Here is a 121896-nt window from a genome sequence, read left to right as displayed (position 1 = left end):
AGAAAGGAGGGGGGGATGGTTAATTTCTCCTTGTTTTAAGATCCAAGGGGTTTGGATCTGTATTCACCAGGGAATTGGTGAAGGTCTCTGAAGGCTACCCAGGGAAGGGAATTAGCTTTGGGATGGTGGCAGCAGACCAGATCTAAGCTGGTAGTTAAGCTTTCATGCAGGCCCCACATTTGTACCCTAAAGTTCAAAGTGGGGAAGCAGCCTTGACAGCTGAACAGAAATGTTCCCCGCTGTTAGCCATGCGGTGGGGGGGAGGGGTGAAGTGATCATCCCAGAGAATTGGGTGTGTGGGGGGGAGGAGGGGTTAGTTGAGTTTGTGCTACATGTTAACCCGGGAACCGCAGCCCCTCCTTTTACATTGCAAACCCATTTTAAGTGGCCAACCCAATGGGTGCTTGGTATGGGAAATGAGGGCGCTACTGTTTGAAACCATTCCCACATGTTAAGATGAAGAAAAAAGCCAAAAGACTGGCTTACCATGGCTGCCTGCAAGCCAAAATCTGTTGCCTGGCACTGCGTGAGTGATCTCTCACACCAAACCGGCAGGCCCTCACTATAAGAGGAAAAATGCGACCTTGTAACAAAAGCACATGTGCTGTGTGATGTGAACAGCAAAATTTAATGTGAAAGAGTATACCCATTGTTCTCTAAAATGTGTCTTTTTTAACCACCTCTCCCTTCTCCTCCACCAGCTGCAAATGTTTCTCCTTCACAGAGGAGAGTGAAGATTAGAAGGAGAAAACGGCAGACTCGGGATGACATGTTCACGGAGCTCCAGATGTCCTCTCACGCTGAAAGAGTACAGCAGAATGCGTGGAGGCAGTCAATGTCAGACTACAGAAAAGCATAGTATGAACGAGAGGAGAGGTGGCGGGCTGAATCGCGGGATGAACAGAGCAAGTGGCGGGCTGAAGATGATAGGTGGCGTCAGCTTGCAGACAGAAGGCAAGAGTCAATGCTCTGGCTGCTGGAGCATCAAACTGATATGCTCGAGCGTATGGTTGAGCTGCAGGAAAGGCAGCAGGAGCAGAGACCACCGCTACAGCCCCTGTGTAACCAACAGTCCTCCTCCCCAAGTTCCATAGCCTCCTCTCCCAGATGCCCACGAACACGGCGGGGGGGGGGCCCTCCGGCCACCCAGTCACTCCACCCCAGATGATTGCCCGAGCATCAGAAGGCTGGCCTTCAATAAGAGTTAAAGTGCAGTGTGTCCTTTTCCATCCCTCCTCCCCCACCCATCCCGGGCTACCTTGGCAATTATCCCCCTAGTTGTGTAAGGAATTAATAAAGAATGCATGAATGTGAAGTAACAATGACTTTATTGCCTCTGCAAGCGGTGCTCGAAGGGGGAGGGGAGGGTGGGGTGGTTGGTTTACAGGGAAGTAGAGTGAACCAGGTGGGGTGGGGGGGGACAGAGGGTTCATCAAGGAGAAACAAAACAGAAGTTTCACACCATAGCCTAGTCAGTCACAAAATTCGTTTTCAAAGCTTCTCTGAGCGCACCGCACCCTGCTGTGCTCTTCTAACCGCCCTGGTGTCTGGCTGCGTGTAATCAGCGGCCAGGCGATGTGCCTCAACCTCCCACCCCACCATAAATGTCTCCCCCTTACTCTCACAGATATTGTGGAGCGCACAGCAAGCAGCAATAACAATGGGGATATTCTTTTCGATGAGGTCTGAGTGAGTCAGTAAGCTGTGCCAGCGCGCTTTTAAACGTCCAAATGCACATTCCACCACCATTCAGCACTTGCTCAGCCTGTAGTTGAACAGGTTCTGACTACTGTCCAGGCTGCCTGTGTACGGCTTCATGAGCCGTGGCATTAAGGGGTAGGCTGGATCCCCAAGGATAACTATAGGCATTTCAACATCCCCAACGGTTATTTTCTGGTCCAGGAAGAAAGTCCCTTCCTCCAGCTTTCGAAACAGACCAGAGTGCCTGAAGACGCGAGCATCATGTACCTTTCCCGGCCATCCTACGATGTTGGTGAAACGTCCCTTGTGATCCACCAGGGCTTGCAGTAGCATTGAAAAGTACCCCTTGCGGTTTATGTACTCGGTGGCTTGGTGCTCTGGTGCCAAGATAGGGATATGGGTTCCGTCTATCGCCCCACCACAGTTTGTGAATCCCATTGCAGCAAAGCCATCCACTATGGCCTGCATGTTTCCCAGAGTCACTATCCTTGATATCAGCAGGTCTTTCATTGCCCTGGCAACTTGGATCACAGCAGCCCCCACAGTAGATTTGCCCACTCCAAATTGATTCCTGACTGACCAGTAGCTGTCTGGCGTTGCAAGCTTCCACAGGGCTATCGCCACTCGCTTCTCAACTGTGAGGGCTGCTCTCATCCTGGTATTCTGGCGTTTCAGGGCAGGGGAAAGCAAGACACAAAGTTCCATGAAAGTGCCCTTACGCATGCGAAAGTTTCGCAGCCACTGGGAATCGTCCCACCCCTGCAGCACGATGCGGTCCCACCAGTCTGTGCTTGTTTCCTGGGCCCAGAATCAGCGTTCCATGGCATGAACCTGCCCCAGTAACACCATGATTTGCACATTGCTGGGGCCTGTACTTTGTGAGAGGTCTATGTCCATATCAATGTCCTCATCACTCTTGTCGCCGCGCTGCAATCACCTCCTCGGCTGGTCCTGGTTTTGCTTTGGCATGTCCTGGCTCTGCACATACTCCAGGAGAATGCGCGTGGTGTTCAAAGTGCTCATAATTGCCGTGGTGATCTGAGCGGGCTCCATGATCCCAGTGCTATGGCATCTGGTCTGAAAAAAAGGAGTGAAACTAGTATCTGACAGAGGGAGGGAGGGAGGAGCGAGTGACGACATGGCGTACAGGTACAGGGAATTTAAATCAACAAAGGTGGCTGTGCATCAGGGAGAAACACAAACAACTGTCACACAGAATGGCCCCCCCCCAAAGATTGAACTCAAAACCCTGGGTTTAGCAGGCCATTGATTTCACGGAGGAAGGGGGAAGCAAAGGAATACAGAACAAATCTATTTTTTACATCTTAAGCTGTCAGATGACAGTGCAGCATGACTGATAGCCCTCGGCATCTTCTGGGTGCTTGGCAGAAAATACTGGGCGCTTGGCAGAAAATAGCATACTACGACTGATAGCCAGCATCGTCGAGACTGCCCAGGTGCCCATGATTGACAGCCACTGCAGTACGATGACAACGGATATCAGTCTTAATATACCATCTTCTACCAAAAGGCAAAGGGCTGCTGTTGTGTGCAATGCAGCCCCACGTCTGCCAGCCCCATGTCTGCCAGCACCCAGATCGCCAATGAAGGCTACCATATCATACTGCACCGTCTACTGCCAAAAGGCAATTAGCTGCTGCTGTGTAGCAATGCAGTACCATGTCTGCCGGCACCCAGAGGGCATATGGTGACGGTGAGCTGAGCTGAGCGGGCTCCATGCTTGGCATGGTATGTTGTCTGCACAGGTAACCCAGGTAAAAAGGCGCGAATCGATTGTCTGCCGTTGCTCTGACGGAGGGGGAGGTGCCTGATGACATGTACCCAGAACCCCCCATGACACTGTTTTGCATCATTCAGGCATTGGGATCTCAACCCAGAATTCCAATGGGCGGCAGAGACTGCAGGAACTGTGGGATAGCTACCCACAGTGCAACACTCCGGAAGTTGACGCTAACCTCGGTACTGTGGACACGGTCCGCTGACTTCATGCACTTAGAGCATTTTATGTGGGGACACACACAATCGGCTGTATACAACCGATTTCTATAAAACCGGCTTCTATAAATTCGACCTAATTTCGTAGTGTAGACATACCCCAAGAGGTTACATGGCACTGTTAGTAGTTCTGCAATTTCATATTTGAGTTCCTTCAGAACGCTTGGGTGAATCCCAGCTGGTCCTGGTAACTTATTACTTTATCAATTTGTTCCAAATATGCCTTAGTCAAAGTGATTGGAGTTTAAATTACCTACTCGCCTAAGTCTCTTGAAAATGACAATCTTTCAGACTTCTATAACTGGTAGGTCTCATCCTCAACCTCCTCATTTTTATTCATAGACTGGAAGAGAAAAAAGTTTTTCTGCTTTGTCAACTCCAATTCAATTTCTCACTTTTGAATTAATCAATCCAAATGAAGAAAATAGTCTTTCTGTGCCTGAAGAAGAAGCTACTCTGTCAAAAGCTAGTTTAGCTCTTAAACACTGGTTCCAGGTGCTTAGCTGCTGACTTCCACCAGTTCAGTGGTGTGACTTCTTTTAAATTGAGACCTGAGACAATTAGAGCGGAGGTAGAAAGAAACTATAAAACAGGAGTGAGATACCACCCAGGTGGGGTCGATGGATGATCCTGATGATATACATGATCGTGTCTTCTGTAGTAAGAGGCCAGTTCCCAATGCCTGTGATGATTTGCCAGTCTCTTGCACCCAGTAATACAGCCCCTGGATCCCCCACAGGATCAAGCACTTAATACAGTACATGTTGTGACATGTTTAAAGAGCTTAACCTGAAAAGTTAGAATCATTAGAAAAATATCTTTCTTTATAAAGATCAGCCCTTAAATCAAAGTTGTTGCTAGAGGGTCATGGACTCGGCCTATTTATTTTTTTAAATGTTTGACAAGATAATTTAGGTCTTAACATACTTTGTATTAAACCTGTTTACAATGAAATCTGAATTTATTTTTAAAAGAAAACTATAATTTAAACAAAAATTAAAAAAATCCAATTGAAATTATTTAAAAAATAATCTATTTTTATCCACTCTGTTTAGGAACTCCTATCACTTGGAACTTTTAAAATTAAATGGAACAATTCACTAGAAAATGGCTTCTAGTGAACAGTCCTGTACTTGGGATAACAACTGTGCTCTTTCTTTAGAGAAAATTCTGTAATCTTAGTCAATTTCCTATTGTATCACTATGGACTGAATTACTTCAGAGGTTTAGAATTTCTCTGATTCTCTGCTATGAGTTAATATGTGCAACTTTATTTATATATACTTGCAAGGGGGATTGTATTATTTAATATATTTGAAAAAAAATCTCATCTTGTTTTCTAAAGTTAAGGTCCTTCCAATTCTGCTGTATTTTTCCTCTTCCTGTGTTCTTTGGTCATTTCCCCCCCCCCCCCCCATTTTGCTTTTTTAATGCTCTTCTTCCTCACGCCTAGCCCTATGGCCTACTAGGGATTATTATTTGTATTAGTGTAACACCTTGTTGTGCTAGGCACTGTACAAACACATAGTGGAAGACAATCCATGCCCCAAAGAGACAAGACAGGGTGGGAAAATGGAGGCCCAGACAGGTGAAGTGACATACCTAAGGTCACTGTGAGAGTCTGGAAATAGAATCCTGACATCCTGAGTAATAGGCCTCAGAATCCTGTCTACTAGACCACATTGCCTCCAAATACATAGTTAAGGAGTCAAAGTAACTTCCTTACCTATTAACTCCCTGGGTCCCTTGGAACAAGGATTGCTGAAGAGGCCAAGCCCTCAATTTTTAGGGGACCATGTTTCTCCTCCTGTGACTGCATCTGGTAGAACCAGGGGTGACATGGATAGCATCCAGTCAAGCTGTGATGGAAGAATATGGTGTCTTTGGGGAGAGCTGATACAAGGGGGATAACTGGGTATTTTTGGAGAACCATGCAAAAAAGATGAATCTCTCTCCAATTTATTCGACTGTACTCGGGTATGGTTGCACCTTCCTTTTATACATTTAATTTGACTCTCTTAATCACAGTGGATTGCTATACACCAATTGGAGACAGTTGCATTAAAATAATTAAGTACAAGACAATGAGACAGGACTGGGTTTTAGCCTTATCACTGAATGTCCTCACTTCAGTCACTTTTTCAGTTTCTTAATATTATTGGACTAATAACACACTTTCTGTGCATGGGGAATTGCTTGGCCACTCATTTTCTGTTTAACTTTGTGCAAATCACTTAAAGGCTCTGTCTCAGTTTTCCTCCCCACAGTAAAATGGGAATAATAAATACTCTACCACATAGGATGTTCTGAGGACTAATTAGTTAATGTTTTTACAGCACTTTGAAGATAGTCATAATACCTTTTATTATCCATGATGAGCAGGTATTTAGACAATTTCCCTTATTTAAGAGCTGTGAGTCAGTGTGCATTACAGAACCAGCAAGGATGTGTATATTACAGACTCCATGAAAACAAGGTATTTCAGAGACAAGTAACTTGATCTCATTTATTTGATCAATTTCAAAATAGGAAAAATAAGGTTAGAAGAGTGAAATGTACATGTGACTATGAAGTCAGAAATGTAGACTAGACAAGTAGATTAGGTGAATCTGACATCAGAGAAAGCAGCAATCTGTTAAGAGCTTTCCAAACAAAGAAAGTGATCAGGGATTTGACCATTGTGAGCAATGTAGGTTTCATAACCAGATCAAAAATGTTTGACCCAAATTCTTACTTCAATTACATTGGGTTGATCCTATTAAAGGCAAGGGGGTTGCACTGGTGTGACTGAGGATACATCCCTTTTTTACCACGAGCCTGGCTTGATACTTGAATATAATGAGTGCTTGCATTAATAATGAGTAGAATTGATCACCTTGATCAAGAATACGCCCTTTGTTGTTCACTTGACAGTCCTCCTTCAGTTTTGCCCTCTTAATTTAAGCTGATTGATACCTACTAAACATTTTTGCTCTTTGTCCACAGCTTCTCCTGTGAAGAAATCTTGAAGAAGTTTCCAATTTCCTCTCTGAATAGGATTCACTTTTTAAGTATTCCAATCCTTCAATAAAAATAAGTCTAACCTATATTTCAGCAGGATATAAAAGATCTCTACCATTATTTTCTCAAATATCCATTTTCTCCGTTTCCTTAGGTTGGCAGATCTGGCTTCATTTAGATGCTCACCTTTTTCACATCTCTGCACACAGATGCACTACTAAGCCATTTAATGTAAGTAGAATAAAACCATATCTGAAAAAATTCATCAGGGCTGTGCTCACAGGAGATTGTGCAGCAGCAGGGAAGTACTTGACTTGATGTGAAATCCTGAGATTGACACACAAAATATCAAGATCATGAAAATGCACACACTAAAGGTGATTTATGATAAAAAACATAGGAGTCAGACATTACATGCGTATCAGTTATGGATGGGCAATGGTTAATAAAGCATTAAAAGGGTACAACATTTATATTGAATTTTAAAAATATTTTAAAAGATGTTTAAGGGGATTAGGATATTTCAATAAACTCGGATTATTTTTTACAGTTTGGATAATTAATACAGAATGGAGCTTCAGAAAGATGACTGAGCTAGATTTATAACTATAAAATATTCTTCCAAAATGAGCAGAATCAATGTTGGAGTTATGCCAAAGGCTGACTCCTATAGTTCAAGAAGTGACTTCGGTAACTCTGATTGCAGTGCTCAGACTGAATGAAAATGCTCCCAATGTTCTGGCAACTGAATTAGTCAGGAATCAGAATGGGAGGGTAAAAGAAAGTGATAGTACTCTATTCAAGGTCCACCCTCTATCCCCAAATATATGGATTCTTTGGTTAAATAATCAGATTTGATATTACAACGGTCATCATTAGATTTAATGGTTAATATCCCACTGAGATTATTGGAGGGATTTCATGTCTCCCTGAGCTTTTGGGCCACCTTCATCCCTAATGAAACTCCACTTATTTCTACGGGTTTACACCAGATGGGAATGTGATCCACCGTTAACTATATTTGCCTGCAGACTCCATAAGGTAACATTGCATCAATTCACATTTGGAAAAAAAGTTATTCAGCCACAACATATGGGCTCAGTGCAGATATTACTGGATGAACTATGGCCTGTATTCTGCAGGAGATCAGACTAGATGACTGCAATGGTCCCTGACAGTCTTGAAATGCATGAATCTATGAACCAGAATGGGAAAAAAATTAAACCTTAAAAATGTATAAATAGTTGTAGGGACTGAAATTACTAATGGAATTAAGAGATAATTGGATGAAATTAAGAATGGAAAAATTAAAGATTATCAGAAAAAAAATGAGTTAAATGTAATAGGCTATAGAATAGTTCATGGAAAGTGGTGGAAACACTGCTCTTGCTTGGGATTTTTAGAACTAGGTTGGACCAAGCATTACAAAATGTAAGGAACAATCCTGCACTGGAGATAATGGCCATCAATATTCATAAAAAAATTGTGTAATTTATTAATCTTCAGCCTGTACCATTATGGACTGAATGACTATAAATCAGAGAGGCTGTGTGATTACATCTTGAGAAGCTACTGGAATTAGATCAGTGTAAAGCTGGTGTAATTGAGAGACAAATCAGTCATGTTGTCTCTGTTTAACACCAGTACGATTGTCATGGCTAACCTGTCACTATGAAAGATTCCTCCATTTTACAAATTTGGCCCTGCCTTTTATGTTTTCATTGTGGTTAAGTTTGGTTTACCACAGATACATAGGATTACATTGTTTAAAATACATTTTATTCAAAGGGCAAGTATACTAATATTTGCCTTTTCCCAGAATTTGAATATTCAGTGCCATAATTGTTCTTTTAACTAAAATGATGACTTTTGCATTTAAGGGATTCCCATTGTAAAATGGGGATAACATCTCCCTCCATTACAGGAGTGTTGCAAGGATAAAAATTCATTAGTGTTTGTGCAAAGCAAAGCTGCTACTACTACTGTTAGTAGAGAGAGAGAGCGCGAGCGAGCGCGAGACACACACACACACACTCTCATGACTTTTCCTGTGGTTTGCCATGGCAGACAGCCAGCCTTGCATATAGTTCTAGGCATATTTAGACAAATAGTTTAAAAAGCTTCATGTCGTTTATATTAACATATACCATAGTGATATGCAGCTTTATAAAGTTCTAAGTAGAAAATCAATAACTTTAAAAAAAGAACTCCAAACCCCTTCCCTCACTTCCCTCCTTTACCTTCTATACTGTAGCTATGTAGGTTTAATACATGACTACTGACCAATGATTTTGGGTGCCTTAATATTTGTGTGCCTAACTGGTGACACCTTAAAGGGAGCTGATTTTCAAAAGTGCTGAGTACCTGTCCTCTGAAAAGTCAGGCACCTTTAAGGGGTCTCAAGATGGCCACCAAAAATTGAGCTACCCAAAAGTCACTAGTCATTTTTGAAAAATAGAATCCTTCATATCGTTCTATTTTCTACTTTGAAATTATGGGAGAAAATGTTGATTCCACAGGCCGATAGATAAATACCAGATTACTGATCACGTGTTCTATTTACTGTTGTTTCCCCATTATTGAGCCAAGCAGCTAGTTAAATTGTAGGGCCCTGGAGATGTTCCAATTGGAAATAGATTGAATCTGGAGTGTCTTGTATAAGACAAGAACACCCCCCCCCTCCCCACACACACACACCCAAAACACAAGATTACATTAAAAAAGACAAAAACAAAAAAACCCACACCACAAGGAATGTACAGAGTCCTGCTTCTCTGGACACAGGGGAAACCAAAAACAAAAGGAGTAGTTCCTTACCCAACCAGGATGAGGGCAGTCTAGCCTAGTGGTCAGATTGGACAGCAGGCCTCATGGTCAGAGTCAGAGCCATAGTCAGTCATCAGAAGCCAAAGTCTAACCAGAACCAAAGGTCAAGCCAGAGTCCATAATCTGGAGCCACGGCCAAAAATCAAAATCAGCCATCAAGAACCAGATACCAGAGTCCCATAGGAGCTGGAGCCAAAGGTCAAAACCAGAGATCAGGAACTAGAGCATACAGGATACTAGGCAAAGCTGAGACAGACACAGTGGTAGACCTGAGCATTGAAAAAATAGGGAACTGGGGGGTGCTGCTGGCTTAAGAACCAGCCTGCAGGCCTCTGCAGCCAATCAGGTTGCATGGCTAATCAGGCAGCCTGCTGCAGGCAGTTGTGCTGATGAGGCTGCCTACAGACTAGCTCTGTGGGAGGCCCTGATCCCTGACACAGCCCCAAGCCTTTTCAGCCAATAAACCCCAAAGCTCTCATTTTTCCCAAGGTCACATTGGGCTCACAGGCTACTGCTTGGTTTTCTTGCTTTTTGCCTCTGCAACTCTCTCTCTGTTCTTGTCTCTTCTGTTTCTCTGTGTTATGCCTCCAAACAATACTCAGCAAAAGCCCTCTGCAGTTAGTCCAGAAACCCCTGTGTGTGTTCATATAACCCTTTTGTCTTAGATAGGGGCTTGATATTAATGTATTCTTATAGTTATGTTAATTGAAGGGCGAGTTCACACCCCTCAATCTCAGCAAGGTTTTAATTTGACCTATGAGGAGGTTTCACCCAGCTCATAACAATTTTACATGATTATCTGATTGTTTTAGTCTGGCTAAGAGTACAGTGAAGAACAATTTGATGGCTCACTGCTGCTCTCAAGGATTTCTTGAGCTTTAATTGCCTTTAACATTTACACCTTCACTAAGCAGTTAGTAAAGTAACACTGTGAGTTTTATTCAGAGAAGAAGGGACAGTTGGTTTACTTATGCTTTCTTTGTGTTGTTTTTGAACAGCGGATACTGTTGTTTTACAAAAGTAAGATTAAAAACAGCTATTGGTTATTTAAATTAATATGTGGGGTAATCATTTTCATTTAAACACTGTACAATACATGAAAGCAAAAACCCATAAATAAAGTTTGCTCTTTGCTGGCAACAAAGGCAGTAACTAGTCCAGATACCATAGTCTATGGCAATAAACTAAAAGCCAGCACATTTACTTTTTAACGAGAGTGGACTATATAATTTCCCCCCATAAAACTAAACTCTACATAGAGGGTCACTGAGACTAAAATTATAATTTACACATTACAATACATTGAAAAAAAATTAGAACATTCACTTCATTTCCCTATACAACAGAGGTTCCCAAACTTTTTAGTAAGGCGACCCACCAACTGCATTTTGTCTTCTTTTTTTTGCAATGCACCCAGGGTCCAAATCAGTGGGGATCCAAAATCATAGATCATCATCCTCCCCTGCTGACAGGCACCAACTATGCAGCAGCACCATGTGTCCTGGCACCACAACCCTAATTCCAGCCTGGTGTGGAGGAGAGGCCCTGGGGGGAGGGGGAGGGGGCAGAGGCTGGAGAGCAAGCTTGCCCCGCCCTCTGCGGCGGCTCCTGTCCTGTGAGGCTGGACCTGGCACTGCAGCGCCACTCAGATTTGGCCCAGCCAAATCCATCGTGATGGGGGTGCAGTCAGACAAAATTTGAGTGAGTGGCATTGTGACCTGGTGCACAAAGTCATTGCACCACTCAGATTTCACCCAGCCACTACTCCAACCCCATGCACAAGGTTGCAACACCTAGAGCAGGGAACAAGGCCCAGCCCCATAGGACAGGAACTATCACTGTGGGATGAGTGTGGGTTCACTTTCCAATCTCCCTACCCCCCAAGGCATCTCCTCCTCACCAGGCCAACAACCCCTCTACAGCCTTCCCATGACATTTGGGAAACACTGCTATTAACAATGAATTTACTATCTGAATTCATATGAGACCCAATCTTGCAACACACCCTAACACAGCTGTCTTTAAAAACAAAATCTACATCCCTATTTTTTATACCAACATGAGAGAGGATTTTTCAGTGTACACATACAAAGAAAGAAAAAGCATTCAGTACGCTTCTTGCATGAATTAGTCTCGCCAGAAGACAGATCCTTTTAATAGGCACAGAGAATTCCATAGGGATATGGTGTCTACGGCACTCCTGATGGCAGCTGTTAGTATAGATCTGGGATTGAATCCATTCCTGCACCAGTCTAGAGCCTAGTGAAGGGATGGGTAGCTAAGGTGCAGTCCTTGGCACCTTGGGGTGCTATGGGTCTTGGGCAGCTGGAGAATAGCCAAAGTGCAGCGTTTCACCAGTCATATCCCCAGAATCATGTGGGCTTTGGGTGGGTTTCTGGGAAGAAGGGGTTTTACAGAAAGCCCACTATACCAAAAGGGGTATTTTTGGATAAGGAATGCAACTGATTTGCTGATAAAAATTGGCTGTAGGACAACTGTGATCTGGACCCATTGAAATTAGAGATAAGGGACTGCAAAGTATGGGGTATTATTTCCCTTTATAAGTATCAAAAACTAGACAAAAGAGTTGTTGGGTGGGTTTTTTTGGTATTTACTTTTGTTTCATTCAGAATGATTTCAAGGAACTATCTGGATGATAGAAGAAAAACTCAGCCAAAGTCATCCCTAGTGTAACTCCAGTAGAAGTTGACAGCCACTAGAGCAGAATTTTGCACAGCATTAGCGGTCTTCTGGGCCATATTTTCCAAGTCTTTTTGAATGTTCCTTTAGAAATATAGGGGCAAATTTTCAAAAATACATTGCCTTTCCTGCCAAAGTAATTTACTTCTTCTACCACTGGAATGCAAACACCTCTGGAGTACAATGCAGCAGCTGATTATAAGCACACAGAAATAAATTTTTTATTAAGATGATGTTTAAAAAAAAGTGAACGGTACAGAGTTTAAGCGTAGAAGTTTCTGGTTATCAGGGAATAACGTACAGATTATCAAGAGGTGTGAAGTTTGGGTTAAGATCGGATGGCATAAGGAATACATAATCTGCAATATTCCCGATTGGGGGTAAAAGGTTAACGGGTCAAAGTACAGACATTGAGATATGAGGGTATGTTGTTCATATAATGGCTATGTTCAGGTGTGGAGTTTAATGAGTGGATACAATGATGAGGATGGACTGACGCTCATTTGGTGAGATTTAACGTTCAGTGAGTTTATGGTTCCAGTTCATATGGTCCAATGGACAAAGTCTCTCGGTCCCTTTCTCGTGGTCTTTCGCTCTCAGGGTGTCGGCCAGGGGAGCGTACTTTTCCAGCTTATGAGCTCAAAAGGCTGAGGTCCTGTTCTCAAAGGAGACTGTGACATCGAAGAGGACGATCTTTTTCTGGGCCTCGTTGGTGACAATGACATCAGGTCACAGCTGGCTTGTCAGTACCGGGGATGGCGCATTTCATGTCGACCTCCCGCAGGCGCAGTGCGATGGCTTTCAGCAGGTGGTTCTGGATGGTGCTGTGGCGCAGCTGCCAGGCTCTGGAGTGGGGCTTGCAGCTGCACAGGATGTGGGGCAGAGTCTCGTTGGAGAAGCTGCACTTCCTGCAACGCTTGTCTCGGTTCCCGTGGCGGACGGCTCCGTTGAGCGGGAGGCAGTTGAGCCGCGCATGGTGGATGAACCGCCAGTCGGCTAAATGGGTGAAGCTGCCCCCGGCGAGGAAGTAGTTGCTGGCGTCCCACTTGCTGGTCAACTCAAAGGCTTTACCCTGGTCTGGTTTATGCTTCAGGGTTTCCACATACAGCGAATGGATGGTGGCCTTCAGGGTCCTCTCCTGTGTGCCCCTGGCACTCAGGGAGATGATGTCGTCATTGTCAGACCTGATCTGTGGCACCAGGACTCCCAGCTCCTGGCGCTTCTCGCACCATTCCCAGCAGCAGCCGACACGCTTCTCCAGGCGACGCGTGGCATTGTGAGTGCGGGACCACGGTGAAGCGATGTTGCCCCCGTCTCGTCTGAATTCGCCATCCAGGGAGCCGCTCAGGAAGGTGGCAATGTCTTGGTTGGAGGGGGCTCTGCCGATGTAGACCAGCTCATTGCTGGCTGGGGAAGGAACAGCCACTTCTTCACCATTGATCTTGTTTGCCTTGTTGAGGGGCACCTTCGCCACAGCGGATCCCCTTAGGACGAACGAGATACGGGGGATCAGGAAGGTGTTCAGGGCATTTATCTTCTGCCACGGTGCCAACAGGGAGGCATCGATCTTGGAGGCATCCTGCAAGATCTCTTGAATGGTGTCCTCAGGTGTCTGCCAGACACAGAAACCCGTCAGCGTGCTGAGGTGCTGGTACACCTGCCCCTCTGCCAGAGGGATGACAGGTTTGCCCTTAATCTGGGACCCCCTCGCCTGCACCAAGTCCCTTTTGCTGCCGTCAATGTGGAGAGTTGTGCACTTCTTTGCATTGAAGTGGAGCCCCATCCAGTCGGCAGCTCGACTGGTGGTGTCTAGCATACCTTGGAGGCTCTCTGGGTCGTCCGCAGTCAGGACCAGGTCATCCGTGTAAGCCAGGACACTCACCCTCTCAGCGTGGAGGTTGAAGCCATCTGTACCATTGGAGATCACTCGCAGCAATGGCTCCATGGCGAGGTTAAAGATGATGGGGCTGAGGGGACAGCCCTGCTTTACTCTGCTCCGGATCAGGATCTCGGTGGTATCCCCTTCGACCGAGCGGATGGTGGTGCTGCATCCCTCATACAGCTCTCGGATCATATGAAGGAAGTTCTCTGGCATCCCAAACTCCTGGAGTGTGGCAAAGATGTGGTGGTGGGTCATGGACCCAAAAGCGTTAACCAGGTCGAACCACGCTACCACGCATGGCCTCCGCACCCTTCTGGCTATTTGGATGGTGGTTTGGAGGATGAAGTTGTGTTCGTAGCAGCCCTCGCATGACATGAAGCCTTTCTGGATGGAGCTGATGGCTCCCCCACTCACCGACCACTCCATGATCCTGGCATACAGCTTGTACATTGTGGAGCAGAGGGAGATGGGCCTCCAGTTGCTGGGGTTGTCCCACTCTACTACACAACAACTGAGGGCAGGAATTGGAGCAAAATCCAGTAAACTACAGTGTGAATATAGGGAGGCAGAAAGTAATTAACTGAACTTCAATTTGGTCATGACCATCGAGTCAACAGCTGTGTTTTTTATAATTTTTTTTTCATTATGTGAAATGGTTAGGACTAGAAATGGGCAAATACTGCAAAACAGTATTTGCAAACATATATGCACATCAAATAAGTGAATTTGCCTCAGCAGTATTCATAAGCCCATTTTTTGCTGTTTGCTAACATTTGGATGTGCAAGGTTTTGTTCATACAAATATTCAGGGGAGTCTCATATTCACAAAAGTATGTGTGTTCCCACGGGGAATTATAAAAAAAATTATGTTAATCCAATCATGGAGAAGGAACAATATGAAGTTTCTTGATGACCAACCACACAGCTTGAAATGAGCAGTGAACACCAAATGAATCCTTGCAGAGAACAGTTTACAAACAATGCACAATATAAAATATCTTTGCATAAAGTGTTAGTTGAGCAATTGTAAATATTGAACAAGTTTATTAAAAATATTGCAGATTGTATGTGGTCATTCTGAGCCAAAGAAAGGACTAACTTCCTCAACTAAATTGTTCGCTAATAGTTCTTATAAAATCTTAGGTTTTATGTCTCAGCAGAAAATGTTCTTCCCCAATTCTCCCCCCACCTTCAGTGTTCTGCACTTTATTTTCTGTGTACTACACCTTTAAATGCCCAAGAACTCTGTATGTGTGTAGAGATAGCAGTCATTTTGATGTCAGGATTACTGTAGCATGTGCAGAGGTGACACACCAACACAATGCACTCTCATGTAGACTTTACTTTTGTTCTTTTTTGCTGATATGCTTAATCTAAATATAAAAATAATTGTAGACAGAAAGTATATATTTAGCTTTCTGTGTAGAAACGTAATAAGAAGTGGCTGTTTCAGGAGGTTTAGAGCAGTGTTGGGGAAGAGGTTTAAATTTGTGTGTGTGTACCTGGAGTAGCAATGGATTTGTTTTCCTCTCTTTTCTTCCCTCCTCACATTTGTGTTTGCTCCCCTTCCATTCTGTATTGTTTCTCACCCTCAAGGGACCTGGCGTATTAACTGTAATTATAAAGCAGGCAGTAAACATCAGATTCACTGATAAGTATTCCTGGCCATGACTGTAATATAGTCCAATTAATGGCTTAGAATTTAGGAGTCTCATCATTTAATTAACAATCAGAATTCAGTGAGCAGTGACGGTGATACAACACAATTCACAGGACTTGGAATTTCTGAGTTTTGTCAGTTAACATGAAATAGGGAGGAGAAATCGACTGACCTGATAGCTAGTATGAATTTCAAGAGGGCAGACTCTAATACATAAATTTAAGAATAATATTTTAGAAATAATACCACAATGAATAGACAATTGACTTGATTTTTCTGTCATACACATAGGACTGGTTTCTGTTTCTCCTTCCACAAGCTTTACACTAACTTGGATTTCAGTTTATACCAATGTAAGACCTGATCCTGCATTAGATCTTCTAGCAGGGACCATGCAGTAATGTGGCTCCCATCTGTGATTTTTGTCAGGCAGGGCCAAGCAAAAACAGTTGCATTGTCACAGCACTCCCTGAGGATGCCTCACTTAATGGGATTGGAACCTACTACTCATGGGCTTCATGCTGAATTCAATAGCTGATGTGACATACCCTCTTAATAGTGGGAGAGGCCACAGAACCTAATTCAGACTACTCTTCTTGAAGGAAAACATGACAAATGTGCCAAACTGTATATTTTATATCAATGACAAACCTCCCACTGACTTCAGTGGGGCCAGGAGAGGACCCTTATTTTGGGTCAAGATAGCAGCTATCAAGTTTATTTAATTGACATTAATATAATTATTTGTATTGTGGTAGCATTCAGAGTCCCAAATCAGGGAGCAAGGCTAGGTGCTGTAATAAATTCTGTTTAGTCTCTGTTCCAAAGAGCTTATAATTTTAACATATGATGAGAGACAACAGGTGGATACAAGAAACGGGTAGGGAGGACAAGGCAGGAGTGAAAAGATCGTAAGTATAACAAGGAGCAGCACAGGTTGAACCGATTCTAAGCCCCCAAAACACAAACACATTAGGGGTATGCACAAGCCATGACTTTTGGGACTCAGGTTCAGACTGGTTTGTGAGATGTTTATGGTTACATATTTAAACTTCCTGAGGTCAGATTCCCTTCTCCTTGGAGCCTCCTATAATTCTTTCCCGCAGTAGTCTTCAGTCCCCCCACTCATGCCTCCTGTTATGGGATACAACTTATCTGGCAGCCTTTCAGTTGGGTTCCTGGGCTGCTGTTCATCTTAAAATTTAAAAGCACACAATCCCAGAGCACTTTACATTCCAGGTAAATCCATCCGGCAGAGAGGCCTGTGCTCCATTTCCCATCACTGAAAATTCGCTGCACATAATCTAAACTTCAAGTTTAGGCCACATTTTCAGCAGCCTCTGATTGTGTTCACAAAAAATGCATTTAAGAGTGTAATGTGTAAACATTTTGAAAGCATCCACAGATGCACATACAATTTTATAACTGCAAATACCTTTATAAGTACTTTGGGAGTATGAAAAATGAATCCTGGTTTGAGGCTCTCTGAATTTCAACCCTAGAAATTGTTTCTATAGGTGCACTTTTATGGTGGTCCAGCCTTTCATGGAGTCCTATCTTGTCTTCTCTCCGTTGTATGTATGTTTAAGCATTACAAAAAAAATCATACAAGAAGTTCTCATTGAATGCTACTATGCTCTGCAAACTGCAGTATTACTACATACCTAGTTCTTGGTTAAATGGATTGACAAGATAATTAAGACGTACCAAGGCTTGCTTTATTTTTTTTTAATTCCTATTTTCCTAATAAGCATATGCCTAGAGTTACCGATATGCATCCCTTAATTATTGCAGAATCAAACTTCTCAACTCCAGCGAAGGATCTGTGTTTGTGTCTCTACAGTTAAGGCTCTGCCATTATTCCCATTATAAAGCCCCACTCTTGAAGAGTTCACAACTTCTCTGTTGAAAAAATATCCTATCTGAAATTTTGCACATAAGATGGGCACCTGGGATTTGTTTCAAATAAATCTGTCAAACTCTGGCTATTTATAATATAAGTATTACCATCTGTGGATGCTTATTTTGGGGGTTGATCAGTCCAGAATTCATCCCCTATTTTTTCCTATCCTCAAATATCCTCTTCAAAGATATCATTGACCCAATTAGTTCAGATAAGGAAGGCTGCACTGTAATATTTAACATAGTCAGCATTCAATGACTGTTTAGTTCAGGACAATACTTATATGGGGCATTAGGAACCCCAGGTTACATTTAGTTAGTATGGGAACTGGGAAGGCATACACACATATAGTCAACAAAGTATTTTCCCTCAAGAGTTAGTACTCATAACAAGTAAAGCTAGTTAATATAATCAGAAAGGAAATTAAAAAAGCTCCCTGCCTGTGATTAGATCCATTCCCCTGACCCTGGGGATAGAACACTACCTGACCAAAGACATTCTCCTATGCCTGCCTATCTCCCAAGCAGCCATTTTTATTAGCTCCCGGAACACCCGGAGGATAGCACAGCTGAAGTTTGTCCAGAGAGACCAGGTAATAGCCGTACATAGCTCTAGTTGGCATACCCCTCCCCTCCATCAAGTAGGCTTGTCCTTACAACACATTTCAGTTTTAGTGCGTATGTCATAAGAACCAGATGAAAATACAACCATCGCTATATCCCATAGGAAGGAAGGATGGAGGGATGTGGGGGTAGAGTTTACCCAATGCCAGCTAGTCTTTCATCATCATTAAGGACTATGAAATCAATATGCAAAACTACTTCCTTTGACGTTAAATATATATTTCTATCCTTGGAGTTGGCAAAACCCTTCAACAACAACTTCGGCCGTTAAACTGATAGGGTCCCTTGCAATCCCCTTAACCTGCTCGGACAATCCTGACACGTGCCGAACACAAAAGGGTTAAGCAGAGGGTTTGCCCCTTTGCAATAGTTAAAGACACCCCCCAAACACCTGCTGAGCTGAACTCTCAATCCCCATTTGCAAATCACGCTGGCGATCCCGCTAGAGCAGCCCCCCGTAAGGTGTGGAGCCCAGCCAGGCGCCTGCCACCCAGGGATCCCCACGAAGGCGTTTCTCTGCAGGGGGGCTCGAGTCGGCACGTGGGGGAGGATACGGGGGGCTAAGCTCGGCCGGGTTCACGGGCCCAGGGCAGCGGGAGGGGTCCCTGTATTTAACTAGCCGGGGGGCAGGGAGGGGCCCTGCTGATGCCTGAGCGACGTGGCTGCGGAGCGCCAGGGACATGCCGACGTGGAAGGACGGGGGCTAAGGGGAGAAAGGCGCGTCCGCAGGCGGGTCACCGGGGTACCCCAGCAGGGCGCAGCGGCCCATCGCGCTGGGCGCTGCCCGGCGGGGAAAGGAAGGGGACAGCAGGGGGCACGCGAAGGCGCTCTGTGGGGGAGGAAGGCGACACGGGACGGGAACTGAGAGCCCAGCCCGCTCCCGCCGGGGGAGGACCCTCTGCCCGCCGCCGCCCGCGTGCTCCGCACAGGAAGCGGGCGTGGCGGGAAATGGGGCTTTATGCTCCCGGCCGCTGGACCCCGCCTGAGTGGTGAGTGGCAGGGCCGGGAGCCAATGGGCGCGGACGGGGCGGGCCGGGCCCGGCCGGGAGCGAGGGACCCGGGCTGCGCGCGGACGGCTGGTGGCGGCGCGCGCCCCGCTGCATGGAGACCATGCCCTGCCACAACCGGCCGTTGGGCGCGGCGGCCGGCCCGCGGCAGCAGGAGGACCAGCCGGCGGCCGGGGCAGGGGGCGGCTGTGGTAGCACCCGGCTGATCCGCTTCGCGGAGCCCGGCCCCGACAGCAGCCCCAGCCCGGACAGCGGCAGCAATGGGGTCCCAGCCCCGGAGCCCGGGCCGCAGCCGCTGCAGATCGGAGCCCAGCTCAAGCTGCTGCCCATGAACGACCAGATCCGCGAGCTGCAGACCATCATCAGGGACAAGTGAGAGCAGGGCCCGGCCGGGGCGGCGGGGAGAGCGGTGACCTCGGCGGGGAGAAGGGAATCGGGCTGTGGAAGCGGACGAATCGGGCTGCGGGTGCGAGGGGAGGAGGGACTGGCCTGGGGGGCGGGCAGGCAGGAGGCTGGGAGCAGAAGGAGTCGGCTGGGGGCAGGAGGGATCGGTTTGAGGAGGCCCAGGCTGGAAGTGGGGGATCAAGAGGGATCGGGCTGGGGGGGCCCAGGCAGGAGGTGGGATTGGGCGGGGGGGTGCAGACAGAAGACGGGGAATCAGATGGGGGGAGCAGGAGGGATTGGGCTGGGGGGGCAGGCAGGAGGCTGGGGGGTATGCGTGGGCAACAGTTGTATGGAGAGGGAATCAGACAAGGTTTAAAGTGTCCTAAGTGACAGGACTTGGCTCAGCAAAGTAGGGCTGTGAGGAGGGCCAGTTCTTGTTAACAACTAGGGTGCATCAGGCAGCACCGTAGCTGGTCGCACAAGGGACACCACTATTCAGGCTTCCCACTTTTTTTGAGACCTAGATGCTGCTCAGGCTTTGTGGGCATTTCAAGGGGTGAGTAAGTATCTTGGAAAAAGAACAGGAGTACTTGTGGCACCTTAGAGACTAACAAATTTATTAGAGCATAAGCTTTTGTGGACTACAGCCCACTTCTTCAGATGCATCAAGGTGCCACAAGTACTCCTGTTCTTTTTGCGGATACAGACTAACACGGCTTCTACTCTGAAATAAGTATCTTGGGTTTTATTTTGCTTCTGGATCTTAGACTCTTGCATTTGTCTGCAGTGCCGCTTTGCTAAGCGGAGAGCAGCATGTCAGACTGTGCTGCTGAAGAACTCTCCTCCTGTCTCCAGCTGGCCCTGGGGTAAAACTTGCAGCACTAAGTCTAAGACCCTGGGTCAGCTGACTCGGCCTCATGACACTCAGGCTGTGGGGCTAAATTGTGGTGTAGATGTTGGGGCTCAGGTTAGAGCTGGGGCTCTGAGAGTCTTACTCCACACAGGGTCTTAGAGTCTGGGCTCCACTTCCTGAACCCCAATATGTACACTGCAATTTTATAATAAATAATAATCTATGGAGATATACCTATCTCATAGAACTGGAAGGAACCCTGAAAGGTCATTGAGTCCAGCCCCCTGCCTTCACAAGCAGGACCAAATACTGATTTTGCCCCAGATCCCTAAGTGGCCCCCTCAAGGATTGAACTCACAACCCTGGGTTTAAGCGGGCCAATGCTCAAACCACTGAGCTATCCCTCCCCACAGCCTGGGCCTCACAAGCCCAAGCCAGCTGTGGCCATGCCATGTCTTTTATCGCACTCTAGACATAACCTAAGGATACATCTATACTGCAGTGTAAGTCTAAGGTTCAAACTCAGGCTGAAGCCTAAACTCCCCCTTGTGTCTACACACAAATTGCCTTAACCTAGGTCTTGGACCTAGAGGCCCAGGACCCTATGGGAGTGGAGGGTCCAAACCTTAGTCCAGAAGGGACTCAGGGTTCAAGCCCTGTCACTTTGCAGCATAGACACAGCTTCACTGGACTCATGCTCTGGGAGGCTGCCAAAAGTATCTCACAATTCCATGGGCTTGACTTTGTGTCCTCTGGACAGTTAAGTTTGGTGGACAGTAATGTTTTTCCATACTGAACCACGAACAGAGGGCTAGAGTGGGAGGGTGCTAGGTCCTGGCTATGGGCAGTAACATAATGCTTTGTAGATGCTGGAACCCCAGGTTGGGACCTTGGGTTCAACGATTCCTAACCTGGGGTTACAAATGAGTGTAGACGCTTAAGCCCTAGGTTAACAAATCCACGGTTTGCTAACAAGTTCTACTAACCCTAAGGGTTGGTGCAGTCACATGGGGTTACACTGGTGACAAATTTGAATTGTCTTGCCTTGGTATCTCCATTGCTGCTGTCTAGCATTAGAAATGTTTTCCTGCCCTCTCCGAGGAAACAAACAGTATTATAAATGTATTTAAACAAGCTATCCATGTCCTGACATATGAAGAAATTAGATGCCAACATTGGGTGGGGACATGTGCTTTGAGACCACTCTGGGTCCTGGTTGACTGATGTTATGGAATCCAGTCTGTGAATATGTCCATTGAATTTGGCATCAGATTCCAGTCTCACATGCAGACTGTTTCAGTGGAGAATGATCACAGCATAGACACTAAGGCTTAGTAGTGGTAGGAGGCCTTGACATCATCTTCCCTAGACATGTTAGTGCTTATACAAATACTGTAATATTCTGCAGGAATGGTCCAAAGTCTTGGTACAGGTGGCCAGATGTTGCAGCTGTTTCAGGTAATTTGTGAGCATGGATTACCTCAAGAGCCTTGAGCTGGGCATGAGAAAGGCTGTGAATTGGACAGTTTCCAGTTCACCTACAGCCTGTTCTCTCTGTAACTGTAAATAATTAATCCCAGAAATGCAGAATTCTGGCTGTGAACTCTGTTTCAATACCATTTATGATAAATAAATTAACCCTATGACTTTAAAGCTTCCTGTAATATCTTTGCACTCCTTAGTTTGAATCTTTTGCCACCCACACCTAGGCCTTGGCAGGTTCAGAGCTCATCGGAGCCTTTGAGACACGAGAACGTAAGACTTTGTGTAATAAGCTGCTGCTTCCTTTCTCTAGCGCAGTGCTTCTCACCCTTTTTGATACCAGGGACTGGCTTGCTGCCTTCCTAAACTGCGTCAGGGACCACTGGTTGAGAAACACTGCTCTAGAGAACATCAAGGTGTGACATGAAAATAGTGGTGGTGAAACTCAACTACTCTTTGGATTTTTTTTATATCGTGCACAGAATGAAAAGTCTGTGTGGAGCCATAAATAGAAGCTGGGGAAGGTATGGGGCATCAGCGTGTACCCTGTTGCATTTGTTGGAAATTGGTCACATGGAATACACCCACATGGTCTATTTGTAGTTGCAAGCCAACTGTCTTGATTCTGATGCAGTCTCTTAGGTCCAGGCTTGTTTAAATTTGTGCATGACAAAGATAGAAACTAGTCAAAAACAATGTAAGTGTCCTTTCACCCACTTCATCTGTCTTGTTCCTGGTCTCCTCACTCCTGGAGCTCCAACCAGGTTTTCTCTGGTCTGGAGTCAGACAACACTACTCCTTAAGTAACAGATATATTGCAAGATCCTGCTCATTTCTACACGGAACAGAGTCCCTTTACTTCTCCAGGTCTCCCAACTCAGTACAAGAGGCCGGGACTGGGAACAGAAACATGTTGTTCGTAGTAGTGCAGGACATGACCAGTAAGTCACTAGTTTGGCCAAAGAAGTGACTTTAAAGTAGATCAGTTGCCAGATCATTCCTATTAATATTTTGATTGAGACTAGAAGTTACCTCTCACACATATAGTAAACATGAAATCATGACTGACTGCCCAATTTTTATAGTTCTAGTCTCTCGTCAATTTCCTTCTTTCTTTTTCTTTTTCTTTTTTTTTTAATAGTACCCTAAAAGCAGGCACAGGAAGGAATCCTCACAGGTAGAAAAACCTAGCGTTTGTAAAAAAAACAAAACAAAAAAAACCTTTATACTTTTCGTTAAAACATTGCAAAAGTTAAAAGAGGCTTCCCTTAATTCAGAGTCAATTCTTCTTCTTGTCTCACTGCTAAGACTTGTGCTGTAGCTTTCATAGTGTCTGCCTCCTTGCTGTATTAGGACTTTGCTTCCTGCTTTTGGATGTATATGCTAAAATGCACAGTATGTAGTGAGGAGCTATTTACATACCGAGAATAGAAAGAAGCACTGTGCTTCGGAGCAGGAAGAACCATTGCTCACTGGCTATGCTGTCACATTTATTGTAGACACATCCATTCGTGCCACTGTGCCATTGGATAGGTCAGTAGTTCCATTACAATCCCCACTTCTCTGGCACTTAGCAGATTGCTTTTCAAATTCCTGCTGCTTTGAACCCCCCCATTCATTCCTTTGATCAAGGAGAGCCTCCTTTTTTGTAAGCGTGGCTTGTTTAAAAAAAAAAATCAAGATCTTAAGACACTAAATCAGTGTGAGGTATATGTTGCAGCCTCACCTGTTAAACAGGTATTTAAATAAAGCATATAAGAATACCAAGAAGAGGCTAAAGCAGCACATGACTTGGAGTTCCAGTTAGGTTCTGCTACTGATTTGCAATGACAGAAACGTGTTCTGTAACTGAACAGGAGAAGGAAGCAACACAGCTATGACTAACATTTCCCCACTAAGTAATAGATGTAAACTTACCAGAGCAAGAAAGGGAATAGAGAAAGTCCTTGAGTGCTGGATTTCCCAGAAAGCAGTTGTGAAAGAGGAGAAGAACGGAATGAGGCTGCCTCTGGAACAACTTTAAGGGAGAGAGCTGCCTTTGATAGTTTTCTCAGGGTTATAAAAGTTAGAGAGCAGCAGCATGAAGCAGACAAGACTCTTGCCAGTTTCCTGGGTGTTATTCAGACAGGGTTGGGCAGCAGTGAAATTGTCAACATTCGTGAGATTCTCTTTGTTGCTGACTGGGAAGCAGACTATTGCAGCAGTTGCCACCAGGTACTACCAGAGGCCCTCCCTGGTCTTTTGTATCTGCCTTTGGTTGGGCCATTGACAATAGGCGTTGTGTAAAATTTTCAAGCAATGGTTTAAATCATCCATATCTGTACAATACTTCACCTCTCCAGGACACTGTATGCATTAAGTAACCTTAGCTTCTGTAGTTTAAATTATTTTGAATTAGGGTTTTTCTGTATCTTGTTTCTCTGTGTGCTGAAGAGTAATCGTATCACAGGCACAGAATGCACAGAGCGGTTGCAGTGTACAGGCTGTGGAGGTTCCATAGAGAGCAACTCTGCACATCAGAAACACTCCCTGGCAGCTGTCTCCACTGCAGAGCAGAAAGGGGGCTGTGAGAGTGGGCTGCGGAGAGGGAGGATTAAGTTCTGCCTTCCCAATCCATGGTGTTGTTGTGTCCACTCAAAACTTGTTGGTGAGAAGGGTTTCACCTGTAAAGAGTTTTGAGGCTAGTAAAGGAAAACCGTATAGTTTTTGGAACATAGGGAAATATCCCACTTACTGAACCCAGATGGGTGTCTTTCTTGCTGCAAGTAAAAAAGTGTTCAGCTTTTCCAAGTGTATTCAATAGGTCTTTGGGTTTTGCAAGCCTACAAGCCACTGGCTGATTCTTCCTTTGAGGAGATTTACATATTAGATTCATTGCAAGGCTATGTTATTTTGTTTAGAGGAGGTGGAGACTCATAAATATGGATCACTAAAACATCTACGGAAATGATGACAAGTCTCAGAGCTGCACTTGATCCTGAACATGGCACGATGACAAGGCAGCAGAGCTGTAACTGACACTCCGAGCTTTTCACTAAACATTTACTAGAAAAAACATTACTGGGGGGGGGACCCACTGAGGCTGTTCAAAAAGGCAAGTAGGCTTCCAATGTAACGTGGGCTTTCACCTCTCATTTTGTTACACTTTCACAGGGGGAAGAAGTTGCAGCATTTTTCTTGCCACATTCCATCTGAGAAAGACAGCTGCATTTCAGTGGTGGAGAAAGTTTCCAGGGTGCAATAGTCTTTCATCCAGGAAGATTCAAAAATGCTCACTGCTAAACCACATAGGGGAGAAGGAACAGTTAGGCACAGGGTGACTAGAACTTGCTGTGATGATCTTTTCTGGGAATGGTATAATTCATCTTGTCTGGTCTTTTTAAGCAATTGTGGTGCTGGAAATCCTCTCTTAAGAATGGATGCAGCAGGGATGAGCATGGAGCTTTACAGCTAAGACTAGTTGCCTGCTGCCAAGAGCTTGGTCTACTTGATATGGATATTATAATGAGACATTAATAGACATTGCTGGGAAGGAAGGAAAATTGGCTCACTTAACAGGGTATCCAGATCACATCTGGTTTCAGATCTCTCTCTAGGTAGAAAGTAGTATAAAAAGGAACAGAGAGCACCACAATTGCAAATGTTAGAGGGGAAGTGTGTTTGTTTAGTGCACCAGAAGACAGATGGTCGAGGTACTGAGACAGTGTGAAAAAGCCACAAAGTGGGGAGGGGCAGGATGAGAGAGGAGGGGCTAATATATAGGGCAGTGAGAGGCAATTTGTGGCTCTTATTCAGGAGCAGGGGAGGGTAGTTTCTTAGAGTATGTCTACACTACGAAATTAGGTCGATTTTATAGAAGTCATTTTTAGAAATTGATTTTACAGTCGATTGTGTATGTCCACACTAAGCGCATTAAGTCGGTGGAGTGCGTCCTCACTGCCATGGCTAGCATCGACTTACGGAGCGGTGCACTGTGGGTAGCTATCCCACAGTTCCCGCAGTTTCCGCCGCCCATTGGAATTCTGAGTTAATACCCGATGGGCCAAAAACATTGTCGCTGGTGGTTTTGGGTACAGGTCATCAGTCGCCTCTCCCTCTGTGAAAGCAATGGCAGACAATCATTTTGGCCCTTTTTTCCTGGGTTACCCGTGCAGACGCCATACCACGGTAAGCACGGAGCCCGCTCAGCTCACCATCACCTCTGCTGGTGGGCAAGTCTACTGTGGGGACTGCTGTGATCCAAGTAGCCAATGCAATCATTGACGTTCTGTTATCAAGGGTAGTGACTCTGGGAAATGTGTGGGCCTTTTTAGATTTTAAGTGCATCATATTCCTGTTCTTTGTCGCTGGTGAAGAAGTCTTGCAGCCATACATTCCAGTCCGGTCGGCCTGTAACACTCCATAGCACTTCTGTGGTTGACACATGTAACAGCTCCAGGGCTCTTCCTCTTTTGCCTTGGCCGTGGTACCTTGCCCTACCCAGGCCTCCATGCATTCGATGCAGAAGCACCTGCAACAGCTGGCATTGCTACACAGCAGCAGCTCCTTGCCTTCACAGCATACGGTGCAGTAGGACTGCTAACCATCGGCATCCACCCCTTCCGCTGCAACTCTGCTCTCCTGCTCCCCAGCGACGAGCTCAGGGGATCCATATTAGTCCTCCTGGGTGCTGCTGGCAGCAGACGGTGCAGTAGGACTGGTAACTGTTGTCATCCACCGCTTCCGCTGCAACTCTGCTCTCCAGCGACGAGTTCAGGGGATCCATTCATGAAGCCTGGACAATAGTAAGGAGCAGTTCAACTATAGGCTGAGCAAGTGCAGAATGGTGGTAGAATGTGCCTTTGGACGTTTAAAAGCTCACTGGCGCTGTTGGTCAGACCTCAGCGCAACCAACATTCCCATTGTTATTGCTGCTTGCTGTGTGCTCCATAATATCTGTGAGAGTAAGGGGGAGATGTTTATGGCGGGGTGGGAGGTTGAGGCAAATCACCTGGCATCTGATTTTGAGCAGCCAGACACCAGGGCGATTAGAAGACCACAGCAAGGCGCGCTGCGCATCAGAGAGGCTTTGAAAACCAGTTTCATGACTGACCAGGCTTTGGTGTGACAGTTGTGTCTGTTTCTCCTTGATGCAAACCCGCCCCCTTTGTTGATTTTAATTCCCCGTAAGCCAATCATCCTTCCCCCTTCGAAATAAAGTAACTATTGTTTTGAAACCATGCATTCTTTCTTTATTAATAAAAAATAAAGTGCTAATGGACAAAGTAGCCTGGGTGGGGTGGGGGAGGAGGGAAGGACAAGGCCACATTGCTTATTGTAGCCACGCTAAAAATCAAACTGTTTGAATGACAGCCTTCAGTTGCTTGGGCCATCCTCTGGAGTGGAGTGGCTGGGTGCCCAGACCCTCCCCCCCGTGTTCTTGGGCGTCTTGGTGAGGAGGCTATGGAACATGGGGAGGAGGGTAGGCGGTTATACAGTGGATGCAGCGGGGGTCTGTGCTCTTGTTGGCTTTCCTGCAGCTCCAATAGACACTTCATCATATCCATTTGCTCCCGCGTTAGCCTCAGCATTGCGTCCTGCCTCCGCTCTTTGTGCTCACTTAATTCTTTCCTGGCCTCTGCCACTGAATGCCTCCATGCATTAAGCTGTGCCCTATCAGTGTGGGAGGACTGCATGAGCTCGGAAAACATGTCATCGCGAGTGCGTTTTTTTTCACTTTCTAATCTGCGATAACCTCAGGGACGGAGATGATAGGGGGAGCATAGAAACATTCTACGCTCTACGATTCTGGGGGGACTGCATGGTCACCTGTGCTGCTGAGTTTGCCACGCTGACCAAACAGGAAATGAAATTCAAAAGTTCCCGGGGCTTTTCCTGTGGCTAGTGCATCGGAGTTCAAAGTGCTGTCCAGAGTGGTCACAACAGAGCACTCTGGGATAGCTCCCCATGGCCAATACCGTCAATTTGCATCCGCACTACCCCAAATTCGACCCAGCAAAGTCGATTTTAGTGCTACTCCCCTTGCCTCTTTCTCCCCTCTCTCCAGGAATCAGGGAAGTTAATGCAATCCTGCAGTTGCAATAACTATCAGGATCTGCTGCAAAATATGGTGCGGAAAATCAGGCAAAATCTCAGACACTTTAAAAAACCTCTTACCATTGTGGCCTGGGTGGCACTCCATGGGCTTCCCCTTTTAGGATACTTACAAAACTCTGTGTCCATGGAGTCATGCCATGCTGTGGTGCTCTGGTCAGCGGCATGTGACAAAGTACAGGATGGCCAAGCTTTGGGCCCATTTGGCAAGTGACTGTTCTTGGATAAACCTTGTGTCTGCAAGATGAAGTCTTAATATATGTATTTTAACACCACAAATAGCTGGTGGGTATTTCTCTCCTTTCTGTTCTGTTTAGGTTCTTCTGCCATCACCAGGGTGTTGTCCTGGCATTATTGTCAGTACAGCCCCTGAAGCCTAAGGATGTTAAAATAATTGGCATTATTACTAGTCCTTCTACTGCCTCATACTGGATAAGAAAGCATGTTAGTCCACTGAATTGTCATTACTAACTTAGTCCACTTCGCTCTCTAGAGCTGTCCACGTTCCGTTTGCTTTCTTTATGTAGCTGTCAATGTTAACAGGAGCTGGGAACGTGTACAGGAGACTGGGGGATACAATAGATTCCATCCCACTTCCTAATCTCTACATCCAAGACGTTTTCACAAACTTGCTCAGTTTTGCAACCTTTCCAGTTTAGTTAGAGGTGGTTGCCCACAGTTTAAGTCTAATGGATGTGACTTTTGAATCCTTTAATGGAGTGTGTACTTGTACATTTAAACATTGGTTATGTGGGAGCACACTGCTGTAGTCTCTTGTTTATAGCTCTGTGCTGGTGACACTATAAAAATCATCTCACAAAAGTTCATTCATTCATGGCAGGGATAGATAAGATTTAGTGATCTGGAGGCTAAAACCTGTAGTATTGCAATTTACAATAAAATCAAGTCTAGTGAACCCAAGATCTCTGGTTTCCATAGAAGCAATTTCATTAGCTTAGATCAGTAGTGTGTCTGTATTGTTTAAAATCCAGACTTAACACTAGGCAGGATTTAAGTGTAGGTATTTAAAGGTTATTGTGGCTTTTGTATGTGATCATTTTATTGTATTCTGCTTAGGCTTTTTATTCCCTGCGGTGTTTAGAGTGAATAATATAGAACTGAAGACAGTAAAGCAGCAGGGTACATGCTCCTGACTGCTGTACAAAGCTGGATGACTCAGCAGTGCATAACACATCAGTGAGATGACTTCACTGCTGGGGTGGGGGGGGGGCAGTGGAGGGTGGCATCCCCTGCATGTTCCACTTCTAGCAGGGCAGACATTTAAAATGCACTCGGTGCCTTCATTCTAGTTTTGACAGCAAGCGGAACACGGCTGTATTGCCTCAGTATATTTTCTCTTCTTTGTGATATTGTTGCTTTAATACAAAACAGAATTTTAAAAAATAATCTTCCGTAAATAATGTTTCCATGACATTTCACTGAAATATTATCTGGATTGAACCTTCCCCTGCACATCAATAGGGGTCTAAAAGGGACAGATGCTTAAAATCAAACCTACCACCCTATTTGAAAACTGCTTACTGTTATTAGGTAACAGCCAAATTATCTAACAGATTAGAGGGGAGAGTTCTTCAGTTTGTTTGAATATACACACTGAGGTCATATAGTACTTTTGCCCAGTAGTCGGGAAAAGAAATGTAGGAACTGCCATACTGGATCAGACCAATGGTCCATCTAATCCAGTATCCTGTCAGCGATAGTTACCCATGCCAGATGCTTCAGCAGAAAGTGCAAGAAACTTTGCAGTAGGTATTATGGGATAACCTTCCACCAAGGAAGGTTTGCTCTGAAACCCCTCTCCCGCATTAGTTAGAAGTTGCTTTAGGCTTTCAAGCTGGAGAGCTATACCCCTTCAGAAACTCTTGTTTATGTTTTAAGCTTATAACTAAGATGGATAGTCTTGTTATCCAGATAAGTGACTAATCTGTTTCAAATCCTGCTAAGCTTTTGACCAGAATAATATCCTGTGACAATCAGTTTTGAACTTGCCACTTCACAATTTCCTTGAATGTTCCTTGTTCTTTTATTAGGAACGTGGGAATGATAGTTCCCAATCTACCTTTTTGTACCATTCTTTGTTTTATATAACTTCATCATGGTACTATAAGTTAAACAGTCCCAATCTTTTCCTACTTTATTCCAATGACAATTTTTCAATGCCTCTAATTATTCTCATCACCCATCTCTGAACTCCTCCTGAGTCTGCTCTCCTTTTTGACATTGGGTGACCAGGCCTGAACACAGTTTTCCAGGTGAGGATGTACCACGGGTCTGCCATATTTTCAGTATTATTCTCCTGAGGCTCAGTACTGCTCCCATTTGCTGGCTAGTCTTCTGACTATTGACTTGATTGGAAGCAGGATATCAAGCACAATGTTTGTAAATTCAAGCAGTGAATACATGATAGTTTGGGTGGCCTACTAGGATGGGAGTGGAAGCAAGATCAGATTTTCTCATGGAAAGCTTACAGAACAATCTTAGGTTTTCATATTCTAATTGCGTTGGGCAAAGCACTGCAAAATGTTAGCCTATAGTTAAGAGGCAAGCCTGGCTGTAGCTTTACGTTCCGTGAATATTAGTTACCCACTATCAAGAGATTCCAATTAGTTTTATCCAGTAGAAATTAGTTATGCGGAGAACTCCTGCTATGTATAATGTACTATCCTTGAATTATTTATCAGTGTTACCGAAATAAAAGTTATTCCGCAATTTAATTTAGCACTTTTTTTTACCTTTTTCAGGACAGCCAGTAGAGGGGACTTCGTATTTTCTGCTGATCGTCTGGTAGGTGGAGGATTTCTTCTTCTTCTTGCTGTTCTTTGTGACACTTGTGTTAAACAGGACTTTCATGCTGCAGCAGTCATCCGGTGAGAGCGATGCATTCCTATACAAAGTGAATGCTGTTTGACAGTAACTTCCCTAATGTCTTTCATGCCAGAGGATTTCACAAATACCTTCAGCTACCTGAGGAACGCAGCAGCTGTTTTAACAGCACACGCTACTATGTTAGGACAGAAGTGAAAAGCATGTAGGTAATTGAGAATGCTAGGGAAACATAGGTAAGCAAGATGTGCCTGCTTCAATTTTCCTTTGAGTAACACCCATACTCTTGTTAAAAGTGCCTTGGGATCTTTAATGGCCTGAACATGGGGTCCTACACAATATTACAAATAGATAATAGTAATAATAATCCAAGAGCCTGTACCTCCACCAGTACATATTAACAGGTCAAAGTAACACTACTGGGGAGCCTAGGGTTTTTACTTCAGTCTGCTAACATGTTAAAACTATGATACATGCATACAAATTGGATAATCACATTCAGTAAATCGTAACCTTTCCAATGATATCTTATGTGACCCATCTTGCATAAAGTATATCTTAATTATGCCATATTCATATCATAACCATATTTCTATGAAGAATATGGGGTGTCACAGTCTCCAACAAATGTCATTTGTTTTAAACACACATTTGTGACAGTTAATAAAGCAGATAAGGACAATCATGGAAGGTACACACAGAATGTGAAAGACTTATTTCTAGGTCAGCTAAGTTTCAGTGTTCCTATTTGTCAGGATTCCCAAAATCTTATTATATGAAGAGTCAAGATTTTCAAACAAAGATATTAAAGCCCGGATGTCCAATACTAATAAATTCAAACACTGTTCAACCGAAAGAAAGCCAGACATAAGCCATACTGAACATTAACAGAGCTTGGTTCTCTCAGTCAAGGATGCTTTCTCTACAAGAGCTTCTACCATACTGAGCTCCTTCTGAAAGCACTTTAGTTTTTACCCTGGAGAGTGTTCCCATCATGCTCTACTCTCAAAGGGGTATTCCTCCCAGTGAATTGGCTATCAAATCACTTCAAAAAAGAAGATCGGTCAGAAATATGTTGCTAAAGTTTTGATAGAAGAGAAACAATGGCTATTGCAAGACAGGCAGGAGAAAACCTTAATTAACCCTAACTTACCCCTGTTGCAGTTCCTCGATGTGAAAGTCCCCATCCTGGGCCCTCTCAGATTTTCCTGGAAGTGTTGTGCCAGTCTCCGGGATGTACAGACTACTCCCTCACTGCTGCCACTTTCCAGTCACTGAGCCAAACTCAGGCTCATGCTACTGGAGTCCAGTCTTGCTTTACTAGCACATTTACAGATCTAGAGCTGCTGCTCATGGGATTGCCTCTACCTGCTGGTCATACAACAGGCTTGACAGTTGTTAGAGAGATAGCTGCTCCCTCCTCCTCCTAAGAAAAGGGAAGGAATGGAGAACCCATGCCTAGGATTGTGGAATGTCTTGCTTTGTATATTTTATTGTTTGATTTGTACTTTGGTAGCGCCTAGAGCTCCAGGCAGATTGGGGCTCCATTGTGCTAGGCGCTGTACAAACCTAATAAAAATCCAGTCACTGCCCAAATGACAAAATGTAACAGATGGATGAAATAAACAGAGCGGTGGGATTGGATGTGAGCACAATTTAGCTTTTTGCCTGCCTGGCACTAACTGCTAGCAGTCTCCTGGAGGGTCACAGCAGAAGTGAGTCATAGGGAGAGAGGTGAAGGCTGATAAATTTAGCGGTACAGATTTTTTTCATGCAGCTTATTCCATACGTGATAGGTGGCATGAGAGTGTGTGCAAAGGTGCTATGGGGAGAAGGGGACTAATAGGTGGAAAGGCTGGTAGAGTGAAGGTGGCTGTCACTGATGTGCTAATGCATCTATGAAGGGTGTGTCAGGCAGCTAAATCGTGATGGTGAGGACAAATCTGGTGTTTGTAGAGGAGAAGGGGAAGCTAGTGGAGGCACATGGTTAAAATAATGGCCTAAGAAGATGATCTGAGCATTATAAAGACTTGGATTAGAGCTTTGATTATGAAATATCAAAACATTTCCTTCAAGCTGTCAGGATTAGAAGGTGCCAGTAAAGAGCAAGAAAGAAAACTTCACATTAAAAAAGGGAAAAAGTTGGCAGTGACAGCTTCCTGTTAGCTGGAACTACCAGACTAGAGATTGACACACTGGGCCAAATTCACAGGGGATGCCAGTGGAGGTGCAGGACTCAGTTGGACCCACTTCCTGATATGCAGTTTGGTGGCATTTATATGCCATAGAGAAAAATGAAAATATCCATCTTTCCTGACATTTACTTACGGAATTTTGCTAATTGCTTTTCTTGTCTTCTGGCCCCTGGATGTGTGAATTACACCAACTCTGACCCACTCACTCACTGACTTAACCTGTCCATCACCTCTGAACGTGGCCTACTATAAAACTTTGCTCTAAATAGACGTTCTTGTGGTGTTAAGTTTGATAACACTCATAAACCTTGTCATGCCAATAAAGTTACTGAAATTCAGAATCAAAAGGCCTTTGGCACTGACTGCAATTGAAGAAGTTCCCTTAAACAGACAGCCTGTCTGTACTGGGAACTGGGTTGAGAGGGAAGGATGGAAAAGATTCCTCTAGTGGGGTTTTGCCCTGTTCCTGGAGTGAGAACAGTGGAGATGAACCTTAACTTATCCATTGACTGGAGAAATATATGTGCTCAGTCCTTTGAGAGATTGCCTCACTTCTATCATTATACAGTGACTTTTGCTTAATGGGTTTTCATCTTTGCTTGGCTGTAGGTTTTTTTGAGCATTCTGGGCTTTGAATCGCTGGCTTGCTCTACTTTCTAAATCTTTAATACCTGGAGCTCCTTTCATGGGAAATCATCCCTGGGTCAGATTAATACATTTTAAATAACCTTGCCTGGGGTACAGCTACAGAGCTATCATTGGGGGAGGACTAGGGGTTTTCAGGTCACCTGAGGCTGTGGAATTTACTGGCTCTGTCTCCTGTAGAGATATCCCTGCTAAAACTGGACTGTGTTTGTGAACGTGCAATCTCCTTGCAGAGCATCCCATAATAATGACAACTGACAGGTGTCAAAGGGAGGGGTGATGATATTTCTCTATTGCCTGACTTGCCTTGGGGAACTTGGCTTTGTGGTTACTGTTCTGCGGTTCAGGCTGTTCTGGGCAGCCCACCGGGCAGCTCCTGAATGGAGACAGGGATGTGAAAATAAACTGGCAAGGGGAAAACCTTATTGACAAGTTCATTGTATGTTGGTAAAACTACTAGAATATGGTACCTTACATTGATGGGTAAGAAACCTCTCTAAGCTGATGCTTTCCTTTGGTTCTACAGATCAGACTTGTGGTTGAAGAGGGATTAAATCAGCTACCATATACAGAATGCACAGTGACCACTCCAACAGGTAACTGGGAGTTTACTCCCCAGCTGGTAGGGCTGGCAGTAGAAGCTTCATACTAGATGTAAAGTGAGGCTGACTCAGCTGAACGTTCAGGTCAGAGTGCAAAATTAAGGCCCCTCTTCCTGACATTTAAAAAACCCAAACCTTACTGACTAATACACTTCAGCAAAACACACAGGAGTTATTTAGTAAGAGTTTAAATCAGTCTTGCAAAATCATCATGAAAATGTACCTACCAGTCCCGGTGCCAGATGTGCTCACTTGCCCTTACTGTGATGATGATGACAATAAAACTGATGATGTTTTACTTATCCATTAAGGAGAGTTGGGGGGATTTAGGCAGATTCAAGAGGCCTTGCAAAATTCTCTGTGCCTTGTTGCCTACAACCATGGACCAGTTGGCAGTGATGATAAAGGAGCAGGAAGTTAGTTTCTACATCAGCAGGGAAGCATGTGTGTGTTAACACTAGAGAGAACCCATAGGAATCATTTCGGCTTGTTCCTGTTGAAGCCAAATATGAGGTTACAGGCAAGACAGGTTAAACAGGAACAGTGTAGCATTAGCTAGAACTTGGGAAAGCGGTTCAAAAAGTAATACAGATTAACATTGTCTTATTGGTTTAACAGAAGTGTTGCCTTTCTCCTCTGGAACACTGGGTTCAAATCCAGTCCATGTCAATCAACAATTGACACCACTTGAAGGCTGTTTGTTAAGTGGACTCTGTGAAATGAGTTTGCTGTGTTCCAAACTGCAGCTGGTAGCTCCTTTGCAGAAGAACGCCCAAGGATTTCTGACTGGTTATAGAGCAAACTGTGCTGTAGACCTCTGGAATGTTCCCGTTAGGTGACAGGCCTGGCTTCCTGCAGCTCACTCTGGATGGCACCACATGGACCGATCAGATCTCTGTGTTCCCAACTGTGTTAATGTGACAGACCCAACAGCATTCGGCACCTATATCACTTTAGCTCTCAAACCCTCTTACTAGTTAAAGCAACTGAACAGCAGCTTTTCCAAAACAAAGCATTAAGTATTCTTATACCCAAAAGAACGTAGCGCCCAGAGCCAAGAGTTAATGCAACAGAGCCCTATACACATTTCCCCATACCAGTACCGTAATCTTGCCTTGCCAGCATTTGTGAGTAACCCTCAACTCTGGCTGGGAGAAGCAGACTGTCATGCTTGCAGCTTGCCTCCTCTGTATCTGTCCTCCCTCGCCAGGATGGCAGCTGTTGCTGACCCTCCCTGGGCAGCCTCTGGCCACTCACTCAACCCTTCCTCCTGCCCGAGGCCAGCATCTTTAAGGTTTAGCATCCCTTTTGATCCTAGGCTTAGCCTTGGGAAGAGTAAACCTTGCTTACCCACTTCCTGGCTTCATCCAGGCTATTTCCCAATAAACAGCTTTCCCAGTGTTTCCTCAAGGACATTATTTCAGTTTTTGTTTGCTTCCCTCTTAACAGCTTCTTTTGATTTATCTCCTGGCAGTCGGGCTGGGTAACATCACACAGAGAACCACAGGGGCTTTTGATATTTATAAAAAATAGTACACATAATTCCCTCATTCTCCACAGGTGTAGACTGAACTCTGCACCAGCCTTGGTATTAAGACTAAAGCACAACGTTTGGGCAGGGGAAGCTTGCCCTGCTGTCCAAGCTGTTCTTTGAATAAGTAAAGGGCTTTAGCTTCCAGGGCTGTCAGCTGACCCCATCACACTCATAGTATTTTCCTGATATTCCTTGCACAAATTAAATCACTCGGGTAGTTTCATATTTCTGGTATCTGTCCACCGCACTGGCATGTATCCATTGGCTTCTTCTGAAGTTACCATTCAGCTTTATTTTGTATGGCATCCTTCATAAGAAGTGTGCCCAGAATACGAGTAGTTATACTAAAATCCTACAGCAGGGAAGGCTCTCTTCTAAACCCCATGTTACCAGCCCTTTGCCAACTTACGGTTTTGTTCCTCTGCCCTTCACTTTTTTAGGCCAGTTAGTGTTTGGCACACTATCATACTACTGGTCCATGCAAAGTATGGCATACATCCGTAGTCCTCTTCATACAGTATGGACTTAGAGAGATGTTAGTTCCATTCATGGGAAGATCATTTAAGACTATAACCTAAAGGGGCACCTAATCGGTTAAAAAGGAACAATGACTTCCATTGACCATCAGGTCTGTCTTTCCTCCCACAGGGTACAAGTATGAAGGAGTGAAATTTGAGAAGGGAAACTGTGGAGTCAGCATAATGAGAAGTGGTAGGCCATGATTTCTTAACGTGTCTGTGTTTAAAGCTCTTCTTTAAATCTCTTTACCACTTTGCTTTTAAGAACAGCAACAACCCCTTTTCCTCTGATGAACAAAATTCACCGAAGTCCTCCAACTGCCATTCTTCTCTCTTCATAAGTGTCCTGTTCCAACCAAGCTAACACCCACCACTCTCAAGTAATGTGTTTTATTAACCGCTTAGGAAATAGAACAGTTGCTGGGAATTTTCTGTGGCTGCTAGAGAAGGGGTTCTAGGTCGAGAACATTCAAATGGAGCAATGCCTCCCCCTGCTTCTAGAAACCACCATAGTCGTTGCCATTAATTCTCCCCCCCAAGACAATTCTCCAAATAAACTGTGGCTACTGGTAGAAATTGTGCACATTCTGGGGAATGCTAGTGGATTTTTTTGTCTAACTTCATTAGCAGCTTGATAGCAACAGTTCTTAAAGATCTAACAGCAAGAGGCTAAAATCCACTTGATGCAATGTTTTCTGTCCCCTCTGTAGCATCATGATGTTGCATCAGTATCTGGAGAGTTGCAGATGAGTTTCCTTCTCAGTGCTCAAAGGGGTTTTTCATACTGATTAGGAATGATCAAAATGTTTGTAGGAAGCGTTGCTCTATTTTAGATTTAGATTTGCTATATCCTGGAAAACCAGCCTTGTGTTAGTGCTTGGGACCAATGAGTGATACTGATCAGACTAACTTCATTGTTTAAGCAGAGTGAAAATTTCCAGTTAATAATCTGTGATTTTAGTCATTTGGTTTAATAAGAACCTTACCATAGTTCAATATTGAATATCCCTTTAGTAGTAGTAGTAGCTGCTTGTGCTTTCTTCCTTGATGTGTAACAGGGTTTTTGTTGTTGTTGCTAAACTGAAGGAGAGGCAATGGAACAAGGCTTACGGGATTGCTGCAGATCCATCCGAATAGGAAAAATTCTGATACAGAGCGACGAAGAGACTCAGAGAGCCAAAGTGTACTATGCCAAGTTCCCACCAGACATTTACAGGAGAAAAGTTCTTCTCATGTACCCAATACTGAGTGAGTATCTTAGAGCATTCTTAGGTAGCGTTTAGTATTGTTTGAGTAATGGGTGTGCTGTGTAAAATTCCCTGAATTTCTGTGGCTACTAGTAGGATTTTAGCTTGCCTTGGGCAGTATGGCAGAGAATTTATCAAGTTCTGCTAGAATAAGACTTAGTCAAACTGCATTAGTTCAGACATTATCTTTAAAATGCACATGTTGAGGTGATAGATCTAATGAGGTAAAAATAAATGTGGTGCAAATCGCTTGAGTGTGACCCACTGTGTATGTGGGGTGGGGGAGAACTGGGCTTCACTGTAAATTGCTTTTTTAATATATAAATTTTAGTATGTAAGTGTAGAAAAGATTTAGAACTATTAGAACTAAACACTTTAAAATTTCAATTTAATTAAATACTAGTTAACGCTAAAACATTAAATCAGTTTTATTTAAAAATTAATAATTCTATTTAACAGTTTATATTATTTCAAAATTAAACTAATTAATGCCACCAAAGAGCCTCAGAAGCTGGTAGAGCTTACGTCAGGCTGAAGCAAATTCTCTAATACTTAATTCTGCTCCTTCACGGGAACTCTTGATTGCCATTTTCTGTTTCAGCTGTGATTTCTTGCCTTAGGGACTGATCCTGAGCCAACTGATGTCAATAGACTTTGGGTCAGGCTCTTAATACAGCATTTTAGTGCATAGAAGCGAATAGTGTCATTAAGGGACTAAGCTTCCATAGGTAACAGAGTGAGTGGTCTGTACTGCAGTAGAAAAGGGACATATTCCTTCCATTTACTTACACGCCAGTACTGGTGGCACCCAAATCCCCTCAATGTGAATTCTGCGTATTCTAGTTCCAAATGATTTGTGAAGTTTTGCTGATAAGGACAGTCTTGTTTTTCCCCTCCTCCCAGGCACTGGCAATACTGTCATTGAAGCTGTAAAAGTTCTTCTAGAACATGGCGTCCAACCAAGTGTCATTATCCTACTAAGCCTATTCTCCACCCCTCATGGTAAGTTGAAGGAATGGGGGGAGGAGGTTATTCACACAACACTGAACTGTACACAAGGCTGAGATTTTTAAAGAGTTCCAGTGAGCTGATTTAATGTAGTTGTATTTGGGGACTGAAGTGGGAGAAAAGTCATAAAATCGAGGAAAGGAATGGATAAAATGTAAACAAAAGAAAAGGTGGTTGTGGTAGTTTATAAAATGTGATGTGAAAGACATTGGTTCAGTTTTCCTCTCCACTCTGTTAAAGGTCATGTCGTATGACTCAATAGCGATCCCTTGTGAATAACAGTGGCATTGACGGGTTAAGAAGGGAATTCAGTCCCATCTTATTCTGCTGAGATCTGGGGCTTTGAGAATGACTTTTGGTTTCTGTTTAGTAGGGTGGGAGAATGGAGAAATTCTAATGCCTGTCAGGGCTACTCATGAAATTCAAACAGACATAGCAGAAAAGGAAAGCAGGCCTGCTCTCAGGACTGAGGGCAGAATTGCAGCTCTGAAAAATTCTTGGTAACAGGAATCACATGGTAGCCAATTACACAGAATGTGCCCGTGTCCTGCAGAGCACTGCAAAGCTACCTTTTGTTCATGGACTGTAGTGGGGCTAGCTCTCAACTGGGGATAGCATAGCCATGTATTTCTTGCTGTTGACTTCTCAATCAGTTTTCAAAAATGAAAGCACCAGTTCTGTAAAGTGGGGGGAGGGATCTTTTGTGGTTTCCTGCTACTAAAGATTTAACACTAGCATGCAGTAGACCTAGGTAATTGACAGTAGCCTGTACCTACTTTGTTCATCAGAGTAGGACTATACGCAACCCTTAAAAGCTGTTAAAGACTTTCTGATAGCCAGTCAGCTGCACAAGCCAGGTGTAAATGCAAAAAGTGGATCAAACAGCAGAGGTGAGGTACCTGCAGGGGACCAACCTCTGCTCAACTGCTTATAAAATCCTACAGGCACAGGGCTGAACTACAAAGTGTAATTTCAACTATTTTCTTCTTTCCTCCTTGAAAAGGTGCCAAATCTATCATCCAGGAGTTCCCAGAGATCACAATTTTAACTACAGAAGTTCATCCTGTTGCACCAACACACTTTGGACAGAAGTATTTTGGAACGGACTGAGACACTTAACACAAATTGGTTATGTCAATATGTTGCTGTACGATATTACAGTGGTGTTTTTTCTACATTTTATTATTTGTAGCAGGGCTGGCTGCAGGCATATTTAAAATCTTTTTTGGTCAGAGGGGAAAAATATTTTACCTACCTTCATTTTGTTTGGTTACTTTCTGAAAATTGAATCAGATGCAATAATGAAGCCCATTCAATTATTATAAACTAAAGGCCCTTTAATGTGCTTTTGGAAATTGCTACACACTCAGTGCTTTAACTTATTTATTCTTTCATAACCCTGTTCTGTAGCTCTTTGCAATAGCAAAATAAAATCATGCTGTAAAGCATGCAACATACATTTCATTTTATGTTGGTATAGTTTGCGTTGTGCTGATATAGTCATTACAGCTTATTTTAATAATTCAAAAATCATGAAGGCACTTGGAACTCTGCATAGACGACAGCACCAGAGGTAGATTTCTGGCCCTTGGATGGGGCTCACAGCCATGGATTTCAACTCTTTTTAGGTCACTGTGTTCTCTATGGACTAATTCCACATAGTAAAACATTTTGTAGGTGCCTCATTAAGCTCTGGTACTAAAAAATAAAGAAACCTTCCACCATAATCCACTCACCACTGTAGTGAAAATGCTCAAATGGCTACTGCTGAAGATGGCAACAGTACGGTCTTCAAAAAAATCTCTCTATAAAATATTTAGCAATTGTGCCTTATTAAAACGCCTATGTGTTAAGCTACATACATGTTGTAATTATTAGCCATTTTAAAGATAAGTAAACTGTCAGATGAAGTGATGCCTGGTTTCTAGCCCTGTCTACCAGCCAGTATTCCTAAGCAAGGGGTTTATAGTGGTAGCTATCTTGCATTTTATGTCTAGTAATTAGGTCTAGATGCTTCTTAAACCCATGCTAAAACTCTGAAGCAGTTTATATGTCGTTCTAGCTTTTTGGTGTATAATTTTTACTGTAAAATATTTAAGTCCCTCAGCTTCAAGTTCACAACAAAATAGGGGCTTGTCTTACTGTAATTTCTTGGACTACCTAGCGCGAACAGCTTATTCTGGAAAGAGAAGCAAAAAAAGTTGTTTGTCGCATAAGTGATAGCAACTGGATTGCCTGCTTGTAAAACTTGTACCTCACCTTAATGGTACTTAATAGCCTTCAAAAGATATCCCAACACTTAAATGCTATAGGGTGGTGTACTGGTAAACTTCCTGCCTGTAATAGGGTGGAATGCAAGTTCTCCTCAAAAAGACAAGCTGGTGCAGGTATCCCTTCACCAGGGCAAAGGAGGCAGGAATTGAGCTTGTTACTTGAGATCTTCTCAAACCTCTCCTAGGTGGGATTGGGCTATCACATCCTCCTATCCCCAGACAGCTGTTTCAGGCTTACAAGACCTTTCCTGTGAAATGGTGCTCGGGACTAACTTATGGCCAATAATCAACATCAATGTAAAGATAAAACAATTTTAATGCAGTTCTTTACTGCAGTACAGTATAAACCATGCGATTCTCTAGTAAAAAAACAAATAGTAGAAAACAATGCATAATATACAGTATTCAAACCATAAAAACACCCTGAAAGTGCTACTGAAACTTACTTACACATCAAATATAGAGAATGTTTGTTGGCCAATAAAAATGGTGGTGTGTACAGAAAGTTTTTGTAAAAATCCATTTGACACTAAAAACCAACGCCAGCATCGCTAATAAAAACTCTTGAAACTGCGCAAAAACATTCCCAATGCTGTCAGACTGTTCATAACATTATGGAAAAACATTTGGCCCCCCTGTTAACATAAGGAAGTGAGAGAGAGAAAACCCCATGCAGTTCCAATCTATCACAGTCTTAGCTGAACACTCCAATAATCATTGAATCTCCAAGATGCATTTCAAAAAAGCAAAGAAAACACTCATTAGTATGAACATTGGGCCATATTGCGCCAGCAAGTAAGTTAGGGTGTCTATATAAGGCAGAACTAATTTAAATCAAATGGAAGTCCCGTTTAAAGTTGCTGACATGATATGGCTCACTATGCTAGTTTACCTTAGGGCGAAGGAAAAATTTTCTGCACTGGTTGTTAATATTGAAGGGGACACGTGACAGTAGTTTTTACCCCAAACTTATGGATATTTTCTCCCCAAGCAAAGCTTTACCAAACTAGTTATGAGTAGTTTGGATCAATTGTTTAGTTTGATTCACACCTTCCCTAGCAAACAAAACCCATGCCTGTGCAGCAAAGAGTGAAGCTGACCAGTCAAAATTGATTTTGAAGTAGAGTAAAATATTAAACAGAATAACTAATGAAAAGTGAACTCTAACATGTAGGGAGTTTACATCTCACGGGTAAGTACGAATTTTTAAAACATGGTATTTTTGAAATGCTCCCATTTTAAACTTAGCGAACGGGGATCTCCCTTGACTCAATGATGGCTCAAGTCAGTCCCTAAATGAGGATACACTGAAAACCTTACAAAAGAACTGGCAGAAGTTAAAATAGAAGCTCCCTGCTTAAATGAAGCAGCTTACATTTTTATGGTACTTGGGGCTTGTCTACACACAAGTTATTCTGGAATAGCCATTGCACTTGAAATTCATACACTACCTTATTCTAGAATAACTTGAATAGTTAGCTTCGTCTCCTTCACCCATATAGGAAGGCCCTGTCTGCACCAGAACCAGGATGGTTTGTTGCACAGTTAGGATACCAGATGCCCGTGTCATAACTTTGCACCATTTATAGATGCACCACAAAACAGCTTGAGGGCTCACTGAGCACCAGTGCCCAGGGGAGACAGAAAAACACAGAGACACACACCTGCATGGAAGGAAAGCACATAATCTGTAATAGATACTACACTGCACAGGCTCTGCTGCTTTGCGAGTGGGGGAAAGACACCTCTGTCTGTCCAGGTTTGGTACAGGATTTGGTCACAAGTAAATGCAAAGTTAGTTACAAGTAGCAAAAAAGTTCTGTTTAGTAAAATCACCTTTGCGTTACATGGGCTGTTTGATATTAGCACCCAGTGCAAAAAGAATGCCTCTTCCTAAGCACAACTGGAATAAAAGAGCAAGAATGACCCTTTTGTCCATTTTGTGTATTTTAACATAATCATGCATTTTTCTAATACCAGCTTTACTGCAGATGCTGCTGCAAACCTCAAATCCTGATATAGAATGAATACTTTAAACAACATCTTTGCAGGCATAAAAGATTTTTGGTCTTACTTGAAATATAAACGTAAAACCTAATAATACCATTTTTTAAAATTTCAATGTGTACATTCCAAATCGCAGCCAGAAAATAGTAAAATATGATTTTAAAAAAATATTAAGCATTCAAAAGAAAATATAAAAAATTGGATCTTGCTGCACTGAACAAAAAACCAAATCAGAATGACAAGGAAGATGCAAAGATACCCATCGACAAATAATTGACATCAAACCAAGAAATTACATTGCACAACATTTTTTGAGAGCCCATTCCATCCACTCACTGCTTTAGTAACTAAAGGAAAAAATGCAGCTGGCTGAAAAATAATCAATTGTAAGTCATTTGCATGTGATCAGAAAGAAAAACTCTTCTCACTTTGTATTCTTCTTTAACAGAATAAAATAATGCCTGTAAAAACTAAAACGAACAAACTGATATCATCTTGGTGGACTGTTAATTATCAAAAAAGTGAAACAACAGAGATGAAATAAAAAGAGGAAATGATCAGGAAAAGTACATATCTAATGCCCCGTGTCTGAATTGGTTGCCACCCTCCAAGCTGCTGACAGAACATTAGTTTTAATGAAAAAGCAACTCTGCCATGCAAATACTTTAATTGATGGTTTGCGCAAAAAAACCTCAGTTTGAAATGCTCTGCAGCAGAACACCTGCTGACAACTGAAAAATACCAATAACAAGACATTTTTCAAGTAGATCAGTTTCAAAACATTGTACCACAGACACAAAAAGAGAATGTGTAACTTTGAGTTGACTCAGGCCTAACAGGCAAGGGTCCAGCAATGTTTTGTTAACCTGCTTACAATTATTAATGGTCAGTTCTCTTAACACTTCTGTGAAACAATCAGCCATATGAATGGCAAGTCTGCTGTGCTGGCTTAACAACTGTACTGAAGGCAGTTGTTCCCTGAACGCTTCTTTAAAATCTCAACTCTCCCATCCCCCATGGTTAGATACAAAGGAAGTATTTCCTGACATGTTACATTCATGTTGTGTTACAGACTTTATGCAGCTAGTCCTGTAACTGGTACAAAATTGTGCTTTCAGCCTGTGCCAGAGTACACACCTCCTACACTTAGAATACACTGTAGATTTTGCTGAACCACAGCTCTGGCCATTTCTGGGAAGTAAACATTCATCACACTACCATGCTAATAGAAAGCTTCCTAGTCCTTATTGATTACAGTACACCTACATGCAACAAGTACAGTCTATTAAAAATGTACAGTACTGCTTCCTGTTTAAAGGAATACAAAAACTTATTCTACTCCAAAAACATCTGACACTGATTCAGCAAGAGTCCAAATTTACAAAACAAACTGCAGTGCAGAGATGCTTATAAACACTAATTCCGTGGAGAGCAATTCACTGGCCAAGGAGAGGCCTTGTCACAAGACACCCTATGCAGACATCAATATGATGCCCTACCTGCTTGTTAGAGCAGGGTATCTGGAATGTAAATGGGATAATTGTCAGTGGGATATTTTGGACTGTTATTCATAGGAGACAGGCAGTTTGACGGAATGATTCATATTACACTAAAATCCACCCACAGCATTCTTTGTGCATGTGGTGACGTTCACTGGGGAAAGTGTTTATAGTACTCATGGTCATTTTTTTGGGGGGGAGGGAGAGGAAGAGGAGGATAGGAACAATACATGTTTCTTATCTGATGTGAACACCACGATCAGTATAAAATGGATCTGGGGCAGGGGGCACACGGGAACGTGCTTTGCATGCGGAGGGTTCAATACCCAGGTTTTTAGACTTCAATCTAAATTAATGTGTAGTGTTTCCAAAGAGACGTTAGGTCTCTGGTTTGAATTCGGTCCAGGTTGGTTGTGACTAAAAATTACTCTCTGATGGCTGTTTGGTGAATTACATAAATTGAATGTAGTGATTTCAATCCAGTTCCCACACCCAAAGCACAAAAAGCCACCACAGAGAGCACTAACTGGCAACTTGCCTCTCTCTGTCCATTCAAGCCTTCATTTCTCAAAGCAGACTGCCAGCTATATTAGCCCTAGAGGTGTTCCCTTCAGGGAAAGCTTGTATTGATGTGCCCAGTTTGTGGCTAAACAGTACACTGTGCAGGGCTATCAATCTGGCATCTTTCAGGAGTATTGCATTCACACCATTTAAAAATAAACAGTGGGACCTGCTAGAAGCATTGTGCTCCAAAAGTTTACCAGAGCTTTAACTCCTGTTTTCTGGGATTCAGTTTACAGCTGTGAAGCCTATTCTTTTCCTTGGCAAGAACAGAGACACAACTTAAACATCTTTCTGTGATGCAGCATTAAAAATATGCCCAGCAAATAGCACCAGTGGAAGAGAAAATGCACCCTTAAATTTAAAAGGGTTATCATAACATTAAAAATCACACTTCCGGCTGAATATTTTACCTTTTTTTGTCACCTATAACAATGATTAGAGAAACATTCTGTTTTTTCAGTGCATTTACTTAGTGCTTTTCATAGCATTGTGTGCATAGTGCATTTCCCCTGATGTTTCTGCACAACTTTCCTACAGCAACAGGGAAGGAAGGGAGAAAAAACACTTTAAAAAATAAATAGGAAACTGACTGTAAAACCACAACAAAATCACAGGTACTGTCGAAACTATTTAACTCAATTTTTATGGTGACTAGATTTCAAGCTGACAGAATCCTTTTAAATGGTGAAAAATACTGACTGAAAGTGTTCTACTTCTTAGTATGTCATCATCTGTGACCTTAGGAGTAGGGCTGTAGTCACGCACAATACACCATCAAAGCAGGGAAACTAAAGTAGAAATATTTTATGAGGTGCTAGGCTTCCCCAAAGGACCTGGTTATTCATCTACATGCAGCCTTGAAGAAGGCAGATGCAGAATATCTCTAGGGAAAGAAATAAAGGCACACTGTATCTCTACATTTTGGGGCATAATTATGTTCAATACAGTTTTCTGTACTCAGATTCTTTCTTGGACTGCAGCATCCACAAGTTAGATCTGCAATCACAGAATGATCATTTCTTCTAAAAGCAAACAGGTTTATTTTGTCACTCAGACACTCCTGCTCTGCACTATATTTGTCATGCTTCACTTTGATTGAGCTTCAGCATTTATTTTATTCTCTAAGCACATTTAGTTTTGAGCCTTGTAAAAATTGATGACTGTGAATGTTAGGTACTGATTTTTTCAAAGTGCATTTTGAACCACTAAGAAACTGGTAGTTTCTTTTTGGACAGGAGATAGTTGCCAAGTTACCTTAAAAAGGAGACCTGTAGCCTTTACCTGGCTACAGAATAGCTTTTTAAATTAGAATATGTAAATTAAGCATGGAAATTTCAAAACAGTATTTCAAAATACCTGAACTTACTTCAGACTGTCCCGTTATGAATTGGACACCTGTATAAACACTGATGGCCTGCCATTTTAGTGATAATTGCAACAGGAACTGCAGCTTGATGTGGTCTACCCAAAGAAGGAGGTCAGAACTGCAACCAGTGAGCAAACAGGAGCAGCTTCTATAGCTCCTTCTAGATACTCTCCTGCTATCACTGTACAGCTAGCTTTGGCAAAGAACGAAAGAATTAGATGGCTGTAAACAGAAAAACAAAACAAGAGATCTAAGAACCTACTTAAAAAACACCAGGAGTTCCATGTGGCTCTGGCTACAGCGCTGTTCTTCCTGCCCTGAAGGATACAATCAAGCTTACAGACAATATGCCAGCTTCCTGCTTCAATCCTTATCTTCACATTTTTACACATAGAGCATTTTAAAGAGTTAGTAGTGATTTAGGGGAAGATTTTTAAAGGCACAAACAACAGTTAGATACCTAACTCCCATTGATTTTCAATGGGAGTTAGACACTTAACTGCATTTCTTCCTTTGAAAATCTCACTTTATACACATTTTGCATGAGATTAGGCAATTGCTTTGATTTCACAGCGATCTTTCCTTAATATTTCACCGAAAATAATGTAATGAAAGGAGCAAGCCTTTACAGAAGTTGACTATGGGTGTATTAAAAGCAGTAATGGGCTTAAACTAAAGAAAGGCAGATTTAGATTTGCTAAAAAAAATTTCAAGAGCCACCTGATAACAGAACAGCCACCAAAAGAGGTGTCTGAGGTCCCACCTGTACAATGTACAAATTAATTAGCTAACACATTCCAAAAAGAGATGAGTAGAGAACCTACGCTAAGATATGGACGTGCTCTGCAGTCCCACCTACCCCAGCTTCTAGGAGTTAAATTGGATGTTTGTAAAATATGTTGTTGCTGAAAGCAAGAGTTTGATTACCAGCTCCAGGATTTAAATACAGAGATGAAAGACATCGCTCCCAAAAGCAGTGATTTATATCTGTGACAGAAGGTGGGAGGAGGAGGTGTTATGTACACCAGGTTCTTTCCCCTACAATTTCCAGCTGCTACTACTACCGGTATATCCTCCTCTCATAGAAGCAAGAGAAATCTCAGGGGGAAAAAAGTCTATTTTGTAGACAAGGCCTTTGTCACTGAACATTTATCAAGCAGTTTCTTATCACATCCACACTTGCTGTTTCAGGGACTGTCAACAGGGAAGTAAAGACTGATACTAAATTAAAAGCTGTATCTAAAATGGTATATAATGAGCATAATGACTGATCTTATGACCTATGCTTAAGGACTAATATTAGTATTGTCCCATACATTACTATTAGGAAACAAGCATCTAATTTCCAGCATGGATGATGATGGAGCTGCCAAGCCTGAATCTTACAGGTGGAAAGAGAAAAGTAAGACCTAGACCTAAGAACTGCATAACATCTACAAACCAAACTCCAAATTCCATTACCTAGTATAAAATTCTTGACTGCAAAACTAGTTTAAAAAAATCTGGAACAATGATGTGCAGTCAAAGGAATGCAAAGTAAATGGAAAATTTGACCACAGCTTGGTATTGAAAAATCTTTACAGCACCAGTCAATACATTTAATCGGGCAGAAGTTTGAGCTAATATAATACATCAGCTGCTGTGTCCAGCATTATGGGGCTAAAACCATCTTAGTTGAGGCTGGGCTCCAATCACAGCCGCTGGAGCCATACATTCAATGCAAGTTTCTAATTTACCTGCTTCTAGATCAATGCTTATGGAACTGAAAACAATGATTAAAAACCTTTGTAAAACACGGATCCTGGTGGGAGAGGGAAGAAAAATGTGCTCTGTGTGATAGTTAGATTCCCATACTTTAGGCCTAGGAATTAAATGAAGTCATTATATTGTCTAAAATTCCCTTTAACATTTGAGTACCTGCTACAGGATTGTGCTTGAAGGCCAGTAAACCTCAAAATCCTACTGAGGATGATGCATTTCTAGACAAAAGCATCAGCGGTCTTGGCATATTCTTTAACCTTGCTTCTGCCAGCATGAGCAGGTATTTTATGCACATATACAGTTGCAAATGTATATGCATGTTATCTAAATATACAATGCACATACACACAAAGGGCTCTTCCAATTTAGGCCCTGATTTGGCAAACCTGACTCACATTGAGTAGTATTTACTTAAGAAATTCTGTTGATTGATGTGTAAATTTTACTCACCGTGAGTAAAGGCTGAAGAATCAGGCCCAAGATAAACGGCCTGCCTGGGAATATAAAGGCTTGACGTATTTTGAGATTTAGAGTGCCTGATGTTTGAAGCAATGGAAAGGACTGTGGAAATGCATTTACACCAACACTTTTCACCTATTACAGATAATATATATCTATATATAATTGTATCTATTAAAAGGGAATGATCCAGGCCAGTCTTCCCTAGCCCACTCCCTATGAAACTGCTCCACTCAGATATTAACTTTAAAAGACCCTGAACTTGTAAAGTCCCAAAAGATCTGCCCAGCAGGTATTCTGGACAATCAGTCTAGAATTCCAATCAGATAATATTTCATAATGTTTTCTTATCCTGAAGATCCATTTGCTTCCTGACCTTCAATTCTGAAGTCTGTGCAAAAAGAAGATGCTGGCTCCTGAGAAGGAAGCTGAAATTTAAAGAAACAAGAAAAATAAACTAAGAATTGTTCTGTCAGAGCAGTTCACACCTGCCTGCTTCAGCCTTTATAGTGGGTTCAACATTCTTTATTTTAAATCATACAGACTTCGAGGAAACACTTTGCCTTCTCACTAGCATATTTGATGGGTGGAGAGCAGCAAGTGGCTTTCAAAGTTATCAAGATTCGCAACATTTCCTTCCTGGGTTGGTAGCATTGTCCTCAGAAGAAAGTGGTTGCATATTCAAAAACTATAACAAGTAGTTTATCAAATAGTCTTAGGGCTTGTCTTCACGTACCGCACTACAGCGGTGCAGCTGTAGCGCTTTAGTGAAGACGTTACTACACTGTCACCGTAGCGAATTCACCTCCCCAAGAGGCGGTAGCTATGCTGACGGGAGAAGCTCTCCCCCGACATAGTGCTTGTTACTACACTGTCACCGTAGCGAATTCACCTCCCCAAGAGGCGGTAGCTGTGTTGACGGGAGAAGCTCTCCCCCCGACATAGTGCTGTCTACACTGGGGGTTAGGTTGGTATAACTATGTCGCTCAGCAGCGTGGATTCTTCACACCCCATGAGTGACGTAGTTCTACCAATATAATTCTCTAGTGTAGACCTGGCCTTAAATCGTCTCTTTGAAGCACAGAACTAGGTTGTGGATAGGGTGACCAGACAGCAAGTGTGAAAAATCAGGACGGGGGTGGGGGGGTAATAGGAGCCTATATAAGAAAAAGACCCAAAAATCGGGACTGTCCCTATAAAATTGGGACATCTGGTCACCCTAGTTGTGGATTATGCTGCGTTAGCATAGAGTTTACAATTAACATGTTGAGCAAATTAAGGGTTAAATGCCTTCTGTCAACCCATTGCCCTACCTACAGAACAGAAAGAGAAGTAGATCTCTGGCTCCTAGGTGAGTGCTGCTTCATTGCATGGTTCCTTTGCAGAGACTTGAGGAGGGGACAGCTCATAACTGAGTGGAGCTGTGAGGGCATCCTCCCAATGTCGTGAAGACCAGAATGTGTGGGAGCTAAATTGATGGATCACTGACATTCTGACATGAAGGACCTGACTCCTCTCCTAGCCCGTGCCATCTGCTGTTATACGCAGGCCCCTCCATGATGAGAAAAAGCCAGATGGGAGAGTCACTACTGACTTGAGCATTGTAAGCTACTGTAATTTAGACCTGACTGCATGGAAGAGGAATTTATCATGTAGCATGGCTATTCCCAACTCCTCCCCTATTCCACAGACCCTACCCGCCACTTTTGGAAGTACATGAAACAGATCTTCATTCCTGTGGTCACGCGGGGGAGAGATGTGATTAAATCTTAGGGAATATACTGCCCAGCCACATTCCACCATCAAATACCTCACAGCTCTTTGATCCTTTCCTACAAGTTAAATGCCTTTCAGTGCTCTTCTGGGGTGTGTAAACTGAGGGGGCGTCTCTGGGCTCTCTTAGCTCATACAAATAGGTCAGAGATATGTAAAGTTTATTTTCTAGATCTCTGAACAAGAAGAGAGAATACTGGAGGCAACACTCTATGCACCACGCTGACAGTTCACCACAGTCCTGGGAGGTTAAAAAAATTAAATTCAATTAAAAACCCCTAAACCCCAACCTCTATTACCTTATCTCAGACTTTTCTATTCAAAGCTCTGTACAAACACACCATAATTAATCCTCAGAGTGCCCCTATGAGGCATTATTATCCTATTTCACAGAAGGAGATACAAAGGTTAAATGACAAGGCATCGGAAGAAGTCCCATGTCAGAGCCAGACTGTCTTGAGTCACCTGAAAATAAAGTGCTGACCTGTCTGAGTGAGTTTTGTACCATCAGATTTGCAAACCGCTATGTCTCCATTTCAATGGCAAGAGATGAACCTTCATGGTAACCTATAAAATTGAAAACAAAATGGTTAGAAAGAGATAGAATAGTGTTCCTGTCATCCTTATGCTCCAAATATACCTTTAGCTATTAAATGTTATAGATAATTTTTTAAGCACCATTTTAAACAAAATCAGACATTCATCCCCTGCTGATTTCTAAACTGAGAGTTTATTTATTGGCATTATCAGATTCACACTCCATGCCACAGGCTTTAACAGCCACTTTGACAAGTAAAGATCTTCCAATTTTAATGGCATGTTTCAGGTCTGATTAGTCAGAAAATTATACTGTCTTGCTGCTATTGCTCTGGATGTAATCCAAATACTCCGTCATTATAGCTCTTTAGGTGCTGGTACTTTGATTGGAAGGAAAGAGATGGCTAGAAAATGAGATACTGCAAAGCAATATCAGTTGTGTCTCAAATAAATCCATCCCCTTCTATCACATGTATCTGCATGCATTGGAATTTTATCCCTACAATGAAAAAGAGGTGATTTGCTTTGTTTCAAGGGTTTATGCAAATTAACTGATGATTTTTCAGGACAGGGAGGTTTCTCTTTAGTTAATTCCTCCTGGTCAGAGCACTGCAGTAAGTTCCTCAACTGCAGTCAAGGCAGTTCTCATGCATACAGTATTTCCTAATGAGTAACATTTAAATTGAAATCAGGTGCCTTCAGACAGTGATAATCGGTGTTTATCAGCTTCCAACTACTACACAGAATTTAGTGGAGTCTGCCATAGGCTGGAACTGAATATGTGATCAATTCAGGAAGAACTCTACTCTCATGATTATGCTCCCAAATTTACTGTACTACATATCCAAGTACTACATATGATTAATTATATCTAGAATTCTGACTTGCCCTGAAACATACATTTAAGTCCACCTGTGTGATTAGTTTTTAACATCATATAGTACATAGATATTTAAAAAGTTGTTGTCCACAGCCACAGAATCCAAGCACACACAGCACCAACAAATTCAGGATTTGGATATTAAGTGCATTCAAGATGAATTTTTAGAAAAAAATGGTAAGACTATTTTATAATCTGCCATCACATGTCATTTGGGGGAACTTCCTGACTAGATAGATTAGAGAGAGAAAATGTTTGTGAATAAAGGACAGCATTAATGAAATCAGAAAAATGCCATAACATAAGAATTGAAGTGCATTTGGGAGTGAGTGTTCTTGGTTTCTGGTTGATCAAGAAGCTCAGAATGTTTTTCATTCTAACTGAAATGCTACAATCCTTAGCAAATCTATGTACAAAAAAGTCAGAGCAAAGGTCAACACCTATTTCAAACCGAGAGGGACACAATCTTACAGTGAAGATACAGGCAACTGAGAATATTTGGTTCCATACATCTTCTAGTCCAGATCATGGTGTTCCCCCGTCCTGAATTTCCGTAACACGTATCTTGTCTTCACAAGTCTCCCAGTTTCCCCCAACATTGATTTTAAGAGACTATCCACAGGTGGTTTGCCTTTGCAATTTTTGCTTTTGGCTTTAAGATTATGCTGGGCGTTGGCTTTGGTTATGTTCAGAAAAAAACAATCACAGCACAGGCAATGGATTGTAATGTTGTGGTTAAAAAGAAGAACATTATACAGCAACACCTGATCAAGCATTTTTCTTTCTTTTTTTTAAAATCATCTCTATGGCATGTCACTTCCTCTTCTGCATATGCCTAGAGGAGGGACTCTGATGATGAGAGCAGCTCTTATTTCTTCTGTCATAAAGTGCAGGTGCACGAGCAATCATAGGTGTGTGCTGTAGAAGCTCCAAGAGGAGAGACAGCACTTAAATACATCAGGGGAGGAATCATTCTGCTTTTGGTGTGACTGGCAGTGCCATTTTCTAACATAGCATGATCAAAGTTGCTGGAAGTTCATGTTCTATCAGTTCTAGCTTTGGCACTAGTCAATTAGTGTCCTAAGCAACGAGGGGTAAAGCAAGAACAAAGCCTCACTATCTCTTCTCATCTTTTCCTCACAAACATGTTTTAGTATCATGAGAAGCTATAAACACAGAGAACTTTGCTATCTACACTAACAGGAAGTGGAGCAACAATTCAAGGTCTGGAGAAAACATGCCTCTCAAGGGATGGAACTACTCCAGGACTGAGTGCTGCTTATCCAACAAGGACCTTTCATATCATTCATTACAAGGTAAATCCTCAGAGGGGCAGCCGTGTTAGTCTGAATCTGTAAAAAGCAACAGAGGGTCCTGTGGCACCTTTAAGACTAACAGAAGTATTGGAGCATAAGCTTTCATGGGTGAATGCCCACTTCATCAGACGCAAGTAATGGAAATTTCCAGAGGCAGGTATAAATCAGTATGGAGATAACGAGGTTAGTTCAATCAGGGAGGGTCTAAAAGGTGCCACAGGACCCTCTGTTGCTTTGTAAGGTAAATCCTGACCCTTCTCAGTGGACCAGAGACATCATGGAGTTAATGCAGTTCAGCTGCAGGGAGACTGGATTTGGGCATCCTTGCATGCAGCGGAGCTTTTCTATGAAGTCTCCCTGCAGCACAGTCTACTGGAACTTGGGGAGCGGACAAGACCATCCTGGGCAGTAGGCAGGTATAACCACAACTACAGTACTTCACTGGCCATTCCCTATGCTGCAGTAGTGGCAACAGAAAGACCTAGAGGGAAGATGACGTCCCCACCGGGGGACCTCCATTGTGCTAAACCCAGTTAGTCAGGCTCGCAGCTGGGACAGAGGATTTATTCTTATGGGAGAAGGGTAAATGGCATGTACTACATGCACTTCCTAGTTCTACCAACTGAATTCCAATATTGAGGCACCTGTCCATAAAACAATACTGACTGGGGACACAGAATGTCTTTACCAAAAAATACCTTTGAGTCACAGACCCAAAACAAACTTATCTGGATAAAAACAGAAAGAGCTCCCTACCCACTCCCAAAACGAGTGAGGGGAAAACTAACCTTCCAGTTCTGATGACTGAAGTTTTAATTCCTAGCATGTCTAGCTACACAATATACCCAACTTTGTTTTTTTCATTTTGATCTTTAACTCTGTAATACTCTTAGTTTGGCTTTTGTATTCGGGTCCTATTGGTAGGGCTCTACAAATTCACAACCGTGAAAAACACAACACAGACCGTGAAATTAGACTTCCCCCATGAACTCTAGCTATTGGAGGGGAGGGGAAAGAGCAGGGCTGGGGGCACTCCAGCCAGGGGCTCCTATCTATCATCAGGCTCCAGCTGCTCGTCTGCCGGGCTGGGGAGGGACAGGACGACTTCTTCCCTTGCATGGCTGCTCTTTGGGGGAGATCAGACCCACCTCCAATTACCTCCGCTGGTTGCAGGAAGCTCCATGGCTGCATTGCACCCTCACTGGTTTCAGCTAGGCTCTGAAGGCTGCGCAGCCATGTAGCTTTCTGCAGCTCAGGGAGGTGCCCAGAGGTGGGTCTGATCTCCCCTCCTCCCCAAACAGCAGTTGTTCAGGGAAAGAGGAAGTCCCATCCCACCCCAGTCTGTCCAGGACTGGACGCTGGGAGCCCCTGGTGGGGGCGCTCCCAGCAGTATGGGGGAGATCAGACCCACCTCTACCTTTGGGACCCTCCTCCAGCTGCAGGAAGCACGGTTATAACACCCTGAAATTTCAGATATCAAACATCTGAAAACATGAAACTGACCACTTTTAAAACCCTCTGGCTGTGAAATTAACCAAAATGGCCTTACCTATTGGTGCTGAACAAAACTTCACCAAGTTTCAGAGCAAGATGATTACACACCATTTTCTTCACTGGGAAAGAGCCTAGTACAGGTCACTGATCATTATATGATCACTATAATCATTAGACTGCATCGTAAAGGCTTGAAACTCAGATTTTGAGAGCTGACTTGGCAAAAGCTAATTTCATTCTTATGCATGCTTATGCTCGTATTTAGAGAGCTAAGCAGACTTTTTATTCAGAGACCATAATACTCTGTAAAAAGTAGGGGACTTGGGAACCACTCCTGAAGGGACGGATTGATTTTTTAAAAATTGTCACAAATAGCACACAGAAAAACACCAATGTTATTTTTAAAAGTCCATCAGCAATGCAGCACCGTGTCAGACAGATTAGCTGGACTAAAATATACACGTCTTAGCAGAAGCAGATGTTTTTTCAGCACAGATGTACAAAGGCCACTTGAAATCACTTATCTGAACCAATGTTGAAATGAGCCTCTTCAGCCCTGTTCAAGACATCTTGGAGTGCTAGTGTCTAAAGTGTGCCTTGGACAAGGCTTCATTTATTTACTTTGTAATGACACATCCCCTCCGCAATAAAACTTTAACACAAGCGAACATTAAGCCAGTGGACAGTAAGGCTGCAAGTGCTGTATAGTCAGAAATAAAAAATACTACTACTACTGAGGTCTTATATTGCAATTTTCATCAGTAGATCTCAAAGTGCTTGACAGTCTAACATATTTATCCTCCGAACATCCCTGTGAGATAAGGCAGTTTGATTACTCCCATTTTACAAATGAGGAACAGAGATAAGTGACTTGCCCAAGGTCACACAGGAAGTCTGTGGCAGAGCAGAGAACTGAACCTGGATCCTAGGCTAGTGCCCCAATAACTGGACCATCCTTCCTCTAGCTCCTTTCTGCATTCTGTAAGTACACAAGACAGCACACACTTATAAAAACCTATATAAGCTTTATTTTTTAAACAAAGCTATTGCGTCCACACAGGTCCCCAAGCGTGCACTGTTGAAAATAACAAAAGGGGGCTTCCCAAAAGTGAACTTTAGCATGAACGGTCTTGTTTTAGGCCTGGAAATAGTTAACGTGATACCAAAGCTGAGATCCTAATGAAAGCCTAGTCTCTATAGCACTAAATGTGCATTAGCAAGCTCTTCACCTGTACTTGCTGAATTCACAAGTTATGGTTACACAAGAGTTTATTATGCTTTCACCATTCCTATAGGGAAAAACCATGATCCAATTCTTTTAATAGAAATCTGCTGAGGTTTCATGCCAGGATGGAATCTCTATGCCTTTATTGTTTTCCTTTCTACACATATGGATGTGGTTATCCTTGCTCCATACAGAAAGCACCTGCCTCATGACACCAAGTGACAATATTTTGGAACCCTAAAACTTGGAGGGCATGAAGCTTTACAGGACACAGGGATGTGTTGATGCTTGTCATCATGTCTGAAGGCTGGAGTTTGGGGGTTAATAAGTACATGAGAAAAAAAAATTGTGATTCAATAGGCAGAAGCACTGAATTATTTTGAAACTGATTGTAGAGGTTTCTTAACCAGAGCAAAAGCAAGCAGAGAGTGGACATATTAGCAGGGGCTATTTCACAGGAGCACCATAGCATAAAAAGGGTGTATATGTTTTTAGAGGTCCATCAAGTCTTATTTCCATTAATCCAAATATTAATTTTCAATTCATCTGAAATTGTAACAGTTGTACAAACAAGCCATTTCACTATAATTGCTGTAGGCACAAGTATTTCTTTAACACCAATTATAGCAGCATGGACAGGTTTGTTTAGGTACCACCCACGTTACAGTCTCACTCTGAGGCAAAGCATAATTGGGCATCCTGACTGATTCACAGTGCCAAAATGCAGTTACTGTACATATGAATGTGCACACACACTGACATGTACGCTGGGTAAACGTCTCATTGAGCATGAACAGTTTCATGTCCCAAATAACTGTGGGTGCAAATAGTGAGTGAGTTAATATCTTTTATTGGACCAACTCCTGTTAGTGTGAGACAAGCTTTTGAGCCACACAAAGTTCTGAGTCAATAAAAAAATATTACCTCACCCACCTTGTCGGTCTAATATCCTGGGACCGAAAGGACTACAGCTATATTGCATACATGGTGCAAAGAGTATTTCCACATCTACGTATTTAATTTGTGGGAGCAATCAAATAGCTTGATGAAGAAAAGTCACCATTTCTGCCTGCAACTTGTGGGTGCAAAACTGCAAGTCCAATTATTTGTAGGAGCAGAGCTCCTCCTGCAAAATGAGAGACTCATTTCAAACTTGGGCCTTATGTTTGTTCTATATTCATTAACCAAGTCAGAGCTGTCAGAGACTTAGCCAACGTGCTTTTTCATAAAAACAACTCTCATAGTGGGTTCTCAGTGACTATTTTTGAAACCACCCAACAGTTACTTTAGTTCAAAACACAGTCAATTTCCTTTTGTGTTATCTTACCATGGTTCTCTTCATCTAATCCATCATCTCCCCACTGCTCTTCGTTTGCTAGTAGTGGATTCTGAGCTTCACACAACGTTCTCATAGGGAAGGAATGTCCATCACCCTTGCTGGGAAGACAAAGGCAGAAAAAAGCTACTTCCAACTTGCTTCATTTGAAGGTTGAAATACAACTTTACTCCTTGTTTTAGGTTTGACTCAAGCCCAAAGCAAGTCTTTGAATTTCCAGAGATTACTTTTAAAGGACTACGTTCTGGAAAATACTGGGTTCAGTTTTGGAATCTTGTTTTGACAGAAGCTTATAGACCATGTTTTAAAGTGACTTTCATCTTGAATTCTTGCAAAAGATCAGTGGGATAAAGATTATAGTCTGAATTCATTACTGGTGTAACTCAAATGGAGTTTAGCCCAGTCATTTAAATATAATCAAGATAGATAGCTAATTGTAATCGTTCTAGAGCAGAGGTGAGCAAACTATGGCCCGGAGGCCGCATCCAGACATTTTAATCAGGCTCTTGAGCTCCAGCCGGGGAGTGGGGTCCAGGGTTGGGGTCTTGCCCCACTTCGCACGGATCCCGGAAGCAGCGGCACGTCCCCCTTCCGCCTCCTACGCATAGGGGCAGCCAGGGGGCTCTGCACACTGCTCCAGCAGCTCCCATTGGCCGGCAACCACGGCCAATGGGAGCTGTTGGGGCAGCGCCTGCGGACGGGGCAGCGTGCAGAGCCACCTGGCCGTGCCCCTGCATAGGAGCTGGAGGGAGGACATGCCGCTGCTTCCAGGAGCTGCTTGAGGTAAGCACCGCCCGGAGCCTGCACCCCTGACACCCTTCTGCGCCCTAACCCGCTGCCCCAGCCCCACCCCAGAACCCGCACACCCCCAGCCAAAGCTCTCACTCCCCACCAACCCCCAATTTTGTGAGCATTCATGGCCCACCATACAATTTCCGTACCCAAATGTGGTCCTTGGGCCAAAAAGTTTGCCCACCCCTGATCTAGAGTGAGAGAGACTGACACACACATGTCCACAGAGAAGGTGCAGACCACCTGTACACTATGGAGCTGTGCTCCGTGGCAGTTTCATTCATCCATGTTAACAGGAAGCCTGGGTGGACAAGGCAAAGATGTTTGCTGATGGGTCTATGCCTAATCGTCTTCCAGTCAGCAGTACAGGTGGAAGCGTAGCAATGAGGCTGCAGCAGCTGTTGTTTAGGAGTGACTCCCTAACCACTTCTCATCTACATGCGAAGATACCAGCTCCTCTTGATTCTTGCAGAACTCCGCAATACATAGCTGGTTGACACTCAGGCTGGGACCAGGATTTGGCCCTCAGTTTCATGGTATTAGCCTCTTTTCCACTGTTTTGATCACCACTTACCCGGATACAACAGGTAGTAACCACAGCTTCTTTTCCTCTCCAAACACTTGCTGAAGATTCTTTACGAAGCCCAGATTGAATCCATTTTTATCTGGGCCATTTTGAAACACTGGAGCTGAGAACGCCTCTAGGGACAGATACCATTATAGGGAAAAAAAACGAAAGAAGCAAATGTTAAATAAAATATTTTATGCTGAGGCTGCAACATAAGGTGTCTAAGATTTTTCAAAACCTTGCTTTGTTACACATTAAAGTGATACTGTATCTTCATGAGAATTTACAATGGACAAATCCTGAGATCCCTTTCTCACTCGTAAACTTCATCAAAATCAAAGGAAGCCCATTTAGACTACTAGGAAAATAATACATATTTAATCAATGCAAAGTAAGTTACCGTGTATATGCTATACAGTAGCCATCTTTGAGTACACTAAGCCAGTGGTTCTCAACCACGGGTAAGTGTACCCCCGGGCATACTCAGAGGTCTTCCAGGGGGTACATCAACTCATCTATATATTTGTCTAGTTTTGCAACAGGCTACATAAAAAGCACTAGCGAAATCATTATAAACTAAAATTTCCGTACAGACAGTGACTTGTTTATATGGCTCTATATACTATACACTGAAATGTAAGTAAAATATTTAAAGTTTTAAAGTTACAGGGATGAATGTGGAGATCACAGGCATTTCTTTTTGCATGCCTATACATCTTTACATTATTATTTCTCTTATATTAAAATTGATGGCATGGATTTGGTTTTGCAGATGAAACCCACAGAATAATCATAAAACCAATTAATGATATTTTCATTTAATCCCCCCGAACAAAAATTATAGAATGAAGTTTATTATTTAATGTGTTTAAACATTCTTTCATGAGACGTGCTCTGAATTTCATTGGAAAGACACAAAAATTGGAGAATTTCTAATCCGAAGACTGGAAGCATAAAACGGAAACAAACTCCCTTCTACGAACCATATCTCAAGTATGGAAATTCAGACTGCTTGATGAATTAACACTTATCTATTAAGAGTTAGGGTAGGATATACAGACCCTGTGTTGACAGATAAAAGCGGTTCAGGGAGAAAATGATAAAATAGAGGGCATTAGAAATAGTATTTTTGAAGTTACCTTCTATACTGTTGTGCAGAGACCTAATGCTTCAGGCTAGCACAAAGACCTATAGATGAGATCTAGTGCCCTTTGATAACGAGTTTTAAAGGCAAACCCTATACTAGGTCTGTGCAAGAAAGAGAGATTAATTGTGTGTGTGTAACTTTGCAAAAAAAAGTATCAATTTTGTTTCAAGCCACTTTGTCATTCAAAAATGTCACAAAATGGTAGTATCTGCATTGAAAAACATGATATTTGTGCTCTGATGTGAAACCTGATCTTCATCCAAATGCATTTTCAAATTTTGAAACTTGGAAGATTTTTGGCTCAAAAAGCATGGAATTTCAGAAGTTTTTCACAAAACTGGTCTAATGCCACACAGCCCTACCCTCACTCATCATCAGAAAAGATGGGATGTCTTTTTGCTCAAATCCACTTGCTGTTTTAGGGCCTGCTCCAGCAAACACACATGTAAGTAAATTTACTTACAGGTAGTCCCACTGACTTCAGTGAGTAAAGTAACGCATAAGCATTTGCAGGATTGGGCCCTTCTATTTTAGTCTCCACATCTCCAATTGAGCTTCTGTCAGCTGAAGAGGAAAACCCCCAGCAGTGTGAATTAGAAATCTTTTTATTTAAATGCTTTTTCAAATATTTGCTGGTATACCTAGAGGTGAACAGCACATGCTTTTTTAGAACATTGTTTTATGGTGTACACATGGAATCTTACCCAAAGTAGACCTATTTCTACTGATGAGCCAACAGTGGTAGCCAAAGAGAAACATCAGGCTTAGAAAGAACATGACTGCCACAAAAAGAAGGAAAAGCACATGGAACTTGGAACGTCCATTGGTCAATTCGTCCTAGAAATAAAAGCAAAAAAGGATAAAGGACATGAAAAACACAGAGAAAGAAATCTTGGTGCCTAAAGGAATTATTTACTAAGAATATGTAGGATGTGTGGGGTTTTCAGACTTGCAGAAAAAAAAAAAAATCACCTCTCCCTGTGATGAACAGACAAGACAAAGAAGAAATAAGCTGGCTCTTTCCCTCATCACTTCCAAAGCAGATATACAGTGGGGCTTTGCTATTAATTCTTTGTATGGAACAGGGCCAGTATGTTCACAGTCCCCCATATGGGTATGAGAAGTGTCTCCTATGCCCACAGTGAATTTGGCAGGCAATAACAAGTGCTTTGAAAGCCTGTTCACATTCTGCTGAGTTTTCTTTAATCTTCACATTTTCCTGGATGTGCACTAATACGCTGCCATCTTTTCCAATGGCTACATTCCAATTTAAAAGATCAGAAATTTGAACTCCCTCTCTCAGCTATAACAGCAACAAGCAGGTACATCAAATCCTGATGACAGCTGTCTACAGTTAGTAATAGCCCAGAAAATCTTACAGGTGGCTGAAAATGCTTCATTTCACATTAAACTGTTGGAGCATGAAGACCCCTCTGGCACTTAACTCCTGCAGTTTAGAGACAGACTGTACCTACCCCCTGCAAGTGAGCAAATGTGCAAAAGCCTTCCTCCATCTTACAAGTCCTACATAGCGTAATGGAGGGTTACAATACCTTTGCCCTCCTTAGCACGTGGACTAATTCCCATTAGTGCCCCACAGGGGTGTCTGGGTTGGAGGTATGGTTTACAGCACCATCGGTTATAAAATTGAGGCCAGAGAGATTAAGGGTACATCTACACTGCAATAAAAACACCCACAGCTGGACCCAAAGCCCAGGCTCCAGTCTAAGCCCCAATGTCTACACAAAAATTTGATAGCTTCACAGCCTGAGTCAGCTGACACAGGCCAGCTGTGGGTGTTTTACTGCAGTGTAGACATACTCTAAGTGACTTGGCCAAAGTCACAAAGTGAACCAGCAGGCATAGAAAGCAAGAGAGTCTTGAGGCTCCATCTCCTGGTCCGTCAGCTGACACTGCCTCCATATAAACCAACTGTAATATAAAGTAGTGCTCAGTATTTCAGTCTGACTTTTAAGCCAAAAAAGAGAAACTATAAGGAGACAATGAAGGTCAAAAGCAGTTTCTTTGAATGCCATATCCTAATATGAATGTGTGTAGATCAACGGCACGACAAAGCTCTTTATATTAGTTCTAACTCAGAAAAAAGAAGAGGAGGGCAGGTGTACTGCAGGAACTAAGCTTATGGAGACAAGCGGGCAAGTAACATCATGAAAACTAACATCCAGGTAGGTTTAATTTACTCTTCCTCTCACTTGCTCCCTTAACACACTAGACTTGATCCACAGGAGCAAGGATTCAGAGAAGGTTGGGAAAGTGGGTCTGGGAATTACAGGAAACAAAGTCACAGAAAAGAATATATTCCACTTAATAGTTTCCTGCAATGCTAATGAAAATGTGTATGTGGTGATCACTCAGCCACTTAATACATTTCAAATGTTGGTACCTTGCCAATTTTTACCCAGGAGACAACTATCCCCCCAGGCAATACAAGCACATAAAGAGATGTGATGACATAATTTTTCAGTATTTACCAAATAATAGTTATACTTGGATTTAGGAAGATTCTTCATGTTCTGGTTCAAGATCACCACAACGATGTACTGATTCTGACTTGCTTCATACTTCTATCTCTCTAGTCATAAAGGTAATTCCAGACATGATTGATATTCATTTGTAGTTCTCTTATATCTGATCTCTCTCTCTGCGAGTCTTTACATTCCCCTTACACAATACATAGGACAGTTAAAAAAATGAATATATTTAAACTGCAACTGGCAACAGTGATCCCTGTGCTGTGTTGCTCAAATTAGTTCTGGGACAGCTTGTGTTACCGTTACCTTCGTTCTCCCTCCATCACTTACTCCTTCTTATAGTTTAAACACACTCACTTGTATTTTGTCTAAAATTAGGCTGCAAGTTCTGGGTCCTAAAGACTGGCTGAAAATGTGCCCTTTCATGCACAAATTTGGTAGCATTCGTAGAAGAAATTTAAAATCAGGTTTAGCATTTTTCAGCCAAAACCTTTCTACAACTGGAGCCTATTTTCTCTTCAGTTTGTGCATACACCTCTACCCCGATATAACGCGACCCGATATAACACGAATTTGGATATAACGCGGTAAAGCAGTGCTCCGGGGCTGCGCACTCCGGCGGATCAAAGCAAGTTCGATATAACGCAGTTTCACCTATAATGTGATAAGATTTTTTGGCTCCCGAGGACAGCGTTATATCAGGGTAGAGGTGTATTTGAGTCACAATGCGAGTTAAAGTGACATACAGAATTTAAGACAAAGCCCCTTACTACTGAAATGCAATATATTTTTCTGTGGAATGACAGTAAGAGTAACACAGCAGAGTTTAAAGCCACAATAAGAGTAATAAAATACATAAAAGTAACATGATTTCAAAAACTTACTGTCCAATACTTGATGACATACTTGAAGACTGTTGCAGCAATATACATGCAATACAACAAAGAATACATTAAAAACAGTAGAAAGAATTTGTAGTTAGAAAATCCAACGCAGTTATTCACCCTAGAGAATTAAAGCAAAGTTGAAATCAGGATACTTACAGCACACGTGGTCCAAAGACAAGGAATACGAAAGTGATTTTTAAAAATGTTTCTTCATGTGCTTGATTATATAAAACAATCTGTTTAATAATAGCTCCCCTTAGTGGTAACAATGAAATGTAACTGAGTTCTTGTTTACTTTTGTATTTTACCTGCAAGCCAAAGTCACACCAAGCAAAACACGATAAATGTTTTTGATAACATCGAAAGACCAGACCTCAATCAGTTTGGTCTCATTGCTAGTTTGTCACAGAGATGGGCTTACGCTGCAAAATTCATATCTGGATCTGGATTTCAAATACTCCAAACTCTAAAGGTATTCAGATTTGGGATTTTGATTTGGCTTGTAAGGGTCATTTGGGCCTGATTCACCACTGACATCCACCTCGTGGAGTAATTTACACATGTGCAAAGTGAGTGCAAAATGGTAGTAAATCAGAATTCTCCATTCACATTGGTGGTAGCGTCTTATGCCTCTTTTATACATGGGTAAATCTCTCCACTAGGTGTAAATCAGTGGTGAATCAGACTCACATCTGGACCTGAGTTCAAATTTGGAACCCCCTACACAGATCTACGTCTGTGTTGACTCTGGTTCCTGAAGTCTCCCTTCTAGTAAAGGGTAGAGAGTAGCAGAGCTGGGAAAACTCAATGACAATCATTCAAAAATCTCAACTCAAGTAGTTCTGGGAAATAAGTGTATGGGGGCAAACTCTCCAAGTGTGATCTTAAATTTTTCATGCACTATTCTGCAGACACTATCATATATGCACAAATTACACCATTTCATATGCATACTGCATGCAAATATTATTGGTGGGTGCAACTACTAACTGCTCGCCCAAATGATTATGTACCCAAAATGAAAGGTAGGGTTGAGCCACCTTTACAAATCTGGGTAATAATCTAAGAGTACATTAGTTTATAACAGCTTTTAAAAATCTTGTTTTATTAACTGCAATATTCCTTGTTTGTCCCTCAAAAGAAATCAAATGCTCCAAGCAAGCCTTCCCAGTATGGCCATTTCATACAGTGCCAAACACAGAAAGAGAGACATCCTCCGTGATAAAAGAAAGAGGCATGCGGACACTATACCAACAAAAGGATTTAAACAGCCTTTACTTTCAGAAAGATACAGACCAATATCCTGGACATACCATGGGCAATGATGATCCATTTTTAACACACACCTGCAAAAGGAAAGAAAAAAATACAACAAAGAGGATCCTTATGTTTGGAACTTAAACAGATTCATAAACAAAAACTCCACCAACTGTAGGTCAGCAACAAAGTCTTCAGTTTTGTGGTGTATTTCTACAAAGAGATAGATTTAAGATGGCTGCTATCATTCCATCATTCTTAAGGCAGCCACCATTTTTAAGGTGGACTATTTGTTGTTGTAAGAGCTACCGACATCCTTGGTGCTGTACAAGACAAAAAATGAAGATGGTTCCTGCTCTGGGGTGCTTACAATCTCTGCATTACCAATACATAGCAAAGGCCTGACATATTAAAAAAAGACATCTTTTTTTAGTGCACTGACAGTGGCTAGTGCCTTTCATAAGCTGTCAAACCTTCCATCAGATTCACACCCATGCAGGCACTAGTGTAGGAAACTATAACCACAAAACTTCTTAGGGACACAAAGTGTTTTGGGAGTGCAAATGCTAACACTTCTGTGCATGTAGGTGCTGGCACACATATGTGCACAAGACCCAGCAGAAGCCCTTTTGATTGTTTTGCCCTTACTGTTTGGCTGTTCTTGAACACAGAAAAACATCTGGGTACCTCTGTGTTTATAAGTACATGTTCAAGACATTGTCATTTTTGTTGCTTAGCAGTGGCTCAATTCACTGGTGTCAAAACATTTCAATAACTTACATAGCACAAACAGAACAGTGGTGACAACGGTCAGGCTTGATTAGCTGGCATCTATCACAGAATCGAATAGCTAAAATTAAACACAGAAGTATTAGTGTTAGTAGTTAGTGTTAAATAATGAGCAAGAAGAGAGCACACACTTAACACTCTGTTCATGTTCTCATCCTTTCTCGCATAACTGGCTTCCTATACAACTTGACAGTTGATTCAGGCTGCCAGGCAAAAAACAGATAAACGGTGGTCCTAATACTCGTAGGGGCTGGCTTTGCAGTGAATGTATATCCAGCTCAAAGGTAGTCAAAAGAAACGTAGAAACAGGATGTGTGTGTACATGTACATTTGTGCTGTGGCTTTGAAAAAGCTCCATTTAAACAATGGCCTAGTACAAAAGTTGCTTACTTCAGATCCTAAGATTGCTGACTAAAGAATACACCGGCCTGAATGCTGGAGCAACTCCAACCATAGAACTCCTTTAGGCTTCAACAAGAGTTCCATCTGTTACTCTGGAGGGCATTCTGTGCCAAAAACTTAAAAATTCTGTGCACAATATTTTAAAATTCTACAAATTTTATTTGTCAAATAAATGTGGAGGCTCCAGCATGGCTTTGGTGAGCACAGGCCACTGGCTGCACAGAGGTGGGAGATCACTGTGCAGCTTCCCCCCAGTACACGGACTCAGCAGTGAGGCTGTACCCAACCCTGACATAGCGCAAGGACTGGGCCTGCCCCAGAAACACCCCAGGACCCCGCCCCTGTGCCAAGTGCACCAGGTGTGGTTGGGCAGGCTCAGCCAGGCAGGATCCAAGTGTAGAGGGGCTTAGTGTGAGGGGATCCAGGTGTGGGTTGAGGGGGTTCTGTGTGGGGCAATCTGCGTGTGGGTGGCTCAGTGGGGGATCTGGATGCACAGGAGCTTGTTGGGGGGTTCTGGGTGCAACGTTAATGGGACTCTACAGGTGGGCCCAGATGAAGGTGGTCGGGGCTCAGCGGGGGGGGTGGGGGGGGTGTTTGTCTGGCTGTGAGGGGACAGAGATCGGCAGGGGAGTCTGGGTACGGGTGGTGGTGGTGGGGGGAGCCTCAGTGGTGGAGTTCAGATCCTGGGGGAGTGGAGCGGGGATCCAGGTGCAGCTAGTTGGGGCTCAGTATGGTGGGGATCCGGTTGTGAGTGGCTCGTCAGGGTGGTCCAAGTGCAAAGGGAGTGGGGCTCGTCAGGGATGGGGGGTGTGGGTGTTTCTGTTTGCAGGGGAGGGGTGAGGTTTGGTGTGAGGGTCTGGATATGAGGGGGTCTGGTTGCATGGGGAATGGACGGATGGCAGAGCAGTTCCCTGTACAATGATCCCTCCCTCCGCAGCTGAGAAGCGATGGATGCAGGAAGCACGTTGGGGGTGGAGTTTGCAGAGCTTCCTACAGCTGGGGGGGAAATCTGGGGGAGGGTCTGACACAGCCCTGCAGGGCCGGCTTTAGGCCGATTCCCCCGAATCGGGCCCCGCACCTAAAAAGGGCCCCGCGCCAGCAAGAAGAGCGCCTAACTTAGGCGCCTTTTTAATTTTTTTACTCACCCAGCGGCGGTCCAGGTCTTCAGCGGCACTTCAGCGGCGGGTCCTTCACTCGCTCCGGGTCTTCGGCGGCATGTCCTTCAGTGCTGCGGAAGACCTGGAGCGAGTGAAGGACCTGCCACCGAAGTGCCGCTGAAGACCTGGACCGCCGCCGGGTATTCGAATCGGGCCCCGCACTTCCTAAAGCCGGCCCTGCAGCCCTGGATGCCGTACAGGGGAAGAGGAAGTCCCGCATCCTCCCAGCCCAGCTGGGACTAGTAGCTGAGCCCAGCACAGGGTAGGAGCCACCAGCCGGGTCTTTCCAAGTCCCGCCTCCTGCCCCACTGCGATTTACCTCTCTGCCAGCTGCACTGGGCATCCAAAACATACTGCTGGGGAGGGTCACATGACCGCTCTTGTGGCTTCCCTTTGCTTCCCTGTCAGAAAGTCATTTTTCTGCGGGGAAGCAAAGAAATCTGCAGGGGACAAATTCTGTGCCTACGCAGTGGCACAGAATTCCCCCCAGGAGTAACAATGTGTATTTGGCTGCAGAACTAGGTCCAGGAGGGACAATAACTGTTGACCTCATTATGGGACCACGTCCTGCAGTCTTTACTCAGGCCAAACCCTCTTTGAAATGGGAAAAAAAGGCTACACGATTTGGTTCTACACATAGGTGTACTTTGGCTTCCATCTTTGAGGGGGCAGCTTCAGTCAGGCTAAAGGGGCCACATGGTGGGGCAGGGGAACAAATTCCATGCCTGCCCGAGCTGCAGTTTGGTGGGGGGGAGGGAAGAGATACCCTCTTATCCCCCCCAAGCTATGCCCATGATTCTACGTTAATAAGTATAGCCTGGGAACCCAACTACGGTCTCCAAACTATAAATACAGAAAGGAAGACAACATAAGGCTACTAAGCATCCGGCACTCTATTTGGAAATGGGATAAGTAATCAAGGATTTCTCGTTTTCCCCAATCAGGAGGGCTGGAGGAAGAAGCCAGGAAGGAAATCCTTTTAAACTAATATTATTTCCTCCGCATTAAAGTTCTGAGCACCGAAATCCTTTAGCAGTATGTCTTGGCACGAGGGATTTGCTGTTACTTGCCAGTATAAGCTGGATTGCCAGCAGACAATGCTTAGCAAGATTGAATAGATTTACATCAACAAAGCCCTCTGCTTAGCTGACCTCCATTCCCCGTTCTTGTGTACACTGGCAACTTCCTTGCAATTTCGACAAGAATCTGCCTCTGCACCTCCGGTCTCTCTTCATTTTCATAGCGCTCTTTGTCAGCATAGGACATATGGAACTAGAAGCAGAAATGATGAGAGGACCAGTTATCCATGTGTAGTACAGTAATATTTCAAAGGCAGGCCAGGTTGGAAAAGCCATTATCCTCCTACTACTTCCAAAGCACAAACATTAATCACACTTAGAAGGGCTTTCATTTATGAGATAAACAGAGAGGTATTCACTGTTGGACAGACCAAATGCTGGGGAACTAACTGATTCACTCATAAGAAACACAAACTGAAACTGAGGTCACAGCATAATATATTAGCTTCACTACATGTTGCCTTAGATGTTTTCTCTTCATTAAATAACTACAATAATAATGATGATGATAATAATAATAGTGGCACTTACATTGCACGTTATGAGGCAGATTCTTTTCTCAGTTACATTAGTTCAAATCTGGAGTATTCCACTGACATAAATTTACATCTTGGTAACTAAGCTCAGACTCTGGAGCAGTATTTTTAAAGTGCTGCACAAACATTCATTAACTCAACCTCATAACAGCCTTCTGAGCTTGGTATTTTGCCAAAGGGTATAATGAAGCATAAAGAAGTGAAGTGACTTGAGTACAGTCAGACAGTAAATCAATGTCAGAGCAAAGATTAGAATCCAGGAACTCCTGGCTCCCAGTCCTGTGCTCCAATGAGGCATGCTCTCTGTCTTAAAAATACCCTAAAATTAAGAATATGATTTGTCAAGTAAATGAATCACAGTCTGCATTTTGGTGAAGTGATTCCTCCAAATGCCTCTTCTCCCTCCTTGTTGTGCCCTTGGACAGTGATTTTTCTATTTCTATTATCACCGCAGAAGGACATTTTGCTACTGGGATAAGTGTCTCCTATGTGTATATAGGCAGGGATTGGCAAATTAAACAACAGACCCATGCCTAGGGGCCTGGCTCCCACAGTCATGTGATGTCAGAATTTCGGCTTTCATTTAAAACAAAAAATATGTTTCAAGCCTTCATGGTTGCCAACCTCCACCCCGAAAATATGAACCAAGTGTAATCAATGCAATGACATTTGTCTGAGTCTGCAGACAGCCTCCAACCGAGGGCAGATCAGCCAACACTAGAACCAGGGAGAAAATCACCTGGCCTACACCCACTCCAGGAGGACAACTGATATGCTTCCAAGGGTGCAACACTTTTGCTGCTCAAGAGGCCCTGTCACCACTACCAGTGCACTCTTTGGGGACCTCCAGGCAGGCATGCATAGGGCTCCATATTGTTTTAAACCAGCTCTGTATACAGGAGCCAAATCTCAAGGTCCTTACTCAGGAAAAATTGTCATGGAATTGGTGTGAAGTTAGACTGAGTAAGAATCTCAGGATTGGTTAAATGCTTAGGGATCGAAGACATTAAAATATGTAAATTAATAATAATAAATCCCATTATCCTCGACCATTTAAAATCCTGTTAGCTCCTAAACCACTTGAAAGTAAAGCAACACTATACCTGCTCTAAGCTCCATAGACAGCTTAATTTAAACAATTCTCAGAACGGTTCAACTGCACTCTTTTTTATGGACAGCCACAGACACGTTTCCATCTAGCCAGGAAGCCTCATCAGTTGTCCCTGGCCACAATAGTATAGATGGATTTCTTGAATTCTCCCTTTGTCTCCACTTGCTTCTTTTCATTGTCTTAGGCTTGCAGTGGATGAAAAGTACTTAGGCCCTTACCTTTTTATCTGGCTGCAGCGGAAGAGTAAAAACAGACTTCCAGTATGTCCACACAAAGAGCACAAAGATGACATGGAATACTATGAGGTAGGCCACTAAGAGAAGAAAAGAATAATGAATCATAAGCAGAAGTCACTCTATACTCTTCACCATTCAGGGTGCTTCATTTAAAAAATATTATGTTCCAACCGAATTTTATATCACAGGAAAAATCTAATATCTTATGAACTGTTAACTACAGCTGTCAAAGCTCATTGACAAAGCAAAATGGGAAAACATTTCTTTTCAGCAAGTAGGCAAAACAGGAAATGATCACAGCTGTGGGGCAGGGTTGTAATCCATCCAGATGTCATTATCATATGATAAACAAGGTACCTGGAACAATCTTATTTCAATATACAAACTTCTTTACTTGAAAGAATTTGGGAGGACATGAGACATTGAAATGAGGCATATGAAGAGACTCAGAAGGGCAAAGGGCAGTTCTGCATCAGCTTTGCAAAGCACTTGGATATCTTTTTAAATGCTCAAACACACTACAATATGAACTACTGTTATATCCATGGGCAGCAGGTAGCATAGGCCGGGGAAGGCTGTGCCTACCCAAACAGCCTAGTGTGGCCCTGCCCATGCTCCGCCCCCAAGATCCCTCCTGCCTGCTTCCAGTACCCTTCCTGCTCTTCTGTGGCGGGGCCGGTATGCACAAGACCCGGGGCTGGGGCCACGCTGCACTGCCCGTCTGTCCATCCAGTGCTGGGACCACACGTCTGCCCAGTGCTCCGGGGTTGGGGGCACTCTGGCTGTGCCGCCCACCCACTCAGCGCTGGGATGGAGGGCATGCAGGGGGGACTGTGGGGGAAGTGATGCTCCGGGCTCCGGCGAGCAGAAGTGGAGGTGCAGGGCCTCGGGTAGGGGGGAGGGCCAGGGCTAGCCTCCCTCAATGGCATGTTCACCCACCACCCACAGTTATATCTGCAAATACAAGACAGCCTTATTTATTAGGGTGTCACTTAAATAGATACAATATGTGCTTTTCCCGATCATGTTGAACTCAGAATTAAAATGACCAGCACAGGAAGAGTCAGAAGGCTATAGTCCAAAGCAAATCCTGTTTCCTTACTCAGATTTTATGGAAATTTAACTAGTGTAAAGGCTGAGTACAGACTTGAACATTTGGCCCTTTCAATGTGAATAATAAATTATCCACATTAGGGCAGGTACGTTATTGATAACTTCAGTTTATTTATTTGAAGTGTGCTCATCACACTGCCTCTGGGCACACACACAATTAAAAAAACCTCAAAAAAAAAAAAATCTATTGCAGAACTGGGAATAGAACTCAGGTCCCCCTGATTTCTGGTCTTGTTTCTTACCCACAAGATCATCCTTCTTCAGTTAGCTTTTTTGCACAATTCTATGCAATATGAGATTACACCTTCCTCTGAAGCATCCATGTTGCCCACTATTGTAGACAGAATGCCTGTTTAGATGCATTATTGATCTTTCCAGTGTGTCATTCGCTATATATAGAGAGAACTAGAGTACAGTAATTTAGGAAGTAATGTAGGATTCTCTGTGCATACCAATAATATACATGGTATGTACACATGTGCCGGACTGAAAAAAATTCTGAGAGGTTGAGGTGTCCTAAAAGCTCTTTTCCTTTCTCTGTGAAATAAACAGTAGCTTACTTCACAACCCCTCAAAGGCCTGGTCTACACTGGGGGTGGGGGAGAAATCGATCTAAGATACGCAACTTCAGCTACGAGAACAGGGTAGCTGAAGTCGATGTATCTTAGATCGACTTAGAATTACTTACTTCGCGTCCTTGCGGCGCGGGATTGACGGCCGCGGCTCCGCCGTCAACTTTGCTTCTGCCTCTCGCTGAGCTGGAGTTCAGCGGTCGACGAGAGAGCGATCAGGGATCGATTTATCGTGTCTACACTACACTCGATAAATCGATCCCCGATAGATTGATATCCCAAGATGTACCCCAAGACATTTTCCCTGCTCCTTCCCAGGACTTACTGAGTGACATCAGTAAAGAATTTCTACTCTGGATAGTGCAAAGTAGTTTTAAGCAAGTCACCCTTATTTAAGGAAACTCATCTCAGGAGTAATGGAATTCACACTGGAAATGGCTCCCACTGAGGTAGATCCAAATATTGGACTGATTTCAAATGAAACAGCGTACTGCAGAACAGCAATGCACTGTTTTTGGGGGCACATATTTTTATATAACATAGGCAGAATGAAAAAGACATAACTAAGGGATGCTAGTTATTTGGGAGTGACAAGCCACTAGCTCATTCTGTGGTGTCCCAGCAGGACAGGGCAAACACTCAGTCATTCTTAAACCAGCATTTAAGGAGATAACTTTTGCTGATAGTTTAGTTATGCTGGTTAGGTGGCACAGTGGGGCTTCTCTGGGAAAAAAGAATCAGGGTGAGCAAACTTTTCACCAGGGAACTTACATGCAGTGATTTAAGTTCACTGGCAACCTTTACAAAGAAGATATATTTTGCTGGATCATCATGAACTTATTGCCATATTTTCTACATTTCCTTTGTGACCACTTAAGATATTGGGGCAGTACTTTGCTGCAAAGAGAACCTGCTTGGTGCACTGAAAGAGGAGGCCATCAGAGAGTGAGTTACAGCTCACCAGTTCTCTGCTTTGGAAGCTGTTCTTGTGTGTTCCGGCTGACATGGGTCCTCAAGGGCCAGTCTGCCAGATGAGGATCAGCAAAGCTGCTATGCCTCCCCGTCCCCTGGGATGGGTTGTGTGGGAGCTATGTATGCCAGCTGTACACCTGCTGGGGACTCTCCCATGCTGTGGAAATCTCCAGCAGGGGAGACAGTGCCAGACTGCATCCCCTTTGTACCATTAAAGTAGCACAAAACGGATGGAGCAGGACAGAGAATCTGGCTCAAAGGGCCAAATGGCAAAACTCCCATTAACCCCATCACATGGGGCTGGAATTTAACCCACTGACAGTACGTGCCAATGGTAGCTCTGTCTAATCCTGCCTGCTCCTCCTGCCTGATTTATTCAGTGACCTTGACGTTCTGTTTCTGCTCCCATGAGAATAAACTGTCACATTACTGAACAAATTTGAAGAAGGTGCATGTGAACAAGGAGAGTGCAGTGGTGAACTAGTAATGGGACATAAAACCTTTCACCCCAGGCCACTAGTCATAATTCATATAGAGACTGTAGTCTGAAAGTCATTATCATTCAATGGCTGCCCAGTGGCCTATGGAAAATGAGTTTAGTGGTCTTGGTCAAGAGGTATCTATTTTACAAAACCATGACAAGTGGCATTAATTGAATGCCTCAATACAGCAATGAAGAAAATTAATTGGGTCCACAGAGACTGAAATACTGTTTAGAGATAGTATTTTTACAGAAGAAGTAGGATAATGTGTGTGAAGGTGATTTGGGAGCATGCCCTGTTGCCCGTGTTCTGGGAATAAACAGAGGATTTCCACTTCCAATTGGCACCTTTCACTAGTACAGAGAGAGATTAGAACACTTCTCGTGATACATGCTATATATATCCTGGTAATGTGCAATCAGGAGGGAGGAAATATTGAAAGAGTATGATGGTTTAATGGAATTCTACAAGAAGTTATTGTTTGTGGTCTGCTGGAGTATGGAAATGTTTGCTTTTAAATTTTCTTGTTACTGAACTGAAAGATCCTACTATTTGGAGATTCAGTGCGAATACCCTTTCCCTCGAGAGCTGTTATGTATATAAATATACAAAAAATGATTTTCAATTGCTTTCTTTTAAGTAGATGTTCATGCACCTTTGGAACTATGGCCAAATGCCAAGGTATTTAATAAGATTCACCTACCTTGTTCTACAGGATTGGTTAGAGTCACTGAAAAAGAAAAAACAAGTATATGTTTATGCAGCAGATGAAATTCCCAAAGCAGTCTATAATCTTTTCTAAAACAAAAGAAAAAAGAAAAAAAAATCAATATGCTAGAAGGTCAAAAAGAAATTATTCCCAATTTTGATCATTAAACCATGATCAGACATAACACTACACCTGGGAAAGCATCTCTTTTCATTTATTCACTTGAATGGTCTCCATAATAAAATGTTCAATCATCTTAGTTACACTGTATTTTCCATTCCTACAAAATGTAATTTTTCTTAGGAGTCCCAATGGTATTGATGCCTGCAAGATAATCAGGGCTCCTCTAACAGCCTGTCCAAATAACATCTTCACTTATTTACTGATATGCCTGCTTGGAGCTAGTTTCCAACTGCTTTCATTTCTACATTGGAAGTCTTGTTTATTAATATCCAGGGATGTACAGTTAATTTTGTATCAATGTAAAATTAAAATTGGCTACCTGGCTAGGCCATGACAGTCTATCAGTGGTACTCTGCAATGACACACAGGGTTTTACTTGGACCCATCTAGCTGCAATCTGGATTAACAGGGCACCAAGAGCACTATGGAGCTCACTGCTTGCTTCAGCCTGCAGGGAGGAGGGGGACATTGTCAACAGCTACATTTGCATAGTGAGGAGGCGGGGGAGAGCTGTGAGAGCTTTGTGTTGCTCAGTAGTTATCCCCCCAGGTTGATTTAAGGAGTCGCAAAAGTGGCAAACTGCAATAGGAGATCTGCCCAGTTCTCAGCTGGTGGTTAGTGGCTATGAAGCTGAGCCTTGCTGGTGGATAAAAAGAACAAATTCTCAGGAAATGCACAAGTGTCATTAGCCGCAATACATTTTTGGTAAAGAAACTGAGGTCCAAAAAGATCCTGTCATTTTAGCGGATACTTTTCCCTCTTCCCTCATTTCCAAATTTGTCTGTCTCTCTCCCTCTTTCTGGGGAGGGAACAAGATTAAAAAACCTCTGTTACAGAAATTTGGGTGTTTTTTAACTCTCTTACAAGTATGGCAAATATTTCTAAAACTGGCTGTTGAATAAAAACACAGTTACTCTGTCTGGGAAACTGAAGATATAAAGTTACACAGGTAACTTTACACATATGATCAGACATTTTGATACAGCTTAGTATGTGTAATTACACTTTTGATTTTTTTTTAAAGTTTTAACACCTCTTGGCAAACTCTCAAACAAACAAGCTTTTGGGCGGTGATTTCATTTGCTCCAACAAACTAAACCTAGTGGGATCAAGACAGTATTTAAAAGGGAGACTTCCCCAAGGAAAACACAGGGTTCTACAGGAAGAGATACTGATGAATTAAGAGAAGTTGTTGGTACTATATTGTGGTATTAAGGCGCTCCTACTATTCTTGACTGTCCTGGGGTCATATGATTTAGATGAAGAGTTATAAATGCTTAAGTTAGAATGATAATACACCATCTCTTGTGTCAGTAGCAGGCAACATATGAGTTTAGAAAACACCTTGAAAACTGAGCAGATCTGATCCACATTTATCTAGAAACAATGGCTGGCCCCGCCATGCCATTTTTAGAGTCACTATTCAGCTTCTGGGAAAACATCAATGCTCTGGTCTTTTGGAACTCCCAATGTTTCCAAAACAGCTGCAGTTTCTACTTGGGTAAATAAGACTTAACTACATCAAGTTTCATCTCATCAATTTATCTTATGCTCATGACAGAACATAACTCAGGTCCAGCCCCCTATGCTGAGGGCAGGGCTGACTAAACCTGGACCTTCCCTGACAGGTGTATGTTTAACCTGCTCTTAAAAACCTCCAATGATGGGGATTCTATAATCTCTCTTGGGAGTCTATTCCAGATCTTAACTACCCTTACAGTTAGAAAGTTTTCTAATATCTAATCTAAATCTCCCCTGGTGCAGATTAAGCCAATTACTTCCTATCCTACCTCAAAGCCCTATTTATAACAGCCTTTAACACACAGGAGACTTTTATCAGGTCCCCCGCTCAGTCTTCTTTTCTTAAGACTAAACATGCCCAGTTTTTTTAACCTTTCCTCACAGATCAGGTTTTCTAAATCTTTTATCATTTTTGTTGTTCTTCTCTGGACCCTCTCAGTTTTACAAGATCTTTTCTAAAGCGAATTGGACACAGTATTCTAGCTGAGGCATGAGCAGTGCAGAATAGATCAGGACAATCACCTCTCATTTAACATTCCTGTTAGTACACCTCAGAATGACATTAGCCATTTTTTGCAACTACATCACATTGTTGACTCATATAACCACCAAATCCTTTTCAGCAGTACTTCCATCTAGCCAGTTATTCCCCATTTTGTAGTGTTCTGCACTTGGTTTTATTTTGTCTTGTTGATTCCAGACCACATCTCCGATTTGTCAAGGTCATTTTGAACTCTAATCCGATCTCCCAAAGCACTTGCAATCTCTCCCAGCTTGGTGTCATCCACAAATTTTATAAGCATACTCTCCATTCCATTATCCAAGTAATTAATGAAAATACTGAACAGTACCTGACCCATGATTGACTGCTTCAGGACTCCACTAGAAACACCCTCCCAGTTTGACAGCGAACCACTGATAACTACTCTTTGAATATGGTCTTTCAACCAGTTCACATGGAAAAATACAAATTAGAATAAGAACTGAGATGTATTGCGTATGTTGATGAAGATGGCTTTTGTTAATGCCATGCTATCTGGTACTTTTGAGCTATAGGCTATTTGAAATCAGCTAAGTAATCAGGTTTTTATAGATGAAAAATACAGCAAAATTTATCATTTGTCGATGCACGGTCACTTATTCACATTTGAATATGCAATATCCTCTTCCCTTTTCTTTGGTTCTTTGAAAATCAGCACTACGAGGCCTCGCTAGCATTACACAACTGCTGCCTGGCTCCCTCCTAAGGCTCATTTTGATGCTCACAGTAGGACCCTCCCAGGCAGCGTAAGCCCAAGGGAGTGGACACTTTAACCCTATGGTTTTGCAACAGTTTGTACTTTTCCTTCCTTCTTGACATGGCATAATAGTCACGCCTCCAGCACATTCATTCCCTATCATTCTCATGCTGTGGCAGCATCCACCAGCCAGTCACTGGAACCAACCTCCTCTGAAGCATGGCTTCATATCCAAATCAGGCAGCAACAGCTGCAGTGTTAATAGCATGAGATATTCCCTCTGGAATACAGCACATCACCTCTACACTGTTTCAAATTCACAGTGGTATTATGTTACAGAATCTGTTTTAAAAAAAAGAAAAAGAAAAACTATTATGCCAAGAGTTTGGAAGGGACAACGTAGAGCTCTAAGTATCAGTTTTCAGATATGTGCATTCCCTAGAAAAGCAGATTCAAATCCTAAGAGCATCAATTCAGCCATTCATCCTTCCAATACAGAGAAACTGAGTTTCATACAGTGAGTGAGTCTGTGTCTGGTGAAATTTTAGACACAGAGGTCCTGTCTGCTCTGCATGGGCTTTGAAGAAACCGATGATTTGACCAAGAACACAGGAAACAAACTTCCTCTTCCCTTACTGTCATGCTGTTTGAAACACTTCACCTAGTTTGTGGCTGCAGAACAATCTACAGTTGAAAAGTGCGATATTGGCCCAATTGACTTTAATGGGAGTTGGATTTGATCTTATAAGAACTAAATATTATTATTACTAAACTTATATAGCCCTTCTAGCGAAACACTTCCCAAAATTCCAATGGTACTTTAGGTATATATTTTGTTAACCTCTTTATGTCACTGGGATAACAAACTACTGACCATATCTGCGCAGCTGAGGGTTACAGTTCCTTTAAATTAATTTCTAAAAGGAATAAAGTCGTTCTAATCTCAGTAAAAGGAAAATTTAAAAAAAGTCATGGGGTGGCTTCTCTTGACTACATGTTGAAATGAAACATCAAATGCAGGGCAACTTCCTTGTACCTAGTCCAACTGTAGAAAAACAAAAATAGATCTTACCATGGTTACTGCCCTGGCTACCACCAGTACAGTCCTGAGCACAAGACAAGCAAATGTTTCTGCGGTTTCTCCACTCCCCTCGTTGGTGTTTGATTCAAGAGCCTCCTAGGTTAGGAGGAGACCAGAAAGCAGCTCTTTCCTCATCTCAGAAACATCCCTCCCTCCTCTTTGGTGACCTCTGCTTCCTTTATTTGGCTTTACCCCAATAAAGAGGCACAGCCATCAGTTCTACCTCCAAAGAGCTTAACAAACACAGCTGTCAGCTCTTCTTTCCAGGACTGACAGCTCTACCCATCTCTTTTAGGAGCAGCGTCTTCCTTTCTGCCTAGTGAGGAGGTTTAACCCCTTCTTGGATCACAGGATTAGACACATAAGTGGTGACCCATGAAGGGACTCAGGCTTTGTGATGCCCTTTAGGTGCCTAGAAAAATCACACAAATGCTGCGGAGATCCAGAAAGCCTGCGTTAGGTACTTAAGTTCCTTATACAATGAGTGGGGAGGGATAGGTCCCTTAGACTGCGATCCACAAAGCCAGCATGCTAAGTGGGGAGCCACCTAAGCTAGCCAATGAGAGATGCTGACCAGAGGGGTTTATGTTAAGCCCAGCCCCTCTCACAGAGATAAGCACCTAACTATGGGCTGCAAGGAGGCATCTATCTTTGCTAGTGATCCAGGAACCGAGGGAAGATAGGCATTTGGCCACCAAAGCTGCACGTGGGGCCCAAACCAAATGACAGGGAAACAGAAGGACCAGGAAGACTTCCCATATAACCTGTAGTCTAATGCATAGGGTAATCCTCCAGGCTGTTGGAGACCTCCTGATTCAAGTCCCCCTTCCTACTGAGGGGTAGAAGGGATTTGAGCAGGGGTCTGCCACCTGTCAGGTGAGTGCTCTAATCACTAGGCTATGGAGTCATTTTAACTCTCTCTCTGGTCTAATTACTATTTATTATTCCATTGTTTAATTTAAAGTGGAATGCCTTCAATAGGAGAGATTGAGGAAGACCTACATCAGGATATTCCATAGTCTGGTGGCTAGGGCACTCACCGGATCTATCTCTGGTGCCTAGAGAGAGGCTGCAGTGCACGTGCCCAGAGGCGCTGAGTGAGTTTAGGTACCTATTGGATTAGGTGGCAGCCAAGCAGGAGTTTTAAGGACTGCAGTGGTGCTTAAAAACAGGACTCAGGTGCTTATAAACAGGACATAGGTGCCTAAATACCTTCATGGATTGCACCCAGACATCCTACCACAAAGTGCTATGGAAATGTTAAATACTATTATACGAATTATATTATTTTAAACTTGCTTGCAAACTTACTAATAATCACTTTAGCCCTTAGGTAACATTGTGACAAAACAATTTATTGTAGACTGCACTGATTGTTCTTATGAATTGGTCATTCAAGTAGCAAAAGCCTAGGTTAGATAAAGAGACAAAAGAAATTGGTCTGCATTGTAGAGCATCACTCACTATTTTTTATTTAATTTAAATAGAAACCACCGTTAAATACGGTTCAGGGTCCATTAACATGAAATTTCATTGGAGGTCTGTGTCTCCCCCAACCCCCTCAACATCACCCATCGCCATAGCATCTGAGAATATGAGATTCAGATTCAACTCCACATTCAACAGCCAACAATACCAGTTCAACATTAGCTGAGAAAAGAACTGAGTCATGAATCTGGGGTAGTGGGATGCCCAGTGCACCATAAAAATCCCCCAAATTAATCCCATCCTGGAACTGGCATGCTAATGGGAAACACAAATATATCGGTCATTAGAACAAGTTACTTTCTACATCGAAGGTTACATCTATAGTATGAGCTACAGGGTGTGATTCCCCTGCTCGTTTACTCATACTCCCCTCTGCTACTGCAGTTGTATACACATAGCAAGAGGCAAAAAGTAGAGCCACCTCCCCAACGCTCCTGAAACTCATGATAAATTACATTCCCTGTGGACCCAACTGTGCCAACACAAGACCAGATGAATCATCCTATTAAGACTCAGTAATACTAGTCCTTATCCATAATAACTTCACAAATAATCATGTCTTTGTGAACTACTGCTCTTGCACTGGACACTGCAAACCCAAAGTTAGTCACTGCTACCCACTGTCTTGCGCTTCTGAGATGAGACTCAATGCAAGTTCAGTGGTGACAGATGTTGTGTCCAAAGTGACCACAGATGCTGACCAACTGGTCTATATCTGGATGGGTCTCTTTTCTGTGTAATCTACCCAACAAGAATTTAAAGGGCCCATGTGCAAAGAATGTATTTACGGCCAAACATGCAGCTCACTACAAACACTGCTGCTCTCGCTCTGCATATTAATGCCGATTTTACTACCATCATAGTATTGTCAACTCTCATGGTATCACAAGTCTCAAAATATTTAGGGCTTTTTGTCAAACCCAACCTCTTGGAGTCACACAATCATATAAGAATCTCAGCTTTCATTTCTTTAAAAAAAGATTCTAGCCGTTCATGGTTGCAGGAAAAAGCTTGAGCCTTTACTCAACCCCCAGAAGGCAAATAAAAAGCATCTAAAAATTATTATTTTTACAGTTGCCATTATTTTGGGGGGCCTAAATAGTGATTTTTTTTAAAGCTTACAGTTGGCAATGCTGCTGCTGCCATCATCATGGGAGAGAATATTTGTCTCCCCATCTCCTCCCCAACCTGGAAGGGAATGAATCCCTCCCCACAGCTGGGGCCAAATATTTAGGCCCTTTCCTCTTGCCAGACTCTGTTTAGTCCTCCCTCGCCTTCTGGGAGACCCCACATACACATCCCCTCATATACAGGATGGGGGGGGGGGGAAATTCAGGGGTGTCACCTTCTACCTCACCCCACGTTACTGTCGCTGCTTCACACACGTTTATTCATCCAGTGCCCCCCCAATCCTGTTCCCCAGTCCCCCAAGCAGAGCCTCACTCCCCCACTCACCCAAACTTCAGCTCCCAGGCCGGGCACAGCCCAAGCAGACCCCCCCCAGCCCACCCGGGCACAGCCCCCCCCCCTCACCCAGGACGAGCCCCCCCATTCACCCAGCCCAGCCGGGCAGAGCCTCCCCCCCCACTCACCCAGCCGAGCCTCTTGCCCACCTCCCCACACCCAGCCCAACCCCCCCTCACCCAGGGAGAGCCCCCCCATTCACCCAGCCTAGCCTAGCCTAGCCCAGCCCAGCCGGGCAGAGCTCCCCCTCCCCCACTCACCCAGGCAGAGCTCGCACACGTAGGCGTAGTAGGACCAGAGCACCACCAGGGTGATGATAACGACCGGCACCCAGGCGAGCACCCGCTGGCAGCACCGCAGCCCCCTAGACAGAGCCATCTTCCCCCCAGCCCCATCCGCATCGGCGATCCATAGAGAGGGGCTGGCGCAGGGCGGGGAGGCCGGCGACTCGGAACTCCACTGAGGAGGCCTGGCAAGCCGCGGCTGGCGGAGGTCCGGCGCCGCTGGCCATTGCGCCGCAGCGCCACCTGGCGGGGACTGCGCTGGCCGTGCACTGCAAAGGCCGTTCCCACGGAGCGGGTGGAGCAGGAGCAAGGATTATGTGCAGCGTGACGGGAGCCCTGCTGGTAGTGAGACACAAGGTGGGCGGGACAATATCGTTCGTCTGTTGGACCCAGAGAGAACTGGAGCTTCCTAGAGCCAAGGAAGAGCCAAAGCTTGTCTCTCTCTCACCACCAGCAGTTGGTCCAAGGACCGATATTACCTTGCCCACCTTGTCCCTAACGTGTAGCAATGTCTGCTGCATGGAATACAGCCCCCCAGCAGCTGTGACCAACTGAAGTAACCACAAACCATAAAAGTCCCTTTGTTTAAGTAGCCCAGCTGATTTTGCATTCTGCCTTCCCCTCGTTGAAACACTTTAAGGGTCTCATAACAAATATATTTATTAAGAATATTAACAGCAGCAAGGAAATGCATCATCATCAGGCTCTCTTACAAGAGAAAATCCTATGATTACAACGCAACAGAGGGTCCTGTGGCACCTTTAAGACTAACAGATGTATTGGGAGCATAAGCTTTCCTGGGTAAGAACCTCACTTCTTCAGATGCAAGCCCCCCCTCACCCAGCCGGGTGAGCCTAGCTCAGCCCAGCCCCCCCCCAATTCACCCAGCCTAGCCTAACCCAGCCCAGACCCCCCCACCCAGGGAGAGCCTGCATCTGAAGAAGTGAGGTTCTTACCCACGAAAGCTTATGCTCCCAATACTTCTGTTAGTCTTAAAGGTGCCACAGGACCCTCTGTTGCTTTTTACAGATTCAGACTAACACAGCTACCCCTCTGATACTATGATTACAACGTGTCTAAACGAAGAAATGGAAGAAATACAAGATCAAAGCTCAGGTTAGCCAGTGCCTAGACTACTTTGAACAGCTTTTGGTGAAAGCCTATGAACTAGCAACAACATCCAAAACCACTAATGATTATGAATTTGAACTGCTGTCTACTTGAATGTTAATCTCTCTCCATTTGTAGTGAACAAGTAACAGTTATCAGCACCAAGGTCCATGCACCTTCCATATGTAAAAAACTATCCACACCAGCTACTTGTGGACTTATTTGGTTCCTCACACAGAATTTGTTTTGTATACTGGAAATTCAATAAAATAACAAAAGCAAAATTATAGAATTTTTATAGCACACTGTAGTATAAATTATTCCTTTGAAAAATTTACATCCTCATCCCTGAGCTAGGAGTGTGATTATAGCACAAAACCACTACCTTAATTAGCACTGTTTGGCTCACCTGTTGGCAGTGTTAGCAAAGAGTTGAGTGAGCCAGAGAGACGGAAATCATGTCTCACCCTTGGAAATGGTTCTTGTAGTTCAGACGTGAAACTCAGTGGGAAAGCTTGCAGAGCTACTGCCTCTGTTGTTCCTGTTCTGGTCTCCAGAGCAGGGCTGCCCAGAGCGGAGGGCAAGTGGGGCAATTTGCCCTGGGCCCTGTAGGGGCCCCCATGAGAGTTTTCAGGGCCCCCCACGAGAGTTTTTGGTCTGGTTTTCAGCAGCAGGTCCTTCAGTGCCGCCGAACACACCCAGAGCGAGTGAAGGACCCACTGCTTCTTCCGGTCTGGGTCTTCAGTGGCAATTCGGCAGCGAGGGCTTCTTCCGCTCCGGCTCTTCAGCGGCAATTCAGCGGCGAGGGCTTCTTCCACTCCGGGTCTTCAGCGGCAATTTGGCGGCGAGGGCTTCTTCCACTCTGGGTCTTCGGCGGCAATTCGGCAGCAGGTCCTTCACTCGCTCTGGGACCTGCCGCCGAAGTGTCCCAAAGACCCGGTGCGGAATGACCCCCGTCGCCGAAGACCCCAGGTCCCCTGAATCCTCTGGGCAGCCCTGCTCCAGAGCTGGCACTAACTTCATTTTACAAATAAGATTTAAAAATAAAATGATCAGTGAGAGATTTATCTCACTGAAATACCTTGCAAAATCTTTCATCTCATGAAGTTTTAAGATACATTTAATAATTCATCACACTATGTGAGGCACACCAGGTGCACTGTGTGTTTTTCAACAGCTAGGTATTTACAACAGGAAAGCAAACTCTCCACTAGATAGCACTAACACACTGTCAAGTGAACAGCAGTTTACCATTACAGTGGAGCAGGAGCACCACTATAATTAAGGTTGAAACTAATTTACTTATTAATAGCCAGTTTTTGTAAGTCCTCTACAACTACTGTGTCTCCTGGGGCTCTGGGAGAGAGTTAGTGATTCAGATTTTAGGTCATTTGAGCAAGAGGTTCCCAAGAAATAGCCCCCCTGAAAAAATCATGTGATATCAAAATTTTATGGTTCTTATAACTTTTTTTGCACATACACAAGGGTCAAACTATGGCTCTGGTCCTCCCCAAATTGATACCAGCTACCTAAGATTGATCTCAGCTGTGGTCTGGTACCCACTCCCCTTTTAGGGAACCAATACTTGAAAAATAATTCAAGGTAAAAGTTGGATTTAAATGTAGCTTGAGCCAAGATGACAGGCTAAGAAAGTCATTTGTGCACATGCAGCAGGACTTGGGGTTCTGTGGTAAGACAGTGTTTGTAGGCTGCTTGACATCAGAATAAATGGGTGGTTTAAAATGGCATGCGGTAGCTGTTGAACCTGAGCACCATCCATATACTGCAACTTTGAGTCTGGCTTACCTTTGGCAGTTTTCTGAGAATGCATGTTGTGCATATTAGTTGCTCTCTGTCTGCATTCTTCATGGGTTAATTTGTGCCCTGAGAGCAAAAGTTCCCGTTTAAAAGCTGATATCTCCAAGTGCTCATCCATATGCATGCTCAGATTTTACTTTAGAAATATTGTCACGGAAAAATAGCATTTATTAAATAGAAGATGAAAGACTCTCCTAAGCAGTAACATTAGGTTCATGTCATTGTTTCTTATATGTCTCACCAGTTTCTCGACCAATTGGACTTAGTGTGATGAAAGAAAAATAATTTCAGCATGATCACAGGGTAACAATAGGAACTGCATCCATAATAAAGAGCCCTATTCTAAGGACTAGTATAAAGTCAACATTGATTTATGTGGCACCAGGATACTGCTGTTAGGCAAAACCAGTATCTTATGTTTATCATGAAATATAAATATGGAACAAATTTCAATTTTCTACAATAATTTATTGAGTCTCCACAAATCAAGGAGTCAATATCAATTTAATCCCTCAAAGTGCAGTAATATCATGAAAAAGAGGTCTGAAGGAAATAGCAGACATTAAAATATTTTCAGTCACATTGCCCTTTTAAAACGAGTCATATAGCAAACCTCAAATGACATTTCTCCCTACAAAATGCTATAGAAAAATCAAGCTATGCACAAACTACAATACACGTTTAAAATGATGTATTAACCCAACAGAGAAAAGTTTTGCAGACCATTTCACCGCTATTAAAATGGAAATTCTGGTGTACCCTTAAATGTAGTGATACTACTGCCCCTTTGTAATGTTGCTGTGCCACAGCATTAGGGTCAGGGAATGGTGAATATCTTAATTCTGTATTTCCTGGTTTTCAGAAGTTTAAATATAGGAGACGTTGACATTCTGGGAAGGTACAAGGCATACAGTTGGTCCATCTTAACTCTGTGTTAACAAAATTTATGGGTAGTGAATAGCTCTGTAATTAAAGCTGAACAAAAACCAAAAAAAATCATGAAAATTTTCAAAAAATTCAAAAATGTTTTGTTTCAAAGTTTTGAAAAGGGATTAGATAAAAAATATTCATGACATTTTTACTGAAAAATTTCATCTTCAAAATTTTTGGTTTTCTGTTCCCCCCCCTTATTTCTCCTTTCTCTGCCTTTTTTCCATTTTGCTCCTGAAAATCAGAGGGCAAAAAAGGTGAGGTTAAAGAAAAACTGAAATGGCAATTTTGTTTTGTTTTTTATTTTAAAAAATTAACATTAAGGAAAAAAACAAAAAAATGAAAATTTAATTTTTGAAAAAGACCATTTTTAATAAAAAATATTTACATTTGAAAGCTTTGAACCAGGTTTATCTGAAATGCATTGACCAACGCCACATGTACTTGGCATATTGGCTCTAAATTCTGCAGCAATGTTGATGGATTACACAACCATTCAACTGCCTGCAATGTAAAGAAACTGTTCTGGAAAAAAAGCTACCATGTGAAACTAGAACACTGAAAATACGTATTTTTTTATCTGCAGCATAATCAAGGAATAGCACCCACCTTACATGGTCTTCTGAAACTGCTTGCCATAGCAAGACCCCCCAAGTGGGCTATCAAAAGCCTTCCTTCCCTTCATACACTGTCCCATCTTAGTTAAGATCCCCTGTCAGACTTCTGCCACAAGCTTTTAGCACTAAAGCATCTCAGGCCCCAATTCTGCAAGGATTTATGCATGTGCAGTGGCACTACTCACAGGCCATAAAGTTAAGTATGTGTAAATCCTTGTAGGATTGGGGTCTTAGTGCCTCAAACAGGTTTTGTTTCCTCCCTACCTCAGGATGTGTAGTGGATGTGAGGCAGTAGGCCGAAGTATGTGTGTGTCTTTGGAAAGCTGGGTAAGACTAGAGGGAGACACTTATGGTGAGGACTGGCATGGAGGCCAAGGATCCAGGAAAATGTGAGTGCTCACATTAGTTCACCTTTAAATCTTGAGGTACTTTATGCCTAGAGTTTTAAATGTCACCAGCTCACACTTGTAATGTGTAAGAATGAGGAGAAATAGAAATGTAACTGTGAAGAAAAACATCCATGAAAATTCTTTGAGGACCTTACTCAGAAAACGCATTTTGAAGTCAATGTGAGTTTTGCCTGGGTTTGGTCCACTGAGATAATGCTATCATAGGTTGACCTCGTGTGCGTACTATAAGAGAAAAAGTCAAAAATAAAGCAGTACCATTTTAATCATCACACACACTTATATCTCAGTTAATTTTACATTTTAAAAGCAAAAACATTATCCAAGAATAAGGAGAGAATATGCTCTGGTCCTCAACAACCTCTACTGCAACCTTAATAAAATCAAAGAAAACCTGAGAGTCAAACAAGGAGGCTGAGTCTGTAATAGCACTAAACGTAGACAGTGAGATGCATCTTACAGCACTTTCTACATTGAGCCAGAGGAGTGGGTCACATACATAAGAATATAAGAACGGCCATACTGGATCAGACCAAAGGTCCATCTAGCCCAGTATCCTGTCTTCCAACAGTGGGTAATGCCAGGTGCCCCAGAGGGAATGAACAGAACACATAATCATCAAGTGATCCATCCCCTGTCGCCCATTCCCAGCTTCTAGCAAACAGAGGCTAGGGACACCATTCCTGCCCATCCTGGCTAATAGCCATTGATGGACCTATCCTCCATGAATTTATCTAGTTCTTTTTTGAACCCTGTTATAGTCTTGGCCTTCACAACATCCTCTGGCAAGGAGTTCCACAGGTTGACTGCATTGTGTGAAAAAATACTTCTTTTTGTTCGTTTTAAACCTGTTGCCTATTAATTTCATTTGGTGACCCCTAGTTCTTGTGTTATGAGGAGTAAATAACACTTCCTTATTTACTTTCTCCACACCAGTCATGATTTTATAGACCTCTATCATATCCCCCCTTAGTCATCTTTTTTCCAAGCTGAAAAGTCCCAGTCTTATTAATCTCTCCTCAGATGGCAGACACTCCATAACCCTAATCATTTTTGTTGCCCTTTTCTGAACCTTTTCCAATTACAGTATATCTTTTTGAGATGGTGTGACATCTGCACGCAGTATTCAAGATGTGGGCATACCATGTGTGACGGGTTGGATCACAGAACCCCCCTTGGGAGCTGCCACCTGATGTGCCAAGACTACTTCTGCCCCTGCTTTCCTGCCTCATCAGCTTAGGACTTCAGTGCCCTGCCTGGTTTGAGCCAGACTCGCTAGCCTGCTGCAAACCCAGACCCAGGTCTGAATCACGTCCCCTAACAGCAGAGGTGAAAGTAAGCCGGTACGTCCCAGTACAGCATACCGGCAATAGCCGGTTTGCCATACTGGGGCGGCCCAGCTTCCCCAGGGGGCAATTTAAAGGGCCTGGGGCTCCCAGCAGGGGCTGGAGCCCCAGGCCCTTTAAACTGCCACCAGAGCCCCACTGCTGGAGCCCTACAATAGGGCTCCAGGGCTCCGGCGGCTATTTAAAAAGAGGCCAGGGTGGTAGAAGCAGGGGAGCCCCAGGCCCTTTAAATAGCCCCCAGAGCCCAGAGTAGTGTGGGGCTCCAGGGGCTATTTAAAGGGCGTGGGGCTCCAGCTGCCTCTGCCGCCCTGGTCCTTTAAATAGCCACGGGAGCCCCGCCACTTCCCCAGGGCTCCCACGGCTATTTACAGGGCTGAGGCAGTAGAAGCAGGGAGCCCCGGGCCCTGTAAATAGTCCCCAGAGCCCCGGGCTGCTGCTGCTACCCCGGTGGGGGGGAAGGGGAAACTTACCTTACAGGGTGGGCTGGCTCTGACTCCACTCAGCCACGCCCCTTCCACCCTAGGCCCCGCCCCTTCTGGGGGCCAGAGCTGGCCCCAGCGTACCGGTAAGTCATTGGACTTACTTTAACCCCTGGCTGTAGGCTACCTGAAAGCAGCTTACAGAAGTATAAGTGTAATCTCCCAATGGGGTTTAACCCCAAATAAATCCGTTTTACCCTGTGTAAAGCTTATACAGGGTAAACTCATGAATTGTTCACCCTCTATAACACTGATAGAGAGATATGCACAGCTGTTTGCCCCACCCCCTGGTATTAATACATACTCTGGGTTAACTAATAAGTAAAAAGTGATTTTATTAAATACAGAAAGTAGGATTTAAGTGGTTCTAAATAGTAACAGACAGAACAAAGTAAGTCACCAAGCAAAATAAAATAAAATACACAAATCTATGTCTAATCAAACTAAATACAGATAATCTCATCCTTAGAGATGCTTCAGTAAGTTTTTTCCTCAGACTGGACACCTTCCAGGCCTGGGCACAATTCTTTCCCCTGGTACAGCTCTTGTTCCAGCTCAGGTGGTAGCTAGGGGATTCTTCATGATGGCTCTCCCCTTTGTTTTGTTCCACCCATTTATATATCTTTTGCATAAGGCGGGAATCCTTTGTCCCTCTGGGTTCCCACGCCCTCCTTCTCAATGGAAAGACACCAGGTTAAAGATGGATTCCAGTTCAGGTGGCATAATCACATGTTATTGTCAGACTTCAAACCTTCATTCCTCCCAGCCTAACTTACAGGAAGGCTTGCCTGCAAACAGAGCCATCCACAGTCAGTTGTCCTAGTTGATGGGAGCCATCAAGATTCCAAACCATCATTAATGGCCCACACTTTGCATAATTACAATAGGCCCTCAGAGTTATACTTTATATTTCTAGTTTTGATACACGAGTGATACATTTATACAAATAGGATGACCACACTCAGTAGATTATAAACTTTGTAATGATACCTTACAAGAGACCTTTGGCATGAAGCACATTCCAGTTACATCATATTCACTCATTAGCAGATATTTATAAAATCATATAGAGTGCAACTTCACACCATGGATTTATATAGAGGCAATATGATATTTTCTGTCTTACTATCTATCCCTTTCTTAATGATTCCCAACATTCTGTTCCCTTTTTTGACTGCCGCTGCACATTGAGTGGATGTTTTCAGAGAACTATCCACAATGACTCCAAGATCTCTTTCTTGAGTGGTAACAGCTAATTTAGACCCATCATTTTATACGTATAGCTTGGATTATGTTTTCCATGGTCATTTCTTTGCATTTATCAACATTGAATTTCATCTGCCATTTTGTTGCCTAATCACCCAGTTTTGAGAGAACCTTCTGTAGCTCTGCACAGTCTGCCTGGGACTTAACTATCTTGAGTAGTTTTGTATTATCTGCAAATTTTGCCACCTCACTGTTTACCCCTTTTTCCAGATCATTTATGAATATGTTGAATAAGACTGGGTCCAGTACAGACCCCTGGGGGACACCACTATTTACCTCTCTCCATTCTGAAAACTGACCATTTATTCCTACCCTTTGTTTCCTATCTTTTATCCAGTTACCAATCCATGAGAGCACCTTCTCTCTTATCCCATGACAGCTTACTTTGCATAAGAGCCTTTGGTGAGGGACCTTGTTGAAGGTTTTCTGAAAAACTAAATACACTATATCCACTGGATCCCCCTTGTCCACATACTTGTTGACCCCCTCAAAGAATTCTAGTAGATTGGTGAGACATGATTTCCCTTTATAAAAAACATGTTGACTATTCCCCAACAAATTAAGTTCATTTATGTGTTTGACAATTTTGTTCTTTACTATAGTTTCAACCAATTTGCCTGGTACTGAAGTCAGGCTTACCGGCCTGTAATTGCAGGGATCACCTCTGGAGACCTTTTTAAAAATTGCTGTCACATTAGCTATCCTCCAGTTATTTGGTACAGAAGCTGATATAAATGATAGGTTACAGACTACAGTTAGTCGTGCTACAATTTCACATTTGAGTTCCTTCAGAATGCTCTGCCCCAGCTTCCCCAAGTCTCATCCTTGGGATGGTTAGATTAAGCATTCCAGACACATGGAAATGGCAGAGCAAGTTGCAGAGGGAGAGCTGGTTAGGAGATAGGTTATGAAGGCTTTATAGCTAGAAACTAGCACTTTTATTTTCACCCAGAACTTTGTTTGTAGCCAGTGCAGTGTGGAGCACAGGTGTTATATGCTATCACCAGCCTTCTCCACAAACTTCAGTATGATGCACTAGCTGAAGTTTCTGAATAGCCTTCATGGTTAGTGCCAAGCAGAGCACAAATCAAAACTGACAAAGATGTGTTCATGCTATAAAGATGTGTTCATGCTATAAAGAGTTTGGGAAAGGGATTGCTTATTTGAGATGCATTTGAATGAATTCATGTGTCTAAATTGAATTGTAGGTAGAATTATTGAGCAGATATAATTGTTTACAGGATTTATTATTGTATACAATTACATATTTGAAGTCTCCGTTAAATGTACTTATCGCATCTTACAGACCTTGACAATGACATATAGTTGCTATAGATAAGGTTGAGGATTATTATACAGATAACCCCCTACTTGCTGAATCATGAATCTCTGTTATCAAAATTCTTATCTTGTCCTGTATCTGAAATTCTTATGGAAAATGACATTTGTTTTTAAGAAACCCCAACTTTATAAAGGTTTTGGATATTGCATAAGACTTTGGTAAATTTGGGATTTATCTGATTTCTCTAGCTTCCATCACTGTAGTATCAGGAGGCTTGTAGGACTGATGGATGTTGGGATCAAGACTACTAAATAACATTAACAAATAAATTACAGTCAGCTGAACATTTTCAAACCTCAGAAGAGGTCTTGTTTGTTTTGAATTGGTGGTTTTGGGAGGGAGGTTCATATTTTATCCATACTTTTGTTTTTCTTCCTAATTTTTCCAGCTACTTGACAGAGGATGTTATAAGTGTAAAATGTGTTTGGCTAGTACTAATATATCAGAACCATATTTTTATCATCTTTAAAACCTGTCTAGTATAGGTTATATTTTCACATTAAAAACCTGCTGCTTTCCCACCCCTCCACCTCCCGAAGACCTATTTTTGTTTTTTTTTTATTGAAGAAAATAATTTAGGCACAAAATTGCAACTCTATAGCGTGACTCTTGCACCTTATATCATGCAATTTCATTTATACACAATCACCATGTTATCGCACACTGAAGCATACAGTGTGAAGAGAATGTTATGATGCTACCTTGTAAGGCCTAAAATAAAGTCAGGTGACTATAGGCCAAAGCCTCAGCTAATATAAATCAACATACATTGATTTACATCAACTACCAGATCTGGCTCCATAAGTATGGGTAGACTAGATTTGGGGAAGTTGGCAAGCCTACCACTAATATTAAAAACAAATTAGAATAGGTACACGTTTCCCCTATAGAGGTTAGAAAGTTTGAGTTTTTCCCAAGGCTCTAGTCTCTCTCTTATGTTTAAATTCAAATTACTTGCACTGCGACATGATTTTTTTAATTCCCCTTTGCTTCCTGCTCTTTCAGAGTTCTCAGTCCTCTCACCCCCACTTTAGAGGTTATAATAATTTGACACAGTAATTCTTGCCAACAAAATGAACAGATACATCTCCATTTTTGTGAGCATCAATTGTGTGCAAAACTGCTTTGGGTATTACAATTTTGTTAACTGGCACCAAATGGAAAGGTGGTTATTAGTACAAGATTTTGTCTCCTAATATTACAAGCATGATCACTATGTATGTAACTGAAAGAGAGACAAGGTGAGTAAGGTAAAATCTTTTATTGGACCAACTTCTGTTGATGAAAGAGACAAGTTTTTGAACTTTCTGTAGACTCAAAAGCTTGTCTCTCTCACCAATAAAAATTGGTCTAATAAAAAAATATTACTTCACCCACCTTGTTACTCTAATATCCTGGGACCAACACGGCTCCGACAACACTGCATATGTAACTGTAAAGGAACACATGCGTAATAAAAAACATGAACAGACCATTAGAGGGTGCTGGAGTCCACATAATATTGTTTATTGTGAGAGTCTATCATAGTCCAATACAGTAGAACCTCAGAGTTATGAACACCTGGGGAATGGAGGCTGTTCATAACTCTGAAATGTTCATAATTTTGAACAAAACATTATGGTGGTTCTTTCAAAAGCGTACAACTGAACACAGACTTAATACAGCTTTGAAACATTACAATACAGAAGAAATATGCTTCTTTCCCTTTATTTCTTTTAGTAGTTTAAATTTAACACAGTACTGTACTGTATTTGATTTATTTTATTTTGTTGTCTCTGCTGCTGCCTGATTGTGTACTTCTGGTTCCAAATGAGATGTGTAGTTGACTGGTCAGTTTGTACGTCTGGTGTTTGTAACTCTGAAGTTCTTCTGTAGTTGATTGATCTCTTTTGACATGAAATTTAAATATGCAGTTTTCAGTGGTGGTTGGTGCATTAACAGACATCCTGGGCACTGAAAAAGACCACCTGTTTTATCATGCTTTATAGCATATATACCTTTTCCCAGTGATTGTTCTCAGAATAGTTTCCCCATGATTATTGTTGTCATATATTCTTGAGGTTTAGGAAATCTGCTTAGAGACACTTGCAGAGTAGATATTTAAGTTGCAAAGTCAAGCACTCAAACATTAGAAGACGTCTGCAGCCATAAATATGGCATTTTCTAACTTCTAAGTGCTTGACTTTGCAACCTAAATAATTATTTTAACATAGTGTTTTGTATGCAATTTCCTAGATTTTGTAAAAAGTAAAATCAAATTCTATTAAGTACAACTGTAACAATACCCCCATTACTAGCAGGATTTGACCCCTAAACCTTCAGCACAGACATTTACCACTTGATCGATATGACTAACTTCACAAGTGGGCACAGAAGAAGGCTTGAGAGAACTTGGTCTGGCTTTCTCGCTGTTACCCATGTGGTGCTCCCAGTGAGGGAGGAAATGGGCTACAGAGGAAATGCATTGTGTCCAGAAGGGATTACAGGGAAGAGGCCTAGATTTCTGCACCCCCCAGGATCTGGTAGCGTTCTTGTCCCAGGTGGTGTCACTGGAGGGGTGGCATGGGGTGCTGGGGCCATTTGCAAGGTAATGGGGGTGTCGCTATGGGAGCCCAGTGTGTTTCTCTCCCCATTTCTACAGCAGTTCCCACTTTTTCTAGTCAAATGTCTGCTGCTTTGATGGCCGTATGGGCCTCCCTCTTCAAAATGTTCATGTTCAGTTATTATTTTGGCATGCTGCCAAAATTTTCCAGAGGTGTGCAAGTGAGAGAAGAGAAATTGTGATTTTTAGCTGTTTACAGGGCCGGCTCCAGGGTTTTTGCCGCCCCAAGCAGCGCAAAAAAAAAAAAAAAAAGCCGCGATCGTGATCTGTGGCGGCAACTCGGCGGGAGGTCTTTTGCTCCGAGCGGGAGTGAGGGACCTTCCACCAAATTGCCGCCGAATAGCTGGACGTGCCGCCCCTCTCCGGAGTGGCCACCCCAAGCACCTGCTTGGCAAGCTGGTGCCTGGAGCCGGCCCTGGCTGTTTATGACTCAGCTACATCAAAATGGAATTTCAGGGCCAAAGAAAAGGCACTTCTGTAGTCCAATGACTGCCTCCTTGCTGAATATCGGTGGCCTGCTGCAAACAATGGAGGTGCTCAGAACTTCTTTAAAAAAAACAACCGGCAAGAATCTTTTATAATGGAAAGTGTTAGGCAATCTCAATAGAGGGGTCACCATCAGCAACTCTTATAATAACGGTGTGAACGCAATTCTGTACTCAGCTACGCAGGCAAAATTCCTTTTGAAATCAATGGGCATTTCACCACTGTACTTCAGGAAATAAGTGGGCCCTTCCTTTGTTTTTTTCTTTATGCTTTTCCCCCCTTTGTTCCTAGGGTTGTAACAATACTTCCGTAGGCACTTCAGGAGGGTGTGCAGTGCTTTCTGGATCGGCTGTATTCCAGGCTTTATTTTTTAAATCTTTACGTTAGTCTTGCCAAACTCCTTTATTCTTTCCCCCCATAGCTGTATTTGAGCTCTGGTAAACACAATTATATCCAATGGGTTATTGTAGCCTTCCCAACATTTTAGCACAATGTACTCTGTGGTTTAATCCTCAGCAACTTTGTCTGTACACAGTATAAGCTGGTCTCCATATTGGAAGAGAAGGTTCAAGGTCTGGAGAAACAAGTATCTACTCTGCGTTGCATACGAGAAAATGAAGATTTCCTGGACAGATGTCAGGATATGCTTCTACAGGCACAACATTCTGAGGAATCAGAGCAGGCTGCGCAGAGGGGACTGAGGGACGGTGAAGAAATTTGGCAGCATGTGACCTCCAGAAGAAGAAAGAGGAGCGTCCATGTACCACCAATGGAGATACAGGTGCGCAACCGTTTTCATGTTCTCTCCACAGGTACTAATGCGGAGAGTGGACTAGATGATACATCTGAGGGAAGGGAGCAGAAGGAGACTCCACCAATTGGAAGGCATGAGTTGCACTGTCCTAGGGATGGGGGTTCCACGACCACCACTCCCAAGAGAAGGAGGAGGGTGATGGTGGTCAGGGACTCCCTCCTCAGGGGGACTGAGTCATCTATCTGCCGCCCCAACTGAGAAAACAGAGAGGTCTGCTGCTTGCCAGGAGCTAGGATTCACGATGTGACGAAGAGACTGCCGAGACTCATCAAGCCCTCGGCTCGCTACCCCTTCCTGCTTCTCCACATGGGCACCAATGATACTGCCAAGAATGACCTTGAGCGGATCACTGCAGACTATGTGGCTCTGGGAAGAAGGATAAAGAAGTTTGAGGCACAAGTGGTGTTCTCGTCCATCCTCCCTGTGCAGGGAAAAGGCCTGGGTAGAGACCGTCGAATCGTGGAAGTCAACGAATGGCTACGCAGGTAGTGTCGGAGAGAAGGGTTCGGATTCTTTGACCATGGGATGGTGTTCCAAGAAGGAGGAGTGCTAGGCAGACACGGGCTCCACCTAACGGGGAGAGGGAAGAGCATCTTCGCAAGCAGGCTGGCTAACCTAGTGAGGAGGGCTTTAAACTAGGTTCACCGGGGGAAGGAGACCAAAGCCCTGAGGTAAGTGGGGAAATGGGATACCGGGAGAAAGCACGAGCAGGAGAGTGCAAGAGGGGAGGACTCCTGTCTTGGACTGAGAAAGTGGAACAATCAGCAAGTTCTCTTAAGTGCCTATACACAAATGCAAGAAGCCTGGGAAACAAGCAGGGAGAACTGGAAGACATGGCACAGTCAAGGAACTATGATGTGATTGGAATAACAGAGACTTGGTGGGATAACTCACATGACTGGAGTACTGTCATGGATGGATATAAACTGTTCAGGAAGGATAGGCAGGGCAGAAAAGGTGGGGGAGTTGCATTGTATGTAAGAGGAGTATGACTGCTCAGAGCTCCAGTATGAAACTGCAGAAAAACCTGAGAGTCTCTGGATTAATTTTAAAAGTGTGAGCAACACAGGTGATGTCATGGTGGGAGTCTGCTATAGACCACCAGACCAGGGGGATGAGGTGGACGAGACTTTCTTCTGGCAACTAGCAGAAGTTACTAGATCGCAGGCCCTGGTTCTCATGGGAGACTTTAATCACCCTGATATCTGCTGGGAGAGCAATACCGCGGTGCACAGACAATCCAGGAAGTTTTGGGAAAGTGTAGGGGACAATTTCCTGGTGCAGGTGCTGGAGGAACCAACTAGGGGCAGAGCTCTTCTTGACCTGCTGCTCACAAACCGGGAAGAATTAGTAGGGGAAGCAAAAGTGTATGGGAACCTGGGAGGCAGTGACCAGGAGATAGTTGAGTTCAGGATCCTGACACAAGGAAGAAAGGAGAGCAGCAGAATATGGACCCTGGACTTCAGAAAAGCAGACTTTGACTCCCTCAGGGAACTGATGGGCAGGATCCCCTGGGAGAATAACATGAGGGGGATAGGAGTCCAGGAGATCTGGCTCTATTTTAAAGAATCCTTATTGAGGTTGCAGGAAAAAACCATCCCGATGTGTCGAAAGAACAGTAAATATGGCAGGCAACCAGCTTGGCTTAACAGTGAAATCCTTGCTGATCTTCAACGCAAAAAAGAAGCTTACAAGAAATGGAAGATTGGACAAATGACCAGGGAGGAGTATAAAAATATTGCTCAGGCATGCAGAAGTGAAATCAGGAAGGCAAAATAATACTTGGAGTTGCAGCTAGCAAGAGATGTTAAGAGTAACAAGAAGGGTTTCTTCAGGTATGTTAGCAACAAGAAGAAAGTCAAGGAAAGTGTGGGCCCCTTACTGAATGAGGAAGGCAACCTAGTAACAGAGGATGTGGAAAAAGCTAATGTAGTCAATGATTTTTTTGCCTCTGTCTTCACGAACAAGGTCAGCTCCCAGACTGCTGCACTGGGCAGCACAGTATGGGGAGAAGGTGACCAGCCCTCTGTGGAGAAAGAAGTGGTTCGGGACTATTTAGAAAAACTGGACGAGCACAAGTCCATGGGGCCGGATGCGCTGCATCCGAGGGTGCTAAAGGAGTTGGCGGATGTGATTGCAGAGCCATTGCCCATTATCTTTGAAAACTCATGGCGATTGGGGGAGGTCCCGGATGACTGGAAAAAGGCTAATGTAGTGCCCATCTTTAAAAAAGGGAAGGAGGAGGATCCGGGGAACTACAGGCCAGTCAGCCTCACCTCAGTCCCTGGAAAAATCATGGAGCAGGTCCTCAAGGAATCAATTCTGAAGCACTTAGAGGAGAGGAAAGTGATCAGGAACAGTCAGCATAGATTCACCAAGGGCAAGTCATGCCTGACTAACCTAATTGCCTTCTATGAGGAGATAACTGGGTCTGTGGATGAGGGGAAAGCAGTGGATGTGTTATTCCTTGACTTTAGCAAAGCTTTTGATACAGTCTCCCACAGTATTCTTGCCAGCAAGTTAAAGAAGTATGGGCTGGATGAATGGACTATAAGGTGGATAGAAAGCTGGCTAGATTGTCGAGCTCAACGGGTAGTGATCAACGGCTCCATGTCTAGTTGGCAGCCGGTTTCAAACGGAGTGCTCCAAGGGTCGGTCCTGGGGCCGGTTTTGTTCAATATCTTCATTAATGATCTGGAGGATGGCGTGGACTGCACTCTCAGCAAGCTTGCAGATGACACTAAACTGGGAGGAGTGGTAGCTACGCTGGAGGGTAGGGATAGGATACAGAGGGACCTAGACAAATTGGAGGATTGGGCCAAAAGAAACCTGATAAGGTTCAACAAGGACAAGTGCAGAGTCCTGCACTTAGGACGGAAGAATCCCATTCACTGTTACAGACTAGGGACCGAATGGCTAGGAAACAGTTCTGCAGAAAAGGACCTAGGGGTTACAGTGGATGAGAAGCTGGATATGAGTCAACAGTGTGCCCTTGTTGCCAAGAAGACTAACAGCATTTTGGGCTGTATAAGTAGGGGCATTGCCAGCAGATCGAGGGACGTGATCATTCCCCTCTATTCGACATTGGTGAGGCCTCATCTGGAGTACGGTGTCCAGTTTTGGGTCCCACACTACAAGAAGGATGTGGAAAAATTGGAAAGAGTCCAGCGGAGGGCAACAAAAGTGATTAGGGTGTTGGAGCACATGACTTATGAGGAGAGGCTGAGGGAACTGGGATTGTTTAGTCTGCAGAAGAGAAGAATGAGGGGGGATTTGATAGCTGCTTTCAACTACCTGAAAGGGGGTTCCAAAGAGGATGGATCTAGACTGTTCTCAGTGGTACCTGATGACAGAACAAGGACAAATAGTCTCAAGTTGCAGTGGGGGCGGTTTAGGTTGGATATTAGGAAAAACTTTTTCACTAGGAGGGTGGTGAAGCACTGGAATGGCTTACGTAGGTAGGTGGTAGAATCTCCTTCCTTAGTGGTTTTTAAGGTCAGCCTTGACAAAGCCCTGGCTGGGATGATTTAGTTGGGAATTGGTCCTGCTTTGAGCAGGGGAGTGGACTAGATGACCTCCTGAGGTCAGGGCCGGCTCTGGCTTTTTTGCCGCCCTAGGCAAAAAAGCCACCCACCGCCCCTCTCCCCCCGCCCTCCCCAGCATGGCAGGGGAGGGTGCCGAACCCGGCCGTGGGCCCGCAATCCACGACCAGCCAGAGCGCCAGGAGGAGGGCGGAGAGCCCGGCCGGGGCTCTCCGCTCTCCCCGGCGGCCAGAGCGCCGGGGGGAGGGCGACGAGCCCGCTACTGCTCCACTCTCCCCGGCGGCCGGAGCGCCACGGGGAGGGCGGTGAGCCCAGTCGTGGCCCCGCTCTCGGGCTGGAGCGCCCCGCCGCGCCGCCCCCCTCCAGGTGCCGCCCCAAGCACATGCTTGGTGGGCTGGTGCCTGGTGCCGGCCCTGCCTGAGGTCCCTTCCAACCCTGATATTCTAGGATTCTGATTCTATGACTCTTGTGAAGCTGCTGCAAAACCTGAGTTTGTTTAGCATAGTAGAAATGAGGTAAAAGGGAAACATTAAATATTGTCTTTCCAAGATGAAAATAAAGGCAATTATGTGATTAATTGAAAGTTCACTTTAAAGTTATAGCAAACATTTAGTAACATCAGTGATGCACAGGATTTACCAGGAAGGATTTACTTTGTTAACTCACCACAGCCTACACAATTTTCTTTGGATATCGTGGCTATTATTTCAATGATGAAAAGCAGTGCATGGATGTAGGCAGTCAGCATATGCCACAAGCAACTTTTTTAATTTCCTGGTGGCAGCAATTCTTACAAGAGCAATAGCAAGTTTATTTATTTTTTGTTCTTCATCAGGCCTTTTATTAACATGCTGCTAGATGTCTCTAACTGTATCTGGCCTGCTAACATCCGAGTATAATAGTATCTTTGCCTTGGATTCTAGGGGATTGTGCATATGGATGTGGAAAGCAGCAGGCTGTACAGATACACATTTCAAATTGACAGCTTTACTCCTGAAGCAGCTGACGTGTGGAAAAATCTCAAGGACAGAATGAGAACAGCATGGCTGTGCTTGTAGTTCTCACAGAAGCTGTAGGAGGAGCGAGCAGACACGAAGTCTTCATTATGCTGTTTATAGGAGTTCTGCTGCCTCCTGGATATTCACACCCTTCAAATACGTAGAAAAGATTTCCATGTCCTTGTCATGTAGCTGAACTATACCTATTTAGTCTTTGTTTTTAAAAAAATCTATTAATTTATTTAGGAAGTTTTAACAGGTTCACAAATCATTGCCATGTAAATATCAGAGACAAGAGAATCATCATTACAACAGTGAGCTTTTGTTTAGAAAAACGTTATACAACAATACAAGCATCATATCTCTCCCTATCACAGAGTAAGGCTCTCTACCCTACCCAGAACATGCTGGGTTTTTTTTTAAATTTTATTCAACTGAGTGAAATCTCTATAAAATGTTAATATTCAAAAAATATGGCAGTGTGCTTTTGTTTTTTTTAGGTTAATTATCTTTGTCTGAATATTGAATAAATGGTAATCAAATATCTATTTGTCCTCTATTTTACTGGGTGTGTAATTGGTGCATTGATTTTTCCATAACAACAACCTGCCCCATTTTGTAATTATTCCTGTAGTTTTAGACTATTTTGCTTTTTCCAATGAGAGGCTATTAGTAGTCTAGCAGCTACTAGGACCTGAGATGAATTCTTAATTTCTCTTTAAGGAGAATTACCAAGGGATCATTTGGTAAGGGATAGCCAACAATTTATAATATCTGGTTAAGAATTGCATCCCAATACTCTAATGATTCTGCATGTTCAGCACATATGCATAAAATCTCCTCTTTCACCACAATTCCTCCAACATTTATCCCCATTCAATCTCTATCTTTACTTTAACTTGATTGATGTTAAGTACCATTGAATCATAGAATCATAGAACTGGAAGAGATCGCAAGAGATCATCTAGTTCAGTCCCCTGTATTCATGGCAGGACTATACTATCTAGACCAGGGATCTCAAACTCAAATCACCACTAGGGCCACATGAGGACTAGTACATTGGCCCGAGGGCCGCACCACTGACACCTTTTCATATGATACAAAAGCCCCTCCTCTGCCCCCAGACCCGCCCCCATTCCACCCCTTCCATGAGGCCTCACCCCTGCCCCACCTCTTCTCTGCCTCCTCCCGAGCATGTGGTTCCCTGCTCCTCCCCCTCCCTCCTAGAAAGCGCTAAGTGTTGCCAAACAGCTGTTTGGTGGCGGGAAGCGCCTGAAGGTAGGCAGAGGAGCGGGGATGCGGCGCTCTGCAGGGAGAGGGGCGGGGGAGGGGAGCGTGGCGGCCGCAGGAAATAACTCCGGGGGGGGTGGGGAGCTTGGCGGGCCACAGCAAATAACTCCGGGGGGGCGGGGAGCTTGGCGGACCACAGCAAATAACTCCGCGGGCCGCGTGTTTGAGACCCCTTATTTAGACCATCCCTGACAGGTGTTTGTCTAACCTGCTCTTAAAAACCTCCAATGATGGAGATTTCACAACCCCCTTAGGCAATTTATTCCAGTGCTTAACTACCCTGACAGTTAGGAAGTTCTTCCTAATGTCCAACCTAAACCTCCCTTGCTGCAATTTAAGCCCAGTATCTTAAAGAAATTTCCTTTAATTGTGCTACAGACTGAAGTTGCCAGTCCCCTTTTCCAGGTCAAATCCCATTCCTCTGATGTAATGTGTCTTTTTCCAGCATGTCATATATGGGCATTTTTTTAAAGTAAAGTTGTCTGCAAAGATTGATATAAATTTTTGTTTCCTAATTGATGGGACACCAGCCACCATCACTTTTATTAAAGCTAGCTTTCTGTATAAAACAACTTTTCCAGAATGTTAAGACATAGAATTCCTAGCTTGAAGTTACTGTTACCATGGGAGAGCGGGCCAGTTAAAATTAGTTTTGATTTCCAAATAGATTAGAAAAGTTTCTTGCTGAGCAGCTGGCCAACTGTCTGTATTCCATGGCTCTCCCATTCTTTAAAACTCCCTAGTTTGGGATTTAGGTTAAGATTTGACTTATATGCCAGGGGTGTCATTGGTGAAGGAAAAGAATTTATTTAGTCTTTTAAACACTTCTCATAAGTTAGTCGTGATCTTCTTTCTGCCGTAACCTGCTGTTTCAATCACATTCCTCCTTTTCACTCATGTTTATGTTCACTCATCTCAGCTGGGAAGTATGTACTCCACCAGAAGATTTGTGTGTGTGGGTCATTATCTAGTTGACGTGTCTTCTTCTATAGTCCATTTAAGACCCTTTCAGTTAATGACATTTTTTTATCTCTCCTATCATTCTCTGTTCTAATACGGCTCCCCAGGTAAACTATTCCAGTCCTTTAGCCTATTTATTCTAAAGATAGTGTCCACTTTCTTCATTTATTCTTTTGTCTTCTTAAGTTCTTGTGCACATCTGCTTTGCTTTTATTGTCTGATAGAGACTTGGCATTTGTAGTTTCATGTAGATTCTTGGTTTGTGAAGGAAGTAAGTAAGCAATCAAAGCACTCAAGAAGAAAGACAATATGCTCCACATAGTCTTAAGTCCTGAACTTTCTTTCCACCTTCATGTCTTTGTGTGAAATCCTAGCTCCATTGATGTCAACAGCAAAATTCCCATCGACTTCAATAGTGTCATGATTTTGTCCTTTGTCTTTATTTCCCACCATATTATTCTTCATGAGATACTCCGTTTAACCAGACAGTGGAGAAGATTTGATAGATTTTTATATATATTTCAAACTGTTCTTTATTCCTAGCATAAGTGTTTGTTCTTTCCTCTCTCCCTCTCTATATACAGAAGTAATCTGTCTCAACTTTCCCTCAGAGTAATAGCAAGCACTTAACAATGGGCCAAATTAATCTCTGGTGCAATTTCAGCAAAAACAGTGAAGTTACACTGATGATGAATATTTCTCCTGTTTCTCTTTACACAACGTCATTAATCCCACAATAATTATCCTTCATATATGCCAGTACAGCCCTTTAAAACCAATCACCATAAGTCTTCAAAGTGCAGAAAGTTAGTGTAGCAATTCTGCTCCGGAATCAGCCTGCTCTTGCCATTCAAAGTAAAATTTCTCTTATGTCATATAAACTTCAGCTAGTCTTGAGTCTGACTACTAACAATATAATGGACGGTGAATAATAGCTGATGGCCCTAAGAAAGGTACAACTTGTTATCAATACAGTAATAATCTGTGAGAAAAACAGAATTTTCTAAAAATGCTGTGTGGATGACAAGCTTTGGCTTGAAATGTTCAGAACATAATATAACTCACAAGGTTCTCTCTTTTTCCTAATGCTGATGAGCCCCAAGCGTACTCATAAATACTGGCAGACTAAATTAAGTCATATTTTGCCAACTTTTGTTCCTGCTAAATTGCAGTTAGTTTTATTAGCATGGTGATACATAACAACGCCCTTAATGCTATTCAGTGGGATTTCACCCCTGAAATTCTGTTTCAGCTCACTATGATCCATGGACATATACGTCGGCTAGCGTTATGACTGCCAGAAAATAGTTACCACACTTGCTAATGGACCCCAACAAGGGAAAACATATGTCTGCAGCTGCATTTGACTCATGGCAGAATGAAGGAGTCTCTCATTTTCTGTACTTCTGAGTTTTACTCATGTTTGTTTTATGTAGTTGTACATGTTTATGTGCAAGAGAGATTCTTCTAGCATATTTTTAAGGATCTGACTTTGGTTTTGAACCTTTATATTTTAAAACTGGAAACAAGGGAGAGGTCAAAAAATAATGCTCCAGTCTGTTCTTTTTAGTTATTTCTGAAATTCTCAAAAAATAGTAGTTGTACTTGCATTAGGTTCTATTAGTAGATTCACGCCAAATAAATTGGGAACAAGACACATGATGCACATTTCAAGCCAATTCCTGTTTAGACTTCTCATGTGTCTATACATTTTCCTTTTATAAATTATTCATATTTAGTTGGTTACTAACTACTCTGGAGGACCACAAACTCATTGCAATCTCAATCAATATTTGCCTCTTGATCTTGGGAGAATACATTTTAATGTTCACCTAAATAAAAGTGACTGTGTACTGAGAACAGAAGATGGTTTATGGTAACTCACTCTGTCACTACAATCATGTGCTTTAAAATTTCTGGTTACTTCTAGTCTGGTGTCTTGCCAATAATGTCATTTGCTTTTTGTAGCTCAAATCTCTTTCTTTAGTTTTCATCACAATCACCAAATCACTGAAAAGTTTGTTTCTTTACAACCTCTACTAGTTTGGGAATGCAAGTACAGAATTGTCCGCAAAGACTGTTGCTACAATTAAGTGGGTGTGTGCAAGGATGGTTGCTACATTTCAGTAGGGATAGCAGGTTCATTTTTGGCACACTGGATGTATTAAAGATTGTGAGGTGTTAAGACACTATGTCATTGAAGCTATGTAGATACCTTAGATAGATAAATATGACATGACATAGCAATGAGACTGAAGCACCATGGATGCACAACTTTGGTTCCTTTATCACATTCAATCAGCAGTCACATGCTTAAAGTATGAGACTCAGCACAGTTGCTGTTTTATCAGGGCACAGCCCAGCTAGCTCATAAAATATTATCCTCCTATGTTGTCAAGCCTTCTAGTTTGGTAGGAGATAGTTGTCCCAACAAACACTTTCCATCCTGAGTTGAAACCATGGTTTGCATGGGCTTATGAACCATTTATGAGATTGGCTATTGTAATCATCAAGACCAGTAAACTTGAGTCTTGAAAGACATTTGTGTTTATGTAGTGGAAATAGGATAAAACATATTTTGACTAATGGTATCACTCGAGAGAAAAACATACTTGTTATAGATATGTTCCACTGCAATTGCTGGAAATCTAACAAAATCGCCATACACAGGATTTACATCCAATGTTCCTGCTTGACCTATTCGGAAGGAAAAAAGTAACTTCTGGGAACGCAAAACGAAACAGTTTTTTTGGAAACAAAATAAGCAACGCAGCCCTTTCTTTTCATAGAATGTAGCCACGATATAGCTGCTACTGCTTAGTTACAGTTCTTAGAAATGATTCATAAAAGCACTAGATGTAAAGGTGTGTATGTATTTTTCTTGGCTTCAGGCTCTACAGTAAACTAAGAATTGCTCATGCAGTGCATATGAGACTGTCCGTTTTTAGATTGACTAACATTTTCAAAATTAAAATCATGTCCTTCTGGAAATGGATAAGATGAGCAATCAACTCCCTTAACTTTCTCTCTTATGCCAATTCAACGAATTGTTAATTAAGATACTGGAGCTACAGCTGATGTTGCACACCACTTCCTGGTACTACCCTATCACAGCTGGACTGTGTCTTAGATGGCTCTCTCATTCATCTATACTTTTCTCCTATGAGAAAGAATCCTTATCCAGTGCAAAAGACCCATTTGAAATACACTGATGAAACAAAAAATGTTTACCTACCTTTCGTAACTGTTGTTCTTCGAGATGTGTTGCTCATGTCCATTCCAAGACCCGCCTGACTCTTCTTCGAATATATGCTCATGTTGATTCCAATTAGGTGACTTCCAAGCAGGAACTCGAAGGCGGGGTCAGAGCTCATGGGTTCGTAAATTGAAGCACTGCTCTGCCAAAGGCTGCATCATCTCTAGCCTGCTGAGTAATGCGAGGTAAAGCTGTGGATGGAGGACCACGTCACAGGCCTGCAAAATTCCTGGGTTGGAACCTGGGCCAGGAACGCCGCTGAAGATGCCTGCACCCTCTTGGAGTGCGCTGTCAGAGCAGTGGCAGGAACTTTCACTAGATCATAGCTCGTCCAGATGCATGATGTAATCCATGATGAAATTCTTTGAGAAGAGACTGGGAACCCTTTCATTCTGCCTGCTACTGCGATGAATAGTTTAATAGATTTTCAGAATGGCTTAATCCGTTCAATATAGAAGGCTAATGCCCACTGAACATCCAAAAAGTGGCGATTTTGTTCCCGGCTGTTTGCATGCGGCTTGGGGTAGAAAACTGGGAGAAAAATATCCTGATTAACATGAAACTGGGAGACGACATTCGGGAGGAAGGCTGGGTGCGGCCAAAGCTGAACCTTGTCCTTATAGAACGCTGTGTAAGGAGGCTCAGACATTAGGGCCTTAAGCTTGGATACCCTCCTTGCCACCAGGAATGCTATCCTCAATGAGAGATAGAGCGAAGAGTATATCGCAAGTGGTTCAAAGGGCGGGGTCCCATTAGTTTGGAAAGAACCAGGTTAAGGTTCCAGGCTGGGATTAGCTAATTTACTTGAGGGTATAGCCTGTCAAGCTCTTTAAGAAAGCATCCAACTATTGGGCTGGTGAAGACCGACCGACTCACCATGCATGGGTGAAAGGAGGAAATAGCAGCCAAGTAATAAGTTTATTGATGACACAGAAAGCCCTTGCTGCTTTAGGTGCAGAAGATAGTCCAAGATAAAGGGTATTGTTGAGTGCATAGGAGGTGTGTGTTTCTGCGATGTGAATCTCTTTCATTTGGCTAGGTAGGTGGCCCTAGTGGACAGTTTTCTACTGCCAAGGAGGACTTCCCTACTGGATCAGAGCAAGCCAGCTCCGTTGGGTTTAGCTATGGAGCTTCCAAGCCGTGAGTGGAAAGATTTGAGGTTGGGGTGCTGAAGGCAGCCATTGTCCTGAGTTGTCAGATCTGGGAGCAGCGGTAGGGTGATCGGAGTTTCCACTGACAGCTCCAGAAGAGACATGTACTAGCACTGACATGGTTAGGCTAGAGCTATCAATATCACTGAGGCGTCATCCCTCCGAACTTTGAGTAGCACCTTGTGGAAAATGTGTAAAGGAGGTGGTCCTTCCAGGGAAGAAGGAACGCATCTGTGATCAAGCCCAGGCTGTGATTCAGGAAGGAGCAGAACTGCAGACACTTCCTGTTGTGTCTTGTCACAAACAAGTTGAGGATGTTAGGGAGATTCCCAAACCTGAGCTAGCTTTTGTAGGTGACAAATCTGAGGAACTGTCACAGATTGAAGTGTCACTAGAGGAGGTTTTGGAATTAATTGATAAACTTAACAGTAACAAGTCACCGGGACCAGATGGCATTCACCCAAGAGTTCTGAAAGAACTCAAATGTGAAATTATGGAATTATTAACTATGGTTTATAACCTGTCCTTTAAATCGGCTTCTCTACCCAATGACTGGAAGATAGCTAATGTAATGCCAATATTTAAAAAGGGCTCTAGAGGTGATCCTGGCAATTACAGACCGGTAAGTCTAATGTAAGGGGACTGTTGCCCCTTACTAACATTCAGTGGGCTGTTTTGGTTGCTAGATCCCAGCACTAAAAGGGGAGGGGTCGATGGCAAATCAGGAGCCTGAGACTGACAGTCCCCAGGAACAATGGGGAGAGGCCAATGCTCCAGATCAGCCTGATTGACAGGACGGGCAGGCTAATCAGGGAGTCAGGAGGCCGGGGGGGGTCCCGTCCTCCATGTGAGCTGGAATTGCCTGGGTCAGACAGAGTGGGGCCGAGCTAAGGAGAGAGCAGGGGCCCGAGCTAAGCTGCTGGAAGCAGAGCTGCAGCCCCAAAGCCAGAGCACAGCCCTGAGAGAGCAGACCTGCCCTGGGAGCAGAGCTGCAGCAACCAGAGCCAGAGGGGCCAGACAAGCAGCCAGGAAGCAGGTCAGAGCTGGGAGCAGAGTCACAGAAGCAGCCTGCAGAGCCGACCTGTCCTGGGAGCAGAGCTGCAGCAACCAGAGCCAGAGAGGCCAGAGAAGCAGCCCAGGGAGCTGAAGGCAGAGCAGCAGCAGCAGCCGTGCTGAGGCAGAGTGGAGCTGGAGCCGGAGCTGGAGCTGGAGCCGGGGCTGGAGCCGTCCGGAGCTGGGTGCGGTGAGCAGCTGGGGAGAGTGAGGGGGACCCTGGGCAGTGGGCCCAGCACAGGGAGACGCCTCAGCCAAGAGACCTTGCAGGCCAGACTTGGAGGGGGGATCATAACCCCGACCAGGCGGGGGCGACGCTGGGAAAAAGGGTCCTGCCACCTAGAGCCTGAGAGCGTGTGGCCACCACCAGAGCAAGTGTCCAACCCGCAGCATCTCTGCAGCACAGCCAGGGCCTGAGAAGGAGCCTGGGACCTACAGACTGTGAACTGCCCTGACGTTTCAGAGACACTGTTTGTAATGTTCCCTGCCACAGAGCAGGGTGATGTGTTTTCCTTTAACTTTTCCCATTTTTCCTTATTCTTTTTTAAAATTAATTGTTAATTAAACAACTTGTATTTGCTTTAAATTGTATGAAATGATCAGTGGGTCAGGGAGGTGCCCAGTGCAGAGAGAGTACCCCGGAGTGGGGACACCCTAGCCCCTGTCCTAGGTGACCACAGCAGGGTTGGGTGTCGAGCCCCCCAGGAATCCTGGGCCCAGCCTTGTCCGGGTTTACGAGGACTCTGCCAGACAGGAGAGTGGAGGGGGAGTCCTCAAGGGCAGGGAGGCCTCTGGGTAAAGGAAGTGGGAGCGAGGACTCGGATCCTTTCGCTAGCCCACTTCACCGGGGTAGTGCAGAAGCCAGGAAAGTTCCCCACAATAGCGGGACCATTCCCCCGCTTACACTAACATCAGTACTGGGCAAATTAGTTGAAACAATTGCAAAGAATAAAATTGTCAGACACATAGAAGAACATACATTGTTGGGCAAAAGTCAACATGGTTTCTGTAAAGGGAAATCATGTCTTACTAATCTATTAAAGTTCTTTGAAGGGGTCAACAAACATATGGACAAGGGGGATTCAGTGGACATAGTGTACTTAGATTTCCGGAAAGCCTTTGACAAGGTCCCTCACCAAAGGCTCTTACGTAAATTAAGTTGTCATGGGATAAGAGGGAAGATCCTTTCATAGATTGAGAACTGGTTAAAAGACAGGGAACAAAGGGTAGGAATAAATGGTAAATGTTCAGAATGGAGAGGGGTAACTAGTGGTATTCCCCAAGGGTCAGTCCTAGGACCAATCCTATTCAACATATTCATAAATGATCTGGAGAAAGGGGTAAAAAGTGAGGTGGCAAAGTTTGCAGATGATACTAAACTGCTCAAGATAGTTAAGACCAAAGCAGACTGTGAAGAACTTCAAAAAGATCTCACAAAACTAAGTGATTGGGCAACAAAATGGCAAATGACATTTAATGTGAAATTTTGGTGGTGTCTTGTATGGTTTTAATGAGTGGCAGGCCAACTCGGGAGGGACCTGAGGAGGCCAGGATGTCAACTGTGGGGTCCGATGACTCAGAGACCTCCTTGACCTGGAGCCCCAGGTTCTGGGCCACCCTTTTCAGGAGCTGCTGGTGGACCCTATGCGCCTTGAGTGCAGGAGCCGTGGAGGTTCCAGCCACTGCCTCGTCTTGTGAGGATGAAGACAAGGTTCTAACTAGGACTGGCCCTTGCTCCTGGTCCTCGGCACTGAGGAGATCACATGGTGCCTGGTCTTCCAGTATGGTGTGGGGCAGCTGGTCCTGCACTGAGGGAGGCGCATGGGATTCTGAGGCCAATGATACTGACGTCCTGGAATAGGACCCCTGGCTTTGATGAAATGCCGAGGGGATCCAAAATGACCATTGGGCTGGAGCCTGACATTGTGTGGGCCCTGGCATCGGGGGAAATTGCTGTCTCTCCCTGTCCGACCTCGAGCGTCTGCACTCTGATCTGTGCTGGCTCCACCTGGACACGATGGACTCCCGCTCTGACTTTGATTGGGAGGACTCACTGTAGGAGGACCATGGGGGAGCAGTGCCTACCAGTGCTGGGGAGCGGTACTGGGAGATTGGGGACCAGTTCGGCTCCCCCTGTCGGTCTGGTGCCAGAATGTACTGGTGACCAGTGATGATGATTGACATAGTATCATCGCTGGCTTGCCTTGGGATGCCACCAGGGAGGGGAGTCTTGGGGAGTTGGACTTGACTGACCCCTTCTTGGGGCAGGAGTCAATGGTGCTAGGCTAGGTGGTGGCCCTATGTGGGTCTTCCTGTGCTCAAGTCCTTTTGTCCCAGTCTTGGTGTGGGTGAGCAACCCTCTGTCCAGCTCCTTTGTTTTGCAGGGCACCGGGGACTGGGAACGGTGCCGGGCTCTACCATGTACGGAGCCCCTGTGTAGGCAGCCCTGTTGGTGCCGAGTGTCTCTAGCCAAGACTTTTGTCAGTGCCGAAGTTTCCCATGTCGACGCCGGAGCATTGCGCACCGAAGTTGAGGTGCTAGGCGTTGGTTCTGCCGACCCTGACTCCGAGTGGGGACGGAGGGCTGTCTCTATCAGAAGGATCTTCAACCGTTGGTTCCTTTCTTTTTGAGTCCTGGGGCGGAATCCCCTGCAAATCTTGCAACAGTCCTTCTGATGTGATTCCCCCAGACACTTCAAACAGCGGGTCACTCTTGGGCATAGGCTTGTTACAAGCTGCACAGCGTTTAAACCTCAGGGATGGAGGCATACCCCGGTACTGGGTGGGGGAGGAGGAATAGGGAGCACCCCCAGAACAATTCCCTACTGGAATTCTAACTATATATTGACTAAACCAACTACCACTACTAACTACTGATCTAACTATTTACAGAAGAAACAGTCTGAAGACTACTAGGGAGAAGGCTGGCTAGAGCAAGAGAGACCGAGCATTCTGGCTAACCGTCACCCATGGTAAGAAGGAACTGAAGTGACGGCCAGTCGGCCTCCCTACTTGAGACCAGGGAAGGGTTAGAGGTACCCATGCCATTCTGCACACTGGCACCAAATCTATACCGGCCCACACTTTTCCTGGGGGAGGGGGCAGAAGTCTGACTGCAGCCACGGGCAGTAAGGAGTGGAGGGAGCACCGCCTCATGTAGCCAGGGGAAGTACTACGGCCATGAGGCGTGGATGCTGCTCCTCTACGGTTATTGCTAGGCAAATGTCTCCGGCTTCAGAGTGCTGGACACGCACCCACTTAAGTGGAATACACTGCAGCATCTACTCAAAGAAGAATGTACAGTTATACTTCCTTAGATGACTCCATATTGGATTTTGGTTTCTTTAAATTCTGCACTTAATTAACCATAATCTGCACATGTACGTTCAAAAATCAACTGTCTTCTGTAAAGAATAATTCTTGCAGTTAGCTTGTTCAGATATTGCTCCAAGTTACTCCTTATTTTGTATTTACTGATATAAACCTTATGAAACTATTCTATAGTATCATGTAGTAATAGCCAAAAACACCATAATAAAACTGCTAAGCTGGTGTCTTTTGGACAATTCCCGTAGCATACTGCAGTATATTCTCATAAAGGAAACTACTAGTGTAAAGGTAGGGTTTGGTGAAGCTGCTGGTAAGCATCTTCTTTGCCTCTTTGCATGTCTTGCAGCAATGATAGCTGAAGCATTCTTATTAATTACTCACTCCCCACAAATCATTTTATGGAGAAATATGAACCTACCATGACAAAAAACAAAAACAAACACCACAACCCTCACACAGTTTATGTTTTCTTCAACCAGTTAAAATTAGGGTGACCAGATGCCCTGATAAAATTGGGACTGTCCTGATATTTAACCCTTTGTCCCGCGTCCTGATCAATGTACAATCAGGACGCCATTTGTCCCAATATTCGGGTAAGGAGGTGAGCGGGAGGGAGGCACTGACCACATGGGTGCTCCGGGGCTGAAGCACCCACAGGGAAAAATTGCAGCCAAGCTCCCCCCTCCTTTTCCCCCGCCTCCCTCCAGCATGCTGCGTCTCCGCTCCTCCCCCCTCCCAGTGCTTCCCACCACCTAACAGCTGTTTGGCGGCACTTAGCGCTTTCCAGGAGGGAGGAGGAGGAGCGGGGATGTGGCACGCTCAGGGGAAGAGATGGAGAAGAGGCAGGACAGGGGCGGGGACTTGGGGGAAGGGGGTGGAATGGGGGCAGAGCGAGGGCGGGAAGAGGCGGGAGGTGGGCGAGCACCCACCTGGCAGAGGGGAAGTTGGCACCATAGGGGTGAGTTGCGGGTGGGGTGAAGAGGCGAGTGGCAAGTGGCCAGCAGGCGAGGAGGCGAGCAGCAAGTGGCCAGCGGGCGAGGAGGCAAGTGATGGGTGGGGGATTGAGGAGGGATGCAGCAAGCCAGCGGCAGGCCGGAAGATGAGGAAGGGCACGGTGGGGGGGCTGAGCGGGGAGAGGGCAGGAGGTGGGGCAGAGTGGGGGCAGAGCCTGGGAGGAGTGGGGGTGGACTGTGGGTGGGGCTGATAGCACCCCAATGTGTCCCGATATTTCAGTCTGGTGATCTGGTCACCCTAGTTAAAATGTCTCTTTCTCAGGTATTTATATATCAGTATTTAAGCACTGAAAACATCACACACCGATGTCTTGCACAGCTAGATATGGCACAGTGAGGGATTTCCCCCCGCCCCTGATCCCCTCCCAATGGGGGAAGGTGGCAGTATTACCATTCTGTCTCCCTGGGAGTGGGGTTCCACTGTGGGAAGGCAGCTTTAAAATCTAGCTGAGGCTCTGCTGGTAGAGGTGCCAGTTCAGTACCTTTCTGGACTGACACTTCACACTTTGTGGCCTGTGCTATCTGGCTCCAGGCACCATTGTGCTGCTTCACTTAACCCTGTTCTGCAACCAAGCAGAATCTGACCCCTAGAATATGAAAAAATGCCACCTTCAAGAAAATCCCATAGTCTCCAGAATGTGGGTTGGATGGCAGGGTTCATGCAACAGTTACAAAACGTGTGATGAGATCCTAAAAGGACACCAGTAGATAGAATTATTCCTGCTCACCCCTTCCCCAATTCCTCACTCCCAACCTCCACATACATTTAAATTACGTATCTGCAGTGTGGTCTTAACAGATCTGTAAGTAGGGTCTACTCAAATGTTTCTAATTTCCCCTCATTGAACTTGAACGAATAACATCTGAAAATGCAAGTCTTACAGCATTGCTACAGCACATGGAGATGATTTAAAACAACAGTTTGATAATGTCATGATCCGTTAGAAATCGTCCACTTTATACTGAAGATATTAAAAGTTAGTTGCCTCAGTCACATAGTGTATGTTCTTCTTATGACCCACAAGAAAGCAATTCACTGGGTTGTGAAATATGATGTTTGGACCTCCCTGTAGCAGGATAAGCATAGCATGGATAGTGCAGCTTGTTTCTTTTGTGTCAGATTATTCTGCTGTTCAAAGCTACTAAATTCACAGCTAATAAAATGCAAGACATATCAAATTAAACCTACTGTTACCCCCACCCCAGGTAAGCATCTGACAGAAAATCAGTCCCACTGGGTATAACAAATATCTTTGCAAATAGCACCTGATAAAGGAATTGGCTTTCATTAATGAACAAATAAATCAAGCACATCATGTAGAAAATGGAGAGAACTGTATGATCTGTTCTGTGAGTTCATGCTAATGCTAAGTGTAATGAAAACACATCCTCCTACAAACAAATTCACCACCAGCCCACCTCTCCTGTCACGCATGTAACTTTTTGCACATAGTTGCAGGAACCTGTAGCCAATTTAAGTTTCACTGGACTCATTTTTCAGGTCTCTCTTGAGAAGCTACTGCTGCAGGTGCAGTTGGATTCTCAGATACCTGTAGATGATATGGTTTACTAGGATCTGGGGTGATTAGCACAGGTGCCTGCAATACTGCATGCTTTAATTTGACAAATGCATTTACATGCTGGTCCGTCCAGACCCAAGCTACTCCCTTTTTCAAGAGATTGTAGAGTGCACCTGCAATGTAAGCAAAGTTAGGGATGAAGTCTTGATGGTATCCTGCTATCCTAGAAAAGAGCATAAAGAAGTTATGTCAGTGGGCATAGGCAATTCCCGAATTGCATCCACCTTCTACTGGGCTGGTGTCCAACCTCCCTGAGACAATGTGATACCTAAAAAAGAAACTTCTGGGACCATTAGTTTTACATTTGTTGGGCTACACTTTAATCCTGCTTCCATGATGATTTGTAAAAGCTCCTCCAGGCACTCCAGATATTTCTCTCAAGTCTCTCTTGGTAAACAAATGTCTTCTAAATACTGAATAAAACAGATGGTTTGGAAAACCTAGACGGAATTCACTTCATTTATCCACGAAAGATAGACAGACTGTTATGGAATCCTTGAGGTAAGACTTAGAAAGTGTACTGAACCCCCTCCAATGTGAAAGCCAGATGGTATTGACTTTCAACATATGTCTTAACCACAGGATACAGGTTGTGCATCAGTGCTAATGAGAACAAAGAGAACCTACACAACCTATAGAAATCGGGGTCCCTTAAGTTTCCAGGGGACACTAGACCAGTAAGAAAAAAAGAGGATTGACACATTCATGTACATGCACAGAATGTCGGCATAGGCAAAAATCACATTATGAAAAGGGGGTGCCCAGAGTGCGAAAATTGAGCTTCCTGTGGGAAAACTCCAGCACTAACTATCCCTCTACTGATGATCGAGCCACGAGAGAGCCATCAGACTAACACTATTTAGGAGGATATGAGTATGTCGGTAGTTATATCTGGTGCATGGATATATCCAGGAGTTGTATATGCTGTGACATTCATAACTTTGTTAGTAACTTTAATATAATTGATAAAAGATAGTGGATTGTATTGTTACTTGTCTATAGTTTCACATGTTCCTATGAGCTCTAGATCTAAAACAAGCAGAGATAACTCTGTTGAACTTGAGACTGTAGCTGCCAGAGCCGAACCCTCAATGGTGTAATGTAACATCACTAAAATTTAAATAAAAGATACAAACCTATTGACTTAGGCTTGATCCTACCCAAGGCAGGTGTGAAGTGTAGCATGTAGATTCATAAAGCAGAAAGTGATCAGCAAGACATAGAGTACAGTGGAGAGCCCTAATGAGCATTAATGAGAGTGCTATCATGGGGCTGCCAACTCAGTTCTGCCTAGTAGAAGTGCAAGCACTGCTACATAATAGTGGGCATTAATGCTACTTACTGCTAGGTATGACCCTGAGCAGATCAGCAGTGATCACAGGCTCTGGGAGTGTGGGTGAAGGCATCAGAGGCACAGGTTGTGTTCATGTCCATCCTCCCTATTGAGGGTAAGGGCGCATCAGGGACATGCATGTCCTGGAGATAAAGGTATGGCTGCACAGATGGTGTAGATGGGAGGGCTTCAGCTTCCTCAACCGTGGGATGCTGTTCTGGGAAGAACTTCTTCTGGGAAGGGATGGGGTCCACCTGACCAAAAAGGCAAAGAGAATCTTCACACACCAACTCACCAACCTAGTGAGGAGGGCTTTAAACTAGGTTCAAAGGTGGCAGGTGACGAAAGCCCCCAGGTAAGCATAAAAAAGGCAACCTTAAGAGAGGACTAGATGCTGGTAGGGGGATGGAAAATTATACCAAGATCATAGAAGAAAGAAGAGGGACATTTCTAGAACAAATAACAGAGATATCCAAAACATAAGACGTGATAGTTATGGGGGACTTTAACTAGACCTTCCAGCCCTACATTTTTGATTCTATAATTTTTACCCCATATTGACAACACTTAGTAGGCCAGATTCCTGCATCCAGTCAAGCTATGCTTGACACAGGACCTGGGGTTGGCGGGGGGTGGGGGGTGGGGGGGGAGGGGGAGGAGGGGAGGGGAAGGGTCGGTAGTTCTAAGGCACATTTCTGTTTCCCCCACCCTGAGGCTGACTGAGGGCTAATTCAGCCCCCAGAATAACATAAGAATGTTCATATTGGGTCAGACCAATGGTCCATCTAGTCCAGTATCCTGTCTTCTGATAGTGGCCAATGCCAGGTGCTTCAGAGGGAATGAACAGAACAGGGAAATTATTGTCCAGTCTTAGCTTCTGGCTGTCAGTGGCTTAGGGACACTCAGTGCATGGCGTTGTATCCCTGATCATCTTGGCTAATAGCCATTGATGGACCTATTCTCCATGAATTTATCTAATTCTTTTTTGAACCCGGTTATACTTTTGGCCTTCACAACTTCCCCTAGCAATGAGTTCCACAGGTTGACTGTGCGTTGTGTGAAGAAGTACTTCTTTTTGTCTGTTTTAAACCTGCTGCCTATTAATTTCATTGTGTGCCCCCTGTTTCTTGTGTTACATGAAGGGATAAATAACACTTCCGTATGTATTTTCTCCACACCTTCATGATTTTATAGACCTTTATCTTATCCCCCCCCTTAGTCATCTCTTTTCTAAACTGAGTAGTCCCAGTCTTTTTTAATCTCTCTTCATATGGAAGCTGTTCCATACCCATAATCATTTTGTTGCCCTTCTCTGTACTTTTTCAAATGCCAAAATATCATTTTTGAGATGGGGTGACCAGAACTTCATGCAGTATTCAAGGTGAGGGCGTACCGTGGATTTATATAGTGGCATTGTGATATTTTCTGTCTTATTATCTATCCATTTCCTCATGGTTCCTAACATTCTGTTCACTTTTTTTGACTGCTGCTGCACATTGAGCAGATGTTTTCAGAGAACTATCTGCAATGACTCCAAGATCTCTTTCTTGAGTGGAAACAGCTAATTTAGACACCATCATTTTGTGTGTGTACTTGGGATTATGTTTTCCAATGTGCGTTACTTTGCATTTTTCAATACTGAATTTCATCTTCCATTTTGTTGCCCTTTGGCTATTCTACGCTACGCTAGTAGTAGTAGTAGTAAAGGCCCCCCAGGAATAGTATCACCAGTCGATGACTGGAATGCAAGCCACTCTGGCCACGCCTTGGCCTATCCTGGAATATCCCTGTGACAGTCTATATCTCTATGTTCACCCTTTTTACAAAACTATAATGGATTTTGTACAACGTATGCCTTGCAAGTTATCATCTGAAAACTCATAAATGTGCAGATCATTGCTGTCCTGGTAAAGTATGTTTGGCAACATTGTATGTAAAGTTATAAAATTCTACCATATGACATTGCTGAGACATGCTCCAAAATTAGAAAAGCAGGCACAAACCAGTTCGTCAGAGACAAAAGGCAAACTGATGCCTCAGCCAGGTGTCAACAAAATCAAATGGACTATCACCTGGTTAAGCAACCATTCTTTAGCAGGAAAAAGGGTGTAAGAGAGAAATTTACATGTTGGGAAAAAAACAACTGGAAGTTCCCATCCCACAGACTGCTGCCTCCTGAATCCCAGCTGGAGATGATTCTCAAAGAGGAGGAAAATATATAAAAATGAGGAACAAACTCCCCAGATTATTTCTCCCTTCATCTCTACTCATGGCATTGACAACACTTGAAAGACAAAGGAAGCATTAAGTAAGACTGCTCGAACATGTGGTGAGAGAGACCCTTCTACTTTAAATTCACTTAGCTTGTTAAGTTACGTATTACTTTGCGTTTTACCTTTTATTTCTGGGAACCAATTCTGACTTTTATGCCTCATTACTTGTAATCACTTAAAATCCAGCTTTCTGTAGTTAATAAACTTGTTTTATCTAAACCAGTATTTATTGGATTGCAGTGTTTGGGAAACTTCATTTGAGATAACAGGATTTGTGCATATCATTTTCTATTAATGAAATGATCGATTTTATATGAGCTTGTATTGTCCAGGAGGGGCTGGGCAGCACAAGATGCACATTTCTGGGGGAACGTCTGTGACTGGGAGTTTACTGGTGTCACTCTGCAATATAACTCTGGAGTGGGAGTGATTTACATGCTGAAGGCCAGGAGTGGTAGCTCTCACAGCGAAGCAGTGTAAGAGGCACCCCAGGTTGGAGAATTGAGGGGACACAGCTGTTCAACAGTCCAGATTGTACCCTGGGTAATGTCACAATCCCCTATGTCAGTTATAGGGAAACGAGTGGTGTAGCACCAGCTGTGCCAGCTTTAGGTCACCCAAGGATTCCGCAATGTCACGGACATTCCCAGCAGCCCCACAAGGGTAGCTTTCTGTCTCCTTTGTGCTGCATGAGCAATGCAAAGCAGCTGGCTGAAGGGCCAAAGAATTGGCCCCATGGATCTAAAACTCACTATATCTTCACTAGGGCAATACATCCTTGTCCCTCACATGCACTGGTGAGGTGGTGCACTCTGAATTCTGCACTCAGCTGTAATTGTTTAAATCCAGAGGAACTCTCAGAGGTCAATTCTTCTTTTAATTAATTCATGCAACTCCCATTAATTAATTTATCTTAAAAGTTTCTTAATTGTGTTGTTCCTGAGACATCCTGTGAGAGCCTCAGGGAAACAGCAAACCTACTATCATCTAACTTCCACATATTCTGGTACAATACAAATAATAAAATAACAAACAACTTAAAACAGTCCCAATATCAAGCCATGTTACACTGGCAAGGATCCTTAAGAGAAGGGTTTAAGAGTTTCAAAAAAGTCAAACAACCTTGCTCAATGGAACAGGGAAGCTTATTCTAGCTGTCCGGAACTGCAACCCCAAAACTGTGCCGAAACAGTCAGTGTTAGATCCAAGCACTTTAAAGTGCACAGAATAGTTTAAGTGGAGGGTATCTGATACTTTCTGTGAGGAAAAACATGAAAATAAATGTACTGGTGGAAAACAGTACTGGGTTAAACTGGAATCCCATTCACTAAAGGCTGAATCTCAGAGACTTTACTCAGGTTTTGCTTAGATCTTAGTCAAACGTCTGTGGCATTTTCCTGAATAAGAACTGAGAAAGAAACCTCAGCATTTGGCCCCAAGAGATTATGTATCTGTCTATACATGTCTAATCAGCATCCCACTGTACCAGGGAGACAACCCAAATGCAAGACTTAGCAGGGGTGTTATGTGTCTGGCTGGGATGCATTCTGTGTTCCTCCCTACTTTGTCATTTTTACACCTATGTATTTCCCTAAAAACCAAAAGGTTTTCCAGAGAATACTGAAAGGAAACACTTTGCTGTAAAGTGCCTCTCCTCCCCTCCTAACTCATTCCTTTCAGCTGGGGGTTCCACCACTAACTTGCACTCCAGGACCCACTCCTCCTCTTCCTCAGTCTGTCTTCCCTCTTCCCAAAAATGAAAGCAATTACAAAAAACCACGTTAAAAGTAAAAGGAAAGAAAACCAACATAATTACCAAGTCCCATGCATGACATAAAGAAAGAAATACACAATATGTTTGAACCCTCATCCTCCCATTACCCCTACTGTCTATTGTTATCACTCACTGTGTTATTGTTTTTAGAAGTGCCTATCCAGGGCCTGAGGTGCTTGAACACACATTACAAATATACAAAACATATATCTAACTTTGACCATACACTCCTCAGGACAAGGACTATATCCTCTGTAGTATACTCAGCACACTTAGAGCTGAATAAATTGTAAACAACAGTAATAAAGAATCGCTTGTGCTATATTTATGATTTTGGTCTATGAGGCTGCTCCACCAATGACCCTGACAATTATTGATGAGACAGAAGGTGGTAGAGTTAAAAAAAAAAAAAAAATCAAGCTATTCCTTCCATCTTTCTTCTGAAAAGTTTGAATCCAAATCCCAGGAGAGGTGACACAGAGCAACCTTTTTGCTTTTGATGTGGATGGGAAGGGATTTGGCTTTTTATATCAAAGCTAGTTGGGAAGAGGAGGTGGGTGGCCATGAAAAAGAAAAGCCAGGCAATTATCTGCACTGGTTTATAAGAAATGCACATTCTATGATTTTGGGAGGTGGAACACTCTGGAACATGTGCTAATATGATTCCTCTGGAGGCCAGCAGATGTGAGCCGAACACTCCTATCAAATAAAGGGGGTGGGGAGTTCCTGTCCTAATTGAGAACACACTTGTCTGCAGGGTTCAGTGTTGGGAATTCTGACAGTGCTTTTAGAACAGAGATTATTGTGTAGGTGTTGGAATTCACAAGAGGCAAAACAAAAGCTGATGGAAAGAGGCATCTGTGACAACTTATCCCTTAGAATACTGTACTTTCTCCTATTCTCTTTCTTCTCATTACCCCACCACCTTGATCTCTGTCTTCCTATTAGCTGCTGCTCCCTCTCCTAGCAATCCATTCTTACTTCTGTAACCCTCTCCCCACTGACCACTGTAATATGTTCCCCCTCGAGCAAGCCAACAGCCTCATGCTGCCCACGCACTTTTCACTGTCTCTAGTCCCACCTCCCTACTCTTCCCATGCCTGGCTTCCATGTTTGTTACTCGCTACCCATAAAAATCCAAAAGTGATTCCCTACCTATTGCTGACTCCTGGCCTGAGGGAGGAGTCAGGACCTGTTTGCATGGGAAGTTGAGTCACATTAGGAGTGACAGGTGAGGAGGAAAGTTTCTGGCAGGGAGAACCATGGCAGGTCACACTCTATGGCAGACTATCAATGTACCTTGCCTCTTAGTGGCCAGGAGTCTTCAAACCTTCCCATGACACCACCACTTAGTGACACCACAAAAGTCATAGAATTTCCTACATATTAATAACTTAGGACTTAGCTATTTTTCACAGGGTTTAACTCACAAGTTTCTAGGGGGCGAGAAGCAGGAGGGGTCGGAAGTGGGGGGGGTGGGCTGGGTGACGCCTGGCTGTTTGGGGAGGCACAGCCTCCCCTAACCAGCCCTCCATGCAATTTCGGAAACCCGATGTGGCCCTCAGGCCAAAAAGTTTGCCCGCCCTGGTCTACACAGTAACCTCCCCCTGTGGTTTCAGAGCCCGGGTCAACTGACTCGGGCTCCTGCTACAGTGCTAAAGAGCTACAATGTAGCTGTTTGGGCGTGGGCTGGTGCCCAGGCTCTGAGACCCTCCCCCCTTGCTGGGATTCGGAGCCCAGGCTCCATCCTGAGCCTGGAAGTCTACACTGCTATGTTTAGCCTTGCAGAGCAAAACCAAGTCAGTTGATCCATGCTCTGAGACTCACAGCCATGGATCTTTTTTTACTGTGTAGATGCACCCTACATGGGGGTTGGATTATCCAGTTGAATTCAGCATCAGTGGTCACAACCTGTAGATTTGATTCTTGGCAACAAATCTAACTTTCCAAAAAAACCAGGAAGTTGATGCATTTGTCATCACTTACAATCAAATGTCTGATGTTCAACATAAGGACCAAATCTGAAGCAATTTCTCTATTTTTGTTGATTTATTTCAAAAGTAGAGAAGAATTTCACAATTTTTTGTGGTCAGCTCAACTGCAGAAAAAGAATGTTACGGCTGGTGGGAGTTACGGTTGCCAACCCTCCAGGATTGTCCTGGAGTCTCCAGGAATTAAAGATTAATCTTTAATTAAATATTATGTCATGTGCTGAAAGCTCCAGGAATATGTTCAATCAGAATTGGCAACCCTAGAGTGCTAAGTATAAGAGGGGTAGCCGTGTTAGTCTGAATCTGTAAAAAGCAACAGAGGGTCCTGTGGCACTTTTAAGACTAACAGAAGTATTGGGAGCATAAGCTTTCGTGGGTAAGAACCTCACTTCTCGTGCATCTGAAGAAGTGAGGTTCTTACCCACGAAAGCTCATGCTCCCAATACTTCTGTTAGTCTTAAAAGTGCCACAGGACCCTCTGTTGCTTCCTAGAGTGCTAGTTTCAACCAGTTCTATCTTGCCATAGCATTAAGACATGTGGAAGAAACTGGTGGGATTTTGCACATATACACAGTTTGATTTGGGAAGTTTGTGGTTTCATGGATTCACGCATAATCATCATTCAGACATAACAATCAAAAAGAGGAACTGCTCAAACTGACCCCTATAAATAGAACTCCACTGTAATTAGATGATGGAGAAATGGGTTCAAATCAAAATTGAACTTCTCATCCCCTAAGGGTAATGCTGGAGGATCTGAAATTTGGCTCTAGATCTTAATTTTGTGGCATGGTCTCATCTCTAGTTCCATGGAAACATGTATGTCAAGCACTCCTGGACTTTTTCTATAAATCTAAATTTATTTCAATGCTAATTTCCAACAATTCCTGTCCCATTCCCCAGAACCCTAGAATTTAGATGGCTGCATTGTGCAAACATTAAAAAAAATATTAAAACACAAGTCTTTGAAACATGCAGAAACAAATATCAATGGAACTGTCTTTTCCGCATTTTTACAATATTTCCATACCACTGGGTTTACAAGATGCAGCATCTTTACTTTGGGTATGTACACACCAAAAGTACAGTTATGTATAGGTAGAGCCCTATGTTATTCGTAAATATGAAATAACTTGAAAGAAAACAAAAAAATCATGCCTAAAACAAGGTAAAATGAAAAACTCACCCCACAATGGCAACTCCTGGTATTCCTGTCCCGTGAGACTGGGCCTGGCTCCCAGCTTCAGGCTTTGAGACCTGGCACACCGGGTTGCAGCACCATTCATTCACATTTGGCTCAGTCACTCAGGCTTCTGCTCCCTGGGGAAAAGGACCATGCATATCCCCTCCCCAACCAGGTGGATAAAATGAAACATGAAATTCCCCCAAAAATAAGATGAAAAATTTCACACATTGAGATTCCATTCCTGGCTCTACCACTGACTCACTGTTTGATCTTGGGCAAGTCTATAAGTGCTAAGTACTATGATTATAGGAGCCAATGTCTGCAGCACGTACATATAAAACTTCATAGAAACAGCTAATTTGACTGACTTCTGAGATTAACAACTTTTTTTTTAATTAAATATGTTCTAATAAATGGTAAATGTGGATACTCTGATCCGGGTTTTTCTGAAGAAAATGTTAATGATGTAGGTCCTCTTCCTACTGACTTCAATAAGAGCAAGATTGGGCCACTAATCTTACAATGACTACTGTTACATGTGCTAGATGTTATCTGTGTACCATATGTAAAGAAATGGACCGGATACTTAAAGAGAAAAAGTGCTCCTAATTAAAACATTTAGCTTATTTATTTATCCACATAGTGAAAAATAATACAAAAACAATACTTTGCACTTCCCAAAGACCCACCATATTTGTAATATAGACATTATATTACAAACCTCATTACACTCTTATAGGTATCAACAAGTAATGGATAATAAAAAGAAGGACGTTTCTTTTACCATAGAAATGCAGCTATTTCAGGGTGAAACTCAGCAGCTGTTTAATATTAAGAGTTTAAGACAGGAAGTGAAGGTTCTTGTAGTCAGCTCAAACTGCAAGAAAAACTATAGGTAGGAGGAATTTTAATTACCTGGATCATTAAAGTGAGAACCATAGAAATGTTAATGAAAAATAAAGTTGACAAGATTCTATTGCTAACATTTCTACCAAAAGGCCCCAAATCCTTTAAAATTGTGTCTAAAAGATGTTCTCGGTTACCTCAGTGTAAACTGAGGGCTTGTCTACATGGGGACTTTAAACTGGATTAAGTCGGGTTAATCTGGTTTGAAAATGCTAGCGTACACATGACACAATTCATTATAGCATACTAACTGCATTTCTCATGAATTCTG

At 43.4% G+C, this 121896-nt stretch overlaps 3 protein-coding genes across 5 annotated transcripts; 1 reads left to right on the top strand and 2 right to left on the bottom strand.

Annotated features, from left to right (window-relative positions):
- Nucleotides 1-1436: 1436 nt before the first annotated feature.
- Nucleotides 1437-9794, bottom strand: LOC128843515 (uncharacterized). 3 transcript variants are annotated; one of them, XM_054040391.1, is made up of 2 exons: nucleotides 9535-9794; nucleotides 1437-2778 (listed from the first exon to the last, which is right to left on the bottom strand). In XM_054040391.1, the coding sequence occupies exon 2, from the start codon at nucleotides 2422-2424 to the stop codon at nucleotides 1750-1752; it is 675 nt and encodes a 224-aa protein (XP_053896366.1). In that variant the 5' UTR covers nucleotides 2425-2778; nucleotides 9535-9794; the 3' UTR covers nucleotides 1437-1749. The 3 variants fall into 3 exon arrangements, 2 of the variants coding, with proteins under 2 accessions (XP_053896366.1, XP_053896367.1); XM_054040392.1 differs by having other exon boundaries at nucleotides 1437-2773; XR_008446285.1 differs by lacking the exon at nucleotides 1437-2778 and adding an exon at nucleotides 6272-7044.
- Nucleotides 9795-14591: 4797 nt separating this feature from the next.
- Nucleotides 14592-40582, top strand: UPRT (uracil phosphoribosyltransferase homolog). Its single transcript, XM_054039698.1, has 8 exons — nucleotides 14592-14697; nucleotides 19312-19690; nucleotides 30893-30935; nucleotides 34341-34410; nucleotides 36599-36661; nucleotides 37555-37716; nucleotides 38619-38717; nucleotides 39727-40582. Exons 1-8 carry the CDS (start codon nucleotides 14592-14594, stop codon nucleotides 39831-39833), a joined length of 1029 nt encoding a protein of 342 aa, XP_053895673.1. The 3' UTR covers nucleotides 39834-40582.
- Nucleotides 40583-41294: 712 nt separating this feature from the next.
- ZDHHC15 (zinc finger DHHC-type palmitoyltransferase 15) lies at nucleotides 41295-80965 on the bottom strand. Its single transcript, XM_054040909.1, has 12 exons — nucleotides 80750-80965; nucleotides 73509-73535; nucleotides 69649-69743; nucleotides 67856-67976; nucleotides 65137-65206; nucleotides 64413-64445; nucleotides 63097-63217; nucleotides 60425-60557; nucleotides 58580-58706; nucleotides 57205-57314; nucleotides 50910-50992; nucleotides 41295-49080 (listed from the first exon to the last, which is right to left on the bottom strand). The coding sequence occupies exons 1-11, from the start codon at nucleotides 80865-80867 to the stop codon at nucleotides 50949-50951; spliced, it is 999 nt and encodes a 332-aa protein (XP_053896884.1). The 5' UTR covers nucleotides 80868-80965; the 3' UTR covers nucleotides 41295-49080; nucleotides 50910-50948.
- Between the last annotated feature and the right edge of the window lie 40931 nt (nucleotides 80966-121896).

Source organism: Malaclemys terrapin, chromosome 9 (genome assembly GCF_027887155.1).
Source record: "Malaclemys terrapin pileata isolate rMalTer1 chromosome 9, rMalTer1.hap1, whole genome shotgun sequence".
NCBI lineage: Eukaryota > Metazoa > Chordata > Testudines > Emydidae > Malaclemys > Malaclemys terrapin.
Note: the sequence above shows the minus strand (reverse complement) of the source record. Positions and strands in the feature narration are given on the sequence as shown.

What these genes read in the sequence shown, in the direction of transcription:
- LOC128843515 (XM_054040391.1), bottom strand. Translation starts at nt 2,424, where the DNA reads ATGCGTAAGGGCACTTTCATGGAACTTTGTGTCTTGCTTTCCCCTGCC.
- UPRT (XM_054039698.1), top strand. Translation starts at nt 14,592, where the DNA reads ATGGGCCTCCAGTTGCTGGGGTTGTCCCACTCTACTACACAACAACTG. An exon ending in TATTTTCTGCTGATCGTCTG is followed by an intron (nt 30,936 to 34,340) that starts GTAGGTGGAGGA and finishes TTGGTTCTACAG; the next exon opens with ATCAGACTTGTGGTTGAAGA. An exon ending in CCTATTCTCCACCCCTCATG is followed by an intron (nt 38,718 to 39,726) that starts GTAAGTTGAAGG and finishes CTCCTTGAAAAG; the next exon opens with GTGCCAAATCTATCATCCAG.
- ZDHHC15 (XM_054040909.1), bottom strand. Translation starts at nt 80,867, where the DNA reads ATGGCTCTGTCTAGGGGGCTGCGGTGCTGCCAGCGGGTGCTCGCCTGG. An exon ending in ATGGATCATCATTGCCCATG is followed by an intron (nt 63,218 to 64,412) that starts GTATGTCCAGGA and finishes TTAATTCTCTAG; the next exon opens with GGTGAATAACTGCGTTGGAT. An exon ending in ATTAGATGAAGAGAACCATG is followed by an intron (nt 50,993 to 57,204) that starts GTAAGATAACAC and finishes TCAATTTTATAG; the next exon opens with GTTACCATGAAGGTTCATCT.